Source organism: Scyliorhinus torazame, chromosome 29 (assembly GCF_047496885.1).
Source record: "Scyliorhinus torazame isolate Kashiwa2021f chromosome 29, sScyTor2.1, whole genome shotgun sequence".
In the NCBI taxonomy this organism is placed as follows: domain Eukaryota; kingdom Metazoa; phylum Chordata; class Chondrichthyes; order Carcharhiniformes; family Scyliorhinidae; genus Scyliorhinus; species Scyliorhinus torazame.
In genome coordinates, this window is record NC_092735.1 from 14608554 (window position 1) to 14715222 (window position 106669).

General features: G+C 50.2%; 2 protein-coding genes across 5 annotated transcripts in view; both read right to left on the reverse strand.

The window, feature by feature from the left end:
- The window catches only part of c29h22orf23 (chromosome 29 C22orf23 homolog), a 14723-nt gene extending 14136 nt beyond the window's left edge, over positions 1–587 (reverse strand). Inside the window, exon 1 of one of the 2 annotated variants that reach the window (XM_072492096.1) lies at positions 1–587. This exon is cut by the window's left edge and continues 870 nt beyond it. The gene's annotated coding sequence lies outside the window, so the exon portion shown is untranslated. The other variant, XM_072492095.1, reaches the window with a different exon arrangement.
- A 2177-nt stretch (positions 588–2764) lies between these two features.
- On the reverse strand, positions 2765–75061 carry micall1a (MICAL-like 1a). 3 transcript variants are annotated; one of them, XM_072492098.1, is made up of 16 exons: positions 74884–75061; positions 67581–67629; positions 46728–46869; positions 44620–44720; positions 40237–40373; positions 36932–37815; positions 29922–29988; positions 22469–22791; positions 20313–21385; positions 16416–16550; positions 15067–15193; positions 9879–9969; positions 8817–8890; positions 8614–8728; positions 7434–7480; positions 2765–5397 (listed from the first exon to the last, which is right to left on the reverse strand). In XM_072492098.1, the coding sequence occupies exons 1-16, from the start codon at positions 75021–75023 to the stop codon at positions 5273–5275; spliced, it is 3630 nt and encodes a 1209-aa protein (XP_072348199.1). In that variant the 5' UTR covers positions 75024–75061; the 3' UTR covers positions 2765–5272. The 3 variants fall into 3 exon arrangements, with proteins under 3 accessions (XP_072348199.1, XP_072348198.1, XP_072348200.1); XM_072492097.1 differs by having other exon boundaries at positions 40237–40376; XM_072492099.1 differs by lacking the exon at positions 67581–67629 and having other exon boundaries at positions 40237–40376; positions 74884–75028.
- Between the last annotated feature and the right edge of the window lie 31608 nt (positions 75062–106669).

The window sequence follows — 106669 nt, forward strand, 5'->3', positions numbered from 1 at the left end:
AGACTGACCAGAGGACAGATGGATAGTGACCGGTCAGAGACTGACCAGAGGACAGATGGATAGTGACTGGTCAGAGACTGACCAGAGGCCTGACGGACAGTGGATGACCAGTCAGAGGCCAGGCGGACAGTGGCGAGAGGCCTGACGGACCGTGGGTGACAAGTGGCCACTCAGAGGCCGGGCAGACAGTGGCTTGAGGCCAGATGGACAGTGGGTGACCAGTCAGAGGCCGGGCGGACAGTGGGTGACCAGTCAGAGGCCGGGCGGGCAGTGGGTGACCAGTCAGAGGCCGGGCGGACAGTGGGTGACCAGTCAGAGGCCGGGCGGACAGTGGGTGACCAGTCAGAGGCCGGGCGGACAGTGGGTGACCAGTCAGAGGCCGGGCGGGCAGTGGGTGACCAGTAGCCACTCAGAGGCCGGGCGGGCAATGGCGAAAGGCCAGACGGGAAGTGGGTGACCAGAGGCCGGGCCGACAGTGGCGAGAGTCCAGACGGACAGTGGATGACCAGTGTCCGAGCCGGCAGTGACCAGCTGCTGTTCAATCTGGGCGCCGAGGCCCCGCTGCTGTTGTTCAGCTCAGAAACCTGTTACTATGGTGACAGAGCCCGCCCCTTAAAACCCAACACCCACCGCGCGAACTACAACTCCCAAAACCCACCGTGAGGACAACTCCCGACATGCACCACGAAGTACAACTCCAACCAATCAGCTCGCGAACTACAACACCCACCATGCATCAGGACAGACGGAAATAAAATACCGACAGGGTTTGAGCGGCAGCGGCATCGCGGCTGGTAACCACTGCAGTGTCACGGGGATCCAGTGAAGTCATGGGGGGGGGGGGGGGGGGGAGAGAAGAGAGAACACACGGGATCCAGTGCACTGGGATGGGTAATCACGGGATCCAGTGCAGTGACACTGGGGCGGGTAATCACTGGACCCAGTGACATTGGGTCATTGTATCCAGTGATGTGGAGATGCTGGCGTTGGACTGGGGTGAGCACAGTAAGAAGTCTTACACCAGGTTAAAGTCCAACAGGTTTGTTTCGAATCACTAGCTTTCGGAGCACTGCTCCTTCCGAAAGTTCGTGATTTGAAACAAACCTGTTGGACTTCAACCTGTTGTAAGACTTCTTACTGTCTCCAGTGACAATGGTGCAGATGGTCATACAGCATCCGTTGAAGTGAGTCTCTTGGGGGGGGGGGGGGGGGGGTGGCAAGAGAAGAGAAATTAATCATTGGATCCAGTGATATTGGGCTGGGGGGGGGGGGGGGGGGGGTAATCACTGAATCCAGTTACATTGCAGTGGGCGATCACACTGGATCCAGTCAGGTTCATTGCGGAGCAATTTCTGATGAGCTTTTAACTACATATTTGCACTGTCATTAAACCCTTTTTTTTTGTACCTTCAAATATCATCAAACTCCAACCCCTTAGTTCACCTGAGCCTCATTCACAATTTCACTACCTCTGAAGTTGGCTATTCTAACTGGATGGTTTTTCACTATAATCTTGAGGTCAACCACAAGAGAAGAGAAATTAATCATTGGATCCAGTGATATTGGGCTGGGGTGGGGGGGGGGGTAATCACTGAATCCAGTTACATTGCAGTGGGCGATCACACTGGATCCAGTCAGGTTCATTGCGGAGCAATTTCTGATGAGCTTTTAACTACATATTTGCACTGTCATTAAACCCTTTTTTTTTGTACCTTCAAATATCATCAAACTCCAACCCCTTAGTTCACCTGAGCCTCATTCACAATTTCACTACCTCTGAAGTTGGCTATTCTAACTGGATGGTTTTTCACTATAATCTTGAGGTCAACCACAAGAGAAGAGAAATTAATCATTGGATCCAGTGATATTGGGCTGGGGTGGGGGGGGGGTAATCACTGAATCCAGTTACATTGCAGTGGGCGATCACACTGGATCCAGTCAGGTTCATTGCGGAGCAATTTCTGATGAGCTTTTAACTACATATTTGCACTGTCATTAAACCCTTTTTTTTTTGTACCTTCAAATATCATCAAACTCCAACCCCTTAGTTCACCTGAGCCTCATTCACAATTTCACTACCTCTGAAGTTGGCTATTCTAACTGGATGGTTTTTCACTATAATCTTGAGGTCAACCACAACTCTGTTGCCCATGTCCTTACTTACACCGAATTCCATTCCCCTACCCCCCCCCCCCGGACCTCTTTATTGCTAAATTACCATAGTTTGCTGTTTTAAAAATTCTCACCCTTTTTTCAAATGCCTCACTGACCTCGGCTCTCCATATCTCTGTAATCTTGCCCAATCCCATGACCCTCCAAGATATCTGTACTCCTCTAATTCTGGGCTGTTGAGCATGCCAGGTTTTAGTCATTCCACCGTGGGTGGCTCCCAAGTGCTGAAGCTCCCTCCCAAAACACCTCTGCCTAGCTTTCCTCCTTTAAGGTACCCCTTTGACCAAGCTTGGTGTCCTATTTTGTTTTATAAGGTCTCTATAAAACTCCGTGGGATGTTCCATTAACATTAAAGGCACGAGAGTAATGCAAGTGGTTGGTGAAGCTGCAGGGACATGAGTGTTGGTGACTGGGAAGCATGAAAATAGCTTGCACAGGACCCTATTCAAATAAAACGACCATCAGATGTGAGGTAATAAAGGAGAAAGTTTCCCACTTGTACATTGAGTGTTTCCACGATATGTGCACAAACCTGACAAAGTAACACGTTGATGAGCGTCTCAATCACAATCACTCATTAACCAGTCACTCATTTGGACAATATTCCATTTTATTGGTCCCAATTTTTCCCATTTTGTTAGCAGAATAATATAGCTTTAGAACAGTGCTTGTGGTTTCAATAAATATTATATACAAATAGGTACGGCCGAATAACAGAACAAAGAAATGATCTGCATCAGCAAAACCGTCCAATTCACTCGAGGAAAGCAACCCGATGACTACCAAAAACACCTGATGAAATGACACCGATAGTCCCTCTAGAGTAAATACAAAAAAAAGGCTTTCAACAAAAGGTTTGATATCAAATTGAATTAAGGCTTATTTTTGGCAGCTGTTCCTGTATATTAGGTAGAAATATAATTAATGCTAAGAAACTACAAAATCTAAAGACAAACTGTGTTAACTGGAGTAAGAGTGCATATTGCCAGGGCTCAAGTCCAGTATTCAGACCAACGCACAGAATGTTTCTCATTCAATTTACGGAAGCACAGGGTTAACGTTCCAAAAGACAAAGTTGAGAGTCCTTGACAAAGATGGGCGACGTGAGAATGCAAACCGATGCCAATTTGATCGTGTTCATGTGCAAATGCCCCAACACAAGGCAGGACTGGAAGTAAGACCGTAACTGATTGAAGTACGAAGACCCTTCCTGCATCAGACTGGCGTCAGCTCCCCTTCGGCATGCGGAATTAGAAATAGATCTAAAGGACAGGCCATTCACCAGCTTAGAGTTTACGTCCCACCGCACGATACTACAGCATACTGTAACGCATACTGATCGCGGCCGAGGTGCAGCAAGAGCACTGGCATATTAAGTGCAGATATGAAGACCATCTGATTTCCAGTTTGAACCTGGAGAGAATGATCAACAGCAGCACAATGGAGGCTGAGACATTACAGGTCAACTGAAGTGCAATATTAGCCTCAGGAACAGCTTCACTGTTATGTGCCCTTCATTACAAATAACATGTAACAGCACAGCTGCAGCACCTGGCTTCTGCAAATGGACACCTGTAGGATGTTTGTCTGCTCACAAGATGCTTGAAAGTGCACAATGCCACATGCACGTGTTATATATGGACATGCATGCGTATATATCCTGCTACAGCTTTCAGATGTCTGCGCTCGTGTTGCACAGCAGTGCAAATGTTGTTAATTCATTGTTTACACTATCACTACAGAGTGGAATGCCTCATTTCTGCAAAGCCAGCACCGAAATGAGCTTATTCTGCAAGCTTCCAGTTGTGAAGCTTTCACAGTCTGGAGGTTTGTAGCTCCTTCACTGTGCAGAGATTCAACTGATGGCAATGAAAGAGACTGGGGACCACAGCCCACTGATTCCATATTCGAAGACCGTTCACACATACTCTATCCTGCTTCATTCTGAAAAGATCCCTTGGATGGTTGCACAAAGCAAAATTAGTGAAGCCGGCAATAGCTCCCTTCATACAAGGGAGCTCCAATATTGACAGGCCGGCAATTGAAAGGGAAGTGGTGCAATCAACAGTCTGTTCAGGACTCCAGCACCTTCATAACCAGAGCTGGAAAGGGTCAGCAGCATGTCTCAACAACGAGCTGAAACAATATGGGACCAAGTGAAAAGTCAGTGTGACGCACAAACCCGGAGTCCAGAGATGGAGGTTAAAGCTTTGGGCTCCAGCCCTTCTGTCTTTCTCCTTCCTGATTCTAGCACTGTTCCTCTTCTTTATTTCAATTCTGAAGGACTGCTCACCCCACAGATGTTGATTGACCTGTGTCCAAACCCAGGAAGTGCCCAGTGCCGCCAGATGGCGCCCTGTGCCCCCAGACTGTCTGGCACCCTGTATCCTAAGGTGCCCTCTGCCCCAGGGTGCTCGCCACCCTGTGCAATGAAGTGGCACACAACTCTCATATATAGTCCCTGATGAGACACTGGTAAGTTACTGCTTTTTGGAGATTTCAGTTATAACTGATAAAGGTTTCCACTTTCTTCTGGTGATAATTAATCTTCAGACACCGTGCCTAAAAAAAAAACTAGCACCTGCAAACAAAAGTTCAGAATTGTGCTGTGTGTTGGCAGGTATTTTATGCAAGGTGTTGTGCAGTAGCAGGAGTGTGAGAGACAGGAACTGGACAGGATCTTCACATACTGATAGAGATGCTACTCCAGTGCACAATGGCTCGGCGTGGAACTAGCGAACAAGTATAGAGTCAGTCAGGAACTAGCACTCAACCGTGCAGCTGTACAACACTGTACAGAAGGAAAGAACAGGCTTTAGCCAGAGAATGGATGAAGTGTCTCATCGGTGATGTTAAAACGCGTTCAGCACAATAATACAGGACTGGAGTGGCTTCTATTGCACATAAACTAAAGATATATAGTGAGTAACGTCAGGTCAGCACCATGAGGGAGCTGGTTAATGTCAGTATGAGACTTCGATACTCTTCCTATAAACCAATCACTGTGAAGTTGAACAAGTCCCAACAAGTGCAGCTGTGCCAGTCATCGCCAGCTGGTGCCACACATGCAGCTTTCCATTCAGCTCAGCACTTTCACCAGTCACAAATTCTTCTCCTTGGTATTTTTGGACTTTCCCTCTGGTTTGTTGCCCAGAAACTTCAGCATCTTGCTTGGTTTGAATTTTAACTTTTTCTTTATTTCGCTGTTGGTGTCTTTGTGGAAATCTGTTTTGTAAAAAAAAAGATCAGGTTTCTGAAGAATACAAATTGGTTAATACAGCCCGGCCAGCACGAGGGAGCGGGGCCAGCCCGAGGGAGCGGGGCCAGCCCGAGGGAGCGGTGCCAGCCCGAGGGAGCGGGGCCTGCGGACAGCCCGAGGGAGCGGGGCCAGCCCGAGGGAGCGGGGCCAGCCCGAGGGAGCGGGGCCAGCCCGAGGGAGCGGGGGGAGCCCGAGGGAGCGGGGGGAGCCCGAGGGAGCGGGGGGAGCCCGAGGGAGCGGGGGGAGCCCGAGGGAGCGGGGGGAGCCCGAGGGAGCGGGGCCAGCCCGAGGGAGCCCGAGGGAGCGGGGCCGGCCCGAGGGAGCGGGGCCTGCGGACAGCCCGAGGGAGCGGGGCCTGCGGACAGCCCGAGGGAGCGGGGCCTGCGGACAGCCCGAGGGAGCGGGGCCTGTGGACAGCCCGAGGGAGCGGGGCCTGCGGACAGCCCGAGGGAGCGGGGCCTGCGGACAGCCCGAGGGGGCGGGGCCTGCGGACAGCCCGAGGGAGCGGGGCCTGCGGACAGCCCGAGGGAGCGGGGCCTGCGGACAGCCCGAGGGAGCGGGGCCTGCGGACAGCCCGAGGGAGCGGGGCCTGCGGACAGCCCGAGGGAGCGGGGCCTGCGGACAGCCCGAGGGAGCGGGGCCTGCGGACAGCACGGGGAGCGGGGCCTGCGGACAGCACGGGGAGCGGGGTCTGCGGACAGCACGGGGGAGCCGGGCCTGCGGTCAGCACGAGGTATGGGGCCTGCGGTCAGCATGAGGTACGGGGCCTGCGGTCAGCACAGGGAGCAGGGTCTGCGGACAGCACGGGGAGCCGGGCCTGCGGTCAGCACGAGGTACGGGGCCTGCTGACAGCACGGGGGAGCCGGGCCTGCGGTCAGCACGAGGTACGGGGCCTGCGGTCAGCACGAGGTACGGGGCCTGCGGTCAGCACAGGGAGCAGGGTCTGCGGACAGCACGGGGAGCCGGGCCTGCGGTCAGCACGAGGTACGGGGCCTACTGACAGCACGGGGGAGCGGGGCCTGCGGTCAGCACGAGGTACGGGGCCTGCGGACAGCACGGGGGAACGGTGCCTACAGTCAGCCTGAGGGAGCGGGGACTTGATTCACTGTTGGTCTGCCTCAGGGGTTAAGAGAACTGACAACATACGTTTATATAACACCTTTAATGTAACAAAGTGTTCCAAGGTTCTTCACAAGATTGGTATCAAACACAATTTGACATTGAACCACGTAAGGAAGCTTTAGCAGAGGTGACTAAAAGCTTGGTTTCAAAGAGGGTTTAAGGAGTGTATATAAGGAGAGAGAGAGATGGAGTGGAAAGGTTTAGGGAGGTAATTAGAGTGTTTAGTCTCGATGGTGGGGCGATTACAATTGATTGCGCAAGAGACCAGAACATGATAAGCACAGGGATGTTAGAGGGGTTAATGACTGTAGGAAATTAGAGATGAGGGAAGCGAGGACATGGAGGGATTTGAAAGAACAGATGACAATTTTAAAATCGAGGCACTGTTCCCTCAGGGAGCAGGCACACCTGCTGCACAATGTCTCAGGCGGGGCGGAGTACATTCTCCTGGGCACTATTGTGACATTAGTCTAACAAAACACTCCATATTCAATAAATAATAAACCATCACTAGACACAGACACATTGATGCGTGAAAGGACCCAGCCAGAAGGGGGAGAAACAACATCAATCTTTGTGCTTTTACCATGAGAACCTCCAGCAGTGGGCAGACTTGAACCTTATGTGACTACTCACTGGTTCTCGGTATGAACCAGTGGTATGAACACCAATGGCAGAGTGATTTAAAATTCAGGGATGCTCAAGAGGCCAGAATTAGAGGGCAAAAATCTCAGAGGGTTGCAGAGCTAAAGGAGATTACAAAAATAGGAAGGGATGAAGTCATGGAGGGATTTTTGGACTTTTAAAATCAAGATGTTGCTTAACTGGAAGCCAATGGGTTCACCTGATGGGTGAATGGGACACGCAGCAAGTATCTTACCTTTGTTTTTTATCATTGCCGCCAGCACCTTGTCCTCCTCTTCCTCTCTGTAAAATAGTAACGAGAGAATTAATCTCCTAGTTCTCTCTCATGTACACGCCTTTGGGCATAATAAAGATATCCTCCACTATCCCGTGCCCATCGCTCACCGCCAGGAAGCTTGTACTCTAACATCCTGTGCCAGTTACCCCTACAGGACCCTGGTACCCCAATATCCAGAAGATCATAAGATGTAGGAGCAGAAACAGACCACTCGGCCCATCGAGTCTGTTCCGCCATTCAATGAGATCATGGCTGATCTGATATAATCCTCACCTGCATTTTCCCACCTTATCCCCATAATCCTTGATTCCCTCCCTGACTAAAAATCTGTCTATCTCAGCCTTGAACATTCTTAACGACCCAGCTTGACGCCCCTCGTCTAGGGCATGTTTACCATTTTGCCTGCTCCTCCCGGTCTGGGATGTTGGAAATTGGATTTAATTTGTGGATGATATTCTGACCTCCGGGTCCACCACACTCCAGCTACCTCCTCTCCCCACCCCCGCTCTCCTCAGTGCCACACTCCCAGGTCGCAGTCCTGGTTTTTTTTTTTCCCTTGATCTTTCTCCGGCTCCTACGACATGCATGGTTTAAAACCCGCGCCAGGCTATGGCACAACAAGCGGTTGGGCACCTTTCTGCTGAACTCCAATGAGTACAGGCCCAATCTACTCAACCTCTCCTCGGAAGAAAATCCCTCCATACCCAGGATCAACCTTGTGAACCTTCTCTGGACTGCCGGTTACCAATAAAGGATCCTAGTACTCCTACACAGATAATCATAGAATCCCTATAGTGTCGGAGGAGGCCATTTGGCCCATCGAGTCGGCACTAATCCTCCGAAAGAGCATCCTACATAGGCCCACTCCCCCGCCCTCTGCCCGAAACCCCACCTAATCTTTGGGCACTAAGGCGCAATTGATCACGGCCAAGCCACCTAACCTGCACATCTTTGGGCTGCGGAGGAAACCACCCTGTGCCAGTTACCCTTACAGGGCCCTAGTACCCCTACATCCTGTGCCAGTTACCCCTACAGGAAGCTGCCACCCCAATATCCTGTGCCAGTTAACCCTTACAGGAAGCCAGGCCCCATTATTCTGCACCTTGCACCCCAGCATCCTAATTACTGATTAGATTACCGCTGTCGGTCCTCATCCAGGCTGTTGATGATGGCGTTTCTTTGCTCGATGACTGTAATTAACTCCTGCATTAACTCGGTCTCTCGCGCTCGATCCTCATCGGTCCAATCTTTCTCTGCAGGGATAATTGAAGCAGTGATCAGCCTGAGGGAATTGGGAGGGCAGGGGTAAATCCTGAGTGCGCTCTTGTAGCAGTCACTGACCTGGTTTGTTGAGTAGACAGCGTAGTTCATACTCCACGTCAGCCTGTCGCTCCTCCAGATTCTGCTGCTTGAAACTGGGAAAGGACAGGGTTCATTCACTTCATTAAAACAGGCTTCACACAATCTAGAAATCATAGAATCACTAAAGTGCGTAAAGAGGCCATTAGGCCCATCGAATCTGCACCGACTCTCCGAAATAGCACCCTACCCAGGCCCATCCCACTACCCCCCGCCCTATTCCTGAAACGCCACCTAACCTGCACTAAGGGGGCAAATTGATCATGGCCAATCCACCTAACCTGCACATCCTTGGGCTGTGGGAGGAAACTGGAGCAGCCGCGGGGAAACCCCACGAGGTTGAGGGGGGCTCATGCAGCCCCCCTCAAACACAGCTCCAAATGCCAATCGTTATATAGCCGACCATCCATTTACAACTCCTTCATTAAGCCAGTGCGACTGGGCTAAGACAAACTGCGCCTGGGTCCAACACTATTCCCTCACCATCTGCTCACGCTTGCTGACGGACTGCTACTGGTCAGGGCACTGCTCAGGGACTAGAACAACCTGTTGATTTAACCTTCTTGCATTAAATGGAAACAGTGGCCTGGGCCAGAGCAGAGGGGCCTGTCTGAAATACCAGTCTGTACAAGCACGCAGCCACTCTTATTCCTGATAGAGGAACGAGTATAAGGTAGAAATGACAGCTTCACACAAGCACTCAACGTTTACACAGGGGTGCAGAGGATAATGATTTCAATAACAAACTAGCTCAGGATTGGCTGTATGCCTAACGCCACATTGACAGATGGTACATCAGGATTCACCAAAGACAGCACTTCCTATCCCCTCTCCTTCACACACCACCCCCTAGGTCAGAGACATCTCAGCAATCCCTGAACATCCACAAAGAGTAAATTAATTAGGGACAGGACGAAGACATGGCCCTTTACCCTCAGGACACCCCTAACATTCACAAAATCATTGCGTTTCAGAGGTGTCTGAGACATGGCATCAAAGGACTTTTTGGAAGAAGTCCCAGTTTCAGGCCTCGGCAGGACTCACGTGTAAACCAGCTCGGACTCGCGGCGAACCAGCATGTGCTTCTCATGGATCAGCTTGAACCAGTCGACCAAGAGATCATCTTCCTCTTCATCTGCGGGTGCAAAACGAAAATTAATGCTTTTTTTCTTTCTTTTCCAATTAAGGGGCAATTTAGCGTGGCCAATCCACCTAACCTGCACATCTTTGGGTTGTGGGGGCGAGATCTACGCAGACACGGGGAAAATGTGCAAACTCCACACGGGCAGTGACCCAGAGCCGGGATCGAACTCGGGTCCCTCAGTGCTGTGAGGCAGCAGTGCTAACCACCGTGCCGCCCCAACAAAAATGAATGCTGATTGGAGATGTGCCAAGGTCCATTTGCCCTCCTGAGAATCACTGCCACTCACTCGCCTGCCTAACCCACAGTCCCCTATTTCTCCCACATTTTATCCTTGTTTTCAAAATCCTCTATAGCTTTCTCGTCCCGAATACATAATAGGGATGAGTTATATACGCAAACTACAATGGAAACCTCTCTCGGCCTTTGATGTGAACGGATAGGAATTCTCCTCCCGCCAGCTGATCAGCATTCCATCCTCTGTGGTATTGGGATAGCATTTCTGTAACCTCCAGCCATCCGGAATTCTGCGAAGCTCCAATTCTGGCCGCTTGCGCATTCCCGATTTTCATCACTTCACAATTGGTGGCAGTTCCTTCAGTTGCCTTGGTCCCAAGCTCTGAAATTCCCTCCTTACTTCTCTCCCCCTTTTTAAAAAAAGAACTTTCCATTCCCTAGGCACGGACTCCGACCCTCTCCCTGGTAACAGTCAAAGCTAGAACCAACTGTTGCAACGTAACAAGATAAGCTTCCAACCAGAAAACCATGTAATTACCAAGACGGGTGTTCCCGCCTCGATTACATCGCCGACTCCACCCTTCCGCTGCTGGTCTTCCACATTTCCCCCTTCGCAAGCTGGAACTCATCCTAAACATCTGCTGCCTGGGTCCAAACACGCACCAAAGCCCATTTAGCCATCACCCTTTACTCGTTGACCTACACTGGCTCCCGCGGGGTTAAGCCACACCGTGTATTAAAATACTCAACCTTGTTGTCAAATCTCTCCACCAGCTCATTGCTCCCCATCTCTGCAAACTCTTCCCACTCCAAAACCCTCCGTGATATCTATGCTCCTCTATTCAGGCCTCTTGAGCACCCCCAATTTTAATTGCTCCACCATTCAGCTGTCTTGTCCCCAAGTACTAGAATCCCCTCCCTGCCCCTCTCTACCTCAGATTTCTTCTTTAAGACTCCTTAAAACCTATCTCTTTAATTAAGCTTTTGGCAAACTGCCCTCATATCTCCCTCTGTGGCCAAGTGTAATATTTTGATTGATAACGCTACTAAGTACAGTGCTCCATAAATGCCAAGTTGTTGCTGAACAGCTCGAGCCCCAAAGGCAGAGATTTTTCTGAATGTATTCAGGACAATTTTCTGGAGCAATATGTTCTAGAACCAACAAGTGGATAGGGTTCCGCAGAAAGGGCTTTGACCTGAAATACCGACTCTTTCTCTCCGTCCACAGATGCCGAGAATTTGAAGCACTTTTGTGTTTTATTTCAGATTTCCAGCATTGGAAACATTTTGCTTTTCCAATCATAGAATTTACAGTGCAGAAGGAGGCCATTCGTTCCATCGAGGCTACACCGGCTCTTAGAAAGAGCACCCTACCCAAGCCCACACCACCCTATCCCCATAACCCAGTAACCCCACTCAACCAACACTAAGGGCAATTTTGGACACTAAGTGCAATTTAGCGTGGTCAATCCACCTAACCTGCACATCTTTGGACTATGGGAGGAAACCGGAGCACCCGGAGGAAACCCACGCACACATGGGGAGAACGTGCAGACTCCGCACAGACAGTGACCCAGCCGGGAATTGAACCTGGGACCCTGGAGCTGTGAAGCAATTGTGCTATCCACAATGCTACCGTGCTGCCCGCTTTTGCTGTTATACTTGTTAGGGAGGATGCGTTATACAGAATATTACTTTCTAGCTTAATCGGCTGGACAGACACGTGCATATAAATAGAGTTTTTTGAAAAGAACACTTGCGCTAAGCAAAGGATGCTGGCCTATGGCAGCTACTATGTTGCATTTGCGAAGGACACGAGCTGCTTTATGGAGAGAGAGTCGATGCAGTTCTCTGTAAGTGGATAATAGAGTGAGTGGACGGAGTGGGTAAGAGAAGCCAAGCTGAAACCAGAGATCCAGCTCTTGGCTGTAAAATATACTGGATTTGAATTAACAGAGAATGCCACAGGGAGACAGGGCAACTAAACTGCCTTATGCCCTCTACCCTTCTCTGAAACCTCTCTCATTAAAGCGGAGATGTTTCTCATTTGAAAACCCACCAGATGACCTCACATTAATGGGAAGTTGGACGTATTTTTCCATTTGCCTCCCTGTGTTTGCGTGGGTTTCGCCCCCACAATCTAAAGATGGGCAGGCTAGGTGGATTGACCATGCTAAACTGCTCCTTAATTGGAAAAAATGAATTAAACTGACTCTTTACTTGTTAACTTAAACAACCTGTCAGGCTTATTTCTTACACCAAGCTATATACATGGTTAAGTGTATTTTGTCTGGACTTAAGGTGGTATTCAAAAAGATTCTATACAAGAAATCTACTAATAAAAGTGACAGTGCATGGAACCGGAGCCACGGGTAGGAAACTAGTTAGGAGGTAGGAGACAGAAAATAGGGATAATGGGTAGGTGTTACCCAGAGATCTATACTGTCACTGAAGCTTTCCATTATATTTCTTGTAGTGATATGTATAATGTATGGGTGAGATGCGATGGTGGTTGAGGAGTGTGAGAGAGGTGCGAGGTGGTTGAGGAGTGTGAGAGAGGTGTATAATGTAGGGAATGTAAAGGGTTAACAAGATGTTCATGCATCTCAACACTAGATGGCACCACAGAGTAGTCATATAAATATACCGTGACTCCTGGGATTCTGGGAGAAGGTGTTAGTGGCAGGTTAAGAATGAAAATGAAATGAAAATCGCTTATTGTCACAAATAGGCTTCAAATGAAGTTACTGTGAAAAGCCCCTAGTCGCCACATTCCGGCACCTGTTCGGGGAGGCTGGTACGGGAATTGAACCGTGCTGCTGGCCTGCCTTGGTCTGCTTTCAAAGCCAGCGATTTAGCCCTGTGCTATACCAGCCCCTGATAGGCTGTTCATTGTATTAGAGAGAGATTAGACAGCATAGTTAGTTCTTATAGATTTCTGTAGCATAGATTTAATAATATTCTTTCCTTAGCTATTACTTAGTAAGGTGTGCAAATCATTAAAGTAGTGTAAATAAACTAGCTTTGTTTGAAATACATAGCTTGATGTTCTTTGTCAGCACTATGACTTTTAGCCATCTTGAGGGACTTAACAGAGAACACCACATTTCTAAATGACTTAGATTGAGGAATAGAGATCCATGTATCCAAGTTTGCTGATAACATCAAGTTAGGTGATACAATAAGTACGACGGATGTGAACAGAATGTTGAAGAGGCATTGATGGATTCGATGGGTAACCGTGTGAGGTTATTCACTAGACTTCAGTAAGATGCATCCGAGTACTGTCTAAATAGCGAGAAGCTGGGAATTGTGAAGGAGTAGGGATATTTAAAGGCCCAAGTACAGAATCATATCAAGCTACAGGTACAAAAACCTTTGAAAAGGCTATTAAACGCAGAGGTTAGCACTGCTGCTTCATGGCACCGAGGACCTGGGTTCGATCCTGGCACCGGGTCACTGTCCGTGTGGAGTTTGCACATTCTCCCCGTGTCTGCGTGGGTCTCAACCTCACAACCAGATAGGTGGATGGGCCATGCCCCTTAATTGAAAAAAAAAAAGAATTGGGTACTTTAAATTAAAAAAAATAAAAAGGCTATTGAAATAACAATAATAAAAATCTTTATTAGTGTCACAAGTAGGCTTACATTAACACTGCAATGAAGTTACTGTGAAAACCCCCTAGTCGCCACACTCCGGCGCCTGTTCGGGTACACTAAGGGAGAATTCAGAATGTCCAAATCACCTAACAAGCGCGTCTTTCGGGACTTGTGGGAGGAAACCGGAGGAAACCCACGCAGGCACGGGGAGAACGTGCAGACTCCGCACCGACAGTGACCCAAGCTGGGAATCGAACCCGGGACCATGGCGAAAAGCAACAGTGCTAACCACTGTGCTACCGTGCCACCCTAATGGCCACTAACTCTTGAGAGGGGCCAAAATATTGGCCTGTATCGCAGGGGGCAGCAATATAAAGGGAAGTTACGTGACCACTGTGTAAAGCTCTGGTTAGACCTCATCTGGAGTAATTGAGAGTTCTGAGCAACACATTCAAGAAGGATATTTTGGAGCTGATTCACCGGATATTACCAGGGTTACATTATGGGGACAGATTGCATTGATTAAGCTAGCAGTCCCTTGAATATAGAAGATTAAGGGGGTCATCTAATGGATGTGCTTAAGATATCAAAGAAGCTGTCGGGATAGAGAGTGAGAAGCCGTATCCTATAGAGGGGGAGTCACTGGAAAGTTAGAGGTAGGCCTCTACAAGGGCTGTGTCAGGAAACACAAAGGCTAATGGAAATCTGGAACTCTCTCCCTTAAATAGATGTTGAGGCGAGGGGTCAAATTTCAAAATGGAGACTGAGTTAGGACAGGATATTTTTGGGTCATCCGCAAACTTGGCAACAGTGCATCCACTTCCTTCATCCAAGTCAGTAATATATATTGTGAATAATTGTAGCCCGAGCACTGATCCCTGTGGCACTCCACTAGTTACAGGTTGCCATTCTGGTAATGCCCCTCTCATCCCAACTCTGTCTTCTATCAGTTAGCCAAGCCTCTATCCATGCTAATATTCTACCTCCATCAGCATGGGCTCTCCCCATAGCTCTGCTTCTTTATTTCCCTCAATTACATATCCAACTCCCTTTTGAAATCATTTTGCCATCTCCGCTTCCACCATGCTCATAGGAAAGGTCTTTCAGGTCATTACCACTTGTTACATTAAAAAAAGTTCTTCCTCACCATTCCCCCCTGCACCTCCAGCCCCAAACCTTAAATCTGTGCCCCTTCAGTCCCTGTACCATCAGCTATTCTGACAATTCTAGTTCAAAGAGAGTCAGCTGAACCCACCATTTTCACAGCTGCGCAGCTTTTCCTCCAGTGCAACCCCATGATGCTCCAGTTCATCCAGACTCTGCTCCAGTTGTTCCAACTCTCCTTGGATACTCTCCTCTGGAATGTACTGATCTGCATGCACCTGAAAAATCACACAACTTTGATAGATTAGAAACGGTTTTCAAAATGAATCAGGGTAGAAGAAGAAAAGTGTGAATCATCCTCAAAGGCCACATTTGAGGTCCAGATTTAAGAGCATAGGTCCATGCTACACAATCCCATTTGCCCTGGATCAGTTGCAGAGTTTGGCCACATTTTCAAATGGTTGCGAGCACAGCACCACGCAGAGCTTTTCCATTTTGAGGTGAAGGCATATTTAACATCGTCCAAACAGTGCTCCTCAAATAACACTTTCTACCGGTTGATAAAGTGAAAAAAATAATCCGTGTGATAACAGGTCTCTTTCTTATTTTCTTTCACACACACAGGGAGCCCACACATGATGCACAATCAGAGTGTGAAAATAGCAAACACGCACACAGGGCGTAAGTGAACATGCTAACAGCTCCCAATGGCCAGTATTTTCCAGTACCCCTGTGGCGGGTTCTCCTGGCGAGTCACTGAAACCTCCATTCACATCGGCAGGACCGGAAGATCCCACCGGCTTGAAGAGTTGGAAAATTCCGACCACTGAGTGTGTTAACAGCCACGCTGCCACCCCACCCACACACGCATGTAGCCGCTGCCGCGCACGCAGCCCCAGCCCCGCGCGCACGCAGCCCCAGCCCCGCGCGCACGCAGCCCCAGCCCCGCGCGCACGCAGCCCCAGCCCCGCGCGCACGCAGCCCCAGCCCCGCGCGCACGCAGCCCCAGCCCCGCGCGCACGCAGAGGGTGACATGCGGGGTCTCAGCAGAGGGGTGGCATGCGGGAGCTCAGGAGAGAGATGGCGAGAGGGGTGGCAAGCGGGGTCCTGGGAAAGGGGTGGCAAGTGGGGGCTCGCGAGAGGGATGGTGAATGGGAGCCGACCAGTAGGAGATGCCAAGTGGTAGGTGGTGAGCAGAGAGGGAGGTGGGGAACTGGATGCAGTGAGTCAGAGATGGGAAGTGGGAGACAGGGAGCAGGTGGGAAAGAGGAGGCAAGGGCTCAGGCTAATGGCACAACCGTAAATCAGTACTGCCACCAGCTGATGAATACATAATACTGATGTCAATGGGAGGAGAAGCCTTGCATACGCTGGACTGAGCGAGTGGGTACCGAGTGCACTCAGTCACCCGTTTCCTTATCAGCGTTAGATGATAGCATTCTTGGTATTAGAAATGTAGGTTCAGTGAAACGAAAAGCAGGTTAAACATCTTACACTTACCTTGCGTTTAATTAATGGGAATCCATGGCCAGGTGCAGGTGGGCGAGCCGGCTTTGGCCCTTTCCGTGGCCGAGGCGGGGCAGTTATTCCAGCTGGACTGGATTTTCTATCAAATGGATTTTCTTTACATGAAGACTGCAAAAAAAAATAAAAATAAAAAAAAAAAAATTGTTTTTAATTTTCTGAACAAACATTGATTCCCCAATGGGCGCCACGGTGGCACAGTGGTTAGCACTCTTGCTTCACAGCGCCAGGGACCCGGGTTTGATTCACGGCTTCGGTCACTGTCTGTGCGGAGTCTCTCCGTGTCTGCGTGGGTTTCCTCCGAGTGCTCTGGTTTCCTCCCACAAATCCCGAAGGACGGGCTTGTTAGGTGAATTGGACATTCTGAATTCTCCCTTGGTGTACCCTAGCAGGTGCCAGAGTGTGGCAACTAGGGGATTTTCACAGTCATTGCAGTGTTAATGTAAGCCTGCTTGTGACACTAATAAGGATTATTATAGTTCTCGCGATTTGGGAATCATTCACAGAATTTGGGCCGGTGAGAGCGCCGGTGTGATAGGGGATTCAATAATTGGGGCAAAGACAAGTTGGAAATGCCAGGCAGAACGTTAGTCACCAAGAATGGAATGCAGAGAAAACAAAGGGTAGAAAATAGACAGCAAAGCAGTTGTTCAGTGGTTAGTGGTATGTACTGTAAAATAAGGAGTGTAGTGAATAAGGCAGGTGAGCTGAGAGCATACATAAGACATCTGATCTGTCTGATATCATCGCTATTACCGAAACGTGGCTTAACAAAGGGCAGCAATGGCAGCTCAACATTCCTAGTTATTTTCAGATGGGATAGAAACTGACAGAAAAACGGAATACAATAGAGGAAATAATGCGTGGAGAGATTAAATGCTCAAAGGATCATCAAATGAAGCCATCTGTGTTAACTGTAGAATAAAAAAGGGGACAACCATACGGCGAGGAATATACTATAGACCCCAAAACAGTCAGAGGGAAACAGAAGAACAAGTATATAGGCAGAGTGCTGGAACGTACAGAAACAATAGGGCAGTAGGAATGTATTTTTTTTAACTATCCTAATGTTAACTGGGATAAATTCCATGTAAATTGCATTGAGGGCGCAGAATTCCTCAAATGTATTCTGGAGAAACTCCTTTTAACCAGTACATAGTAAGCCCAACAGGAGATGGGGCAATTCTGAATTTGATTGAAGGAATGAAGCTGGGCAGGTGGAAGGGATAGCAATGGAAGAGCATTTTAGAGTTAACAATTGCATTTCGTGTAGTTAGGGGAAAAGGATAAGGGAGGGAAGAACTTGGGGAAAATTACAATTACCAGGGAAGTACCACTAAGAAAATTGATGGAGCTGAGGGCTGACAAGTCCCCGGGTCCTGATGGACTTCAGCCGAGGGTCTCAAAGGCTGGTGAGATAATTGATGCATTGGTTTTAATTTTCCAAAATTCCCTAGATTTGATTGGAAGATAGCAAAATGTAAGTATTTTTTTCAAAAAGGGAGGGAGGCAGAAAGCAAGAAACTACAGACCAGTAGCTCGTAGGAAAAACGTTAGAAGCTATTATTAAAGATGTTATTTTGCAGGGCACTTGGAAAACCTCATGGCGATCAGGTAGAGCCAACATGGTTTTGAGAAAGGGAAACCATGTTTTTGTACCCAATTATTTTTTTTCCAATTAAGGGGCAATTTAGCGCGGCCAATCCACCTGACCTGCACATCTTTGGGTTGTGGGGGTGAGACCCACGCAGACACGGACAGTGACCCAGGGCCGGGATCGAACCCGGGTCCTCAAAGCCGTTGGCACCAGTGCTAACCCCCAGGGAAACCATGTTTTTAAATTTAGAGTGCCCAATGCATTTTTTCCAAGTAAAGGGCAATTTAGCGTGGCCAATGCACCCACCCTGCACATCTTTGGATTGTGGGGGCACAATATATTGGAATGGATTGAGAATTGGTCAGCAAACAGGAAACAAAGTGTAGGAATAAATGGGTCTTTTTCCAAGTGGTGGGCAGTGACTAGTGGGGTTCCGCAGGTGCATTACCCAGAATATATTTAGCGAGGTTTTCAAGCTAAGGAGAGCGTTGTTAGAAATAAACTATTTCCACTGAGTGTGGAGTCTATCACGAGGGAAGACGGTCTGAAGCCAGACTTACTAAGAATGAAATCAGGAGACACTTTTACACACAAAGGCTAGTAGAAGTTTGAAACTGTCTTCTGCAAACAGCAAGCAATGGTGGATCAAATGTTCATTTTAAATCTGAGATCTACAGGATTTTCTTATTCAAAGATATTAGACTGGGTGAAGTGTTGGAGCAAAGGTGGGCGGATGGAGTTGGATCAGTGATCAAAACGATTCTGCCTACACAAGAGTCATATTTGCGACTCGAAACACTGACACTGTTTCTGCCCCCACAGATGCAGCGAGACCCACTGAGTAAGCAACTGTTACAGAGCTTTTTTCATTACAGGGTATTCTGACAAACCTTCTCCCATGTAACTGTTTTACTGGCATCTGTTGAGGGTTCTGAGCATGTGCGAACGTTTGCAGTCTGCAAGAGTGTTCTGCGAGCAGGGCCTGCTTTACTGGAGCTCCTGTTTTCACAGTTATTACTGTTACCCTTGAACTTTTGGTTACTTATTCATATAAAGAAGTTCCTTCTTTTAGACGGCGCATTTTGTCTACCTCCTTTGCGGCCTCAAGTTACCAAAGTAACATACGAATTGGGAGGATTGGGCCCCTGAAGCCTGCTCAGGCATGCAATAAGATCGTGACTGATCTGACTGTGGCCTCAATGCGCCATTCTGCCAGCCCCTCGAACCTCTGACAGCTTTGCTAGTCAGGAGTCTATCTACCTCTGCTTTCCTTGACCCTGCCTCCACTGCTCTCTGGGGAACAGAGTTCCAAAGATACATGATCTTCTGAGAAAGAATTTCTCCACATTGCCATCTTAAAGATGAGTGAGACCCCTTATTTCAAAACTGTGCCGCCTAGTTCTAGTCTCTCCCACAAGGGGAAACATCCTTTCACATCCACCCTGTCAAGCCCCCCCAGGATCTTGTATGTCTCAGTAAGATCTCCTCTCATTCTTCTAAATTCCAATGGATACAGACCCAGCCTGTCCAAACTTTTCTCATTGGATCATCCCGCCCAGTCCAGGTATTTCCAGCACGTTATTTTATTTTTGTTTTGGGTTTCCAGCTATTGCAGTATTTTGTTTTTAATTCTAACTACTTCCTACTTTGTCGAACCTGCATGTGGAGGGTGCATACGATGGTTGCCCAGGAACCGGTGCTGTGATACTGAGAATAGGTTCAAATACAGAGACTGTGACCAAAGTGTCTGTCTTTCCAGCTGCTTGACCAAGGCATGCTTCACAATTGACTGCAAGCTAAAACGGAGTTGGGTAAATGGCAAGCAGACGCAAGGAGGAAGTCTTTGATTGATGGACAGGACACCCACCAACCCCGGATCAGTGCTGCAGCCCCAGTGTAATGAACTGAATAAATGACCTGCGTCTGATAGTTTCCTCACTCACAGGAACCCATTCTTCCCTGCTCCAAGAAGCAATCCATGTCGAACACGTGCTAACATTCCCAGGCAACTTCTGTCCTGACAGAAGGAAATACACATTACTATCCAGTTATCCGACACCATTATCATAGATTATCATAGAATTTACAGTGCAGAAGGAGGCCATTCGGCCCATCGAGTCTGCACCGGCTCTTGGAAAGAGCACCCTACCCAAGGTCAACACCACCACCCTATCCCCATAACCCAGTAACCCCACCCAACACTAAGGGCAATTTTTGGACACTAAGGGCAATTTATCATGGCCAATCCACCTAACCTACCTTATATTATAACCTACCTTTGGTTGATGGTCAGTGCTGGAGTGTTTCAGTCTGTTTGTTTCAGGGGATGGACGAGCAGGTATCTGAGGACTACGGCTGACTGGGGGTTTAGGTGGAGGTCGGTGATGACTGGATGGTGAAGGACTCTCGGTAATCAAAAGTGTATTCGCACTGGCTGCAGAATTCTCGTTAGCCGCTGTGTTACTCTCACAGGCTGCTGCGGGACTCTCGGTGACCTCTGTGAGACTCTCGGTGGCCGCTGTGTGACTCTCGGTGGCCGCTGTGTGACTCTCGGTGGCCGCTGTGTGACTCTCGGTGGCCGCTGTGTGCCTCTCGGTGGCCGCTGTGTGACTCTCGGTGGCCGCTGTGTGACTCTCGGTGGCCGCTGTGTGACTCTCGGTGGCCGCTGTGTGACTCTCTGTGGCATCTGCGGGATTCTCGCTGGTTGCTGTGTGACTCTCGCTGACCGCTGTGAGACTCTCTGTGGCATCTGCGGGATTCTCGCTGGCTGCTGTGTGACTCTCGGTGGCCGCAGTGTGACTCTCGGTGGCCGCTGCGTGATTCTCGCTGGCCGCTGTGTGACTCTCGGTGGCCGCTGCGGGATTCTCGGTGGCCGCTGCGGGATTCTCGCTGGCTGCTGTGTGACTCTCGCTGGCCGCTGTGTGACTCTCGCTGGCCGCTGTGTGACTCTCGCTGGCCGCTGTGTGACTCTCGCTGGCCGCTGTGTGACTCTCGCTGGCCGCTGTGTGACTCTCGCTGGCCGCTGTGTGACTCTCGCTGGCCGCTGTGTGACTCTCGCTGGCCGCTGTGTGACTCTCGCTGGCCGCTGTGTGACTCTCGCTGGCCGCTGTGTGACTCTCGCTGGCCGCTGTGTGACTCTCGCTGGCCGCTGTGTGACTCTCGCTGGCCGCCGCGGGATTCTCGCAGGCTGCTGCGGGACTGTTTTCTGCCGTCCCGGCTTCAAACCTTCGGTGAAGTTCTGGAGTGGACTTTGCAGAATTCCCCGAAATACTCTCCATGCTGAGGGACGGGGATGGGCTGGTTTCGGAGGCAGAATAATCGTGCGTCTGAAACTGGAGCGAGTGAGAGGCTGAAAAAAATGAATAACTCTGAACTCTAGTCCTCTAAGCTTAGGAATGAAATTAAAAATGGATATGTATGCTCATTTCATTAAAGTCACTGGTATAAACACAGCTGAAAAAGCTTTTAAAAAGCTGGAAAGAACAGAGCAATTGACTGCTAAGAAGATATGGAAGACCTCTGCAGAAGGGTTTGTATCCATAATACATAGTATTCCTCACAATATCAAGGAATGTAATAACCCCAACTACCTTGTATGGTGGACTCGAGAAGAAAAAGCTCCATGATGCCAAAAATCTTTTAAAAATTCAGTCATGGTTAGTTCCAGTATTTTAAATCAAGGCGCATTTGGCTCTAATATTTACAGATCGAGAAACTAATTGGAATAGATCTTATCCCAAACCTATTTCTAGGAGTAGTATCACACCGTAGGATTATGATTCACATTTTCAAATATTCAACAGTGTGGGCCCACACTCCAACTTAACCAGCACCAACACACCTGACGGAACATCACTGGGAGCCACATCACTTCACAAATAACATCGGCCAAACCTTCCTGGTAGCCAGGCCAGTGGCAGAGGGCAAGTGACTCAAAGAGAGTCTATTTTGATTGACAACCAAGTTCTTTGTGAGGGTGGCAGGGAAGGTTAAGGCTCCCAGAGGATTGGCAAATTTGTCTGACGGATTCAGGGCTGGCTCTGCAACAGGAAACAGAGAAACTGAAAAGCTGGAATTAACCGTCCTGGGGAGAGGCCACCCCGAAAGTGACCTGTCCTCTGGGCTCTTTCTTACTTTTAATATTTGTAAATGATATGAAATAGAGCAGGAATCAGAGAATGGTTCAGCACAGGACGGGCTCATTTGATAGGCTCTTGGGGACAGCTATGCGATGAATCGCACTCCCCCGTTCTTTTGCTACAGCCCTGGTTAAAACCCACAGCATCTCCATATGTGACGTGACATTAAATAAATCAGGGAAGGATTCTACTGAAGGTTATCTGTCTCGATAGGAACACAATCCCCCCCTTAATATAATACAAACATCCACTTGAAATCCCCATAAATTATGAGAGCAGTTATGCAGGCTCACCCGAGGGTGATGCATTTGGTACTCGGGGCGCAGGCCTCTTCTTGCTCCTTGGGCTGTTGGTCAGCTGAATCCCATACCATGGGTGGTTTGATTTGGGAGTAGTGTCTGTCGATGCTGCGCTCTGCACGTTCTCAGACGTATCGTCTGCTTCCTCCTCGTCATCCATGTCAAACGGGTTTAAGGCATGGGACTCGGCCGCCTCCTCCTGAGCGCTGCTGGGCTTGGCTGGTACTCCAGGCCGGGGAGGGGCGAGCCTTCTCTTTGATTCAGAATTGACCAACGCAATCCAAGGGTGCTCTTTAGCTTTGCTGTCTTCTCCTTTCCTGTTTGAAACAAACAAATGGTTAGAAAACACGGCCCGACACTGCACTGCCTCCTTTCAAACTGATCTCACTTTCATTCCAAAAGCACAATATTACTGTCAGTGTCAGATAGATTCTACTAGCAAGGGAGTCAAAAGCGACTTTGGGGGGGCAGGAAAGTGAAGCTGAGGCCACAATCATATCAGCCATGGTCTTATCGAAAGGCGAAGAAGGCTCGAGGGGCCTCCTCCTGTTCCTAATTCATATGTTTGTGTGTTCCTTTGTTAAACTGAAATTTTATAAATTAAGATTGCAGCATGGTAGCAATGAGCAGGGCTCAAGGCAAAAAGCCCCGAACAACTCTGACCCCAAACAACTCTGACATGGCCACTACATAAAGCTTCAGTTTGTAAATAGTGGCATTATTTTGCGTGACGCTATGCAGAAATCCATAACACAAACCTTCAAAATTGCATCTATTGCCTGTCAAGATATGGAAATACACCTTTGATGCTTTGGTTTACGGCAATGATATTTAATGGAAGGCAACAGTCCCATGATTTTAGATTGGGTCATGCTTTTGAGTCTTCAATAAAGTCGCATGACTAAGGTCAGAGCATGTGGAGTCAGGGGACAAGTTGCAAAATGGTTTACAATCCAGCTACAAAACTGGAAACAGAGTAGAGCTCGAAGGTAGTTACTCAGTTGGGGAGCTGGTTCCACAGTTCACCATTTTCATTAACGGATTGGACTGCAGGAACAAAGTACAATTTCAGAATTAGCACGATGTTAAACTGCGTGATCTAGTTAATACAGACGAGGGCTGCACCAAAATGCAGGACAACATGAATAAATCACTGCACTGGGTGTGTGGGTGATATTTTCATGTGGGCAAGTGTGAGGTGGTGAATTTTAGGAGGAAGAATAGTACATACTCCTGGGAAAATGGGATCTTACATAAAGTTGAGGAGCAGAGAGATCTAGAGATACAGATTCTCAAATGACAAAGTAGCATTGCAGTTAGCAAGATTCAAACCAAGCACTGGGGTTAATGTCTACAGGGACAGAATTGAAAAGTAGAGGGGTTTATGTTAAACGTATAGGACCTTGGATAGACCACACGGAGTACAGTGCACAGTTCTGGTCTTCATATTACAAAAAACACAGTCTATTTTTGAAGTCCAAAGCTGTACAGCCGTCTCTTCATTTGCACCAAGTCCTGCTCACCCGCCATCGCGGTGCTTGCCCACCAACTGGTCAGGCAGCGTTTTCATAGAATTTACAGTGCAGAAGGAGATTCGGCCCATCGAGTCAGCACCGGCCCTTGGAAAGAGCACCCTACTTAATTCCACGCCTCCACCCTATCCCAGTAACCCCACCTAACCTTTTGGACACTAAGGGGAAATTTAGCACGGCCAATCCACCCAATCTGCACATCTTTGGACTGTGGAAGGAAACCGGAGCACCCGGGGGAAACACACGCAGACATGGGGAGAACGTGCAGACTCTGCACAGTCACCCGGGCCGGAATTAAACCCAGGACACTGGAACTGTGAGGCAGCAGTGCACCAAATGCAGAACGATGGGCCGAATAACCTCCTCCAGCACTGTAAATCCTATAAATCTATGCTCTGCAGCACGTACCCAATTCCACCCTCTTGGGAATCCCTGATTTTAACTGCTCCAACATTGGTCACCTGCCTTCACCTATCTAGACCGTAGAGTTCTGGAGGCCTCTCTGCCTCGCTGATCTCCTTTAAGACACTCCCCAAAACCTAACTCTTTGACCATTTCTTTGGTCATCTGACCTAATATCTCCTTTATGGCTCAATGTAATTTTATTTCTTGCGAAGTGGACATTTTATGTTGAAAAAGTGCCATATAAATGTCGGACTGATGTCGGGAAATAGCTGCACTGACAGGCGCTGCTGCAGGAGCCAAATACCGGCACCGGGTGGCAGTAGAGGTACTGACTCGGAGATGAGATGAATACAACGCTCGTGGACCCAGCAGGTTTAACACAGAAAATGATATTGTAAAGAGAGTTGAAAGGTGAAAAAGGAAATAAAAATGTGATAGAACAAAATGTCGTGGACTAATCAACATTTGAAAGGAAGGCAGGTCAGCAGAGTTCTGCCGCAGAGTCGATCAGTTCAGTATCCCACATGGTGTACAGTTCTATGTTCTATGTACCTCCCATTCCCAACATTCAGTCTCCCTTTCAATCTCAGGAGTTTAGTGAACAAACAAAATACTAAAAATAGAAAAAAGACACAGTTTAATGATCAACAGCTCACTGGGATTATGGTTTGTTCCCAGTGACTGCAGGAAGGCTAATGTGAACCAATATTTAAGGAGATCGATGCCAGGAATATACAGGTCCACTGGCTTCAGTTATAGGCAAGTTTCTGGAAGGGATAACCTACCCTAGATAGAGGAAAGTTATTAAGACTCTGAACATGGTTTGCTTTTTAAAATTTAGAGCACCCAATTCTTTTTTTTCCAATAAAGGGGCAATTTAGCGTGGCCAATCCACCTACCCTGCACATCTTAGGGTTGTGGGTGTGAGACACTTGCAGTCACGGGGAGAATGTGCAAACTCCACATGGACAGTGACCGGGGCCCGGGATTGAACGCGGGTCCTCGGCGCCGTGAGGCGGCAGTGCTAACCACTGCACCACCGTGCTGGCCTCTCCTCGTGGTTTCTATCAATACGGTCAAATCTCACCCGCCTCGCTGAGATTTCAGAGGTGTTCAAAGGTTGGTGGATGAGGGAGGGAGCTTAGTTAGGTTCTTGGATTCAATCCCGGAATTCTCTGTCTTCTACCTTTTCAGATCTTTTTCTTTGATCACACTTTCAGTCAGCTGTCTGATGGTCTCCTTAATGTGACATCGCTCTTGTTTAGCCCCCTGGGGTGCTTTACTAGATGAAAGGGGCTAGATAAATTTAAATTGTTATTTGAGGAAGTCTTTTACAAGATGCCACACCTTGGGCGAAATTCCCAGAGATCTGTGGGGTTGGTTGGATAAATATTTAGCTGCATTTTCATAAGAAAAAGGTGGTTATTATTCTGCGTGGGAATTGGTCCCCAGGGCAGTCCCACAGGATCGGGTCGAGACTGCTCCTTTTCACCATCTTTGTCCACGATCTGGTTTAAGGCACTGGCGAAAACAGTCCGCATGTAAAGATAACACCATTTAGCATGCTGGTTCCAAACTAAAATCTGCTCAAGTGGGAAAGAGGGCCAGGATAAGGTTCACAATTAATGTTAAAAAGCTAGATAAACACTGTTCAGAATACTGGGATGTAATCTAGGGTGACTGAATATAAACAGAAAACATTTTGCCTGTGTAAATCTTCAGTTACAACTTTGGATATATGTTGACTATTTTTCAAATAATATAAAATATAAATCTGAGATATTATATAAAATACATTATTTATATATATATATATATATATATATATATACATACACAGTTGTGTGTAGAATACATAAATGGTGCAATACAGAAATGGGTCATTCAGCCCATCCATTCCACGTCTACCCTCCGTATGGGCAACCTGTTTCCATATCTCTTCAACCCCTTTTCCTTTATACCCTAGCCACTATAAGTGTAGTCCCTTCACGTGGGGGTGAAAGATTCCCAGGAGACCAATAGCCAGTTTAACAGCCCTTAATGATCACAAATGGCTGAAAAGTTGCACCTTTTTACGGCAGAACAGCTTAACTTCGATTTGCGATACTTAAAATAACGAAGGGGCTAGACTACATCGGTGCGGTGTGAATCAGACAGGTTAGGGAGCATCAGGAACATGTTTACAAGCGATGTAAGCATGTAGTTAGAGATGTCAGGTGATTTCTTTCTTCACAGTCACTGAATATTTGGAATGAGTCACTAGTTGACGTGTTGAGGTCAGCTGTACATGTCTCTGTCTGAAGCGAATGCCACACTGTACAAAGGGCAGCTTGTGTGCTGGGTGAGGTGACTCATCGTTCCCGTGGTTGCCTGGGGTCCATTCTGGCCACCTTCAGGCTGGCTGGAGAAGGAATCTCAGAAAATTCCTTTTTGCCTTGAACTGGTATCAGGTTTGTTGTTGCTTTATTTATTTTTCCTCCCCCAGGAGATGATGTGTCCCAGGGGTCCTGGAGATCAGAGATCAATGCTTAATTGAAACACAACTGTAAGGAAGCAGCACAATGACACAGCACAAAGCCTTTTTGGCAGGTTAGAATTTTAACACAAGCTTATCGCAAGCAATGGCGTCTCCGCCTCGGACATCTCCAACTCAGAATCATTGAGCTGGACTGCGGGTTGGAAAGGCTCTGACACATAAGGGAGGGGGATGAGTTTCTGGACAGTTTTATCCAGAATATAGCCACACCCCAGGGAAAACACAGCTTTAGGAAAGGGAACGGTAGTGGGAAATTAGAAAGGTTGAGAAAGTCCCGTCCAGCAGGGCGATGTACTCTTTGTTACCTGTGAGAACAAGGAGGCAGAGAGGACACCATAATGCAGAGTAAGATACCCTGGCTTAGAAGACTCTCCAGATTGGGGTGAGAAAGAGGAATAGAAATGTGGTAGCAATAGGGGACGCTATAATTAGTGAGCCAGAGAACATCCTCTGAAGCCATGAACAAGGATTCCAACGGGTGTGTTGTCTACCTCGGTGCCAGCCCCATACCAGCCTCCCAGAACAGGCGCCGGAATGTGGCGACTAGGGGCTTTTCACAGTAACTTCATTGAAGCCTACTTGTGACAATAAGCGATTATTATGATTACCCAGTGCCACGGTAAGAGATATCTCATGGTGGCAGGAAAGGGTTAATCCAGTCCTTGTGGTCTATGTTGAAACAAATGACGTAGGTAGGAACAGAGTGGAGGTCCTGCTGAAAAAGCATCGGGGTTAGGCTCTAAATTAAAAAGCAGGACCGTGAGGGGAATAATCTCCGAATTACTGCCCAAACTACGTGCATTTTGGCAGAGGACAGATCAAGAACATTAACGTGGCTAAAAGGGCAGGCTTGGGAAAGAGATGTTTTGTTTCATGGGACATGGGCACAATTTCGGGGGCAGGAAGGGGTTGTACTGATGGGTAGCGCACCATCTGAACCAAGATGGGACCCATGGCCTAGCAGAAATGGTTGATAGGGAGGTAGCAAAGGATTTAAACAATAGGTGGGGTTGGATCTGCAAGGAAGCGCCAATAAGCAGCCTAAATGTTAACAAAACAGGACAAAAGAACAAAAGAAAGAATGAAATAAGTAGGACATTGATGACAAGAGAACGCTTCCCCTCGCAGTCCAAAGATGTGCAGGTTAGGTGGATTGGCCATGCTAAATTACCCCTTAGTACCCAAAGATGTGGGATTATGGGGTTACAGGGATAGGGCGAGGGAGTGGGCTTAGGTAGGGTGCTCTTTCAGAGAGTCGGTGCAGACTCGATGGGCTGAATGGCCTCCTTCTGTACTGTAGGAATTCTATGGTTCTATACTAATCCCATTTTCCAACATTTGGTCCGTAGCCTTGTATGCTCATCACGTGCTCATCTAAATGCTTCTTAAATGTTGTGAGGGTTCCCGCCTCTACCAGCCTTTCAGGCAGCGAGTTCCAGATTCCCACCACCCTCTGGGTGAACAGGTTTCACTTCAAACCACCTCTAAATCTCCTGTTCCTTACCTTAAATCTAGGCCCCCTGGTCATTGACCCCTCAACTAAGGGAAAAGTTTCTTCCTACCTACCCTCTCTAAGTTCACCTCAATGAGGTCTCCCCTTCAGCTTGCCTTTGATGCTTTGATCAGTTATAGTGCCCACCAGGCAGGGGCTGTCACCCACACTTGTTTATTTTTTGATTATTTGTTTTATTTTTTAAAAGAGCATAAGATCTGCTGCAGCTATGGTTGCAAATGTCCCCAGAGAAGGACCAAATGGTGTCCGCTGGTACACTTGAGGCTTTCCGCATGCGGTGGGCACCGCGGGAGCCAGAGTGCATTGCCAGCCCTGGGAATTACAGTTCAATTTATTTTAGCAAGTTTCTGTTAAAATTTGCTTTTTATTACAACGCTGCATCAGACACCCCTTTTTATTTAGTTTATTAGTTATTTTAATGATTTAATAACAATATTTTATTGTCATAAGTAGGCTTACATTAACACTGCAATGAAATTACTGTGAAAATCCCCTAGTTGCCACACTCCGGCGCCTGTTCGGGTACACTGAGGGAGAATTCAGAATGTCCAATTCACCCAATAAGCACGTCTTTCCGGACTTGTGGGAGGAAACGGGAGCATCCGGAGGAAATCACGCAGACACAGGGAGAACGTGCAGACTCCACACAGACAGTGACCCAAGCCGGGAATCGAACCGGAGACCCTGGCACTGTGAAGCAACAGTGCTAACCACTGTGCTACCGTGCTGCATAGTTTTGTTCAAAAGTGCATTTAATTAGTGGTTCACCCTGTGCGGAGGGGTGCGAAGAGGGAGGTCCTCTTTGCATGCCTGCTTCTAGGTCTGGACAAGGTGATTAACAGGTTCAGGCAGTGTGTGGTCGAGGGGGACTGTCTGCTCTTTTTCCACTGCTCTGTTCGCAGCTGGCTGTCTAGAGAGAGCAGGTGGTGTCCACCAGTATGCTTAAGGCCCTCTGCACCAGTGGGTGTCATAGTGACTGGAGTATATTCTCAGCCCAGGAATGACATTTTTGGTTTAAATTCCTAAGTTTCTTTTTGAAAGTTTTGCTTTTGTTACAGTGCCTTAACAGGGGCCGTCACATCATCCCTTCTATTAGTTTATTTTACTGATTGATTTGTTATTTCCAAAAGAGCTTAGAAATAGGGGATGGCTGGGACACTGGGTTGTGTGGGAGGAGAGCTGCGAGGCTGAACAAGTCAATTAACCCTCTCAATAAAAAAACTCTGTCTTTGTTTCAGCTTCACCAACCTTGGATTCTGTAACCAAACACCAGATCCCAAAGGTGCAAGCAGTCAACCACCAAATAAAAAATTTATCACAGCTATCAGTATCATTTTAATTGCCAACAACACCCTGCTCCCGGCAATTACCAAGTCTGGTAGAGCAATGCAGGTTTCTTTCTAAGGAGGATGTCTATTGAGTGAAAGGCCCTGGCTAACCTACCTGCACAAAGGCACTCACCTTTCCGTGAGGGATTGCGGACGGTCACGTGGCTTCGGTACAGGTGTAGGTTGCTCAGTCACTCCTCCTAAATGAGTAGCAAAAGAAATGATTGAAGCTTTTGCTGGAGAGAGTCAACAAACAGCGATGAGGCGTTTCACGGACAGTTACGGCAAACAAAACTTGCAAGGTTCCCCCCCCCCCCCCCCCCCCCCCCAACCTCATCTAAATGACCGTTGTAAAGTTTTCACTCGCGCTGGTTATGAATTTCTGGTCCGCTTTACAGAACCCTCCCAGGTCCCGAGGGTCTTCTGTAAGCAGACCCCGCATCTTTTAAAATCAGGCGTTTACCATTATTGCCCAGTATGAGCGTGACGGGGAAATCCTCTTGCTCTATGAATGGTGTATGGGAGCCATGCACACTCAGCCACAGGGACGTCCCTATTCTTTCAGAAGGGGGGGAATTGATTTGTAGTTTACTGACAAGACACTAAACATCCCTGGGCCCTGCACACACAAGCAAGAGCGACATTGCATGTCTAGCCACTCAGGTGGCTTTCAGAGGGCTCCAAGTTGAAGAGGTGCAGGGTAGCTCTCCCCGGTATCCTGGCCAATACATTTATCCATCAGGCAACATTATTAAAACGGATCATCTCATCATCATACCGTCTGTGGGATCCTCCTGTGCACAATTAGGCTGTTACGTTTTGAAGAGCGACCGCATTTCAAAAATATCTAATTAGCTGTAAACACTTTGGGATGGCCTGAGGGCATGAATGACGTGATTAAAATGCAAGTATTTCTTTTGGTTTTAATGAGGTCATGTGGTTATAAAATAATTAGAATTCCTCTTAAAACAAGCCGAACACCAGCAATTTTATAATAGACACTATACTTTGGGCAATTGGAGAGTATTCTTTAACCTGTAAAAAAGGACCTCAGTCCTCGCAACAGACTCCTGATTACAGATTGGTAATTCCTCTCAACCTGCCTGACTCAATTTGCTGCAGTGCGCGCTTGGGAACACCTGCCCACCCAATCAGGGAAAAATAACTGTGTCCCCTTTAAGCACTTTAGTCCGTGGAAAGGTCAGGTACCGTCTCAGCTCTACTCTATATAAGGCCTTGTTCTCAGCCCATATGTTTACTTCTGTTCATAACCTTGCTCCAGAAACCAGCTGCCAGCTCAGCAAAGACAAGTTTACACAATGATCCCAAAGGAATCTGAAACACACACCAGCTTCACCATATCTGGAGACTCACTGTCCTTCCTACGAGCTAAATTTATACAATGCCTCATCACACCGAAACGCCTCACAGGATCAGGGATTATAGCACAGAAAGAGATGCCCTCTAGCTTTAGCTGAAATGAAAATCGCTTATTGTCACAAGTAGGCTTCAAATGAAGTTACTGTGAAAAGCCCCTAGTCGCCACATTCCGGCGCCTGTTCGGGGAGGCGGGCACGGGAATTGAACCGTGCTGCTGACCTGCCTGGGTCTGCTTTAAAAGCCAGCTATTTAGCCCTGTGCTAAACCAGCCCAGCTGTGTACAGTAATCTCATTTGCCATATTCTTTAATATTCTCCGTTTTAAAAATCCTTATCCAATTCATTATGAATGTTCTACTTGTTGCCTCAATAATGCCTTGTGGTAAAGCGTCCTTTGTAAGGGGCGGCACAGTGGCTAGCCAGGGACCCGGGTTCGATTCTGGCCTTGGGTGGCAGTCTGTGTGGAGTTGCACGTTCCCCCCGTGACTGCGTGGGTTTATCTCTAGCTGCTCCCACCCAAAGATGTTCAGATTGGGTGGATTGGCGGGGGAATGGGCCTAGGTAGGGCGCTCTTTCGGAGCGTCGGTGCAGACCCGATGGGCCGAATCGCCTCCTTCTGCACTACAGGGATTCTATGGATTCATATACTGAATGATAAACTCAAGGCACTGCGTGTAATCAAATTGTCAATTACTCGAAACTACCTTTCACTTATCACCCTCAATTTCGAAAACCGCAATCAGAACTGTTTTCGCCTGCTGTTTCAGTGAAACAAATTCCACATTTTTACATCTTTCTTCATTGATTCCTGGAATCAATCTAGTAAATCTCTCCTGTGCCTTTTCTTTAAAACAAGGAATTATATCACAGTTACAACATGGAACAGCTCCTTCAGACCAGCAGAAGGTATTTGTGTTCCACACACAATCTCCTCACACCCTCCTCCCAATATATCCTTCAAGAGGTCTTCTTAAAAAAACTCATTTATGGGCTGTGGGTGCTGCTGGTCAGGCCAGCGTTTATTGCCCATCTCCAATTGCCCTTCAGAAGGTGATGGTGAGCTGCCTTCTTGAACCCCACAGTGCTGTTGGGGAGTGTGTGTTCAAGGAGTTTGAACCAACGACAGTGATGGTGAGTAACTGGGAGGGGAACCTCCAGGTGTTGGGGTTCCCAGGTATCTGCTGCTCTTGTCCTTCTAGATGGTAGAGGCCATGGGTTTGGAAGGTGCTGCCGAAGGAGTCTTGGTGAGTTCCTGCAGTGCATCTTGTAGATGGTACACACGGCTGCCACTGTTCGTTGGTGGAGGAGGGAGTGAATGCCTGTGGAAGGGTAGTGGTGGACACATCCAAAAACGGCATTTATTTTCAACTTTATCCATCTTTCTGTGCAGGAAATTTAGTTGCTTGTCTGTACTGTTTACCGTACGATTTTTAGGTGAACTTGTCAAGAAGGAACTTTTTCAGGTACCCTGTATTTATTATTCAGTGATACATCTCATTTTTCTCGCCTTTTTAGTTAAGCCAGACTAGGTTTAGGCTATTGAAAATTTCTGTATCCAGAAACGAAAATGATCGGAAACCCGAACTGCAGTTGACCCCGAGGGTTTCGAATAAAAGATACTAGACCTGTATTCCTTTCTGTCTCAGGTGCTTATCTTCCATAAACTCATCTACGCTATTTTCCTCAGCTATGTTGAGTTCCGCATTCTAACCATTCCCAGGATAATGAGGTTTCTCTGGAATTCTTCATTGGATTGATGAGCGGGTATCTTATATTTCCCGTGCTCAGGTTCACAAGCCTTGGACAGAAGGGCAACCAGTGGATCTTCAACGGTGACAATGGCTTTTTATAGGCGGGGGTCTTTCGAAGCAGACTTGTGCTTCGCGCGGGGATGGCTCACGTATTCACTGTCCTCGCCATGTTCCTCATTAAAACGAGGAAGGGGCTCCTAAGAGCAATCAAAGTGGAATGGGCAAGAGCGCGTGGCGCGGGGAGATGACCTGTGCTAAGGGAGACCACAACTTCTTCACTCAGAATGGGTGGGAGTCTGGAACATCATTACCTGAAAGGATGGTTGAGTCAGAAACTCTCGTAACATTTAAGTATAAGGGCAGCACGGTGGCGCAGTAGTTCTCACGGCGCCGAGGTCCCAGGTTCGATCCCGGCTCTGGGTCACTGTCCGTGTGAAGTTCGCACATTCTCCCCGTGCTTAAGTGGGTTTCACCTCCACAACCCAAAGATGTGCAGGGTAGGTGGATTGGCCACGCTAAATTGCCGATTAATTGGAAAAAATGAATTGGGTACTTAAATTTAAAAAAAATAATTTAAGAAGTATTTTCGCCTGCACTGCCGTAAACTCCAGGGCTATGGGCCAAGCGCTGGAAAACGAGATTAGTGTAGTCAGATCTTTGTTGACATAGCGTGGACACGAAGGGCCAAATAGCCTCCTTCTGTGCTGTAAACACAATGAACCTACATCTAATATTTATGCTCTTAAGTCTTGGACTCCCCACTTAGTGAAAACAATCGCTCATGTCTACTCCATTATTCCTTTTACAAATTTAAAGGCCTCCATTAGGCCACCTCTTGGATTTGTGGAGAACAGATCCCTACCTCCCCTCCAGTCTATCCTGATGGGGCATAACCTCTCAGTTTTGTATCATTCTCTCACTGACTCAATTAGCCGCCTATAAGAGGAGGAGTGACAAAGTACTTTGCCAGTGATTTCAGAAGCAATGGCTTGTTAATTTGTAATTCTGGGATTATATTTCACAATGTTACTCGAAGCTATTTAGAACAAGGAGAGAGAAGGCACTGCTCTGGAATATACAAAGAGGCCCGATATTCTGCTCAGAGTGACCATAACTTTGCGGTGACAATGGGCAGTGAGACTATGCAGAAATAGAGCACCGGCTACGCCCACATCAGCCAAGTTTGCCTGTTATTCACACAGGCATTCAGCAAAACTTGTTTCACCACAACTTAAAAATAGCAGCTCCCATTTCTCAGGGAGTGATTCATTCAACAGTTACGCCCCATTCTGCATGGTTCTATTAAGTTTAAATTAGAACATCTCCTGATGCGGAGTCAGAAATTTTATAACAGGGCAGCATGGTGGCTCTCACTGCTGTCTCGCAGCACCAGGGACCCGTCATGGTCTGTGTGGAGTCTGCACGTTCTCCCAGCGTCTGCGTGGGTTTCCTCCGGATGCTCCGGTTTCCTCCCACAATAAGAGTCCAGTGGGATTCCCCTGCTGCACCGTTATATCCCCTTGTGAAGCTAAACACGGAGCAAACAACCTTTTACTGAAGAGTAGCCTAGTCCAGCTATAAGCAGACCGCGCCAGTCTGGTAGCATTACCACTACGCCAGTCTCCCTCCCCCTTTACCATAGAAAGGCTGTTCATATTTTACAGGAGACCTTTGGAACTGCCCCTGGAAACTGAATCTTCACCAGGCTTCTAAGTCTTTTGGCAAAGGCAAAGACATTTTCAAACCCCCTGGATAAGGGAGACACACGTTCTGCTGCTTCAACTCAAACTTACTCATCCACGCCCAGAACGTCTGCATATTTTCAGAATGTACAAGTGTGTTGTTTCGGGAGTAAATTTATAGAGGCAAAAATTTCCAGGGTCAAAGCCCAGGTGTTTTGAAACAGGTTTGGACCTTTATTTCAACCATGGCTAGGTATTATCTCCCTTGCTTCAGAGTAGGAAGATCCTGACTCCAGTGACCCCCGAGCACAAAACCCAGGCTTACGCTCACAGTACAGTGCACGAGTCAGTGCTGTGCCGTCAGAAGCGCTGTCTAACCTACCTGTCCTCACAGGTGGACATATAATATCCCATGGCACTTTTCGAAGGACAGAAGAATTATCCCCTCGGCCAATATTACTAGTTTTACATTTAAAAAAAAAAAAAAATATTTCCAATTAAGGGCCAATTTCGCATGGCCAATCCACCTACCCTGCACATCTTTGAGTTTGGAGGGGGTGAGACCCACGCAGACACGGGGAGAATGTGCAAACTCCACATGGACAGTGACGCGGGGGCAGGATCGAACCAGTGCCCTCGGCGCCGTGAGGCAACAGTGCCAACCACTGCGCCACCTTCAATATTTCTAGTTCAGCAAAAAGGCCTATTATCTGGTTCTCACATTGTGGAATCATACTGTGTGCAAATTAGCTGGCATGATTCCTACATTACCGCAATGACTAACATTCAAAGTAATTAATTGGCTGCAAAATTGGACATCCTGAGTTCTATGTAAATCGCAAGTCTTTCTAGATTTGTTCCAAATATAAACTTTCAAGATTAAACACTAAATGACATAAAAGACAATGCAGTGGGTAAATGCAATCGAACTATGAAGAAGTATTCATTTCTTGAATTTATTTTGGGCATTAGTTATCAGCTCAGAAAGAAAAACTCTTCAAAGGTATTGTTGGTTCATCAACAAAGATTGGACAATATGACAAATATTTCCACAGACTGTTTCAATGTTAAACACAGACATGAAAGCACATAAAAGCCGTGTTTGTCGACAGGAAATGCATCTACGAGCAGTATTTTAAACATTTCTTTACATGTAACCTTGCTGCAAACCTGGCTAAGCTGAAACAATCGTCCTGGAATAACAAGATTTTAAAATGTTATACACATGGGAGACAGCAAAGTACTGTTTACAGGAAGGCCGTCAAAGGTAGCCGGGGGACTCCATGACTGAAGCTGGTAACTCTATCTGCACTAATCTGCAACTTGGCTAGGAATAGAAACAGGAGGAGGTGTGTCATCCCTACAATGCCGTGCTATTGTAGTGAAACTTTATTCCTGTACTCCAGTCCCCTTGCAATAAAGCCAACATGCCATTCAAATTACTTGCATTGGGTTCCTTTGTACACACACACACAAGCTTCTCCGAACATCAGCATGCACAAATTCCGCACCTAAAATAAAATTCTGCTTTACTAATCCTCACGAGCAAAGTGAATAGCTTCATTTCCCCCACAACATACTCCGTCTGCCACCTGGTTGCCCATTCACTTTATATCTCTTTGCAATTTCTCCTTGTACCTCCTCGCAACTTAAATTTATAACTCACTTTGTGGAAGGGAAGTCACTGGGAACTGTTATCAGGAGCAAAATAAAACTTTCTTTTGGGAAGGCATGGGTTTATCGAGGAGAGCAAGGATGAAGTGTCAAAGGCAAATCACGTCTGACTAACTTGTCGCCGTTCTTTGTTGAGTTAACAGAGAAGGTTGATCAAAGTAGTGCAGTAGATGTTTTATATCTGGACTTTCAGAAGGAATTCAACAAAGTGTCAGACTTAAGAAGATGGAAGCTCCGGAATCTAGGGGAAAACGGAGTGCAGCCCCGTCACACTCAAATCCCCACCGAGTTACACTGACAGCTCAGATTTATATTGCTCACGTCTTTAATGCTCTCCACAGCCATGCCCCACCACATCCAAGTGATTCCCTTCGGCAATACAACTCCAATCATGAACTCTCTCTCTCTTTGTTTCACTGTGGGCGGTCATGGCCGTTGCTAACCAGGCCCTAAACTCAGGAATTTCCATCCTCAAACCCCTCAAATACCTCTTGCTTCAAAACTTTCCTTATGATCAATTTCTCTTACAAAGCTTTGGTGTAGATCTACTACATGCTTATTCTTTAATTTAGTATCCATTCTTTTCCTCACTCTGACATGCATTGGGGCTTTTCCTTACATTATAGATACTGTACCAAGTGCAGACGCATCACATACCATTTACCAGTATAGTGCTCTCTGGCTTCTGGACAGGTATTTCTCCTGTTACACTCCCACCACCAAAGCTAATCCGTGTTCGAGGTACTGGACGTGGTGTTGTCACAGGTGATGAAGCAGAGTCAACTGTTTTCCTCGGAACAGGAACTGGAGGGGTTTTCAGCTTCTCATCCGGGGTTTCTTTGTTCACTGAAGCCAGGTTCGTGTCGGGGCTTTTGTCAGTGCATCTGACTGGAGTCCCCGAGGCGTTGGTGCTTGCTGTATTCTCTGTGGCGATGCCCATCTCCATTTGTGCTGCTTGCTGTGGCTCGGTCTGAGAATTCTGCAGGTCAGACTGCGGCCCTGGCAATGGCTGCTCGCCCACCCCACGTTCAGACTGTTCTTTGGGATCACAGGAATCTGTTGATCTTAGTGCTTCCTCTCCTGGATGAGAATCAGCACCAGGCTTTGATGTATCCTCGAGGTCAGAGCTGTGCGAAAGCACCAGTTGTCTTGATGTTGTGCCAGTGATAAAGTGACTGCTTCCAGCGGGAATCGAAAAGACTGCAGAGAGCTGTTTCACTGAAAGGGAAAGACCCTCTTTGGTGTTTGACTTCTCACTATCTTCCTCTTCATTTATTTCTGTCTCTAACGACGGGCTACGTTTATAATCTTCGGATCTCTCTGTGGGTCCCTGGGGACGGTGTCGTGTCAGTGGGCTAGCTGATGAAAGTGTCTGTGCAGGCAGGGAGCCAGAGCCGTGGTGTGATTGCAGGGGCTGACCGGACAGAGGGCGCTGCAGCTGGCCGGTGACCCGCCCTCGATGGTGCGTACAGACGAAGGTGCCCAAATGTGCGCCAGGTTTGTAGGCCCCAGGGAGCAGAGTGCTGGAACACTCCTTACACCTGAGCGGAAAGAGAAAATGAGCATGATTAAACCAGCAGGGCCGATCAAGCACCAGTCTGTGATCAAGGTAGGACCACAACATGTCCTCACTAAAGATAACACGTCTTTAAAACCACCTCTCTCACAGACAGGTGGAACCTGTAAATTCTCACAAGAGCTTCCTTTTATTGCCAAGTTTATCAATTTACTTTTTCAATCAAAGAGGAAAATTTAAGCTTTTTACCTCTTTTTTTCCCCCTCCCATTCGTTCATAGGATGTGAGCATCACTGGCAAGGCAATCATTTGTTGCCCATCCCCAATTTCCCTTCAGAAGTTTTAGGACAGTGGACACAGGTTAAGCCTATGCTAGTCACAACACATTTCTCAATCAGCCCTGTGCCCTCTTAAGAGGTCATGAAGCCAGACTGACCTTGCTTTATTTAATTTCACCCAGGATCCCGACAAGGGCAGATCAATTGTCCGTACCCATTAGCCTGTAGACAAGAGCTCGAGCAGAAGTGAGGCCAACGTGGCGAGTTTAAAAGGAAAATCCTCCAGTGTTGGGGATCACACTGTAACTGAAGGGAGGTGGCTGTGGTTGTCGGAGCCAGTTATCACAGCTCGACCACATCATTGCAGGAGTTCCTCGGGGAAATATTTAGTCGAGCCATCTTCAGCTGCTTCTTTTGTAAGATCAGATCTGGAGCTGTTCACTGACAATTTTAGTGTTCAGTCCCAATTACAATTCCTCTGATGGTGAAGCAGCCCATGCCAGTCTCCAGCAGAAGTAGTTAATACCCAGCCTTGTGCTGACCTGCGGCAGGTAACATTTACATGAAGTAATGGCCAACTTAGGGAACAGAAAGCCCAGTCACCTCAAAATCAAGCCCCATGCCATCAACATCCAGCAGGTCATCACTGTTCAGAAGCTTTACATAGCCAACCACAACAATACTCTGGGTGCAGGAGTAGGGCAGTAGCTGCGTACTCCACGATGAGTGGCTCACCTCCTGTCACCTCGGGTCTCTCCATCATCGACAAGGTTCAAACCAGGAGTGCAACTGAATAATGTCCACTTATAGCTTTTGGGCTGTTTCTACTCATTAGACTGAAACTACATCCCAAGTTCTTGAGAAATTAGGCCAATGAGGTGGGATTATCATGGAATTTGCAGGCAGAAGGAGGCCATTCGGCCCATTGAGTCTCCCCCGGCCCTTGGAAAGAACACCCTACTTAAGCCCACACCTCCAGCCTATCCCTGTAGCCCAGCAACCCCATCTAAACTTTTTTGGACACTGAGGGCAATTTAGCAGAGCCAATCCACCTAGCCTGCACATCTTTGGACTGAGGGAGGAAATCGGAGCACCTGGAGGAAACCCACGCAGACACGGGAAGAACGTGCAGACTCCACACAGACAGTGACCCAAGCCGGGAATCGAACCTGGGACCCTGGAGCTGTGAAGCAGCAGTGCTAACCACTGTGCTACTGTGCCACCCATGGTTAAAAGGAATTACAGCACTACTCAAGAAGCTAGACACTCTTCTAAACAGAACCGTTTAATTGGTACCTGTCACTACAATCACTATCTCCCTCCTCCTTACCTCTAATGCAGTGTGTAATATCTACAAGACAAAGGCTACCAACAGTATCTTGATCAACAAGGGTAAGAGCAGCAAGTCTCACACCACCCTGATTTGGCCATACATAACCATTTCCCCAATGTTGCTAGGTCACATGGCAGAGTGACGAGCACTGCTGCCTCACAGCGCCAGGGACCGGGATTCAATTCCGGCCTCGGGTGACTGTGCGGAGTTTGCACATTGTCCCCGAGACTGTGTGGGTTTCCTCCGGGTGCTCCGGTTTCCTCCCACAGTCAAAAGATATGCCGGTTAGGTGGATTGGCCATGCTAAAATTACCCGTTAGTGACTAAAGATGTGGTTAGGTGGGGTTACGGGCTTAGGGCAGGGGGGGTGGGTCTAAGTAGGGTGTTCTTTTGGAGGGTCTGTGAAGACTCGATGGGTCGAATGGCCTCTTTTTGCACTGTAGGGATGCTATGAGAATCCTGGATTTCCCTCCTTAACAGCATTAAACATCACCACATGGACTGCAGCAGTGGAAGACATCACCACCAGCTTCTTAGGGCAGCTATGTCTGGGCAGAAAATGTGGTTGAGTCACTATCACTTGTCCTCAGAGCTAATTAAAAAGAATTACAAAATATGTTTTTCATGCATAATATGCAAGTGAAACCGATATCCTATTAATTTTCTTAAGTGATTGCTGGTGTAGCTGCTGAACCAGGCCTGTCAATACAGGAAGCCACTACATGGCCTTGATCAGAAAGCATTACAAGTGGCTCTTACTGTTGTGCATACGATAAATTCATTTAGAGATCACGTGCATTGCAGCAAGGAGTCGTAGACCATCACTTCACATTACCTAAAGCAGTTGCGATGATAAAGTTTCCCATCCACCAAGTATCTCTGTACCAAGTGAACGTGCTTGCTGCAAATTGCACATTTGCTGCTGAGCGTGTTCCGACTAGGCCTCTCCGCAGTTTCATCCGAGGAATCGTTCTGCTGGATAAAGGACATGGAAGTTAGAAATGACACACTGCCAGAACTAAACACCTCAGGGTCTGGGTGAAAACAAGAGTGGCCGCCACCCTTTTACAAGGTGAATTATACCAGTGTACAGCACAGAAACAGGCCATTCTGCCCAACTGGTCCATATGCTTTATACTAGCCTCCTTCCACCCGTCTCCATCTAATCCAACCAACATATTTTTCTATTCCTTTTCCCTTTGTGTTTATCCAGCTGCATCTTTGTGACTTATCGCAAACACTCCCTGTAGTTGTGAGTTCAAATTCTAATCATTCTCTGGGTAAAATTTCTCCTTCGTGAACTCATAATTAGATTTACTGGTGACCATCAAATATTTAGTCTCCCAAAAATTGTAACATCTCCATATCCACCCTGTAAACCCCTCCATCTTTACAAAGATCCCGATCAAGTCACCCCTCACAGTCTGCTCTTTTCTAGAGAGAAGAGCCCTAGCTTGTTCAATCTCTCAAATGATTACAACCCCTCAGTTCTGATCTTGAATTCCTCTTTATAATAGAGACCTGAAGAGTGCACAGTAGGTATCAACTGTATTGTACTGCAACGGGGAGGTTGGGGTCATCCAGTCTTCTTGGCTGCTTCACGGATACAAAAGTCTGAGAACATACACGACCATTCAAAAACAGCTTTTCCCCCACTGTTACCAGACTCCTAAACGACCCTCTTATGGACTGACCTGATTAACACTACACTCCTGTATGCTTCACTTGATGCTGGTGTCTATGCATTTACATTGTGGGCCTTGTATTGCCCTATTATGTATTTTCTTTTCATGTACTAAATGATCTGTTTGAGCTGCTCGCAGAAAAATACTTTCCACTGTACCTCGGTACACGTGACAATAAACAAATCCTGGACTTCCGGTGGCAGCTTTGAAGGAGTAGGTCGCACATTTGGTGGCTCCCGCTCGGGTCGGAACTTTGGACCTTTTCCCCTGATTTTTTGTCGGATCTGAAGTGGAAAATTGATGTTGGACGCAATTGTGAAGAGGAATCCTACATCAGTGCATGGAAAAGTGGACCAGGTGTGCTCGCAAAGGAAGAAATAGACGAACGGAGAAGGCTTGGGCTGAGGCTGCAGGGGGAGAAAGCATGGCGGAGGACCGCAGTTCTGCCTTGACGACCCAGCGGTCGACGGAGCAGCTGATACAGTTTATATAGGAGGATTTTGCCAAGCAGAAACAGGAATGCTTGGACCCGATTAAGGAGTCGATTGCGCGACTGGAACTCAGGCCGATCCAGAAAGTGGAGAAGGCACTGGCTGACCAGGAGGAGCACCAAGCTACAGTGGAGTTGGAGGTGGCAAAGTTGAGAGACCAACAGAAAAGGCTCCAGGAGAAGGTGGAGGATCTAGAGAACATGTCCCGTCAGCAGAACCTGAGAATCGTGGGTCTCCCGGAGGGATCCGAAGGAACGGACGCAGGGGTATACATCGCGGGCATGTTTGAGAAGCTACTGGGGGAGGGGACGTTCACCCGACCCTTAGAGGTGGACAGAGTGCACAGAGTGCTAGCGAGGAAGCACCTCGCTCTCGTGCCCGTCCTTGGCTTCAGAGGATTTGATTTGAGAGTTTTACACTCACACACTGAGCCTCAGGCCAATTCTTCAGCTCACACTTGGATCTGACTGTTCAGCTCACAGACCATCCCCCCCTCCAACATCCGAGCGCTGAGCTAGCAGAGCAGACCTCCCCCTTTGTAAAACCCACCGCACCTTTCATCCCATCACACAAAACAGGAACGAAAATCAGACGAGTTCAATAGCAGGCCTGCAACGCACCCCATCCCGCTCTCACTCTCACCCCAAAGCCAGATTATTGCTCAGGTTGTAAAACAAAACACTGACACATGTTTAACCCACAACCTCAGCTGAAGAGTTCTGATGAGAAACACGAAGAGAATTTCAAAACAATTTATGTTAGACTTGCACCAGATGAATGTATCTAAAAATATTATCTCAGCCTCAATGCTATTTTGTTTATTTTTAACCTGACCTAAATAACACGACTGGTAATCTTTGCAGCAGGGAGGGAGGCTGGACAGAGTCGATAGGGAGACATTGTTCAGGAACGACAGACGGCAAAGATTTCAAGTTTAAACATTTAAAAGAATCAAAAGTGATTCCAGAAAAAATATTTTTCACACAGCGAGTGGTTGGGGTCTGGGGTGCACTGCCTGGAAGTGTGGGGGCGGCAGGTTCAATTGAGGCATTAGATTATTTGAACAGAAACAATGTGCAGGGGTACGGGGAAAAGGCAGGGGAATGGCAATAAGCCACGATGCTCATTTGGAGAGCTGGTGCAGACATGTGGGCCAAACTGCGTCTTTCTGCACCGTAACAATTCCGTGATTCAGCGGAGAGGCAGCGTTATTTGTGCGGCACACTGCAATGGCGGAAGAATTTGCCGATTGCTGGTCACTGTCCACAATCACTGTGCATTAAGGTCACATTTTACACAACTACACAGAATTATATAGCATAGCAACAGGCCATTTGGCAATAAATACACCACACATCTCAGCCCACACCATCCACCTCGTCTCAGCTTTCAGCGCATCTTTCGATTCTCTTTCCTCTCGCACTCATTCTAGTTTCATTTTGAAAGCATCAAAACCAATTGCCTCAACCCTTTCCATATTCTAACTACCCCGAGTTCTATACAACATGACTTGCCAATTTTTATACTCAGTGCCCCGGCCAATGAAGGCAAGTATGCTGTATGCCTTCTTGACTACCTTTGCCACCTGTGTTGCCCCTTTCATTGACCTGTGGACCTGTACACCTAGATCGCTCTGACTGTCAATACTCTTGAGGGTTCTACCATTCACTGTATATTCCCTATCTGTATTAAACCTTCCAAAATGCATTACCTCACAATATAAAAGGACACAAAGCCAACAGAGCTCAGAGGATGATTCCAGCGGTGCAGTACAGGCAGGTTGAAGATGACGGCTAGACCCAGAAGTTGAGATTCTGCCTATATGCAGTTGCTGCAGCTGTTTGTTAATTGAAGATAAGTGGTGGATCTACATCATCCAGACTGAGGAGATTCGGCAGAAAATGTGCCATTTTTGATGAAGACCCTGACCGTTGAACCAATTTGTAAAGTCTGCCTTAAATGCATATGTCATTTAATGTGTAATTTGTAGTTTATAATCAACCGCAATTTGTTTGCTAATTCAGGGTTTTAGAGCACAGGAGAGTACCTAAGATCGTACAGCAATATTTCCATTATCCGACATTCTAACAAACTGAACACTCTTAGCTGGAATTCTGTGGCTGGGTCTGTTTTTCCACTGGTAGTTGCCATCTGTTGGTCTGTCCTTGCACCAGTCTCAGCCACCCATTGTTCTGTAGCACCATCTCCCCTCAGTGCTGCTCACTCAATTTTGTGTGCTCCCACACCTCTCACAAGACCCCCACACCCATGTGATCACCCCACAGCTTTATGGTTAGACGAAAAACCCGGAACTCGCCTTACATCTTAGCTAATCAACATATTTAAATAATCGGCACCTCCTGTTTCCAGAGTCTCCGGATAACAGATTTTCCTGTATTAAGTATTTGCTTTGTTTGACTCTTGTTCAGTAAAGGTTATTTTGTTTAAACTGTGGGATCTGGTAGCTTCATTTGGTAAATTGAGATTTTGGATTTCTATTTTAAGAAGTTGTTACTGGTTTTGAAGTAGATCATAACAATGGCCCGCAGAACAATTCCAATTGCAGAGCTCGCCTGCCTATATCCCTCATCCTTCGCTCTATTCACCCTAACCTATATTGGCTCAGCATCCTCCAACACTCCAGTTTTAAAATTACCATCCTCCCTTCATGGTCTCATGCCTTCCTACCTGTGTACTCGAACCCTACCCATTTCCCACCCCACCATTCTCAGAACTCTTTTCCTTTGGCATCTTCCCAAAGGTGATCGTGCCTTCAGCCAACCTTGAATCCTTCGCTTCTCCATATCCTCTTCCTCCTTTAAGATCCCTCTTAAGATCCCCCTTTTTTCTGCGAGCACCTCCTCCATTTTTTAGATTATGCCTCTGTCAATTCTCTGAATTAAATGTGCTATAGAAATATAAATTGTTAGCATGATTACAAGGGTACTGCGATTGTTAATGAATAATGTAATTTCAATGACAGTTAACAGGATTACAGAGTCAAGTTATCCAAATGGTTGCCGATCACCAACACTGACTTACGTTTGACGAGAGGACTTGCTTGCTCACAGTGACTGCTTTCTTGATTAATGGTTCTGATGGTGATGTTTCAGCCGGTCGCTTCATGGAGGGAGGGACGCCAGCTACAGAGAAATAAGCAACGTTACCCTGGAATCTTCAAAATCCTAACTGACCAATTTGCCGTCCATAATGGTCTCTGTTCCCACAGCCCTTTGGCAGGGTTCACACTTTCACAATAAAGACGTCACATCACGTGAAGACATGAATTACCAGAGCAGCAGGAGATGGCATCACAATTGCCAACAGTACACTTGTCTGCAGCCTCAACAATTGATTTGTTTTATTATTCAACAATTTCAGTTGCTCCTGGCTGCAAGTGTCTCTACCAAGGTTAACATTTATTGTACCATAAAGGGTGCAGAGGAGATTTACCAGGATGTTGCCTGGGCTGGCGAGTAGTAGCTATGAAGTGAGATTGGGGATAGGGTGGGGCTTGCCTGGCGTACTGACCTCTACCTCGCAAGAGGCTAAACGCCAGCTCTCAGACACTTCTCCCTACCTCCCCCTCGACCATGAACCCACCACCGAGCATCAAGCCATTGTTTCCAGGACGATCACTGACCTAATCTCCTCCAGGAGGTCTTCCCTCAACAGCTTCCAACCTCAATTTCCCAACCCTGGACAACATGCTTCTACCTCCTCCGCAAAATCCACAAACAGGATTGTCCTGGTAGGCCCATCGTGTCAGCCTGTTCCTGCCCCACCTTGACTCCATACTCTCTCCTCTTGTCCAGTCCCTTCCCATCAACATTCACAATTCCTCCCACGTCCTACATCATTAACAGCTTGAGCTAACATGCAGACCAGAACAAGTTGAACGGTCAGCAGTTAATCCGGTCAGATATGCATACAAGCATGTGGAGTTTATAGAATTACCAGCAGGCAATCGATACATTTTGATGATGGAAAGCACAGGTCTCCTTATTCTCTCACGGGTTGAAAGTTAATTTGGAACAATTGAAAGCTGGACGGTTGCTGCCCAGGCTCCCACAACACAAGGTCACAAACAGTCAAGGCCAAGATACAGCATACCCTCCAATTCCTTTTGGAGGGCGGAGGCACTTTTTGTACAGCTGTGCCCTTGTGGTAGCTTAGAGGAGCTGACTTGCGTGTGATCTAACACGAGACATTTCAGGTGGCCAGACAGCTTTGAGGAACATTAGAAGCACGTTCCGCATCAGCAGACTGATTCTTGCGGAGGCTGCGTTTAGTGAGCTTCATTCGGTGACATAACTAGTGATCAAATCCGCTCTAGGAATTTCGCACACTGGCTACTTGGGTGAAATTACCAGATGGCATGAAGCACCTGCAGGTTTCCAAGGGCTGAGCAAATTAGGAAATATTGAGAGTGAATGTCAATGTTGACGGCTTGTAGAATCATAAAGCTGGGCGGCGCGATGGCGCAGTGATTAGCACTGCTGCCTCACGGTGCCGAGGTCCCATATTCGATCCCGGCTCTGGGTCACTGTCGGTGTGGAGTTTGCACATTCTCCCCGTGTCTGGGTGGGTCTCATCCCCACAACCCAAAGATGTGCAAGGTGGGTGGATTGGCCATGCTAAATTGCCCCTTAATTGGAACAAAAAATGAATTGGGTACTTTAAATTTTAAATGGTTTTTTAAAAAGAATAGTAAAGTGAACAAAACAAGTCAAAACCATTTATAAAGGAACACACAGAAATGCTTGTTTGCCAAAAACTGTGATCCGATCTTGCCAAAGACATTGGTAAAGAGAGATTAATCACCATGAAACTGAGACCAAAGCTAATGCGGAGTAACATTGCAACCTGGGAGAAGCGACAGATATTGCTTCCTCTTTCTGTCAGTTGAATGGGGGAACTCCTCGGTCGCTGGTATTTTGAGATTGTTAACCCACTGAATCAAGCGAATAGGTGTTCAAACTCCCCTATCCTTTCATGTCTCTGGTGGCATTACATCTGGAAAAGGAAACAGCAGTGGCCTGGGAAACCTTTAGCGGCAAGCTGGTGGAAGAAACCGTGCTGCCAACGTCAGCAGACAAAGCCGGAGGCGGGAACACAAACGAGACTACGCGACTGTCCCAACTCCGTACCGTGGGTCTGGTTGGTGAAGTAGTTGTAGAGCTGAGATACATAAGTCAGAATGCTGAGACGGTCTGGAACACGCATTGCGACCATGTCTTCCGGGTCCAAGAGTGCCGGAACCCCCAGCTCCTGTTCAGCCACTTCAAACGCCTATGGAAACAAAGACACATGTTAAAAAGACGCCGAGCTGTTGGAAGAACAAGGTTGGAAACGCACTACCCACCACCCCGAACACTGATGCATCACATGTCGGGGCCGAATGGCCGAGTCCTTATTCTAATCCATCTGCGTCACGAGTGAGTTGTCAGTGCCAGGCATAGCCACAGAAGCTCGCTGAACAGGACTTTATCCTTCAAACAGGCATTCGATAGAATGCAACACCCGAGTTCAGAAATTTCAGATCCTAATTTCTGCCCCCATTCTTTCCGGTGTTAACTGCGGGTAATGATGCCGCTATTCCCATGTGGACCGGTGCTTCTCAAACGTTTTGCAAACTGTTAATCCATTTCCAGGCTTGAAAATTGCCCGGACCCCTCGCAACCCCGGAATTGTGAGCCCCAGTTTGGGAAGCCCTGTTCTAGGCCCATCTTCTGTTTCTCGTCCAATTACCACCTCCTTTTGCACCATCAACCTTTCTGTCATTTAATCTCTCCTGCCTTCCACCCCATCACCGTTTGTCCTTTCCTACCCCTTTTTACCGTTTCCGCACTTGCTTAAATCTCTTAACTTTTCATGTTGTGGTGAAAATCATCGGCCTGAAACATTAACTGTTTCACTTTCCACAGATGTTGCCAGGCTGTTGACCATTTCCAGCATTTGCTGTTTCTACGACAGCCACATTTTTGCTGAACTTTTCCGAGTCAAGGCTTTTACAATTGGTCTTCTGCCAATTTATTGGCGAAAGGAAGTCTGCTTAGTCAAATGATCAGTGAACTATGGGAAAATTGCTAGGAAGTACGGTTTAGATTATCATAGAATTTACAGTGCAGGAGGAGGCCATTCGGCCCATCGAGTCTGCACCGGCTCTTAGAAAGAGCACCCTACCCAAGGTGAACACCTCCACCCTATCCTCATAACCCAGTAAACCCCACCCAACACGAAGGGCAATTTTGGACACTAAGGGCAATTTAGCATGGCCAATCCACCTAACCTGCACATCTTTGGACTGTGGGAGGAAACCGGAGCACCCGGAGGAAACCCACGCACACACGGGGAGGATGTGCAAACTCCACACAGACAGTGACCCAAGCCGGAATTGAACCTGGGACCCTGGCGCTGTGAAGCAATTGTGCTATCCAGAATGCTACCGTGCTGCCCGGTGAGGGAATGATTTGAAGAGAATTTTTATTTTGGGGTTTCATTAAATTGAGGGCGGCACAGTGGCTAGCACTGCTGCCGCACAGCGCCAGGGACCCGGTTTCAATTCCGGCCTCGGGTGACTGTGTGTGTGGAGTTTGCACGCTCTCCCCGTGTCTGCGTGAGTTTCTTCCGGGTGCTCCGGCTTCCTCCCACAGTCCAAAGATGTGCAGGTTAGGTGGATTGGCCATTCTGAATGTTGCCTTAGTGTCCAACGGTTAGGTGGGGTTGTGGGCTTACAGGGATAAGGCAGGGGAGCGGGCCTTGGTAGAGGGTCGGTGTAGACTCGATTGGCCGAATGGCCTCCTTCTGTACTGTAAGGATGAAATGAAAAATGAAAATCGCTCATTGTCACAAGTAGGCTTCAAATGGCGTTACTGTGAAAAGCCTCTAGTCGCCACATTCCGGCGCCTGTTCGGGGAGGCTGGTACGGAAATTGAACCGTGCTGCTGGCCTGCCTTGGTCTGCTTGAAAAGCCAGCGATTTAGCCTAGTGTACTAAACCAGCCCTTAGAATTTAGATGATGAGAAGATTGTTAAAAAGTCCTCAGGATCCAAAAGCGAGAGTACAAACCAAGAAAATACTTCCACCGTCGAAGATGCCTTGTTTTTTTCTCTTAATGCAGCAAGCTGTATTTCTGATTACAGCTCATTATTCAGACAGCTGAAATACAGGGTGAGGGGTTAGGAGCAGTCAGAACTGGTTTCAGAGCCGGTTTCCAAGGAACAAAGCAGTCTTTCAGTGAGAACATGGAGAGCTCGGGCTGCTGGCAATCCCTCACTGGATCTTTAACATTTACCTTCCCCAAGGAATTGACCTTTCCATGTTTCTGGCAAGAATGTCAGGAGCTATCTCATCAGCGGCTGACACATCACTGTTTCTGGCAAGGACGTCCACCTGATTCGTGGCCGCACTGAGTCTCCGCTGAGACACCGAGTGGAGCTGATGAGGAGCCGTGGGCGAGAACAAGCCTGATGATAAATAATTCTATAATTCTTTTTTTTTTTTAGAAAATATTTTATTAAGGCATTATAATTTTAACACTTTAACAGAAAAAAAATCCAACATAGACACAAAACCCACAATAACATAGACCGCCCCCCCCCAAACACAGACCCCAACCAACCTGGTCCATATAAACACTCCGTCTCATGGCCCTCCCTTCATTGGTTTTCCTATCCTTATTAGTCACTTCCATGCCTCCCCCCCTTTTCCCCATTCCTGACAGGCTAATTTTCCTTGAAGAAGTCGATGAACGGCTGCCACCTTCAAGCGAACCCCTGTAACGAACCTCAAGGCGAATTTGATGTTCTCCAACCTGCGAAACCCCGCCTTGTCGCTTTCCCATACCCCCGACTTCGGGGGCTCCGAGTTCCTCCATCCCAGCAGAATCCGTCTCCGGGCCACCAGGGAAGCAACGGCCAAATCGTCAGCTTCTCTCTCTCCCTGGGCTCCCGAGTTTTCCGATGCTCCGAATATCGGCACCTCTGTACTCTGTACCCTCCCTTGCAGGACTTCAGACATGATGTCCGCAAATCTCTGCCAAAAGCCCCTCAACCTCGGACACGCCCCGAACATGTGCACGTGATTCGCAGGACTTCCCCCACAATAATTCTATAATTTATTTATTTTTAAAATTATTTTTATTTAAATTTTTATCAAAACATGATTTTTTGCATAACCATTAACAACATTTAACATAACAAAATAAATGTTAACCATATATAGAGAAAGGAACAATACCATGTAACAATCCCCCCCCCCCCCCCGGGTTGCTGCTGACCTTTACTGCTCTCCTAGAAAGTCGAGGAACGGCTGCCACCTCCGAGAGAACCCCATCAAGGATCCTCTCAAGGCAAACTTTATTTTCTCGAGACCGAGAAACCCAGCCATGTCACCAATCCAGGTCTCCACACTCGGGAGCTTCGAGTCACTCCACGTTAAAAGGATCCGTCTCCGGGCTACCAGGGAGGCAAAGGCCAATACGTCGGCCTCTTTCGCTTCCTGAACTCCCGGATCGCCTGACACACCAAAGATCGCTATCTCTGGACTCGGCACCACCCGCGTGTCCAAGATCTTGGACATTGCCGTAGCAAATCCCTGCAGTCGGGCATGCCCATAATTCTATAATCTTAATGTCTAGTTTGCATTATGGTCATCTTCAGTGGTTGAGTGTAGAATGGGAGTCACCCGCGTGGATGGAATGCTGACATTATTTACGCGTAATCCCACTATCTCTGTACAATTAGCGCGACCTCAGAGTTCCTTTCCCTTCCTTGATGTCTAATTACACGGAGCAAAATACATACAAGCGATGAGAGGCGACAGCCGTTTTGCCATGGCATGCACAAAAGATTGCTGGAGGTTAAACAGTCTGTAACAAACAAGCCAGGCTGTTTAATCGAATAATTAGTCACAGTAACAGGTTAGAGGACAATCTAGCAATTAACTCAGATAAGGGACAGGGGACAATTTAAGCAATCAACTCAGTTACTGAAAAGCAGATAATTTAGCAATAGGTGCAATTACGGGATAGGAGCCAATCATAATTTAAAGTGTAGAGTGGTTATAGTACAGGGAGGCCATTCAGCCCAGTTGATCTCTGCAATAGAAATCCGACTAGTCTCACTCCCCTGCGGCCCGATAAAGTATTTCTCTTCAGATGTTTATTCAATTCCCCTTTGCAAGTCACAATTGAACGGGTCTCCACCATAAGCTCAGGCAGTGCTTTTGAGATTCCAACCAAACACTTTTCTGTCAACAACCTATCCAGAGCTCTCTATTCCTGCATCCGCTTTAGAAATCATTTGCTAATTTTTTCAATACCTCCTCGTTCTTCTGACTAAATGTATCGCTTCACGCATCGCTGCATTAAATTTCATCAGCTGTGGGACTGCCCATTCCAACCGGTGTCCTCTTGACGTTTATCAGTATCCTCACAGTTCACAATATTTCCAAGTTTTGCCGTCTACAAATGTTGAAATTGTGTCGCCCACACCCAAGTCTAGAACACTTTGGGGTGGCACAGTGCTTAGCACTGCTGCCTCACAGCGCCAGGGACCCGGGTTTTATTCCAGCCCTGGGTGACTATCTGTGTGGAGTTTGCACATTCTCCCAGTATCTGCGTGGGGGGTTTCCTCGCACAGTCCAAAAATGTGATGAGGTAGATTGGCTGGGCTAAATTGCCCCTTAGTGTCCTGGGATACGCAGGTTAGGTGGGGTGGACGGGATGTGTGGACCTGGGTAGAGTGCGCCTTTGGAGGGTCAGTGCAGGCTCGATGGGCCAAAATGGCCTCCTTCTTCACTGAAATATCAAGGAAAGCTGTGGTCTTAGTGTCAACCTCTGGGAGAACCTGCCTCCAATCTGAAAAACAGCTGTTCACCACTTGTCTCCTTCACTGTGACTTTGGCAGTATCTCCTTCCTTGGTAAAGAGAGATGCAACGTACTCATTTAGTACCTCAGCCATGCCTCCGCCTCGATGTAAGGATCCCCTTTTGGCTCACTATTGATCCTATCCCATCTCTTACGACCCTTTTTGTTATTTATATGCCAGGCGAAGACTTTGGGATTCGCTTTTATGTGACCTGTTAATTTATTCTCATACTCTCTTCCTCTCATATAGGTTCTTTCCCTCAGACCGTTCCACACTTAATCTGGTTGTCACTAGTATTATTAAGCTGGCATCGATCATACACTCTTTTTATTTTTTGTTGCTTCCTTTAACTCTCCATCTTTCACCCAGGGAGCTCTGGCTGGCCCATCGCTTCCTCTTGTGGGAATGCACTTTGACTTGCCCCAAACTATTTCCTCTTTAAAGCCCATTGTTCCCTGTACAGTTTTGCCTGCCGATCTTGGATTCCTCTACCTGGGCCAGGTCCGTTCTCATCCCACTGAAATGAGCCCTCCTCCACTGCAGAAATCAAAACTCGTTAAGGGACAATGGACACACTGTTCATACCCTCCCTGCCCAAAAAAAAAGCATGCGAAGAATGTAGGAAGGAAGGGCTAATTGTTTGGAACCGCTGACCCACTAGGAGTGAGAGTCTGTTGCAACAAGTCTTTCAGCCAGGCTGCATGACGTTGCAGTTGATTGAGAGATTCATGCTCAGACTTTAACCTTCTGGTTAAAGGTTAACACGGGGCTTTAGGTCTCCTGTGCAACGGTGCATCAAGGACATTAGGCCAAAGCAAAAGGGGACCACTTCTTCACCAACCAGCTAACAAGCTGGGACTAGTGGGTTATTCCTGCTGAAAACTGATCTATCTAAACTTCACAGAATGGATGTTGGTTCAGAGTATTAAAAAAAAATTAACTTTGCAGAAAGCAGCCAGAATGTTGGAACGTTTTATTATTTTGGAAATGGGACTACAAGAGAAATACTCCAGTGAAATCTGCCATGTTTGCTTTTGCTTCTGGTAGATCATGCTCAATTTGTGGCGAGACATAGTGTATCTGTCAACTGGAGATTAAAAGGTTATGGAGCTCATTTATATTTCCATCATATGCATCATCAAAATAAATGATTGTTTATTCTGCAGCTCCATTACGGCACACGTAAGCATTGCAAGCTTGCCTGTGGAAGCAAGCCTCTTTGCATCGAACATGAGAAAATATCTTGATATTGTGACGAATGTGAGTAATTTTCATACTTTAAAATTTGTATCGAGTAGTTTTGCAGTGATTTCAAAGGGAGAGAATCATTGTAACCCTTGGATCCCAGGTGGCAGCTGTGGTGATCTCTGTAGGTACATGCACACAAGGGGTTAATGGGTAGGTAGCAGCGCCACATGATCACCAGAGGGCTGGATCAACAGGGGTATAAAGGGCAGCCACACGGGGTCTCTGGCTCGCTCTCGGGTGTGCTGTGAACAGGGAAACATCAGAATCACATAGATAGTTAATGGAGTTACATTTAGTTACAATTGTTAAATCTTGTCATCCAATTCCTAGTTCCCATGTTAAGGTAAAGAACTCACGCATCAATAGTTATAGTTACTCAATAAACCTTTGTTGTTACTGGACGAGTTCGAGTCTTCTTCAACAAGATCCAGAGGACCTCACCATCAGCCAAGGATTGAGTAACACGTGTTATCGACCACGCAGGTAACACTACATGGTACCAGGAGTGGGGCAGCGTTAGTTTGAGTTGCGCCTGGAACACCAAGCTGGGCAGACAGGGTTGAGTTTGCTCTTAAAGGATTCTCCCCCTAAAAGGCGTTGCATCCATGTAAGCAAGTGGAAACCCTTGTAGATTTTATCCATGAGTGGCATTCAAGATATATTGGTTTGCTTAATTGGAATATATATATATTTTCGGCATGGTGGAACAGTGTTTAGCACTGCTGCCTCACAGGACCCGGGGTCAATTCCGGCCTTGGATGTCTGTGTGGAGTTTGCACCTTCGCCCTGTGCCTACGTAGATTTCCTCCTGGTGCTCCGGTTTCCTCCCCCAGTCCAAAGCTGTGCATTTAGGTGGTTTGGCCATGCTAAATTGCCCCTTGGTGTCCAAAGATGGGGGGGGGTTATGGGGTTACGTGGTTAGGGCAAGGGAGTGGGCCTAGGTAGTGTGCTCATTCAGAGGGTCAGCGCAGACTCGATGTGCCGAATGCACTGTAGAGTCTATGATTTTACATTGAGGCAGGGATAGAAAGCAAGTTAAATGTTGAATGTAATGGCAGCACGGTGGCGCAGTGGTTAGAGCGGCTGCCTCACGGCACCAAGGTCCCAGGTTCGATCCCGGCCCTGGGTCACTGTCCGTGTGGGGTTTGCACATTCTCCCTGTGTTTGCGTGGGTTTCGCCCCCACAACCCAAAGATGTGCAGGGTATGCGGATTGGCCACGCAAAATTGCCCCTGAAATGGAAAAAATGAATTGAGTACTCTACAGTTTAAAAAACAAATGTTGAACGTAGGAATTCCTTGTTACGAATGTGTTTAAATTAAAGTTTGCTTTACCCTAATAGCTGTCTGCGAGTCAGTGTTGTTACTCCTGTGGCGCAGTAACATGTTTGCAGTTTTCCAAAGTTATAAGTTAGGTTCTCATCCAGAATCCCATAACAAATTGGGGTTCTCGTTCTTGGACGCACAACAATATCTGGAATGTGCCCAGTTGTGTGAGCATCATAGAATCGTTACAGCACAAAAAGCAGCCATTCGGCCCATTGTCTTCATACTGAATCTCTGAAGGAGCAATTCATGTGCTGCCCCCTCCCTGGACATCACTGCACATTCTTGCTTTTCAGATATTTAGGACATTTTTTTAAATGTGGAAACATTTACAGCTGATCGTCTCTACACCAGCTGAAAACGGAACCACCTGGCCTAATCCCATTTTCCGGCATTTGTCCCGTAGCCTTGGCGGTTAGGGGACTTCGGATGCATATTCTGCTACCTTTTAAATCAGGCGTTGTCAAAGTTGGGGGAGCTACCCGCGGGTGGGTCGCGGGCGGGTGTCGGAGGGTCGCGGAGCCATCCGTTGCAGTGCTCCCGATCGCTCAAATCCACGTGCAACAGCCGCCTTTTAATAACGCCGGCTGCAAGCGGATTAAAAATGGCCACAAACATATTTTTAAAATGCGGCCGCACTGCGCACCGATGAGCGGGCACGCATGCGCAGTGCGGCCGCATTTTTTTAATACGAGTTCAGGGGAGTTTTTATTTGATGAAATTTTACAGGAAACAAAATGCAGAAACTGAAAATATTTTCATCCTCTAAAAATTGGAGGATCACCACATTTCACTGGAACATTACAAAGCAAGAGAAAATGGTGGGCCGCGAAGGTCGGCCGGCGTGGGCCGCAAAGGTCGGCCCGGTTGGGTCTCGAACTTTGGCAAAAATGGGTCCCCGGTAATAAAGTTTGAAAAACACTGTTTTAAATGATGTGGAGATGCCGGCGTTGGACTGGGGTGAGCACAGTAAGAAGTCTTACAACACCAGGTTAAAGTCCAACAGGTTTGTTTCGAATCACTAGCTTTTGGGGCACAGCCCCTTCATCTGTATCACTGCTGTCAGCTCTACTGCTTTGTTCCAATGTCTGTGTGTATTGCTGGGACAGGCATTTTAATTTGCCTTTATTATCCAAGTAACTGCCTACTTTCTGAGAGGTTAATTGGAAACGTGCCAATGCATACAATGCTTCAGGGCGATTGTAATCACTGGCTCAAAGCTAACAGTCAGTCCTGAATAGGGAAGGCAACTGTCTGAGGAATTTATTCTAATTTGAGATTTCCCCAAAAGTGTCGAAAGGGACAGAAACAAAGACAGACCTGTAATTAAAAGTTTCACTTGGTAGAAAAAGCAATTATATGCAAAGAATTATTTTAATAAGGTCCACTGATCTCAGCCCAATAAATTTTTGAGCCCTTTCACAAGAAATTTGGTTTAGTAACTGCAGTTATTGTTACTGTATAACAGTCTGTGGAGTTGGTGTATAATCTAACCACATAATATAGAAATGTATAAACTCCCACAAAGTAGGGGTCAGAGAAAAATATACAAGTGGCAAATTGCAATGAGTAGGGAAGGGTTTAATCAACGCAAGTTCCGAATTGCAAAGTTTTCAAGTACGCACCTATTTTTAAGTGTCAAAGCTTGCACTGCATGATAAGACTGTGAATATCTGACTTCCATGTTCTAGCACCCTGACTGATTTTAGCTGGAACAATTAATCACACATAAAAACCATCCAGTAACGCTCCTTTTATAGTTCTATTATGGGTGTTTTTAATAACACCTGATTGGCTAATAGTGACTTCTATGTGAGCTCAAGAGGGCAGGGCATGTCAAAGAACAAAACAAAGAATAAATGTACAGCACAGGAACAGGCCCTTTGGCCCTCCAAGCCCGTGCCAACCATGCTGCCCGATTAAACTACAATCTTCTACACTTCCTGGGTCCGTATCCCTCTATTCCTATGTATTCCTATTGTCAAGATGCCCCTTAAATGTCACTATCGTCCCTGCCTCCACCACCTCCCCCGGCAGCGAGTTCCAGGCACCCACTACCCGGTGTGTAAAAAACTTGCCTCGTACATCTACACTAAACCTTGCCCCTCTCACCTTAAACCTATGCCCCCTAGTAATTGACCCCTCTACCCTGGGGAAAAGCCTCTGACTATCCACTCTGTCTATGCCCCTCATAATTTTGTAGACCTCTATCAGGTCTCCCCTCAACCTCCTTCGTTCCAGTGAGAACAAACCGAGTTTATTCAACTGCTCCTCATAGCTAATGCCCTCCATACCAGGCAACATTCTGATAAATCTCTTCTGCACCCTCTCTAAAGCCTCCACATCCTTCTGGTAGTGTGGAGACCTGAATTGAACACTGTACTCCAAGTGTGGCCTAACTAAGGTTCTATACAGCTGCCCCATGTCACCCACTCTCCCCTTTTGCTGCTGAGGTGTGTGCCGTGAGGCAGGTGGCGCTGCCCTGTCGGTGGGTGGCGTGCAGACAGGTCTGGCCTGCTGTATGAAACAGGAAATGCCGGAAATACTCTGCGGATCAGGCAGCATCTGTGGAGGGATCAGATTGATCATCTTTCGTCAGAACTGGAAAAGGCTCAAGATGACGCAGGTTTTGGACAGAGGCAGGGGAAGAGGGGAAAGCGGAAAGAGAAAGGAAGGCCTGCGATTGGGTGGAAAGCAGGAGATGAAGTGACAAAAGGAATGACGGTTCAAGGCAAGAGGAAGTGGCAACGGGACAAGTATGATTGGCACAGTGGCGAGCACTGCTGCCTCACAACGCCAGGGAGCCGGGTTCGATTCCGGCCTCGGGTCACTGTCTGTGTGGACTTTGCACATTCTCCGTGTGTGTGCGTGGGTTTCCTCCGGGTGCTCCGGTTTCCTCCCACAGTCCAAAGATGTGCAGGTTAGGTGGATTGGCCACGCTAAATTGCCCCTTAGTGCCCAAAGATGTGCAGGTCAGGTGGGGTTACAGCGATAGGGTGGTGGTGGGGGTGGTGGGGGGGGGGGGGGGGGGGGGGGAGAGAAGAGTCCAGGTAGAACGCCCTTTCAGAGGGTTGTTGCAGACAGGATGGGATTCCATGGATTCTTCAGTAAAGAAACAAAAGAAGGGTTTAGAGGAGATGTAAATGGGCCCTGCGGAATCATTACTGACATTTAACATCCCCCCAAAAAATGGGAGAAGTTATGGCTGAAATCGTCCAGTCCGGAAGGCTGTAAAGTGCCTAAACTGAAAGATGAGGCTCTGTCCCTCGAATCTATATTCAGCTTCATTGGACTGATGTAGGATGAAGACAGGAAGGTCAGAGTGGGGAATGGGGCAGAGAATTAAGCTGATTTTGGGGGGGGGTCATGCTGGTAGTCTTAATTGAGCCGTTCCACAAAGCTGTCACTCAATGTGTGTTTGGTCAATGTAGAGGAGGCTGAATCTGCAGCAGTAAATGCAGGTGTAGTGCAAGACTGACAGGCCTGTGTGGTGATTGGCAGGTCCCAGCAAATGTAAAAAAAAAAGCAGTCTGGAAGAGAAATAGAGAACTGCTCAGAATAAGGGGGGAGAATGGCCAAATACAGGGACCTAAGCAACAATCAACAGGATCTGAGGGTTCGAAGTAAAGGGAAGAGTGATATTACCAAGTTACCATTTCTTTGGGATTTTCCAATTTCTTTGCATGGGGACTGAGATCATTTTTAAACGAGGGAGCTAGCAAATTAACCGTGCAAGCTAAACAGTGGCCCGGATTTTTGAACATCAATATTCCTGCCCAGTGCGGACTAAGAAAATCTTTTGATGGGACCAGGGTATTATTGTCTGCAAAACAGAACCTGCTTATCTAAGTCAATGAAATAGATCGGACTTGTAACCGGACAGGTACAGGAGGAAAGCTTGCGGTAAAACCCGAAGCTGCGGATACAGCAAACATGAGACTAACAGGAAACATCACCTGGCTACCGCGCAGGCGGGAAGTGGGGCAGTACTGGCTTGGGCTGGTGCCACCAGGACTGACCAGGCATAGTGCTGCCAGGAACCAGCATGGCACCGCCAGGGTTGACTGACACAGAGTCGCTCACACGGAAAAATACTCCAGCAGGTACTATCCAGCATTTCAGTAATTGTTCCAGATTTAAACAGTACCCTTTAAGACAAACACTGTCCTCAGCTCCTTGGTCCGGGCAGTTAGAACAGATCCGTAATAACAGATCCTGTTCTACTTTAAAACTGAATAGTGAACAACATTGTTATTCCTGTTGTTATTATGAATAGATCGGAAAGGAACATGGTAAACTGTTGATGTCATGGGTTTCACAGCTGGCACAGCGCAGTGAGTACCAGGATGCCGGAGTTCACTGGCACGGCTGGCTGGGTAGCACGCTGCACACCGTGTGGCTGATTCACCGCCAGAAAACACACACACTTTGGGTTCAAGATGGATATCCCGCTACATCGATCAGAAACCTAACCAGCTTGAAAATGGCTGCAGCAAGTGAGTCAGTGTGTCTGCAGTCAGCCACTCAACACTGGGCAACCAGCTGAGAACTGACTCTGAACTTGTTCCGACCTGCCGGCCCACAGAAAACCCAGACTCGGGGAAAATATAACTCCCTCCCTACACAATCATTCACTGTCTCAATGTGACCCTGAGTGTAGACAATCAAGCATGTGTCTGATTCTTCACAGAACCCTGCCTCCACAAACAGGCACCACTGCAAACAGTGCCTTAACCGGCCCGAGCTATCCCAACGCCTCCCTCCCCCCACGATCACCAGACCCTGAGCTTCCCTCCAGTGCCCTGTCCCCGATCTCCCTCCCCCCCACAATGCCCTGTTCCCGATCTCCCTCCCCCCACAATGCCCTATCCCTGATCTCCTCCCCCCCACAATGCCCTGTTCCCAATCTCCCTCCCCCACAATGCCCTATCCCTGATCTCCTCCCCCCCCACAATGCCCTGTCCCCGATCTCCCTCCCCACAATGCCCTGTCCCCGATCTCCCTCCCCACAATGCCCTGTCCCCGATTTAACCCCCCCACAATGCCCTGTCCACGATCTCCTCCCCCAACAATGCCCTGCCCCCGATCTCCTCCCCCCCCACAATGCCCTGTCCCCAATCTCCTCCCCCCACAATGCCCTGTCCCCGATCTCCCCCAAACCCACAATGCCCTGTCCACGATCTCCTCCCCCCCACAATGCCCTGTCCCTGATCTCCCCCCCTTGCCCTGTCCCCGATCTCCCCCACCCCCCAAAAGCTCTGAAACTGAACCCCCCCCCAATGCCCCGACCCTGAGCTCCCCCACAATGCCTGACCGAGCTCGCCCCAACGCCCCACCCCTGAGCTCCCCCCAACGCCCTAACCCTGAGCTCCCCCCAATGCCCTGACCCAGAGCTCCCTCCAATGCTCCGACCCTGAGCTCCCCCACAATACCCCGATCCCGAGCTCCCCCCAATGCTCCGACCCAGAGCTCCCCCAATGCCTCAACCCTGAGCACCCCACAATGCCCTGACCCTGAGCTCCCAACGCCTTGACCCCCCCAAAGCCCCGACCCTGAGTTCTCCCCAAAGCCCCGACCTCGCCCCAAAGCCCTGACCCTGAGCTCCCCCCACAATGCCCTGACCCTGAGCTCCCCCCACAATGCTCTGACCCTGAGCCCCCCCCCAAAACCCCGACCCTGAGCTCCCCTCAATGCCCTGACCCTGAGCCCCCCCGAATGCCCCGACCCTGAGCACCCCCACAATGCCCTGACCCTGAGCTACCCGCACAATGCTCTGACCCTGAGCTCCCCCCACAATGCTCTGACCCTGTGCCCCCCCAAAACCCTGACCCTGAGCTCCCCCCACAATGCTCTGACCCTGAGCCCCCCCCAAAGCCCCGACCCTGAGCTCCCCCCAATGCCCCGACCCTGCACTACCCCACAATGCTCTGACCCTGTGCCCCCCCCCAAAGCCCTGACCCTGAGCTCCCCCCACAATGCTCTGACCCTGAGCCCCCCCCAAAGCCCCGACCCTGAGCTACCCCCAATGCCCCGACCCTGCGCTACCCCACAATGCTCTGACCTTGAGCCCCCCCCCCCCCCCCGAATGCCCCAACCCTGAGCTCCCCCACAATGCCCTGACCCTGAGCTCCCCCAATGGCCCGACCCGGAGCTCCCCCCAACGCCCCGACCCTGAGCCCCCCCCCACCGCCCTGAGCCCCCCCCCAACACCCCGACCCTGAGCCCCCCCCCAACACCCCGACCCTGAGCCCCCCCCCCAACGCCCCGACCCTGAGACCCCCCCCCAACCGTGCCCCCCAAATGCCCCGACCCTGAGCTCCCCACCCCAAAGTCCCGGCACTGAGCCCCCCCCCAAAGTCCCGACCGAGCTCCCCCCAACCCTGAGCTCCCCCCAACGCCCCGACCCTGAGCTCCCCCACAACACCCTGACCCTGAGCTCCCCCCCCAACGCCCCGACCCTGAGCTCCCCCCAACGCCCCGACCCTGAGCTCCCCCCAACGCCCCGACCCTGAGCTCCCCCCAACACCCCGACCCTGAGCTCCCCCCAACACCCCGACCCTGAGCTCCCCCCAATGCCCTGACCCTAAGCTACCTCCCCAGTGCCCTGACCCTGAGCTCCCCCCCAATGCCGACCCCCCCACCCCAATGCCCTGACCCTGAGCTCCCCCACAATGCTGCGACCCTGAGCTCCCCCCAAAGCCCTGACCCGGAGCTCCCCCCAAAGCCCTGACCCGGAGCTCCCCCCCACAATGCTGCGACCCTGAGCTACCCCCCACAATGCCCTGACCCTGAACTCCCCCCAATGCCCTAACCCTGAGCTCCCCCCAATGCCCCGACCGAGCTCCCCCCCACGCCCCGACCCTGAGCCCCCCCCACCGCCGAGCCCCCCCCAACGCCCCGACCCTGAGCCCCCCCCAACCCTGTGCCCCCCCAACGCACCGACCCTGCGCTTCCCCCAACGCCCCGACCCTGCGCTCCCCCCAACGCCCCGACCCTGAGCTCTCCCCAGTGCCCTGACCCTGAGCTCCCAATGCTGACTCCCCCCCCCCCCCCCCCCCCATGCCCTGACCCGGATCTCCCCCACAATGCTGCGACCCTGAGCTCCCCCCAAAGCCCTGACCCTGAGCTCCCCCCCACAATGCCCTGACCCCCGAGCTCCCCCCAATGCCCTGACCCTGAGCTCCCCCCAATGCCCTGACCCCGAGCTCCCCCCAATGCCCTGACCCTGAGCTCCCCCACAATGCTGCGACCATGAGCTCCCCCCAATGCCCTGACCCTGAGCCCCCCCCAATGCCGACTCCCCCCCAATGCCCTGATCCTGATCTCCCCCACAATGCTGCGACCCTGAGCTCCCCCCAAAGCCCTGACCCTGAGCTCCCCCCCACAATGCTGCGACCCTGAGCTCCCCCAATGCCCTGACCCTGAGATCCCCACAATGCTGCGACCCTGAGCTCCCCCCAAAGCCCTGACCCTGAGCTCCTCCCCACAATGCCCTGACCCGGAGCTCCCCCCAATGCCCTGACCCTGAGCTCCCCCCAATGCCCTGACCCCGAGCTCCCCCCAATGCCCTGACCCTGAGCTCCCCCACAATGCTGCGACCATGAGCTCCCCCCAATGCCCTGACACTGAGCCCCCCCAATGCCGACCCTGAGCCCCCCCAATGCCTTGACCCTGAGCTCACCCTCACACAATGCTGCGACCCTGAGCTCCCCCCCCCCCCCCACAATGCTGCGACCCTGAGCTCCCCCCCACAATGCTGCGACCCTGAGCTCCCCCCCCACAATGCTGCGACCCGGAGCTCCCCCTCCCCCACAATGCTGCGACCCTGAGCTACCCCCCACAATGCCCTGACCCTGAGCTCCCCCCAATGCCCTAACCCTGAGCTCCCCCCAATGCCCCGACCGAGCTCCCCCCCACGCCCCGACCCTGAGCCCCCCCCACCGCCGAGCCCCCCCCAACGCCCCGACCCTGAGCCCCCCCCAACCCTGTGCCCCCCCAACGCACCGACCCTGCGCTCCCCCCAATGCCCCGACCCTGCGCTCCCCCCAACGCCCCGACCCTGAGCTCTCCCCAGTGCCCTGACCCTGAGCTCCCAATGCCGACTCCGCCCCCCCCCCCCAGGCCCTGACCCGGATCTCCCCCACAATGCTGCAACCCTGAGCTCCCCCCAAAGCCCTGACCCTGAGCTCCCCCCCACAATGCTGCGACCCTGAGCTCCCCCAATGCCCTGACACCGAGATCCCCCCAATGCCCTGACCCTGAGCTCCCCCCAATGCCCTGACCCTGAGCTCCCCCCAATGCCCTGACCCTGAGCTCCCCCACAATGCTGCGACCATGAGCTCCCCCCAATGCCCTGACCCTGAGCTCCCCCCAATGCCGACTCCCCCCCAATGCCCTGACCCTGATCTCCCCCACAATGCTGCGACCCTGAGCTCCCCCCAAAGCCCTGACCCTGAGCTCCCCCCCACAATGCTGCGACCCTGAGCTCCCCCAATGCCCTGACCCTGAGCTCCCCCCAAAGCCCTGACCCTGAGCTCCCCGCAATGCCCTGACCCCGAGCTCCCCCCAATGCCCTGACCCTGAGCTCCCCCACAATGCTGCGACCATGAGCTCCCCCCAATGCCCTGACCCTGAGCCCCCCCCAATGCCTTGACCCTGAGCTCCCCCTCACACAATGCTGCGACCCTGAGCTCCCCCCCCCCCACAATGCTGCGACCCTGAGCTCCCCCCCACAATGCTGCGACCCTGAGCTCCCCCCCCACAATGCTGCGACCCGGAGCTCCCCCTCCCCCACAATGCTGCGACCCTGAGCTCCCCCCCCACAATGCTGCGACCCGGAGCTCCCCCTCCCCCACAATGCTGCGACCCTGAGCTCCCCGTCACAATGCTGCGACCCGGAGCTCCCCCTCCCCCACAATGCTGCGACCCTGAGCTCCCCCCCCACAATGCTGCGACCCGGAGCTCCCCCTCCCCCACAATGCTGCGACCCTGAGCTCCCCGCCACAATGCTGCGACCCTGAGCTCACCCCCGCTACGACATCCGACCCCAAGCTACCCCCTCAGCCCAAACAAGCTGATCCACAGCAAAACTGCACACCTCTGCAGATAAAGGCAGTGGCAGAATTCCTGCAAACAGCTGGCTGTCACACACAGGTCTGTAAGCACCAATAACCATCATACAGGAAAAAAAAAATTTGTACAGTGGTCATAAAATTGCACAGGCAGAGCTAAAATTAACTGTGCTTAATCAGAAACTCATTGCAACCGTGCAAGCTGAACCAGAAAACAATCCTCAAAGGCAAAACGCTGACATCAGGTGGCAACGGTCCCATTGATTCGGGAGCCATGTGTCAGCCATCTCAATGACCCTTTCTTAACTAGTCAGAGGCACCTTTTGTGCAATGTTAAATGTTAGCAGTGTCCTATGGTAGATTGTGCGAAAACTGTTGGGGAGGTAAATAGTGAGAGGATAGCTTTAGATCACCGGAGGATATAGACGGGCTGGTCAGAAAGACTGATCAGTGGCAAATGGAATTCAATCCAGATAAATGTGAGGTGATGCATTTGGGCAGGATAAACAAGGCAAAGGAATACATGATGAAAGACAGGACCGTGGGACTCACAGAGGATCAGAGGGACCTTGGTGTTCACGTACACCGATCTCTTAAGGTAGCAGAGCAGGCGGATAAAGTGGTTGAGACACATGGTATACTTACCTTTATTAGCCGAGGCATAGAGTTCAAGAACAGGGAGGTTGTGCTGGGTGTATAAAACGCTGATCAGGCCACAGCTAGAGTATTGTGTGTAGTTCTGGAATCCACATTATAGGAGGGATGTGATAGCACCGGAAAGGGTGTTGCCTGGGTTGGGGCGTGTTAGCCATGAAGAGAGATTGAATAGACCGGGGTTGTTTTCCTTGGAGCAGAGGAGGCTGAGGGGGAACATTGTAAAAAAAAAAAAGAGGGGCAGAGATCGAGTAGACAGGAAGAAACTTTTCCCGTTGGTGGAGGGATCAATGACCAGGGGGGCACAGATTTATGGTAAGGGGCAGGATGTTTAGTGGGGACATGAGGAAAAACATTTGCACACAGAGGGTGGGTGGGTCTGGAACTCGCTGCCTGAGAGGGTTATGGAGGCAGAGACCCTGATAACATTTAAGAAGTATTTAGATGTGCACTTGTGATGCTAAGGCAGACAAGGCTATGAGCCAAGTGCTGGAAAATGGGATTCGAATACTTAGGTGGTTGTTTTTGACTGGTGCAGACGCAAGAGGCCTTTTTTGTGCTGTAGAACTCTATGACTCTGTCTGGGATATTTAAAGACATCAACCTGTTAAAAATAAAATTGCCCATAAAGCACCACAGGTCGTTTGTGCTTAGTAGATGGGACAGAATTATTCCACACCAAACTGATGGCTATGCAAGAGCCAAACTTCTGCTTGAATCAAACTTCCCTCGCTCACCTTATGAGCAAATGCTGCACATCTAGTGCCTCACACGTATGTCATTGGCACAAACGTCCTTTATTCTAGCTGATTATTCAGTCAGCTCTTCGCATCTCCCTTATTAACTTACGCAACACAATCCAATTAATTAATTGAATTAACTTTGCAGTTAATCTACTTTGTTTCAGAAGCGGCCTGATCCCTCAGTTCTCCAGTCACTGGAGAACGCTGACACCAGTTTCCACTCCAGCTGAATTTCCTCAACTCTCTCAGTAAATTCACGCAGTCAACGCATTGCTTGGTCAGCCTGTTGCTGGTTAACACCCTCACAAGACGACAAATGCAATTCTTTTAACTGAAGCGAGATTATGGCTAGTTATCCCGGACACCTGTGGATCGAAGGACACAGGTGGAGCTTTGTTAAAATCCAGGGCCACCCCTCTAAATCAGTGATGTTAACAGAAAGACCCCATCGCAGCTACTTCATTCGAACTGGGCTACCCAAGCACTTAAGCCACCAAATCCGATCGGGGACTGGGAGAGAGATAAGCAGCAATATAGCAAAGAGTGATCATGAAGAGTTATGGGCAATGAGGTGGGTCAAGGGACAGTGATCACAGGATAATAAGGTTCAGGATATTTATAAAAATGGATGAGCAATTTGGGGTATAAATTCTTAATTGGAGGGGGGAGGCCAATTTCAGTGAGGGGAGAACAAATTTGGTACCAGTAAACTGGAATCAAAGATTGGCAGGCTAGGCTGTAATGGAACTAAATCCAGAAACTACAGCCCAGTCAGCTTAGCCTCAGGAAAACTTTCAGAACGATAATCCGGGATAACATTAATCCACACTTGTTTGTGTGACTGTGAATGGAGGAAAGCTAACATGGATTTGTAAAAGGCAAGTCCTGTTTCGCTTGCTCGAGTTTTCTCATGAGGTAACAGAGAGGGGTGAAGAGGGTAACGCGGTGGTGTGTTGTACATGGGCTCCGAAAGGCATTTGAAAAAGTACTACATAATTGGCCTGCCAGAAAAGGTTCATGAAACGAAGGGAGAGAGGCAGCATGGATATAAAGTTGACTGTGTGAGTGGAAACAGTCAGTCGTGGTGAATAATTGTTTCTTGGACTAGTGGAAGGTATTCAGTGGAGTTCTTCAGGACTATGTTGCTCGCCGAAAACGCCACCCGTTTGCCAATAAGCACTTCCGTCCCTCTCATCTTCGAGTCCCTCCCGCTCACTCCTTCCTCAAACTCCTTAGGTCTTTGATCCTAAGGTGAGTTTCTTGCATAAAAGACATATCTGCCTTTAAACTTTTTAAGTGAGCGAACACTCGAGACCTCTTGATCGACCCATGAGATCGGTTTGGTCTGACAGAAAGACTGACCCCCATACAGCCAACCGCAGCTCTCTCCCCCCACTTCACTTACATTAACCATCATTTCTGCTACAAGGTGACCCCCTACCAGAGACTAATAACGAACTTCATTAAAACCAAAACTTCTAAGTATCCCCTCTGCTCCATCACGGCAAACCCGTAATGCCCAGCTCCTACCTTCGCTCCTGCACCCCCCCGCATATCCCACTAAACTCCAAATATGTTCAAGACCCATAATATTGATACCCCGAACATAAGAGCGGCAAATGTTGCAAAGCTCTGTAACTACATATTAACAGTGCAGAGTGTTAAATAGGTGCAAAATACCAATCAAACCAGAAAACATACAGCCCCTCACCCTCCGGGACGATACCACAGTTCAGCTTTGCAGGTGAACCCACACATGAACCAACGTCCTCAGACATCTCCCAATCCATAATCTTTTATAAAAATATCCATCTCCTCCTGCGTGTCAAAATAATGTTCATTCCTGTCAAACGCGACCCACAATCGAGCTGGGTATAGCATGCCAGACCAAACCTTGTTATTGAAAAGAGCAGCATTGGCCTTATTTAAACCAGCCCTGTTGAAACATACGGGATGTGTGCCCTTCCCAGGTACGTTTACGGGTCTCCTTGGCCCACTTCAGGATCCTTTCCTTGTTGAGGTATTGACGTGGCCTCACGATCATTGCACGTGGCCTCTCCCTCAATCTCAGCTTTCTCCCCGGCGACCGATGAGCTCGATCCACAACGGGAGGACGGTCAAAGACTCCCTCCTCCACCATGGGTAGCCCCATGATCCTCAAGTTCTGCCTCCGTGAGCGGTTCTCAAGGCCGCCAGCCTTCTCCCTCAGCCATTACCAGTATTTCAGCCTCTAAAGAGGCAATCCATTCCTCCTGGTTGGCCATCGATTCCTCAGCCTTCTGGATCGATGCCCTCTGAATCCCCAGACTCTGCTCTACTCTCTCCAGGGCCGGCTTTATCGGCTCCACGCCTCTTGCTGGATCCACTGAAGCCGCCAGCCTCGGCTTCTTGAATTATGCCCAGATAAATTCGATCACTTGCTCCGTCTAACGCTGTGTCGGTGGCGACGTTGCAGGTCCCTCTTCCATCTTTTCCTTTCCAGCGCCACGCATGTTGCCCTGGGTCTGAGGGATTGCTCGATGCACGCCTCATTTTTTATTTTTTTTGAAGGAGGAAATCTATTTTCTTAATCCTGTCACTTTTTCCACTCGCAGCATCCCTGTAAATCAGGCAGAAAAGGCCTAGATTGTGCGCTCGGGCAGGAGCCATCTCTTGCGTGGCCACATACTCAATGGCCGCAACCGGATGTCCCCGTGGAGGAATAAACTCACCTTGAACACTCACCAGCATCTGGAGGCTGAAAGGTTTTAAAAAGCAGCATCTTGTCTCCCCCCACCCCCCGCAGTGAATTCCCATCTACACCAAGTTCTCAAGTTTGCAGCTATACTGCATCATGCACAAGCCTGGTCACTCTCTGCTCCCACACATTTTGCGCGCAGCACAATTCACTCGTACTCAAAACAACTGCACGACCACAAACACTTTTGCTTTATCATTTCACCTCTTTCTCGGTGGGGGACGGTGCAGTGGAGAGCGCGACCAAGTGACTATTTCTACAGATCAGATGCAAACCAAGGGCCTGACCAGGAAATGGTTGGTTGTAGTCATATCAACAGGAAACTTTGTATTATTAATAATGAAACACTCACAAGGCGATTGTTTTCGTAGACATTTTCTTTGGAGAGCAAATCGAAGTCTCTGAAAAAGAGACAAGAACGTCAGACACAACATACCCGCAATAAAATACCAAAGTGAGAGCTGAGATAGAGACACACAGAGGGAGGCAGTCGGAGAATAGGAAGGAGATGGGGGAAAGAGTGAGGGGGCGAGGTTGGGAAGGGGGGTGGGGATGAGGAAGGTTGGGTGCGATGGGGAGGAAGCAGGTCGGGTGGGAAGAGCAGGCACGGCGGGGTGGGAGGGGGTGAGATGGGGATATTGGGCACCTGTGCAGCGATACCTGCGGAAGATTACAGAGCAAGAAGGGGACCCGTGAGGGGTCTGCACTGGGGGAAGGACATGGTGGTGTTGACCATCTCGTCCTTTCCATTCTGTCCTATAGATTTGTATCAGAGAGATTGGATAGTCTAGCTCAGTTTTAAAAAGCTTAAGTAAAGCGTTAAACCTGACCACTTGGAGAAGATGCTCGAACGAGCAGCCAGCATTTACACAAATGCCTTGAAATCAGAGCCAATTTAATCTGAAAGTAGTTTCTATCTGATTGAAGCACACTCCAGCAGCGCAGTCCTCGAGATTGTTCCTGTAGATAGTGGCCAGCTGGAGTGTGGCACTGGCATTGAACTGGAGCAGACTGTAGGTAGCTCAAGGTCACACACCATTAAACCCACACATTAACATGCTTTGCTGTAACAATGGCAAGACGTTGGTGCCAATTCCTGACACAGTAAACCTCTCAATGGAACACAGCGAGCAGGTGGCAGGGCAAGGGGAGGCTAGGAGAATGGAGTGAGTGGCAAGTGAAACAGGAGGGGAAACATCAAAGTGCTTACAGCTCTCAGTACAGTGAATCACTCAAGACTGCTGGTTGAGTACGGGAGGGCCCCTCTCCCTCACTCTGAGGAGGGAACTCTCTCTGAATCATTAATCTCCCTCCTCTTTCACAGTTCGAATTGCAGGCTACTCAATTTCACCCTTGGGCATGTAGTTGAGATGTGAGAAGAGTCTGGCCTGCACTGTAATGACACCAAATGTCTGCGATTCTTCCAGAACCTCATCCCATCCCCAGCTTGCATTTTCAAAGGTTTGAAAGGGCAGGTTGTACTCGCTTACGCACAATCTAACTGAAACGTTGTGGATCGCCTCCAATGCTTGGATGATCAGGAAAACCCTTGATTATTTCTCAAGGAGAGTTCTGGCATGTACGGCTGCAAATTATTTCTTGCACTTTGTCCCTCATCGATCAGCCATCCCCGGCCTCACCTTCTGCTCTCACCCAAGGTGAAACTCCCCTACTGCTTACGCCCCTCGAGCAGGGGGCCACTGAATCACCTGTCCCACGAAAGTACACGATTCTCACTCAAAACCCCAGCTCAAGACCTTCAGTTCTAACATGACACCTGATAAAGTTTGACTACCAATTTCCTTCCTCTGGTACTGGAGACTAGGTAGAATAGACCCCTTTGTCTCCCTCTCACCCCAATGTCTAAAAACTTTTATCGCTCTATAATAATAGTTTCAAAGACCCTAACCCACAGGCCATTCTCCCGAGAATCATTCTACTGGAGACTAGACTGGTCCAAGATTAAACTAAGGTACTCTGCCACCACTGTCTCAGAATAGAGTCAAATAAACAAGCTACCCTGCCCTTTTACCCTACATTCACAAACCTCATACATCAATGCAGTCACAGAGGCTTCTTAATTTTCAAAAGATTCTTTACTGGGAAGTCTCTCTCACTGGCAAGGCCAGCATTTTTTGCCCATTCCTAATCGCCCTCGAGACAGTGGTGGTGAGCTGTCGTCTACAGGAATAGTGCCAGAAGACTGGAGGATAGCAAATGTTGTCCCCTTGTTCAAGAAGGGGAGTAGACAGGCCCGGTAACTATAGACCAGTGAGCCTTACTTCTGTTGTGGGCAAAATCTTGGAAAGGTGTATAAGAGATAGGATGTATTATCATCTGGAAAGGAATAATTTGATTAGAGATAGTTAACACGGTTTTGTGAAGGGTACGTCGTGCCTCACAAACCTTATTGAGTTCTTTGAGAAGGTGACCAAACAGGTGGATGAGGGTAAAGCAGTTGATGTGGCGTATATGAATTTCAGTAAAGCATTTGATAAGGTTCCCCATGGTAGGCTACTGCAGAAAATACGGAGGCATGGGGTTCAGGGTGATTTAGCAGTTTGGATCAGAAATTGACTAGCTGGAAGAAGACAAAGGGTGGTGGTTGATGGGAAATGTTCAGACTGGAGTCCAGTTACTAGTGGTGTACCACAGGGATCTGTTTTGCGGCCACTGCTGTTTGTCATTTTTATAAATGACCTGGAGGAGGGCGTAGAAGGATGAGTGAGTAAATTTGCAGATGACACTAAAGTCGGTGGAGTTGTGGACAGTGCGGAAGGATGTTACAAGTTACAGAGGGATACAGATAAGCTGCAGCGCTGGGCTGAGAGGTGGCAAATGGAGTTTAATGCAGAAAAGTGTGAGGTGATTCATTTTGGAAGGAATAACAGGAAGACAGAGTACTCGGCCAATGGTAAGATTCTTGGCAGTGTGGATAAGCAGAGAGATCTCGGTGTCCATGTACATAGATCCCTGAAAGTTGCCACCCAGGTTGAGAGGGTTGTTAAGAAGGCGCACAGTGTGTTAGCTTTTATCAGTAGAGGGATTGAGTTTCGGAGCCATGAGGTCATGTTGCAGGTGTACAAAACTCTGGTGCTGCCGCAGTTGGAGTATTGCGTGCAATTCTGGTCGCCGCATTATAGGAAGGATGTGGAAGCATTGGAAAGGGTGCAGAGGAGATTTACCAGAATGTTGCCTGGTATGGAGGGAAGATCTTATGAGGAAAGGCTGAGGGACTTGAGGCTGTTTTCGTTAGAGAAGAATGTTAAGAGGTGACTTAATTGAGGCATACAAGATGATCAGAGGATTGGATAGGGTGGACAGTGAGAACTTTTTTCCTTGGATGGTGATGTCTAGCACGAGGGGACATAGCTTTAAATTGAGGGGGAGATAGATAGAAGACAGATGTCAGAGATAAGTTCTTTACTCAGAGAGTAGTAAGGGCGTGGAATGCCCTGCCTGCAACAGTAGTGGACTCGCCAACACCAAGGGCATTCAAATGGTCATTAGATAGACATATGGACGATAAGGGAATAGTGTAGATGGGCTTTAGAGTGGTTTCACAGGTCGGCGCAACATCGAGGGCCGAAGGGCCTGTACTGCACTGTAATGTTCTATGTCTGGAACTGCTGCAGTCCATGTGGTGTAGTGCTGCTCGGGAGAGAGTTCCAGTATTTTGACCCAGCGACAGTGAAAGAACGGCCGATGTATTTAGGAACCTCCAGGCGGTGGGGTTCCCATGTACCTGCTGCCCTGGTCCTTCTAGGCGGCAGAGATCACAGGTTTGGAAGGTGCTGCCCATGGAGCCTTGGTGGGTTGCTGTGACGAATGTGATATAAAATAGTTACTTTAGAGATATTAGTTACTGTAATGTAGAGATAGGCCAGTCTCATTCTGGTGAGTTCACAGACAAAGGATTTCAGACCGCATGGCAAAGCAAGGAGGAGGTGTGTCCACCAAAGGAGGAGAAAAGGATGCTGGGTAATAAGGGGGCCAGAGGAAGGGATGAGAAGTGAGCCAATCAGAATGTATGACCAGGTCAGGAGGGGTATAGGATGGCCTATGGGAATCGTGTATGTGAAACTTGATACCATTTGAATTTATTTGCAGAAATCCCTTTGTCTCTTTGTTCATTCGCTTTCCGGGGTGTAGGAGACTGGATGTGTCCTATGCCTCTGTGAAATGAATCAGGCTTGCAAGCCAAATAAAATAACTAATGCTGTACCTGCAAATCCATCTCGACTTTTATTGAGGCCAGACTGACGGGTAAAGAAATTTGTATTTTGTCAGCTGCAGTGCATCTTGTTGATGGTACACACGGCTGCCACTGTGTCGGTGGTGGAGGGAGTGGATGTTCCCCCCCCCCCACAGCCACAGAAGTTTAATCATCAGGTTAAGAAGTGAAACACAGCTAAATTTAAGGAAACACAGGAGTCTTCAGAGCCCAGGAGAGATACCACACCATGCCCTACCCCAAGGTCAAATAGCTGCCAATTTTCACACCTCCTCAGTCACACTCCTCCAAGAGGTGGTGGGCGAAGGGGGTCCATACTGGATGCTTTCTGAAGGCACTGTTACCCCCCACCCCCTTCCCTGTCACACCAGGCTTCCCATGACCCCAGGTCGGAGACTCGCCCCCCTCTTCCTCCATCAGCCGATGTTGTACTTCTCCCAGTACTCAATCAGCTCACGGCCTTTACCCTGCACCAGAGTGTTCAGGTTTTCGATCACCTTCACCAGCTACTCTCGAGAGCAGGCATAACCTCCCGCTCACGGCAGTCCTTTCCACCAGCACTCCCTCCAACCATCCGGAAACACTTGCATCCGGGATCAGCCAGGGTGTCAATCTCAAGCCCGCGCCATCTGCAGCCCCAGCTCAGCCCCTTTCCCCGTCAGCCCACGCTGGCCAATCCTGCAGCAGTGTGCTGAAGCCGGTCACCACTTGTTCGGGAGTCAGAGTCGAAGCCGGGGCCTGGTAGGCCCTGCCAGCTGGCGGTGGCACTCCAGCGCTGCTGATTAAGCGGCATGCTTTGTTCTGGATGGCATGGAGCTGCACTCATCCAGCAAGTGGAGAGCATTCCATCACGTCCCTGTCTTGTGCCTTGTCAGGAGGCGAGTTAACGTCCGCATCTTCTGGCCTGCTCTGGTAGCCACAGTATGTATATGCCTGGGTTCAGTTTCTGGTCAATGGCAACCCCCTGGATGTTGATTTTGGGGGGGGGGGGGGGTGGACTGCCTAATTTCCAAGTCTCTCATCCTGGGTGATATGCAATACAGGCCTGAGCCAAAAGCACAGACGCAGCAAAGCCACGCTTCATCACCATACTCACAATCAGGTTTCGTAAAACCATGCAAAAAAAACCTAGAAATACCTTCATATGTCATTGCAACACAGCTGTACTGTACCCTCTACCCACAAGACAAGATTTCAATTGTTGTTATTCCCCAGAGCCGAGTTATAAATTGATGCGATAATCAAGGAATGTAACAGTGAGAAGGACCCAGTGCCAAGCCCAGTTCTTTAGTACAGGTGGCCATTTGGTCTGCTGTATCTGTGCCAACCAAAACAAAGAGCTATCTTGCACAACCCGACATTCTTGCTCCTTAGTTTACAGTGCTTCAAGTGCACATCCAGGTATTGTTTAAATGGGACCTGTGTTTCTGCTTCTAGCACTGAGAGAAGATGCTGCCTGCTCACAGTTTCGACAACTTGCCCAAAACAATTCTGGTGTGAAAGAAAGAGACCAAACCAAACAGGGTAACCTACGCTACCTGATTGGCTAGTGATGCCCCCCATGATCCAATATCTCAGTTTTCCCCAGTGGGCCGGGACACCAGCAACAATTTGCAACCTGGTGATGAAAGGAAGCAGCAGCCCAGGTCCCCCCATCCCCACTTCCCAACTTTACCCTCACTGTCGACCTCAGGCCTTTCCCCAACTCCATCCCCACCCATAACTTTCCCTATTCTCCTCCCTCTCACCTCACCCCGTCCCACTCCCCTTTCCCCATCGTCCCTCTTTCCCCCTCACTTTCCTCCTTCCCCTTCACCCTCCTTCAACCCAATCGCTTCCAACCTCACCCTCGCTCCCCCTTCCTTTCCTCCTCACCTTTCGTCTTGCCACCCTCACTCACCCAACGTCTTTCCCTCTCCCTCCCTCTCATCCCACTCACTTCCTCTCCCCCACTCCCTCTCCTCCTCACTCCCCCCCCCACCTCTCTCTTCTCCCCACCCTCAATCCCCCTCACCTCCTCCCTCTTCCCCCTCCCCTCCTCCCACCCCCTCATGCTCCCCCCTCCCCTCTCCTCTCCCTCCCCCCTCCTCCTCTCCCCCCCCCTTCCCCTCCCCCCTCTCCTCCTCTCCCCCCCTTCCCCCTCCTCTCCCCCCCCTTCCCTTCCCCTCCCCTCTCTCCCCCCCTTCCCCTCCCCTCCCCTCTCTCCCCCCCCTTCCCCTCCCCTCCCCTCTCTCCCTCCCCTCCCCTCTCTCCCCCCCTTCCCCTCCCCCTTCCCCTCCTCCCCCCTTCCCCTCCCCTCTCCCCCCCTTCCCCTCCCCTCCCCTCTCTCCCCCCCCTTCCCCTCCCATCCCCTCTCTCCCCCCCCTCCCCTCTCTCCCTCCCCTCCCCTCTCTCCCCCCCCTTCCCCTCCTCCCCCCCCTTCCCCTCCCCTCTCCCCCCTTCCCCTCCCTCCTCTCCCCCCCTCCTCTCCCCCCCCTTCCCCTCCCCTCCCTCCTCTCCCCCCCTCCTCTCCCCCCCTCCTCTCTCCTCCTCTCCTCCTCTTCCCCCCCCTCTCCTCCCCTCCTCCTCTCTCCTCCTCCCTCTCCCCCCCTCCTCTCTCCCCCCCTCCTCTCTCCCCCCTCTCTCCCCCCTCTCTCCTCCCCCCTCTCTCCTCCCCCCCTCTCTCCTCCCCCCCTCTCTTCTCCTCCCCCCCTCTCTCTCCTCCCCCCCCCCTCTCTCCTCCCCCCCCCCCCTCTCTCTCCTCCCCCCCCTCCTCCCTCCCTCTCCTCCCCCCCTCCCCTCCCTCTCCCCCCCTCCCCTCCCCTCCCTCTCCTCCCCTCACCCCCCCCCCCTCCCCTCCTCCCTCTCCACCCCCCTCCCTCCCCTCTCCCCCCTCCCCCTCCCCCTCCCCTCCTCCCTCTCTCCTCCCCCCCTCCCTCTCCCCCCCTCTCCTCCCCTCTCCTCCCTCCCTCTCCTCTCCTCCCTCCCTCTCCTCTCCCCCCCTCCCCTCCTCTCCCCCCTCTCCTCCTCCCTCTCCTCCCCCCCTCCCCTCCTCCCCCTCCTCCCCTCCCCTCCCTCCTCTCCCTCCTCCTCCCCCTCCCCTCCCTCCTCCTCCCCTCCTCCTCCCCTCCTCCTCCCCCTCCCCCTCCTCCTCCCCTCCTCCTCTCCTCTCCCCCCTCCTCCCCCCCTCCCCCCCTCCCCTCCTCCCCTCTCCCCTCTCCCCTCTCCCCCCCTCCCCTCCTCTCCCCCCCTCCCCTCCTCTCCCCCCCCCCCTCCCCTCCTCTCCCCCCCCTCCTCTCCTCTCCCCCCCTCCTCCTCCCCTCTCCCCCCCTCCTCCTCCCCTCTCCCCCCCTCCTCCTCCCCTCTCCCCCCCCTCCTCCTCCCCTCCTCCTCCCCTCCCCTCCTCCCTCTCTCCTCCCTATCTCCTCTCCCCCTCACTCACATCAGATCAGGCCGATGCCGGTGGATGATGGCGCAAAAGGCGAGTCCGTCCCTGAAGCTGGAGCTCATGTTTTTCACCTCCACCCCCGGGTAGCCGGCGGCCTGAATTCGGGCCCATTCCTGCAGCGCTCGTGTCGCCATGGGAGCGGCTCCGGACAGCGCCTGCCCGCCACTTCCGGTCCTTCCCGCCACTTCCGGCCCTCCTTCAGCGCCCACTCCGGCAACCTAGCGGCACTGCAACAGCAGCACCCTCTCTGTCAACTGCCGGCACTGCAGCAACTGCGCCCTCTCCGTTCACTGCTGACATTGCAACAAGAACGCCCTCTCCGTCCACTGGCGGTACCGTAACAGCAGCGCCCTCTCCGTCCACTGGCGGTACCGTAACATCAGCGCCCTCCTGGTCTACTGCGGGTACTGCAACAACTGCGCCCTATCTGTCAACTGCCGGTGCTGTCACCACTGCGTTCTCTCTGTCCACTGCCGGTACTGCAACAACTGCGCCCTCGCTGTCCATTGCCGGTATTGCAACAGGTACTGCAGTAACCGCGCCATCCCCGGCCAAGGTAGGGTACTGCAGTAATAGCGCCCCCTATGGACCGCGCCATAAATCGCAAGTATTACCAAAACCCAATATTGGGTCACCCCCCTGGTCAGAAATGGGACTGCACCAATCAGGCAGAAACTAAAGCACAATGTTGGAAACGTCCAATTGCATGGGTGGAGAAAAGAAGCAGAATTAATCTCCAAACTCATCGATGTTTGATCAGTTTGAATGTCACCCAGTGAAGGGGACACGGTTCAATGCCCAGTGTCCCGATGGGTGGGTTGCCTTAATAACCCTCAGCCACCAACCAGCGGGTTGGACCACTCTCGAAGAGGTCATGTTGGACTCGAAACGTGAACAGTTTCTCTCTCCACAGATGCTGCCAGGCCTGCTGAGATTTTCCAGCATTTCCTGTTTCTATTGCAGATTCCTTCATCCGCAGAATTTTGCTTTAACGTTCTCTGATCAAGGACCTGGTTTGCCATTGCGCATTCCACTGTAGATGGTGCCCGAGTTCCTCCAGTGTTGAAAAGAAAAATCCAGCTTCTTTTTCAGCGAGAACAAAGTTGGTCCGAATCAGAGCATCAGAGCCACTGCCATAAATGTGAGGTTATCCATTTTGGTAGGAATAACAGCAAAAGGAATTATTTAAATGATAAAACATTAAAACATGCTGCTGTGCAGAGGGACCTGGGTGTGCTAGTGCAGGAGTCACAAAACTTTGGTTTATAGGTGCAACAGGTGATTAAGGCGGCGAATGGAGTTTTGTCCTTCATTGCCAGAGGGATGGAGTTTAAGACTAGGGAGGTTATGCTGCAACTGTATAAGGTGTTAGTGAGGCCACATCTGGAGTATTGTGTTCAGTTTTGGTCTCCTTACCTGAGAAAGGACGTACTGGCGCTGGAGGGTGTGCAGAGGAGATTCACTAGGCTAATCCAAGAGTTGAGGGGGTTGGATTACGAGGAGAGGTTGAGTAGACTGGGACTGTACTCGTTGGAATTTAGAAGGATGAGGGGGGGATCTTATAGAAACATATAAAATTATGAAGGGAATAGGATAGATGCAGGTGAAAGCAGAACTAGGGGCATAGCCTCAAAATAAGGGGAAGTAGATTTAGGACTGAGCTGAGGAGGAACTTCTTCACCCAGAGGGTTGTGAATCTATAGAATTCCCTGCCCAATGAAGCAGTTGAGGCTCCTTCATTAAATGTTTTCAAGATAAAGATAGATTTTTTTGGAGAATAAAGGGTTATGGTGTTCGGGCTGGAAAGTGGAGCTGAGTCCACAAAAAAATCAGCCATGATCTAATTGAATGGAGAGCAGGCTCGAAGGGCCAGATGGCCTACTCCTGCTCCTAGTTCTAATAAAGGGTTACAACCATGTGACCACAAATCCATGTAAAGAGTGTGTAAAAAAACAATGTTTTGAGAAAAACTCTCAAGTCGCTCATGGAATAAACAGAACCCGATCAAAACAACTTTTCTCAAACGTTGCCAAACCTCTGGGTTAAACTGGAGTCTCCAGGAAATGAAGGCCATTTGCAACCCTGGAGAAAAATCATCGTGGGGAGGGGGGGGGGGGGGGGCGGTGTTTGCACTCTTTACCTCAAGTTACTTTTGTGATTGGGCAGCACAGTGGTGCAGTGGTTAGCACTGCAGCCACACGGCGCCGAGGTCCCAGGTTCGATCCCAGCCCCGGTCACTGTCGGTGTGTAGTTTGCACTTTTTCTCTGTGTTTGCATGGGTTTCGCCCCCACAACCCAAAGTTGTGCAGGGTAGGTGGATTGGCCACGCTAAATTGCCCCTTAATTGGAAAAAATGAATTCTAGATTAGATGGAAAGAGAGAAAAAAAAGAGTAAAACTAAACGAAAACTTGCATTTAAAAAAATCTCTACCAACAATTTAGTACCTGCAGAAGTTATCTTTTCTCAAAGATTGAGAGTACCCAATTCATATTTTTCAAACTAAGGGGCAATAAGCGTGGCCAATCTACCTATCCTGCAAACTCCATATGGACAGTGACCGAGTGCTGGGATTGAACCTGGGACCTCGGCGCCGTGAGGCAGCAGTGCTAACCACTGCACAGCCGTCCTGCCCTCGTACCTGCAAAAGCGAGACTGAACTGTATAAATTGTTCCATTTTGGTTGAATGGCTTTGTATTAACAAATGTCAAATTGTTAATAGTGTTATAGAGTTTTTCAGCACAAAAGAGGCCCTATGGCCTATTGTGTCTGCGCTGGGCAGCAAGCACCTATCTGTTCTAATCCCGGAACTTCCACCTCCCTGTTCTTATGTTCTGTGCCTCGGCTAATAAAGGCAAGTACCTCATATGCCTTCTTAACCACATTATGTAACTGTCCTGCTACCTTCAGGGACCTATGGACATGCACCCCAAGGTCCCTCTGATTCTCTGTACTTCCGAGCGACCTACCGTTTATTGTGTATTCCCTTGTCCTCCCAAAACGCATCGCCTCACACATTTCAGTGTTCAATTCTACTTGCCACTGTTCTGTCCAGTAATCAGCCCAATAATGAGCAATTGCCGTACAACCCAACAGGCCAGATGGGCAGCAAATGCTGGCCTTGGCAGCAGCAGCCACAGCCACATCCCATGAAAGAATCAAAAATAAGTGGGAGAAGGGCAGCACGGTGGCGCAGCGGTTAGCACTGCTGCCTCACGGTGCTGAGGACCCGGGTTCGATCCCGGCAATGGGTCACTGTCCGTGTGGAGTTTGCACATTCCCCCCGTGTCTGTGTGAGTCTCACTCCCACAACCCAAAGATGTGCAGGGTAGGTGGATTGGCTATGCTAAACTGCCCCTTAATTGGAAGAGAAAAGAATCGGGTACTCTACATAAAAAGAAAAGTGTGATGCCGATATAGGTCGGTATTGAGAGCAAGGAGGTCAATTTGTATCTGATAATGGTCATATTAGGAAGCAACATTTTCAACAAGTAATCAACTATGATTAAATGTATTCCTGGAGGTTTTATCACATGATCCCCCCCTCCCGCCCCCTTCCAGCCATTATTCGGCCAACACCATCCATCCTTGTGACACACAGCCTTCCTACGGCCAATCGGAAAGGAGAAAGACCCCTTACCCAATTGGATGAGGCTTGACCAACAGCCTTTATTTCCCATTTTCGATATTTTTATATCTGGTGATGAGAAATGTTCAAGAAAACTGACAGAAAAACACAATTTTTTAAAAATGCCTCTATGCTTTTCCTGCAGGATCGCACACACAGCAGAGACCTGCAGATTGATTAGCGATTCCTGGAAACTCCAAGCCAATCTATTTGTTACCAACAGGAGAGGTTTTATTGAAGCAGCCCTCATTTTTCCTCTCACCTCAACAGAAAGGCATTTCGATTTTGATTTCACCCTTTATATTTTTAAATAAATTTAGAGTGCCCAATTCATTTTTTCCAATTCAGGGGCAATTTAGCGTGGCCAATCCACCTACCCTGCATTTCTTTTGGGTTTTGGGGGCGAAGTCCGCACAAACATGGGGAGAATGTGCAAACTCCACATGGACAGTGACCCAGAGCAGGGATTGAACCTAGGACCTCAGCGCCATGAGGTGGCAGTGCTAACCACTGCACCACCGTGCTGCCCCTATTTCACCCTTTATAAATGCTGGCATATTTCGCGACCCGAGTTTCAGTGTGATCCAATTTTCTGATTGATAACCCCACAGCAAGCCCAAGATAGGATGGGAGGCAGTGGCGCCGTGACATTGTTGCTGGACTAGTAATTCTGAGACCCAGGGTAATGCTCTGGGGACCTGGGTTCAAATCCCACCATGGCAAATAGAGGAATTTTCAATTCAATATGACACCTGGCATTGAAAGTCTAACAATGACCATGAAACTATTGCCGAGTGTCGTAAAAACCCATCTGGTTTGCTTTCTGGGGAAGGAAATCTACCGTCCTTACACGGTCTGGCCTATATGTGACTCCAGATCCACAGCAATGTGGTTGACTCTTAAATTCCCTCTGAAATGTCCTTTTAAAACTTAAGAGGGTTAGTTTATTTATTCGCAAACTCTCAAAATGCAAGAGGCAGTGTCGCTACATAAGCCCTGGTGCATACTGTAACAGACGGGGAGAGAGAAAGAAAGATTTACAGGGCAAAGACTAGAGAGAAAAGAATTATTGTTTCACTTGAATCAAGAGTCCATAATCCAAAGTCCAATGGTGTATTCCTTCACAGAGGTCAGCAGGTCGAAAACTGATGCTGGATAATTCACAGTTCCAGAAGAGTTGACTCCACGATGAGATGCAGAGACGAATGTCTTCTAGGCGATGGTACAGAAGTTCCAATAGAAAGTGTAGGTGAGGGACAGCCATTCAAACAAGTCAACCAACATTGCTGAGAGTCTGAAGTCATGCATCGGCCAGCCGATTTCCTTCCCTCAAGGACGGAACCCATTTTCTGTGCTGCTGCTTCGTCGATGGAAGATGGCAGGCTGATTTGCAGTGCAACAAGAAAGAATAAATGGTTCTCCAAGCTCTCCACTTGGGTTTTGACAAAGGGTGTACATTCATTCCTTCATCTGGGTTCCTGAGATTTTTAATAGAACAAAGAACAAAGCAATGTACAGCACAGGAACAGGCCCTTCGGCCCTCCAAGCCCGTGCCGACCATGCTGCCCGACTAAACTACAATCTTCTACACTTCCTGGGTCCGTATCCCTCTATTCCCATCCTATTCATGTATTTGTCAAGATGCCCCTTAAATGTCACTATCGTCCCTGCTTCCACCACCTCCTCCGGTAGCGAGTTCCAGGCACCCACTACCCTCTGCGTAAAAAACTTGCCTCGTACATCTACTCTAAACCTTGCCCCTCTGACCTTAAACCTATGCCCCCTAGTAATTGACCCCTCTACTCTGGGGAAAAGCCTCTGACTATCCACTCTGTCTATGCCCCTCATAATTTTGTAGACCTCTATCAGGTCTCCCCTCAACCTCCTTCGTTCCAGTGAGAACAAACCGAGTTTATTCAACCGCTCCTCATAGCTAATGTCCTCCATACCAGGCAACATTCTGGTAAATCTCTTCTGTACCCTCTCTAAAGCCTCCACATCCTTCTGGTAGTGTGGCGACCAGAATTGAACACTATACTCCAAGTGTGGCCTAACTAAGGTTCTATACAGCTGCAACATGACTTGCCAATTCTTATACTCAATGCCCCGGCCAATGAAGGCAAGCATGCCGTATGCCTTCTTGACTACCTTCTCCACCTGTGTTGCCCCTTTCAATGACCTGTGGACCTGTACTCCAAGATCTCTTTGACTTTCAATACTCTTGAGGGTTCTACCATTCACTGTATATTCCCTACCTGCATTAGACTTTCCAAAATGCATTACCTCACATTTGTCCAGATTAAACTCCATCTACCATCTCTCCGCCCAAGTCTCCAAACAATCTAAATCCTGCTGTATCCTCTGGCAGTCCTCATCGCTATCCGCAATTCCACCAACCTTTGTGTCGTCTGCAAACTTACTAATCAGACCAGTTACAGTTTTCTCCAAATCATTTATATATACTACAAAGAGCAAAGGTCCCAGCACTGATCCCTGTGGAACACCACTGGTCACAGCCCTCCAATTAGAAAAGCATCCTTCCATTGCTACTCTCTGCCTTCTATGACCTAGCCAGTTCTGTATCCACCTTGCCAGCTCACCCCTGATCCCGTGTGACTTCACCTTTTGTACTAGTCTACCATGAGGGACCTTGTCAAAGGCCTTACTGAAGTCCATATAGACAACATCCACTGCCCTACCTGCATCAATCATCTTAGTGACCTCCTCGAAAAACTCTATCAAGTTAGTGAGACACAACCTCCCCTTCACAAAACCATGCTGCCTCTCACTAATACGTCCATTTGCTTCCAAATGGGAGTAGATCCTGTCTCGAAGAATTCTCTCCAGTAATTTCCCTACCACTGAAGTAAGGCTCACCGGCCTGTAGTTCCCTGGATTATCCTTGCTACCCTTCTTAAACAGAGGAACAACCTATCTATGTTCTTCAGTTCCCGCCTAATATTGTTATAATTAGCCTTCCCCCAATTTAGCACATTCATCCTAGGACCACTCTTATCCTTGTCCACCAGTACTTTAAAACTTCCTGAATTGTGGTCACTGTTTCCGAAATGCTCCCCTACTGAAACATCTACCACCTGGCCGGGTTCATTCCGCAATACCAGGTCCAGTACCGCCCCTTCCCTAGTTGGACTGTCTACATATTGTTTTAAGAAGCCCTCCTGGATGCTCCTTACAAACTCCGCCCCGTCTAAGCCCCTGGCACTAAGTGAGTCCCAGTCAATATTGGGGAAGTTGAAGTCTCCCATCACCACAACCCTGTTGTTTTTACTCTTTTCCAAAATCTGTCTACCTATCTGCTCCTCTATCTCCCGCTGGCTGTTGGGAGGCCTGTAGTAAACCCCCAACATTGTGACTGCACCCTTCTTATTCCTGATCTCTAATGTTCTGACTATTCAGAACCTGGAAAGGTTGGAGGGTCCTTTGTCCTAGCGACCACTCAGCTCCAGTTGGCCAGGCTGGCTTATGGAACGGAGGTGGCCTTTGTATAATTCCCTTTGAATTTGATCTCAGAAATCCACAGAGGCCATTAGTGCATCTTTAGGGATAATGAGGTGCACATTTCTTCCGCACTGCCAGATTAGCTCCTGTTGTTCGAAGGTCAGGTGTAGCTTCAGTCATTTTGAAAGGTTATTACATTTTAGGAATTAGCTGTAATGGTATATATTTAGTGTGAAGTCTTAGCCCCATAACAGATTTAATAAGTGTCTGGATTTTCAACTTGTTGGAGGCTTTTTTTTTTGTCCTGTACTGCCCTGACCTTGGGGGTGAGGCAGGGTGTGAGTGGTGGGGCTTAATTTTAATTCTGAGTCAGTGCTAGCTGTGTGTCTGGGAGAGGGACGGTGCTCCTGCCCCCCAGCACTATTTTTTGTGACGGGGACTAACAGGAATTAGCGAGATGATGGATGCAGTTTAAGACTTGGCTGGAAAGTTATGCTTCCTGTTGGATGTCGCAGATCCCGTGATCACAGTTTAGCATCGACTCCACAGAAGATTCCAAACCAGTAACTAAGATAGCTCCTCAGGCATAACTGGGCCGAAACATATGACAAGGGACATCCGGCCCACTAGCTAGGGGGTGAGAGATTGCAAACCATACCTGGGAGGAGGGGGGGGGGTCAGACTGTACAAATTGGAGGGGGGGGGGGGGGGGGCGGGGGTCAGACTGTACAAATTGTTTCCACTTTAAACAGGGTGATGGGCTTGAGCTACCCACAGGGGATAAAACATTGCTTTTACTTTCCTGTTCAATGAAATCAGGCTAGAGCGAGATTCCAAAGACAAAGAATAACAGGCAAAGGTTGACACAACATGGGCACATTGCCAGCCTCATGGAGCAGCTGCACGGAGGTGGGTCACAGCAGTCAGTGATATACATTACCGAGTAACCAGTGAATAAGACAGTGTATACAATGGTGTATATGCAGGAATTGTGACTGACTGAATACTGTGTACATGAATAACTGTACCGTGTGTGTCACTGACTGAATCATAGAATTTACAGTGCCGAAGCAGGCCATTCAGCCCATCGAATCTGCACCAGCCCTTGGAAAGAGCACCCTATTTAAGCCCACGTCTCACCCTATCCCCATAATCCCACTTAACCTATTGGACACTAAGGGGCAGTTTAGCTTGGCCAATCCACCTAACCTGCACATCTTTGAACTTTGGGCGCAAGCCAGAGCACTCGGAGGAAACCCACGGGGAGAACGTGCAAACTCCACACAGTCACCCAAAGACAGTAAGAAGTCTTACAACACCAGGTTAAAGTCCAGCAGGTTTGTTTCAAACACTAGCTTGCGGAGCACTGCTCCTTCCTCAGGTGAATGAAGAGGTATGTTCCAGAAACATATATATAGACAAATTCAAAGATGCAAGACAATGCTTAGAATTCTTACTGTGCTCACCCCAGTCCAACGCCGGCATCTCCACATCGTGGTCACCCAAAGACGGAATTGAACCAAGGTCCTTGGAACTGTGAAGCAGCGGTGCTAACCACCGTGCTACCCACATTGTGCACGTCACTGACCAAACAGCCTTGATGAAACCTTTATCGGCTCTGTAATAATATAGTTTCAAAGACCCTAACCCATAGGACATTCTCCCTAGAATAATTCTACTGGAGACTGGACTGGTCCAAGTTAATATATATAATAATAATCTTTATTAGTGTCACAAGTAGGCCTTACACTAACACTGCAATGAAGTTACTGTGAAAATCCCCTCGTCGCCACACACCGGCGTCTGTTCGGGTACACAGAGGGAGAATTCAGAGTGTTCAATTCACCTAACAGCACGTCTTTCGGGACTTGTGGGAGGAAACCGGAGCACCCGGAGAATATGTAGTAGGAGAAGTAGGCCACTCGGCCCATCAAGTCCACAACATCATTCAATGAGATCATGGCAGATCTGATTTAATCCTCAACTCCACTTTCCCACCTTATCCCTATAACCCTAGAGTCCCTCACTGAATAAAAATCTGTCTCTCAGCCTTGAACGTATTAATGACCCAGCCTCTACAGTAAAGAATTCCACAGATTCACTACCCTCCGAGGGAAGAAATTCATCCTCATCTGTCTTAAATTGGCAGCCCCTTATTTTTGATTATGCCCTTTGTTTCCAGACTCTCCTACAAGAGGAAACATCCTCTCAACATCGACCCTGTCAAGCCCCCGAGAATCCGATATGTCTCAATAAGGTCGCCTCTCATTCTTCGAAACTCCAATGAGCACAGACGCAACCTCTCCTCACAAGAAAATCCCTCCATACCCTGGATCAATCTAGTGAACTTTCTCTGGACTGCCTCCAATGGCGGCATATCTTTCCTCAGATAAGGGGACCTTCATTGCGAGAGGTTTCTACTACAGAAGCAGGGATGTGTTGCTACAATTATACAGGGCCTTGATGAGGCCACACCTAGAATATTGTGTGCAGTTTTGGTCCTTTTCTGAGGATGTTCTTGCTCTCGAGGGAGTGCAGCGAAGGTTTACCAGACTGATTTCAGGGATGGCGGGACTGTCATATGAGGAGAGATTGACTAGTTTGGGATTGTTCTCGCTGGAGTTCAGAAGAATGAGGGGGGGATCTCATAGAGACTTATAAAATTCTAACAGGGCTAGACAGGGTAGATGCAGGGAAGATGTTACCAATGGTGGGTGCGTCCAGAACCAGGGGTCACAGTCTGAGGATTCAGGGCAAACCATTTCGGACAGAGATAAGGAGACATTTCTTCACCAAAGAGTGGTGAGCCTGTGGAATTCATTACCACAGGAAGTAGTTGATCCTAAAACATTGAATATATTCAAGAGGCGGCTGGATTATAGCACTTGGGAGAATGGGATCAAAGGCTATGGGGAGAAAGCAGGATTAGGCTATTGAGTTGGATGATCAGCCATGATAGTGATAAATGGCGGAGCAGGCTCGAAGGGCCAAAAGGCCTCCTCCTGCTCCTATCTTCTCTATATCTATGTAAAACAGCTCACAGTGTTCCAGGTGTGGTCGAACTAGTGCCTTGTATAGTTTTATCAGGACTTCCGTATTTTTATACTCTCTTCCCTTTAAAGGTCAACATTGTATTTGTCTATCGCTTCTCGGCCTTTTGGCTAAGATGAGCGTGAGGTCAGGTGTAATGCCTGGATCTGGTATGTCTCTCTTGTGGGGACCATAAATCGGATGCAATTTAAATTGGTTTTTGGAGCAGGCAAGGAGCTGGGTTAGGGGTTTGCCCCTGACCCACACTCTGTGCTCTGGCTTTGTAACTCTGATAGAGTAATTAAAAAAAACCCAAAAACATTCTATTTGTCTTCTCAAATACTTGCTGAACTTGCATGCTCGCGTTTTGTGATTTCTACACTAGGACCCCCAATCCCTGTGCTGAAGTTTACTCCATTTAAATAATATTCAGCTCCTTTATTCTTCCTCCCAAAGTGCATAACTTCACATTTTCCTACATTGTATCTGCCAAGTTTTTGCCCACTCACCTAATCTGTCCCTCTGTAGACTCTTTGTGTCATCCTCACCACTTGCCATCCCAGCTATTTGTGCCATCCGCAAACTTGGCAATAGTGCATTCACTTCCCTCGTCGAAGTCATTAATATATATTGTGAATAATTGTGGCCCCAGCACACATCTGGGTGGCACTCCACGAGTTACAGGTTGCCATCCTGAAAATGCTCCTCAAATCCGAACTCTGTTAACCAACCCTCTATCCAGGCTAATATACTAACCCCAACACCATGGGCTCTCATCTTATGTAGTCTTCATGTGGTACCTTATGGAACGATTTTTGGAATTCAAAGTATGTTACATCTACTCGTTCCCCTTAATCTACCCGGGGCCGGTTTAGCTCAGTGGGCTAGACAGCTAGTTTGTAATGCAGAACAAGGCCAGCAGCGCGGGTTCAATTCCCGTACTGGCTTATCCGAACAGGCACCGGAATCATCATAGAATTTACAGTGCAGAAGGAGGCCATTCAGCCCATCGAGTCTGCACCGGCTCTTGGAAAGAGCACCCTACCCATGGTCAACACCTCCACCCTATCCCCATAACCCAGTAACCCCACCCAACACTAAGGGCAATTTTGGACACTAAGGGCAATTTATCATGGCCAATCCACCTAACCTACACATCTTTGGACTGTGCGAGGAAACCGGAGCACCCGGAGGAAACCCACGCAGTCACGGGGGAGGATGTGCAGACTCCGCACAGACAGTGACCCAAGCCGGGAATCGAACCTGGGACCCTGGAGCTGTGAAGCAATTGTGCTATCCACAATGCTACCGTGCTGCCCCTTGGGCGACTAGGGGCTTTTCACAGTAACTTAATACTCGTGGCAATAAAATATTATTATCCTGTTCATTACCACGTCAAAAGAAGTCTAATAAATTTGTCAGGAATGGTTTTCTCTTCATGAAGCCATCTATTTGATTATATTATGCATTTCTAAATGCTCTGCTATTACATCCTTTATCATGGACTCTTTAACATTTTCCCAATGATTGGGTGGACTGGGCCTGCATTCACTGGAGTTTAGAAGAATGAGAGGAGATTTCATTAAAATGTTGACAGGGTTGAACAGACTACAGGTTTCCCCTGGCTGGGGGGAGCGGGGTGTCTCTAAAACAAGGGGTCACAGTCTCAGGATATGGGGTCGGCCATTTAGGATTGAGATGAGGAGAAACCTCTTCACTCAGAGGGTGGTGAACCTTTGGGATTCTCGACCACAGAAGGTTATGGAGGCCAAGACACTCAATACATTTAAGAAATAGATAGATTTCTAGACATCAAATCCTTTTGGCCCAGGAAGGGCTTGTCCAGGGCGATTGTTGCAGTGAAAATTATTAATGAGCCATGGGCCACAGCTCTGAAGTCTTCTCATTTGTTCATTGAGAAAAAAAAGTGAACAAACACACCCAAGATTCAGAATACAAAACGGTGCATACAATAGAAAAATCACACAAGTTACAGCACAGGATAAAGCCATTCAGCCCATCCTGTGTGTGTGGGTCAGTGGTCTGAATGGTCTTGCGCTTTGTGATGCTACCAGAGGTCGCTGGAGACTCCTGAGAGAGTGAAAGAGAGAGAGAGAGAGAGAGAGAGAGAGAGTGCGAGAGAGAGAGAGAGAGAGAGTGCGAGAGACGAGAGAGAGAGCGCGAGAGAGAGAGCGCGAGAGAGAGTGCATGCGAGAGAGAGTGTGAGTGCGAGAGCAAGAAAGAAAGAAAAAGAGAGAGTGCGAGAAAGAAAGAAAGGAGGAGAGAGAGAGAGAGCGCATGTCTGCGTGGGTCAGTGGTCTGAATGGTCTTTCGCTTTGTGATGCTACCAGAGGTCGCTGGAGAGAGAAAGAAAGAGAGAGAGAAAGCACGAAAGAGAAAGAGAGCAAGAAAGAAAGAGCACGAGAGAAAGAAAGAAAGAGGGAGCGAAAGAGAGATAGAAAGAGAGAGAGAGAGAAAGAGAGCGAGAGCAAAAAAGAAAGAGCGCGAGTGAAAGAAAGAGCGAGAGAAAAAAAGAGTGAAAGAAAGAGAGAGAGAGAGAAAGAAAGAAAGAGCGAGAGAGAGAGAGAGATCATGCGCGCGTGGGTCAGTGGTCTGAATGTCTTTCGCTTTGTGATGCTACCAGCGGTCGCTGGAGAGAAAGAGTGAGCGAAAGAGAGCGCGAGAGAGAGCGCGAGAGAGAGAGAGCGCGAGAGAGAGAGAGAGCGCGAGAGAGAGAGAGAGAGCGCGAGAGAGAGAGAGCGCGAGAGAGAGAGCGCGAGAGAAAGAAAGTGTGAAAGAAAGATCGAGCGCGAGAGAAAGCAAGAGAAAGAAAAGAGAGAGAGAAGGAAGAGAGAAAGAGAAAGCGCATGTCTGCGTGGGTCAGTGGTCTGAATGGTCTTTCGCTTTGTGATGCTATCAGAGGTCACTGGAGAGAAAGAGAAAGAAAAAAGAGAAAGTGAAAGAGAGCAACGAGAAAGAGCGAGAGAAAGAAAGAAAGAGAGTGCGAGAGAGAGAGAGAGAGAGAAAGGAAGAAAGGAGAGCGAAAGAAAGTGCAAAAGAGAGCGCGCAAAAGAGAGAGCGAAAGAAAGAGCGAGAAAGAGAGAGAGCAAAAGAGAGCGAAAGAGAGAGCGCGAGAGAGAGCGAGTGGGACAGAGCAAGAAAGAGAGAGCAAGCGAGAGAAAGAGAGCGAGAAAGCAAGAGAGCGAGAGAAAGAGAGAGGGGGAAAGAGAGAAAGTGGGTCTGCATGGGTTAGTGGTCTTTCGCTTTGTAATGCTACCAGAGGTCGCTGGAGAGAAAGAGAGAGCGAAAGAATGAGAGAGCAAAAGAGAGAGAGAGGGCGAGAACGAAAGAGAGCGCGAGAGAGCAAAAGAGCGAGAGCGATAGAAAAGAGAGTGAGAGAGAGTGAAAGCAAAAGAGCGAGAGAGAGCGCGAAAGAGAGCGAGAGAAAGAGAGCGTGCGAGAGAAAGAAAGAGCAAGAAAGACAGCAGAGCAAATGAGAGCGAGAGAAAGAAAGAGCGCGAGAGAGAGAAAGCAACAGAGCGAAAGAGCGTGAGAAAGTGAGAGATTGAAAGAGCGAAAGAATGAGAGAGCGTGAGCGAAAGAAAGAGTGAGAGAGAGCGAAAGAAAGAGTGAGAGAGAGCGATAGAAAGAGCGAGAGCTCAAGAGAGCGAGCGAGAAAAAAGAGCGAGCAAGAGCGCGAGAGAGAGAATGGAAGAAAGAGAGCGAAAGAAAGAATGAGAGAGCAAAAGAGAGAGAGAGAGAAAGACAGAGCGAGAGAACAAAGAACAAAGAAATGTACAGCACAGGAACAGGCCCTTCGGCCCTCCAAGCCCATGCCGACCATGCTGCCCGACTAAACTACGATCTTCTACACTTCCTGGGTCCGTATCCCTCTATTCCCATCCTATTCATGTATTTGTCAAGATGCCCCTTAAATGTCGCTATCGTCCCTGCTGCCACCACCTCCTCCGGTAGCGAGTGCCAGGCACCCACTACCCTCTGCGTAAAAAAACTTGCCTCGTACATCTACTCTAAACCTTGCCCCTCTGACCTTAAACCTATGCACCCTAGTAATTGACCCCTCTACCCCGGGGAAAAGCCTCTGACTATCCACTCTGTCTATGCCCCTCATAATTTTGTAGACCTCTATCAGGTCTCCCCTCAACCTCCTTCGTTCCAGTGAGAACAAACCGAGTTTATTCAACCGCTCCTCATAGCTAATGCCCTCCATACCAGGCAACATTCTGGCAAATCTCTTCTGCACCCTCTCTAAAGCCTCCACATCCTTCTGGTAGTGTGGCGACCAGAACTGAACACTATACTCCAAGTGTGGCCTAACTAAGGTTCTATACAGTTGCAACATGACTTGCCAATTCTTATACTCAATGCCCCGGCCAATGAAGGCAAGCATGCCGTATGCCTTCTTGGCTACCTTCTCCACCTGTGTTGCCCCTTTCAGTGACCTGTGGACCTGTACTCCTAGATCTCTTTGACTTTCAATACTCTTGAGGGTTCTACCATTCACTGTATATTCCCTACCTGCATTAGACCTTCCAAAATGCATTACCTCACATTTGTCCAGATTAAACTCCATCTGCCATCTCTCCGCCCAAGTCTCCAAACAATCTAAATCCTGCTGTATCCTCTGGCAGTCCTCATCGCTATCCGCAATTCCACCAACCTTTGTGTCGTCTGCAAACTTACTAATCAGACCAGTTACAGTTTTCTCCAAATCATTTATATATACTACAAAGAGCAAAGGTCCCAGCACTGATCCCTGTGGAACACCACTGGTCACAGCCCTCCAATTAGAAAAGCATCCTTCCATTGCTACTCTCTGCCTTCTATGACCTAGCCAGTTCTGTATTCACCTTGCCAGCTCACTCCTGATCCCGTGTGACTTCACCTTTTGTACTAATCTACCATGAGGGACCTTGTCAAAGGCCTTACTGAAGTCCATATAGACAACATCCACTGCCCTACCTGCATCAACCATCTTAGTGACCTCCTCGAAAAACTCTATCAAGTTAGTGAGACACGACCTCCCCTTCACAAAACCATGCTGCCTCTCACTAATACGTCCATTTGCTTCCAAATGGGAGTAGATCCTGTCTCGAAGAATTCTCTCCAGTAATTTCCCTACCACTGAAGTAAGGCTCACCGGCCTGTAGTTCCCTGGATTAGCCTTGCTACCCTTCTTAAACAGAGGAACAACATTGGCTATTCTCCAGTCCTCCGGGGCATCCCCTGAAGACAGTGAGGATCCAAAGATTTCTGTCAAGGCCTCAGCAATTTCCTCTCCAGCCTCCTTCAGTATTCTGGGGTAGATCCCATCAGGCCCTGGGGACTGATCTACCTTAATATTTTTTAAGACACCCAACATCTCATCTTTTTGGATCTCAATGTGACCCAGGCTATCTACACACCCTTCTCCGGACTCAACATCTACCAATTTCTTCTCTTTGGTGAATACTGATGCAAAGTATTCATTTAGTACCTCGCCCATTTCCTCTGGCTCCACACATAGATTCCCTTGCCTATTCTTCAGTGGGCCAACCCTTTCCCTGGCTACCCTCTTGCTTTTTATGTACGTGTAAAACGCCTTGGGATTTTCCTTAACCCTATTTGCCAATGACTTTTCGTGACCCCTTCTAGCCCTCCTGACTCCTTGCTCAAGTTCCTTCCTACTTTCCTTATATTCCACGCAGGCTTCGTCTGTTCCCAGCCTTTTAGCCCTGACAAATGCCTCCTTTTTCTTTTTGACGAGGCCTACAATATCTCTCGTTATCCAAGGTTCCTGAAAATTGCCGTATTTATCCTTCTTCCTCACAGGAACATGCCGGTCCTGAATTCCTTTCAACTGACACTTGAAAGCCTCCCACATGTCAGATGTTGATTTGTCCTCAAACCGCCCCCAATCTATGTTCTTCAGTTCCCGCCTAATATTGTTATAATTAGCCTTCCCCCAATTTAGCACATTCATCCTAGGACCACTCTTATCCTTGTCCACCAGTACTTCCTGAATTGTGGTCACTGTTACCGAAATGCTACCCTACTGAAACATCTACCACCTGGCCGGGCTCATTCCCCAATATCAGGTCCAGTACCGCCCCTTCCCTAGTTGGACTGTCTACATATTGTTTTAAGAAGCCCTCCTGGATGCTCCTTACAAACTCCGCCCCGTCTAAGCCTCTGGCACTAAGTGAGTCCTAGTCAATATTGGGGAAGTTGAAGTCTCCCATCGCCACAACCCTGTTGTTTTTACTCTTTTCCAAAATCTGTCTACCTATCTGCTCCTCTATCTCCCGCTGGCTGTTGGGAGGCCTGTAGCAAACCCCCAACATTGTGACTGCACCCTTCTTATTCCTGATCTCTACCCATATAGCCTCACTGCCCTCTGAGGTGTCCTCCCGCAGTACAGCTGTGATATTCTCCCTAAGCAGTAGCGCAACTCCGCCTCCCCTTTTACATCCCCCTCTATCCCGCCTGAAACATCTAAATCCTGGAACGTTTAGCTGCCAATCCTGCCCTTCCCTCAACCAGGTCTCTGTAATGGCAACAACATCATAGTTCCAAGTACTAATCCAAGCTCTAAGTTCATCTGCCTTACCCGTAATACTTCTTGCATTAAAACATATGCACTTCAGGCCACCAGACCCGCTGTGTTCAGCAACTTCTCCCTGTCTGCTCTGCCTCAGAGCCCACTGTCCCTATTCCCTAGTTCTCCCTCAATGCTCTCACCTTCTGACCTATTGCTCCCGTGCCCACCCCCCTGCCATACTAGTTTAAACCCTCCCGTGTGACACTAGCAAACCTCGCGGCCAGGATATTTATGCCTCTCCGGTTTAGATGCAACCCGTCCTTATATAGGTCACACCTGCTCCGGAAGAGCTCCCAGTGGTCCAGATAACGGAAACCCTCCTTCCTACACCAGCTGTTTAGCCACGTGTTTAGCTGCTCTATCTTCCTATTTCTAGCCTCACTGGCACGTGGCACAGGGAGTAATCCCGAGATTACAACCCTAGAGGTCCTGTCTTTTAACTTTCTGCCTAGCTCCCTGAACTCCTGCTGCAGGACCTCATGCCCCTTCCTGCCTATGTCGGTAGTACCAATATGTACAACGACCTCTGCCTCTTTGCCCTCCCCCTTCAGGATGCCCTCTACCCGTTCGGAGACATCCTGGACCCTGGCACCAGGGAGGCAACATACCATCCTGGAGTCTCTTTCACGTCCACAGAAGCACCTATCTGTGCCCCTGACTATGGAGTCCCCTATTACTATTGCTATTCTGCGCTTTGACCCTCCCTTCTGAACATCAGAGCCAGCCGTGGTGCCACGGCTCTGGCTGCTGCTGTTTTCCCCTGATAGGCTATCCCCCCTGACAGAGAGAGCGATAGAAGAGAGCAAAAGAGAGCGAGAGAGAGCGCAAGAGACAGAGCAAGAAAGAGAGAGCAAGCGAGAGAAAGAGAGCGAGAAAGCGAAAGCAAGAGAGCGAGAGAAAGAGAGAGAGAGAAAGAGGGGAAAAGAGAGAAAGTGGGTCTGCGTGGGTCAGTGGTCTGAATGGTCTTTCGCTTTGTAATGCTACCAGAGGTCGCTGGAGAGAAAGAGAGAGCGAAAGAATGAGAGAGAACAAAAAGAGAGAAAGAGAGCGCGAGAAAGAGAACGAGAGAGCAAAAGAAAGAGAGCGCGATAGAAAAGAGTGGGAGAGAGCGAAAGCAAAAGAGCGAGAGAGCGCGAAAGAAAGAGAGAGCGAGAGAAAGAGAGAGAGCGTGCGAGAGAAAGAAACGAGCAAGAAAGAAAGCAGAGCGAAAGAGAGCGAGAGAAAGAAAGAGCGCGAGAGAAAGTGAAAGAGAGATTGAAAGAGCGAGAGAGCGGGAGGGAAAGAAAGAGTGAGAGAGAGCGATAGAAAGAGCGAGAGAGCTCAAGAGAGCGAGCAAAAAGAGCGAGCAAGAGGGCAAGAGAGAATGGAAGAGAGCGAAAGAAAGAAGGAATGAGAGAGAGCGAGAGAAAGACAGAGCGAGAGAGCGATAGAAAGAGTGAGAGCAAAAGAAAGAGTGAGAGCGATAGAAAGAGCGAGAGAGAGCGATAGAAAGAGCGAGAGAGCTAAAGAGAGCGAGCAAGAAAAAAGCGAGCAAGAACGCGAGAGAGAGAATGGAAGAGAGCGAAAGAAAGAATGAGAGAGAGCGAAAGAGAGCGAGAGAAAGACAGAGCGAGAGAGAGCGATAGAAGAGAGAGCGATAGAGTGCGCGAAAGAAAGAGAGTGCGAGAGGAGAGAGCGCGCGGGAGAAAGAGCGAAAGAAAGAGAGAGAGAAAGAAAGAGCGAAAGAAAGAGAGCGAGAGAAAGAGTGCGAGAGCGAAAGAAAGAGAAAGCGAGAGAGAGCGAAAGAAAGAGCGCGAGAGAAAGAGATAGAGAGCGAAAGAATGAGAGAGAGCGCGCGTAAGGGAAAGTGAGAGAGCGTGAAAGAAAGAGCGATAGAAAGAGCGAGAGAGCTAAAGAGAGCGAAAAAAGAAAGAGAGCGAGCGCGAAAGAAAGAGAGCGTGAGAGAGCGCGAGAAAGAGAGAGCGACAGAGCTGGAGCGAGAGAAAGCAGAGAGAGCGAAAGAGAGAGCAAAAGAAATAGAGAGCGAAAGAAAGAGAGAGCGAGAGAAAGACAAAGAGAGAGCGAGAGAAAGAATGAGGGAGAGAGAGAGCGCGTGAGGGAAAGAGCGAGAGAGAGCGAAAGAAAGAGCGAGAGAATGGAAGAAAGAGAGCGAAAGAAAGAGCAAAGAAATAAGAGAGCGAAAGAGAGAGCGCGAGAGAGAGCGAGAGAGCAAAAGACCGAGAGCGAGAGCGCGCGCGAGAGAGAGAGAATGCGAGAGAGAGAGCGCGAGAGAGAGAGCGCGAGAGAGAGAGCGCGAGAGAGAGCAAGAAAGTGAGAGCGGTAGAAAGAGCTAAAGAGCGCGCGCGAGAGAAAGAAAGAGCGCGGAGAAAGAGCACGAGAAAGAGAGCGAGAGAAAGAAAGATCAAGAGAAAGAAAGAGCGAAAGAAAGAGCACGAGAGAAAGAAAGAGAGCGAAAGAAAGAAAGAGAGCGAGTGAAAGAAAGAACAAGAAAGAGAGAGCGAGAGAAAGAGAGATTGTGTGTGCGTGGGTCAGAGGTCTGAATGTCTTTTGCTTTGTGATGCTACCAGAGGTCAATGGAGAGAAAGAGAGAGAGCAAAAGAGAGAGAGCGAGCGAGAGTAAGAAAGCGCGAGAGAGCGAGAGAAAGAGTGCGAGAGAAAGAAATTGCGAAAGAGAGAGCGTGAGAGAAAGAAAGGAGAGAGAGAGAAAGAAAAGGAAAAGAGAGAGAAAAGGAAAAGAGAGAGAAAGAGAGCGCGAGAGAAAGAAAGAGAAAGAAAAGGAAAAGAGAGAGAAGGAAAAGAGAGAGTCTGCGTGGGTCAGTTGTCTGAATGGTCTTTCGCTTTGTGATGCTATCAGAGGTCACTGGAGAGAAAGAGAAAGAAAGAGAGAGAAAGCGAAAGAGAGAGAGCGAAGAGAAAGAGTGAGAGAAAGAGTCTGCGAGAGAGAGAGAAAGGAAGAAAGGAGAGCGAAAGAAAGTGCAAAAGAGAGAGCGCAAAAGAGAGCGAGAAAGAAAGAGAGAGCAAAAGAGAGAGAGAGCAAAAGAGAGCGAGAGTGAGCGCGAGAGAGAGCGAAAGAGAGGGGGAGAGAGCGAGAAAGAGAGAGAAAGAGAAAGAAAGAGAGAGCGAGAGAAAGTGTGTCTGCGTGGGTCAGTGGTCTGAATGGTCTTTCACTTTGTAATGCTACCAGAGGTCGCTGGAGAGAAAGAGAGCAAAAGAAAGAGAAAGCGAAAGAATGAGAGAGAGCAAGAGAGAAAGAGAGCGAGAGAGAGCAAAAGAAAGCGCGAGAGATAGAAAAGAGAGTGAGAGAGCGAAAGCGAAAGAGCAAGAGAGAGAGCGCGAAAGAGCAAGAGAGAGCGAGAGAAAGAACGAGCAAGAAAGAAAGCAGAGAGCGAAAGAGCGAGAGAAAGAGCGGAGAGAGCGAAAGAGAGATTGAAAGAGAGCGAAAGAATGAGAGAGAGAGAGCGCGAGGGAAAGAAAGAGTGAGAGAGAGCGAAAGAAAGAGAGCGAGAAAGCTAAAGAAAGCGAGCGAGAAAAAAGAGAGCGAGCAAGAGCGGAAGAAAGAGCGAGAGAGAGCAAGAGAGAATGGAAGAAAGAGAGCGAAAGAGCGAAAGAAGGAATGAGAGAGAGAGCGAAAGAGTGAGAGCACGAAAGAAAGAGCGAGAGAAAGCGATATGAGAGAGCGAGAGAGAGCACGCGAGAGAGCGCTAGAAAGAAAGTGAGAGAGAAAAAGAGAGAGAGAGAGCGAAGGAAAGAGAGCGAGAGAAAGAAAGAGTGCAAGAGAGAGCGAAAGAGAGAGAAAGCGAGAGAGAGCGAAAGAAAGAGCGCGAGAGAAAGGAAGAAAGAGATAGAGCGAAAGAATGAGAGAGAGCGCGCGAGGGAAAGAGAGAGCGAAAGAGCGATAGAAAGAGAGCGAGAGAGCTAAAGAGAGTGAGCGGGAAAGAAAGCGTGAAAGAGAGTGCGAGAGAGAGCATGAGAAAGAGAGCACGAGAGAGAGCGCGAGAAAGAGAGAGCGAGACAGTGAGAGAGAGCAACAGAAAGAGAGAGCAACAGAAAGAGAGGCCGACAGAGGGAGCGAGAGAAAGAAAGGAGGGGGAAAGAGAGAGAGCGCGAAAGAAAGAGAGCAAGAGAAAGAAAGAAAGAGCGAAAGAGAGAGCTAGAGAGAGCGAAAGAAATAGAGAGAAAGAAAGAGCGAGAGCGAAAGACAAAGCAAGAGCGAAAGGGCGAGAGAGAGAGCGAGAGCGAAAGACAGAGCGAGAGCGAAAGACAGAGAGCGAAAGACAGAGAGCGAGAGTGAAAGACAGAGAGCGAGAGCGAAAGACAGAGAGCGAGAGTGAAAGACAGAGAGCGAAAGCGCGAGAAAGAGTGCGCAAGAGAAAGAGTGAGAGCGCAAGAGAGAGCGCGCGAGAGATAGAGCGCGCGGGAGAGAGATAGAGCGCGCGGGAGAGAGATAGAGCGCGCGGGAGAGAGAAAGAGCGCGCGGGAGAGAGAAAGAGCGCGCGGGAGAGAGAAAGAGCGCGCGGGAGAGAGAAAGAGCGCGCGGGAGAGAGAGAGAAAGAGCGCGCAGGAGAGAGATAGAGCGCGCGGGAGAGAGAGTGTGCGGGAGAGAGAAAGAGTGTGCGGGAGAGAGAGAGAAAGAGCGCGCAGGAGAGAAAGAGCGGGCGGGAGAGAGAGAGAGAAAGAGCGGGCGGGAGAAAGAGCGGGTGGGGGAGAGAGAGAGAGAGAAAGAGCGGGCGGGAGAGCGAGAAAGAACGGGCGGGAGAGAGAGAAAGAGCGGGCGGGAGAGAGAGAGAAAGAGCGGGCGGGAGAGAAAGAGCGGGCGGGAGAGAGAGAAAGAGCGGGCAGGAGAGAGAGAGAAAGAGCGGGCGGGAGAGAGAGAGAAAGAGCGGGTGGGAGAGAGAGAAAAAGAGCAGGCTGGAGAGCGAGAGAAAGAGCGGGCGGGAGAGCGAGTAAAGAGCGGGCGGGAGAGAGAGAGAGAGAAAGAGCGGGCGGGAGAGCGAGAGAGAAAGAGCGGGCGGGAGAGCGAGAGAGAAAGAGCGGGCTGGAGAGCGAGAGAGAAAGAGCGGGCGGGAGAGCGAGAGAGAAAGAGCGGGCGGGAGAGCGAGAGAGAAAGAGCGGGCGGGAGAGCGAGAGAGAAAGAGCGGGCGGGAGAGCGAGAAAGAGCGGGCGGGAGAGAGAGAAAGAGCGGGCGGGAGAGAGAGAAAGAGCGGGCGGGAGAGAGAGAAAGAGCGGGCGGGAGAGAGAGAGAAAGAGCGGGCGGGAGAGAGAGAGAAAGAGCGGGCGGGAGAGAGAGAAAGAGCGGGCGGGAGAGAGAGAGAAAGAGCGGGCGGGAGAGAGAGAGAAAGAGCGGGCGGGAGAGAGAGAGAAAGAGCGGGTGGGAGAGAGAACGAGCGGGCTGGAGAGCGAGAGAGAAAGAGCGGGCGGGAGAGCGAGAAAAGAGCGGGCGGGAGAGCGAGAAAGAGCGGGCGGGAGAGCGAGAAAGAGCGGGCGGGAGAGCGAGAAAGAGCGGGCGGGAGAGCGAGAAAGAGCGGGCGGGAGAGCGAGAAAGAGCGGGCGGGAGAGCGAGAAAGAGCGGGCGGGAGAGCGAGAAAGAGCGGGCGGGAGAGCGAGAAAGAGCGGGCGGGAGAGCGAGAAAGAGCGGGCGGGAGAGCGAGAAAGAGCGGGCGGGAGAGCGAGAAAGAGCGGGCGGGAGAGCGAGAAAGAGCGGGCGGGGAGAGCGAGAAAGAGCGGGCGGGAGAGCGAGAAAGAGCGGGCGGGAGAGAGAGAAAGAGTGGGCGGGAGAGCGAGAAAGAGCGGGCGGGAGAGCGAGAAAGAGCGCATGGGAGAGCGAGAAAGAGCGGGCGGGAGAGCGAGAAAGAGCGGGCGGGAGAACGAGAAAGAGCGCATGGGAGAGAGAAAGAGCGCGCGGGAGACAGAAAGAGCGCGTGGGAGAAAGTGCGCGCGGGAGAAAGAGCGCGCGGTAGAGAGGGAAAGAGCGCGCGGTAGAGAGAAAGAGCGCGCGGGAGAGAGAAAGAGCGCGCGGGATAGAGAGCGCGCGGGAGAGAGAAAGAGCGTGCGGGATAGATAAAGAGTGCGCGGGAGAGATAAAGAGCGCGCGGGAGAGAGAAAGAGCGCGCGGGAGAAAGAGCGCACGGGAGAGAGCGCGCGGGAGAAAGAGCGCGCGGGAGAGAGAAAGAGCGCGCTGGAGAGAGAAAGAGCGCGCGGGAGAGAGAAAGAGCACGCGGGGGAGAGAAAGAGCGCGCGGGAGAGAAAGAGCGCGCGGGAGAGAAAGAGCGCGCGGGAGAGAAAGAGCGCGCGGGAGAGAAAGAGCGCGCGGGAGAGAAAGAGCGCGCGGGAGAGAAATAGCGCGCGGGAGAGAAATAGCGCGCGGGAGAGAAATAGCGCGCGGGAGAGAAATAGCGCGCGGGAGAGAAAGAGCGCGCGGGAGAGAGATCGAGAAAGAGCGGGCGGGAGAGAGAGCGAAAAAAGCAGACGGGTGAGAGAGCGAGAAAGAGCAGGCGGGAGAGAGAGCGAAAAAAGCAGACGGGTGAGAGAGCGAGAAAGAGCAGGCGGGAGAGAGAGCGAGAAAGAGCGGGCGGGAGAGAGAGCGAGAAAGAGCGGGCGGGAGAGAGCGAGAAAGAGCGGGCGGAAGAGAGCGAGAAAGAGCGGGCGGGAGAGAGAGCGAGAAAGAGCGGGCGGGAGAGAGAGCGAGAAAGAGCGGGCGGGAGAGAGCGAGAAAGAGCGGGCGGGAGAGAGCGAGAAAGAGCGGGCGGAAGAGAGCGAGAAAGAGCGCGTGGGAGGGAGAGCGAGAAAGAGCGGGCGGGAAAGAGCGAGAAAGAGCGGGCGGGAGAGAGAGCAAGAAAGAGCGGGCAGGAGAGAGAGCAAGAAAGAGCGGGCAGGAGAGAGAGCAAGAAAGAGCGGGCAGGAGAGAGAGCGAGAAAGAGCGGGCGGGAGAGAGAGAGCGAGAAAGAGCGGGCGGGAGAGAGAGCGAGAAAGAGCGGGCGGGAGTGCGAGAAAGAGCGGGCGGGAGAGAGAGCGAGAAAGAGTGGGCGGGAGAGAGAGCGAGAAAGAGCGGGCGGGAGAGAGAGCGAGAAAGAGCGGGCGGGAGAGAGAGCGAGAAAGAGCGGGCGGGAGAGAGAGCGAGAAAGAGCGGGCGGGAGAGAGAGCGAGAAAGAGCGGGCGGGAGAGAGAGCGAGAAAGAGCGGGCGGGAGAGAGAGCGAGACAGAGCGGGTGGGAGAGAGAGCGAGACAGAGCGGGCGGGAGAGAGAGCGAGACAGAGCGGGCGGGAGAGAGAGCGAGGCAGAGCGGGCGGGAGAGAGAGCGAGACAGAGCGGGCGGGAGAGAGAGCGAGACAGAGCGGGCGGGAGAGAGAGCGAGAAAGAGCGGACGGGAGAGAGAGCGAGAAAGAGCGGGCGGGAGAGAGAGCGAGAAAGAGCGGGCGGGAGAGAGAGCGAGAAAGAGCGGGCGGGAGAGAGAGCGAGAAAGAGCGGGCGGGAGAGAGAGCGAGAAAGAGCGGGCGGGAGAGAGCGAGAAAGAACGGGCGGAAGAGAGCGAGAAAGAGCGCGCGGGAGGGAGAGCGAGAAAGAGCGGGCGGGAAAGAGCGAGAAAGAGCGGGCGGGAGAGAGAGCAAGAAAGAGCGGGCAGGAGAGAGAGCGAGAAAGAGCGGGCAGGAGAGAGATCGAGAAAGAGCGGGCGGGAGAGCGAGAGAGAAAGAGCGGGCGGGAGAGCGAGAGAGAAAGAGCGGGCGGGAGAGCGAGAGAGAAAGAGCGGGCGGGAGAGCGAGAAAGAGCGGGCGGGAGAGAGAGAAAGAGCGGGCGGGAGAGAGAGAAAGAGCGGGCGGGAGAGAGAGAAAGAGCGGGCGGGAGAGAGAGAAAGAGCGGGCGGGAGAGAGAGAGAAAGAGCGGGCGGGAGAGAGAGAGAAAGAGCGGGCGGGAGAGAGAGAAAGAGCGGGCGGGAGAGAGAGAGAAAGAGCGGGCGGGAGAGAGAGAGAAAGAGCGGGCGGGAGAGAGAGAGAAAGAGCGGGTGGGAGAGAGAACGAGCGGGCTGGAGAGCGAGAGAGAAAGAGCGGGCGGGAGAGCGAGAAAAGAGCGGGCGGGAGAGCGAGAAAGAGCGGGCGGGAGAGCGAGAAAGAGCGGGCGGGAGAGCGAGAAAGAGCGGGCGGGAGAGCGAGAAAGAGCGGGCGGGAGAGCGAGAAAGAGCGGGCGGGAGAGCGAGAAAGAGCGGGCGGGAGAGCGAGAAAGAGCGGGCGGGAGAGCGAGAAAGAGCGGGCGGGAGAGCGAGAAAGAGCGGGCGGGAGAGCGAGAAAGAGCGGGCGGGAGAGCGAGAAAGAGCGGGCGGGAGAGCGAGAAAGAGCGGGCGGGAGAGCGAGAAAGAGCGGGCGGGAGAGAGAGAAAGAGTGGGCGGGAGAGCGAGAAAGAGCGGGCGGGAGAGCGAGAAAGAGCGCATGGGAGAGCGAGAAAGAGCGGGCGGGAGAGCGAGAAAGAGCGGGCGGGAGAACGAGAAAGAGCGCATGGGAGAGAGAAAGAGCGCGCGGGAGACAGAAAGAGCGCGTGGGAGAAAGTGCGCGCGGGAGAAAGAGCGCGCGGTAGAGAGGGAAAGAGCGCGCGGTAGAGAGAAAGAGCGCGCGGGAGAGAGAAAGAGCGCGCGGGATAGAGAGCGCGCGGGAGAGAGAAAGAGCGTGCGGGATAGATAAAGAGTGCGCGGGAGAGATAAAGAGCGCGCGGGAGAGAGAAAGAGCGCGCGGGAGAAAGAGCGCACGGGAGAGAGCGCGCGGGAGAAAGAGCGCGCGGGAGAGAGAAAGAGCGCGCTGGAGAGAGAAAGAGCGCGCGGGAGAGAGAAAGAGCACGCGGGGGAGAGAAAGAGCGCGCGGGAGAGAAAGAGCGCGCGGGAGAGAAAGAGCGCGCGGGAGAGAAAGAGCGCGCGGGAGAGAAAGAGCGCGCGGGAGAGAAAGAGCGCGCGGGAGAGAAATAGCGCGCGGGAGAGAAATAGCGCGCGGGAGAGAAATAGCGCGCGGGAGAGAAAGAGCGCGCGGGAGAGAAAGAGCGCGCGGGAGAGAAAGAGCGCGCGGGAGAGAAAGAGCGCGCGGGAGAGAAAGAGCGCGCGGGAGAGAAAGAACGCGCGGGAGAGAAAGAACGCGCGGGAGAGAAAGAGCGCGCGGGAGAGAAAGAGTGCGCGGGAGAGAAAGAGCGCGCGGGAGAAAGAGGGCGCGGGAGAAAGAGGGCGCGGGAGAGAGCGCGCGTGAGGGAGAGAGCGCGCGGGAGAAAGAGCGCGCCGGAGAGAGAAAGAGCGCGCGGGAGAGAGAAAGAGCGCGCGGGAGAGAGAGAAAGAGCGCGCGGGAGAGAGAGAGAAAGAGCGCGCGGGAGAGAGAGAGAAATAGCGCGCGGGAGAGAGAGAGAGCGCGCGGGAAAGAGAGAAAGAGTGCGCGGGAGAAAGAGCGCATGGGAGAAAGAGAAAGAGCGCGCGGGAGAGAGAGAGCGAGAAAGAGCGGGCGGGAGAGAGCGAGAAAGAGCGGGCGGGAGAGAGCGAGAAAGAGCGGGCGGGAGAGAGCAAGAAAGAGCGGGCGGGAGAGAGCGAGAAAGAGCGGGCGGGTGAGAGAGCGAGAAAGAGCGGGCGGGAGAGAGCGAGAAAGAGCGGGCGGGAGAGAGAGCGAGAAAGAGCGGGCGGGAGAGAGAGCGAGAAAGAGCGTGCGGGAGAGAGAGCGAGAAAGAGCGGGCGGGAGAGAGAGCGAGAAAGAGCGGGCGGGTGAGAGAGCGAGAAAGAGCAGGCAGGAGAGAGAGCGAGAAAGAGCGGGCAGGAGAGAGATCGAGAAAGAGCGGGCGGGAGAGAGAGCGAAAAAAGCAGACGGGTGAGAGAGCGAGAAAGAGCGGGCGGGAGAGAGATCGAGAAAGAGCGGGCGGGAGAGAGAGCGAAAAAAGCAGACGGGTGAGAGAGCGAGAAAGAGCAGGCGGGAGAGAGAGCGAAAAAAGCAGACGGGTGAGAGAGCGAGAAAGAGCAGGCGGGAGAGAGAGCGAGAAAGAGCGGGCGGGAGAGAGAGCGAGAAAGAGCGGGCGGGAGAGAGCGAGAAAGAGCGGGCGGAAGAGAGCGAGAAAGAGCGGGCGGGAGAGAGAGCGAGAAAGAGCGGGCGGGAGAGCGAGAAAGAGCGGGCGGGAGAGAGCGAGAAAGAGCGGGCGGGAGAGAGCGAGAAAGAGCGGGCGGAAGAGAGCGAGAAAGAGCGCGTGGGAGGGAGAGCGAGAAAGAGCGGGCGGGAAAGAGCGAGAAAGAGCGGGCGGGAGAGAGAGCAAGAAAGAGCGGGCAGGAGAGAGAGCAAGAAAGAGCGGGCAGGAGAGAGAGCAAGAAAGAGCGGGCAGGAGAGAGAGCGAGAAAGAGCGGGCGGGAGAGAGAGAGCGAGAAAGAGCGGGCGGGAGAGAGAGCGAGAAAGAGCGGGCGGGAGTGCGAGAAAGAGCGGGCGGGAGAGAGAGCGAGAAAGAGTGGGCGGGAGAGAGAGCGAGAAAGAGCGGGCGGGAGAGAGAGCGAGAAAGAGCGGGCGGGAGAGAGAGCGAGAAAGAGCGGGCGGGAGAGAGAGCGAGAAAGAGCGGGCGGGAGAGAGAGCGAGAAAGAGTGGGCGGGAGAGAGAGCGAGACAGAGCGGGTGGGAGAGAGAGCGAGACAGAGCGGGCGGGAGAGAGAGCGAGACAGAGCGGGCGGGAGAGAGAGCGAGGCAGAGCGGGCGGGAGAGAGAGCGAGACAGAGCGGGCGGGAGAGAGAGCGAGACAGAGCGGGCGGGAGAGAGAGCGAGAAAGAGCGGACGGGAGAGAGAGCGAGAAAGAGCGGGCGGGAGAGAGAGCGAGAAAGAGCGGGCGGGAGAGAGAGCGAGAAAGAGCGGGCGGGAGAGAGAGCGAGAAAGAGCGGGCGGGAGAGAGAGCGAGAAAGAGCGGGCGGGAGAGAGAGCGAGAAAGAGCGGGCGGGAGAGAGCGAGAAAGAACGGGCGGAAGAGAGCGAGAAAGAGCGCGCGGGAGGGAGAGCGAGAAAGAGCGGGCGGGAAAGAGCGAGAAAGAGCGGGCGGGAGAGAGAGCAAGAAAGAGCGGGCAGGAGAGAGAGCGAGAAAGAGCGGGCAGGAGAGAGATCGAGAAAGAGCGGGCGGGAGAGAGAGCGAAAAAAGCAGACGGGTGAGAGAGCGAGAAAGAGCGGGCGGGAGAGAGATCGAGAAAGAGCGGGCGGGAGAGAGAGCGAAAAAAGCAGACGGGTGAGAGAGCGAGAAAGAGCAGGCGGGAGAGAGAGCGAAAAAAGCAGACGGGTGAGAGAGCGAGAAAGAGCAGGCGGGAGAGAGAGCGAGAAAGAGCGGGCGGGAGAGAGTGCGAGAAAGAGCGGGCGGGAGAGAGCGAGAAAGAGCGGGCGGAAGAGAGCGAGAAAGAGCGGGCGGGAGAGAGAGCGAGAAAGAGCGGGCGGGAGAGAGAGCGAGAAAGAGCGGGCGGGAGAGAGCGAGAAAGAGCGGGCGGGAGAGAGCGAGAAAGAGCGGGCGGAAGAGAGCGAGAAAGAGCGCGTGGGAGGGAGAGCGAGAAAGAGCGGGCGGGAAAGAGCGAGAAAGAGCGGGCGGGAGAGAGAGCAAGAAAGAGCGGGCAGGAGAGAGAGCAAGAAAGAGCGGGCAGGAGAGAGAGCAAGAAAGAGCGGGCAGGAGAGAGAGCGAGAAAGAGCGGGCGGGAGAGAGAGCGAGAAAGAGCGGGCGGGAGAGAGAGCGAGAAAGAGCGGGCGGGAGTGCGAGAAAGAGCGGGCGGGAGAGAGAGCGAGAAAGAGTGGGCGGGAGAGAGAGCGAGAAAGAGCGGGCGGGAGAGAGAGCGAGAAAGAGCGGGCGGGAGAGAGAGCGAGAAAGAGCGGGCGGGAGAGAGAGCGAGAAAGAGCGGGCGGGAGAGAGAGCGAGAAAGAGCGGGCGGGAGAGAGAGCGAGACAGAGCGGGTGGGAGAGAGAGCGAGACAGAGCGGGCGGGAGAGAGAGCGAGGCAGAGCGGGCGGGAGATCGAGCGAGGCAGAGCGGGCGGGAGAGAGAGCGAGACAGAGCGGGCGGGAGAGAGAGCGAGACAGAGCGGGCGGGAGAGAGAGCGAGAAAGAGCGGACGGGAGAGAGAGCGAGAAAGAGCGGGCGGGAGAGAGAGCGAGAAAGAGCGGGCGGGAGAGAGAGCGAGAAAGAGCGGGCGGGAGAGAGAGCGAGAAAGAGCGGGCGGGAGAGAGAGCGAGAAAGAGCGGGCGGGAGAGAGCGAGAAAGAACGGGCGGAAGAGAGCGAGAAAGAGCGCGCGGGAGGGAGAGCGAGAAAGAGCGGGCGGGAAAGAGCGAGAAAGAGCGGGCGGGAGAGAGAGCAAGAAAGAGCGGGCAGGAGAGAGAGCGAGAAAGAGCGGGCAGGAGAAAGAGCGAGAAAGAGCGGGCGGGAGAGAGAGCGAGAAAGAGCGGGCGGGAGAGAGAGCGAGAAAGAGCGGGCGGGAGAGAGTGCGAGAAAGAGCGGGCGGGAGAGAGAGCGAGAAAGAGCGGGCGGGAGAGAGAGCGAGAAAGAGCGGGCGGGAGAGAGAGCGAGAAAGAGCGGGCAGGAGAGAGAGCGAGAAAGAGCGGGCGGGAGAGAGAGCGAGAAAGAGCGGGCGGGAGAGAGAGCGAGACAGAGCGGGCGGGAGAGAGAGCGAGACAGAGCGGGCGTGAGAGAGAGCGAGAAAGAGCGGGCGGGAGAGAGAGCGAGACAGAGCGGGCGGGAGAGAGAGCGAGACAGAGCGGGCGTGAGAGAGAGCGAGACAGAGCGGGCGGGAGAGAGAGCGAGGCAGAGCGGGCGGGAGAGAGAGCGAGAAAGAGCGGGCAGGAGAGAGAGCGAGAAAGAGCGGGCGGGAGAGAGAGCGAGAAAGAGCGGGCGGGAGAGAGAGCGAGAAAGAGCGGGCGGGAGAGAGAGCGAGAAAGAGCGGGCGGGAGAGAGAGCGAGAAAGAGCGGGCGGGAGAGAGAGCGAGAAAGAGCGGGCAGGAGAAAGAGCGAGAAAGAGCGGGCGGGAGAGAGAGCGAGAAAGAGCGGGCGGGAGAGAGAGCGAGAAAGAGCGGGCGGGAGAGAGAGCGAGAAAGAGCGGGCGGGAGAGAGAGCGAGAAAGAGCGGGCGGGTGAGAGAAAGAGCGGGCGGGAGAGAGAAAGAGCGGGCGGGAGAGAGAAAGAGCGGGCGGGAGAGAGAGAGCGGGCGGGAGAGAGAAAGAGCGGGCGGGAGAGAGAAAGAGCGGGCGGGAGAGAGAAAGAGCAGGCGGGAGAGAGAAAGAGCGGGCGGGAGAGAGAAAGAGCGGGCGGGAGAGAGAAAGAGCGGGCGGGAGAGAGAAAGAGCGGGCGGGAGAGAGAAAGAGCGGGCGGGAGAGAGAAAGAGCGGGCGGGAGAGAGAAAGAGCGGGCGGGAGAAAGAGCGCGCGGGAGAAAGAAAGAATGAGAGAAAGAGCGAGAAAAAGAGAGCGAGAGAAAGAGAGTGCGAGAGAGAGAAAGCGAGAGAGAGCGAAAGAAAGAGCGTGAGAGAAAGAAAGAGATAGGGAGTGAAAGAATGAAAGAGAGAGGGAAAGGAAGAGAGAGGGAGTGAAAGAGAGCGATAGAAAGAGAGCGAGAGAACTAAAGAGCGAAAAAAGAGAGCGAGCGCGAAAGAAAGAGCGCGAGAAAGAGAGAGAGAGCGTGAGAAAGAGAGAGCGAGAGAAAGTGAGAGCGAGAGCAAGAGAGAGAGAAAGAGAGCGAGAGCGAGAGCGAAAGAGAGAGCGAGAGAAAGCGAGAGCGACAGAGCGGGAGCAAGAGAAAGAAAGAGGGAGCGAAAGAGAGAGCGAGAGAAAGAAAGAGCGAAAGTGAGAGAGAGAGAGAGAGAGAGAAAGAAAGTGAAAGAAAGAGAGCGAGAGAAAGAAAGCGAGAGAAAGGGCGAAGGAAAGAGTGAGAGAAAGAGCACGAGAGAAAGCGAAAAAGAGAGAAAGAGCAAGAAAGAGAACGAAAGAAATGAAGAGCGAAAAAGAGAGCGCAAGAGAAAGAAAGCGAAAGGAAGAGAGAGAGGGAGAAAGAAAGAACGAGAGAACGAAAGAAAGAGCGAAAGAGAGCAAACCAAAGAGAGAGCAAAAGAGAGCGAGAGAGAGTGAAAGAAAGAGCAAGAGGGAGAGCGAGAGAGAGCGAAAGAAGGAAAGAGCGAGAGAAAAAAAAGAGAGCGAAAGAGAGAGAAAGAGCAAAAGAAAAGAGCGAAAGAGAGCGATAGAAAGAAAGAAAAAAGAGAGCGAGAGCAAAAGAAAGAGCGAGCGAAAGAGAGAGAGAGAGAGAAAGAAGAGAGGGCGAGAGAAATAAAGAAAGAGAGCGAGGGAGAAAGAATGGAGGGAGAGAATGAGCTTGTTTGAACATTCACAATTAACAACCAGGATTCTGAGACAGAATTGATCTTGCGGACAGGTTTTTCAGGACCCAAGGAGATGGTAACAGTGGTAATGTCACAAGACTAATAATCCAGATGTCCAGGCTGATGCCCGCGGTGGAGGGGGTTCACATCCCACTACAGCTACTGGTGGAACCTGGAAGGGTAGCACGGTAGCATTGTGGATAGCACAATTGCTTCACAGCTCCAGGGTCCCAGGTTCGATTCCGGCTTGGGTCACTGTCTGTGCGGAGTCTGCACATCCTCCCCGTGTGTGTGTGGGTTTCCTCCGGGTGCTCCGGTTTCCTCCCACAGTCCAAAGATGTGCAGGTTAGGTGGATTGGCCATGATAAATTGCCCTTAGTGTCCAAATTTGCCCTTAGTGTTGGGTGGGGTTACTGGGTTATGGGGATAGGGTGGAGGTGTTGACCTTGGGTAGGGTGCTCTTTCCAAGAGCCGCTGCAGACTCGATGGGCCGAATGGCCTCCTTCTGCACTGTAAATTCTATCTATGAAAGTCAGTCACCAGGACACCATTTTGACCGGCGCAACGAGCCCAAGGCCTTTACTGTGCTGCAAGGCTCTATTGTCAATTAATGTCCCTTTTAGGGAAGGAAATCTGCCAACCTTACCTGGCCTGGCCTCCATGTGGCATCCAGATCCACAACATTGCTGCCCTCTGAATTGGCCAAGCCAGCCTCTCAGTTCAACAAATACCAACCTTGCCCACATCCTTTTGAAAT

What these genes read in the sequence shown, in the direction of transcription:
- micall1a (XM_072492097.1), bottom strand. Translation starts at nt 75,023, where the DNA reads ATGGCGACACGAGCGCTGCAGGAATGGGCCCGAATTCAGGCCGCCGGC. An exon ending in TATCATCGCAACTGCTTTAG is followed by an intron (nt 37,816 to 40,236) that starts GTAATGTGAAGT and finishes CTTTCCGCTCAG; the next exon opens with GTGTAAGGAGTGTTCCAGCA. An exon ending in CTGTCTACTCAACAAACCAG is followed by an intron (nt 8,729 to 8,816) that starts GTCAGTGACTGC and finishes TTATCCCTGCAG; the next exon opens with AGAAAGATTGGACCGATGAG.